General features: G+C 57.8%; 3 protein-coding genes across 6 annotated transcripts in view; 2 read left to right on the top strand and 1 right to left on the bottom strand.

Annotated features, from left to right (window-relative positions):
- The first annotated feature begins 33089 nt into the window (after nucleotides 1–33089).
- Nucleotides 33090–41395, top strand: LOC309679872 (tapasin-like). 4 transcript variants are annotated; one of them, XM_082493310.1, is made up of 9 exons: nucleotides 33090–33181; nucleotides 34742–34969; nucleotides 35680–35949; nucleotides 37717–38055; nucleotides 38209–38528; nucleotides 39307–39387; nucleotides 39584–39600; nucleotides 39696–39729; nucleotides 41205–41395. In XM_082493310.1, the coding sequence occupies exons 1-7, from the start codon at nucleotides 33136–33138 to the stop codon at nucleotides 39584–39586; spliced, it is 1287 nt and encodes a 428-aa protein (XP_082349436.1). In that variant the 5' UTR covers nucleotides 33090–33135; the 3' UTR covers nucleotides 39587–39600; nucleotides 39696–39729; nucleotides 41205–41395. The 4 variants fall into 4 exon arrangements, with proteins under 4 accessions (XP_082349436.1, XP_082349434.1, XP_082349435.1 ...); XM_082493308.1 differs by having other exon boundaries at nucleotides 38209–38535; XM_082493309.1 differs by lacking the exons at nucleotides 39584–39600; nucleotides 39696–39729.
- Nucleotides 41396–47330: 5935 nt separating this feature from the next.
- RAP1GAP2 (RAP1 GTPase activating protein 2) lies at nucleotides 47331–125828 on the bottom strand (the record flags this gene model as incomplete). The annotated part of the gene is made up of 25 exons (XM_082492943.1): nucleotides 47331–47339; nucleotides 47547–47626; nucleotides 48910–49036; nucleotides 49421–49538; nucleotides 50036–50149; nucleotides 50450–50568; nucleotides 50953–51090; nucleotides 54924–55058; nucleotides 55316–55402; nucleotides 55806–55877; nucleotides 56476–56631; nucleotides 56874–57003; nucleotides 57660–57760; nucleotides 59064–59147; nucleotides 60420–60473; nucleotides 61063–61141; nucleotides 61697–61800; nucleotides 62335–62544; nucleotides 62881–62913; nucleotides 63513–63557; nucleotides 64619–64654; nucleotides 71872–71956; nucleotides 104834–104869; nucleotides 123269–123385; nucleotides 125779–125828. 25 exons carry the CDS (start codon nucleotides 125826–125828, stop codon nucleotides 47331–47333), a joined length of 2319 nt encoding a protein of 772 aa, XP_082349069.1.
- A 7547-nt stretch (nucleotides 125829–133375) lies between these two features.
- CCDC92B (coiled-coil domain containing 92B) overlaps nucleotides 133376–140755 on the top strand; it is a gene marked incomplete at both ends in the record, with an annotated part of 16712 nt that continues 9332 nt past the window's right edge. Inside the window, 2 exons of the mRNA XM_082493225.1 lie at nucleotides 133376–133420; nucleotides 139876–140029. Of these exons, the coding sequence (XP_082349351.1) occupies nucleotides 133376–133420; nucleotides 139876–140029 (199 nt within the window). The remainder of the gene's footprint in view (nucleotides 133421–139875; nucleotides 140030–140755) is intronic.

The following is a 140755-nucleotide window of genomic DNA, read 5'->3' as shown; positions in this document are numbered from 1 at the left end:
GCAGGGCAGTGGGGACCGCAGGACCTCCTCTCGGACGCTTTTGGGGTGACCGGGCTTGTGTTGCACAGCCCAAACGCTCTAAAAGTGGGAATAATCCCTCTGCTCTCCGGCTGCCGGCATTTTGGCTGCAGCCCCCGGGCCGTGTGCCCCCACCTCTGCCGGGCGCTCGGGGGCTGCTAATACTCAATAGCGATGACCCCCCACCCCTCGGTTCTTCCTCTTAAACTCCTCCCCGTCGTGTCGCAATGCTGGAAGCCCAAAACACCGCGGCACAAATCCCCACAAGGAGTGTGTATTCATTAGCTGCGTGTGGAGGGGACGGGGCTGAGCGGCGGCACAATGGCCACGCAGCCGCTGCGAGAAGTCGAGAGCATTGTAAGGGGCAGCTACAGCTGCTGTGGGCGAGAACAATGGTTCCCACGGGTTATTAAAGCCAGCGGGATGTAACCAATGGTCGGTTCGGTTGTTTTAATGAGGAGGAGAATTTTACAGAGCAGGCTGCAGATGCAGCCAGTGCATTGTGTGTTGAGTCGCACGAAAATGTTAATGGCCTTTTTTTCCTCTGGTAAGTACAGATTACACAGGGGACTAAGCAGGGGAAGAGCTTTTAGGTCTCCTGTGTTCGAGTTTAAATGGTGCCGAGAGGCGGCGAGAGTCCAGGTGAGGAGTGACAGGCGGAGGGGTCTGGAGCACACGGGGTCGGTCCGGAACCCGGCGGGCTGGAGCGTGTCTTTGAAGCGTGTTTGAGCGCAGGAGGGGACGAGCCCCTGGCCTGGAGCAAGGGGGATCTGGTGGCCCTGGAGATGACCCGTCCTGCTGCAGCGGCGGGCGTCCGCTTCGCAAGGGCAGAAAGTTCCAAGTAATTTGTTCACTGAAAAGGAACGCAGAGCCAAGGTGTCGGTTTGAAGAGAATGCACGGAGAGCTTCTGCCAAGAAGTTACAAAAGTTGTACGTAACGGTTTCTATTGATGCTTTACCGGCCGAGGAGCTACGAGGGCCGGGCAGGCTGGCGGGGCCGGATGCTGCGCTCCCGTGGGGTTCAGGAGGCGCCGCTTGACAGAGCTGCCGCAGGTCTGCGGTTGGTTACAAGCAGAGCACCAAGGGCTACTGAGACCGAGGAAAATAATACCACATCTTAAGACAGCGAAACTTTGTCCAGAAGGACATCCTGTATTGAATTTTAAATTAATTTAAACAAGCTCAAAACAAAGTTTAATGCGTTAGAAAGAACGCGTGCAATCTCAGGGCTTGGGGAGCCAGATGCTACAATCTAATCATTTAATATAGTCTTAATTAGGTTCTGGTGTTGGGTTTTTTTTGTAAAGCAATCTGTCCTTTGCTGTTCAGAAACCTCCTTCACACAAACCGTGTCTCCGTTACCGTGAGCCAAACCTGCCGCTGCCCCTCGGCTTCTCGCTCGAGAGTCGTCAACAAAGTTTTCTGAGCGCAGCAACCAAAGCCCTCCCGTCCTTTCTAACCTGAATGAGCGAGCAGAAGGCAAATTACTTAAAGCAGGGCCTAGGCGTAGGGGTACCCCTGCGGCTGAGGAAGGGGCCGGCAGCTGGTGGGATTGCCCCCATCTCCAGAGCTCTGCGGCTGAGGCTGTGCCGGATGACAAAGAGGCGCTTTTTCTTCAGACCTCGGAGCCCACCTGCCCTTTGTTAATTCGGGCGGTGCCCGGGAATGACACAGCCGCGAGGTGAAGCTCATAAGAAAAATGGGCAACTCTGTAGTTGCCGGCGCTCGCCAAAAAAGCAGCACTGGCTCTTTGTATAGAGCCGTACGGGTCCAGCAGCAACAAACCAGCGCTGCAGCGGCCGCTTGGGTGGTGGTGACCTGTCACCGAGAGTGAACGACAAAGTGACTTTGTGAAAGGAAGAGCACGGAAGAGGAGGGGCATGCAGACATTGCGGGGGGCTGGAGGGGGGAGCGGTACCGCTGAGGGTGAGAGCATCCCCAGCCCGAGGGCTGGGGGGGGGGGGAGGCGGCCCCTCGCCGTGGGACCCCAGCCCGGGGACTGCGGCTCGGGCTGGGCTGGGTTTGCGCACAGGGACTGGAAAGCAGTTTGGGGAACAGGAGGGCTGAAAAACTTCATTTCTTGCCAGATGTGAACCAGTTTTGGTGCTCGTGAGGCAGGAGCTGCCGGTGTGGTTTGGCACGAGGATGGCTACCCTTGCTTTGGATGAGATCAAGGTGGAGCTTTGGGCTGGGATTGAGTTTCACAAAAGAAGGGCGAAAGAGCGGAAGGAATTTCTGCTTTGCAAAGTGCAGTAGTCAGTCCTGTCCCTGTCGGGAAGCGGTGGCGAAGCGTCAGCGTAGGAAGAGCGCCGGGGACTGGGAAAGCGTGGTACCCCGGAGGGGAACGAAACAGCCCTTCGTGCGGGTACCACATAAACTCCCCAACAACAGGTGGAGGGTGGTGGGTCCGGCATAGTGCTGTGACTTCCGTTTTGAAATCAGGTACAACCGCGGTTCCCCACTCGTTCCAACTGGCTTTCAGCGTCAGATCATCACTGCAATTCAATTTGATGTAACAAGTAATAAACATGGTGTGTTATCTGTGGTCTTCTATGGCTGTCCCATGCCTTCAGTAAAACGTCTGCCGTGTTCGAGTTATCCAGCGTGATCACAAGGAAAATCATTCCACAAAGTGAAGAACGTAAGCGTTCGTTAGGGAGAGCCGCAGTACCGGGGCCGCGCGGTCAGCCCCGCGCTGGCACTGCGGCTCGGCACGGCGCGGGGGGCGGTGGCACCACGCACTGCCCTCACCCCCACCCCGAGAGCACAAAGTGCTCCGCAGACGTGATTTAAGCAAACTCCACCAAAGGGCCCCGGTGAGAGGGCTGTAATATAGCGCTCAGCGCTTCTGGAGCACATTTTCGTCTTGTAAGTGTTTGGCAAACATTAATTAAACCTCAGGGATGAGCAGGTGCCAGCGTTCCCGTGGGGGATGGTGGGGCGTCCGGGGCGCAGGGGTGGCCGGAGCTGCTCTGCCGACGGTCCCCAGGGCTTCGTGGGGCCCAGATTGCTGGGAGAAAGGCTTTCCTGGTTTCTTGCGATAGTCAGTTTTCAGCAGAGGGTGGAAGTCCCCGCTCCACAGAGGCGGTTTTTTAATTTCCATAGCTGATGAAGAAATTACATTTGTTCGTATTTTAAAACTGGTCAAAGAGTTATGCACATATTTTCCACCCCGTGGCTTAAAAGCCCTTATCTACGCCTTTTTTCTGTACTTGTTCTAAAATGTGTTGGCCTTGGCAATTGATTACTTTAATTTCCCCAGGCAGGCATTCATTATACGGCACCACTCTCATCGTTATGAAATAAGATGCTTTATGCAGCAAAATGACTCTGGTACAATTAGCAAGATATTGTTTCTAAAGGAGCCCTACGCTTCTGTGCAGGTAAAAGGGCATCCAGAGCAATCGTTTAAAATAAAGGAAGATAAATCACCGAGGAATCAATGCCTTTCCCATAATATTTGCTCCTTGGCACTGATGGTCCCAAGTGTTTAAAAACATGAGTCAAAAAATAATTGTGAGGTTTCCTTCATAACCGGGGGAATTGAGAGAAAGCAGACGCGGTGCTGCAAGCACCGGGTTCCTCGGCTGCGCCGGGGCGGCCGTTCGCCCCCCACCTTTCTCCCCTCTCGGCGCTGCAGGTGCCAACCACGGCCACCACCGCAGCCCCACCGCAGCCCCTCGGCTGCCCCTCGATGCCGCCTGCAGGGGTGCAGCCATCTCTGCGCTCCTGCGCAATGGGGCTGGAACTGGAGCCGCACGGGTGGGAGAAGGATGCGGGGACGGTGCCGGCATCACCCCGTCACGCTTCCTCCGGAGTTGGGCAAAGCCAGTGATCCGGGGGGTGGGAAGGGGAGAGGGGCTGTGGGGGGTTCTCGGGGGCGTCCGACCTGTGTCAAGGATTTCATCACAGAGCCAAAGCTGGAAGGACACCTTTTCTTGCAGAATTAACCCCAGGACATGCCCTCACCCACATGCACGCAGGTGCTGCGGTGCATGGCTCAACCGGCCGCCCCGCCGACGGCAGTGCTGGAGCTGCCAGTGTTTCCCGAGGAGGCTTTGCAGTCCGCCCTCAGATAATCTGTTTGCTGATAAAAAGCAGAGAAGGAAGAAAAACCTTTTATTTTTCCTCTTTCTTGCTGTGGAAATAAGAGAAATTAATAACAGAAGTTCTAAATAGAGGCCTAAATTTTGGACTGTCTCATCATGGATTATTATGTGGTGATTATGATTAAGAAAAGTAATTTTCTTCTATGCAGACTGTAATGGCTGATGGCCAAAACAAGGCTGTTTACGGTCCCCATTTTTTCATGTACTCACACTGGGAGGAAACCCTCCGCTCAGGGCTGCGTGTCGGCACGGAGCAGCCGCCCCCCCGGGGGCTGCGGGGTCCCACGGGCCGCGCACGGACCAGTCCCCATCACCGGGGATTCCCGGGGACCCTGTTGCAGCATCCACTGGAGAAGGTAGAAAAGTTCGGTTGTTTGGGTTTTTTTCTTTATTTGTCAAAACCCACTCGTTGGTGAAGGCTCCCGTCCGCCCCGGGGCTCGGTCCCATCCCCCCGCCGCGCAGGTGACAGACGATGGCCGACGGTGACGGTGGGCACAGCCGCCAGGCAGAGGTGGTGACGGCCCCATCCTGCGGCGCCATGAGACCCCCCAGCGCAGGGGGTGCCCACGGCCGGCGGCTTCGCCCGCCCACGGCGTGGGCGTAAGTGGTCTGCTCCCATTTGAACAACAACAACAACAACAAAAGAAATTTGGAATTAAAATAAAAATTGAGAAGGGAGTTTTGCAGCCCAAGCCCAGCTTTGTGCCGGCGCTACCCCGGGGCACAGGAACCAGCACAAAGCCCCCACCCAGCGTGGGGCTCCCGGGGACGGCAGAGGGGTCCCTGCTCCCCACCCTGCCGGCGCTGCTGCGGGGGCACCCCCAGAGCTGGGGGGTGGGTGACCCCACCGCCCCACTGCAGCCCCGTCCGGGGGAGCCGTCTGTCCTTAGGGCCCCGGGTCCGGCTTTAGGATCTCGTCTGCTGACGCTGCCGTAATTAAAAGTTTGCTAAATGTGAGCTTTTCCCCCCCAGTGAAGTCACTTTCTTGCTGGCCGGCAATCCTGCTGTAGCCTTCATTCCAGTAATACTGGTGCTCGAACCCGGCGAGAGGAGGGACGGGGTCCAGCAGCCCGGGGCGGGGGTCCGGCTCGGTGACGGTGATGGGCTGTGGCCTCGCGGCGCTGGGAGCCCCCCCGGGCCGGCTGGGGCTGCCAAAACCACTTATCCCTGCAGCACGACTGCGGTCTCCGGCCTCGTTAATGCCATCCTGCTTGAGAAGCTTCATATGCTGAGTCACTCCTTTCTGTGTAAATATCATGGTAAAAAGACATGACATTTTCGGGGCTATTCTTCTGTATTAATAAGATTCCAAGTACAGGGTGACCTTTTCACAAAGGATTTGTAAATGCCAAAAACTGCATAAAAATCTCTCTTTCTCAGGCAGACAGAGGCGTCATAACTTTGCATTTATTTCTTAAATGGTGTTTTCCTGCCTTTCCCCTTTGGTTTTTATCATCTCTTTCTGCTGAAGGGACGTAATGAAACCTGTACCTTCAACAGTGGCCGCAAAAGAGAATGAGGAAAAAACCCAGCAGTAAAATAGTCACCTGCCCAGGGAATCGTTTTGCTGTGGCGCTGAGTGAATTCAAACAAAGCACGCGGAGGGGGCCGGAGCCCCTCAGGGAGGCGGGAGCCCGCACAGACTGCGCATCCTTCGGCAGCGCAGGCGCCGGCAGAGCCGCGGCGCGGGAAAGGGACCGCGGGCATCGTGCTGTGCATGGCACCCGCTGTCCCCTTTTTCTCTTGCTCTGTGTATTCCCGACTATATAATTCATGGCCGCACGAGGGGAGATTCGGCTGAGGCTTGTGGGAGAGCTGGCTGCAGCTGGCGGTTTGCGTATAACGAGGGCATACGCGGTTTCTTACCACTGAACCACAGGCACACACAGAGAACAGCAAATCAGCACAAAATAACCACCTGAGGTTTTTGTATTACATTTAATTTGGGATGTTTTATTTATTCCCGCCTTTACAGCGTGCTTTGTTATTCTCTTTACGTCTATTTCAAACAGGCCATAGCAGAGCTACATATGTCTACTTTAAAAATAATTAAAACAACCAAACCAACAAAGCAAAAGGTTTATAACTTTGCCAACGAATACCTGAGGCTTCATATACGGGGAGGAAACCAGTGTTCCTCCCCCGCCGCGCCGCGCCATGCGCAGGCTGTGCCGGCCCAGCCCAGCAGAGCCGGCGCCATGGGCAGCGTCTGCTCCCCCCGGTGCCCACCGCACCGCCGGCCCCTCCGGCCCCTGCTGCCCCGCGCCGCCTGCTGCCGCAGGGTCCACGCACCGATGCTCGGCCATCACCTTCAGGGAACATGAGTGGTTTTAGCCAAAATCCAGCGCAGCAGTGAACGGCCCCAAGTGCCGTAGCTGGCAGCCCTCTTGCCGGCCATGGGACGGTGCTCGTCCTACGCCATCCCCAGGAGCCATTTGTACAGCACCTCTGCCCAGATTTCACCTCTGCATCTTCTTTTCTGTTACTTGCAGAGAAACACAGAAACTGTTTTACACCCCCTGTCCCCATCCCACCGAAGGCAGACTCCAGGGCACGGGACTTCCCCGACCTCCCTGGCCAACCTTCAGGTGAGCTTTGAAAAGCACGTGAAGCTGGAGGATGGGGGAAGGATCTGAGTTGCTATTTTTTTGTAAGTTAAAGACCTTCCCGTTGAAGATGGACACCAACCATGTTGAAGCCATGCTGGGTCTCTCAAGATCACCACATCTCTCCAGCTGGTGGGGCAGCAGGAGAACCACCCACACCGAAGCTGCACCGTTAAGGATTCGGCTCTTCTGAAGAGCTGTCTCTGTCTGTCACATTTGTGGACTTCAGTGGGAGCCGGCCAAGCAGAATTCATTATCAAAGAGGTGATGGCCATTCCACTGCCTCCTCCTTGCTCAGTGACCCTCACCGACGGGGATGGCCACAACTACACTGCCTTAATTAACACATCATGTAATAGGCTCACCTGCCTTTTTGTTTCAACTACGTGGGCACCTTCTCTGTCCTTTGACCTGTTTCTGCATTTCTCATTTCATTTCATCAGGACTTCACCGAGAAGCCCAGCTCTCATGCCATTTAATTCATTCTCCCTTCTCCCTTTTGCAAGAGCCCAAAGACTTCCCTTGTTACTGGCATGGGCTCAAGCTTTTCAGAAGCTACAGCTTAGAAAGGAAAAATGAAGGCTGGATCTGACTCAAATGCAAGTTTCATATTTTAATGTTTTATCACCTCAAAATATCATCCTCCTTTTAATTTCCTGAGTGATTCTTTGCCCAGCTCACCAAATGCTAATACACTCCCCATGATTCCCACTCAGATTTCTCCCAAGTTTTTCTCGTTTTCACTTCCATTTCAATGAGAAGCGTATGATCCGAAGGAGCAGGAGCAACAAACTGTAGGTTGGTACCTGATGTGTCACCTCAAATAATGAGGATGTATACAAGAACAGGAAAAATTTCCATGGTTGAATAGGAATCACCAGGTATACATGAAGCCAGCCAAAAATTACCTCTAATGTACTGGTAAATTATCTGGAGTCTGGCCAGATGCTCGCATTTTTCAGTTGTCTGAACTCTACCGGGTTCTTCAGTCAAGGCCACTGAAATCTGAATGGTTGCGTGCTTGGTAGGCTTATCATGTAATGATGCTTGGCAGGTTTAATTTTCTTCCTAAAAGCTCCATATTATGGCAAAAGAAACACTATACAGTGGTCACACAAGTTAATTGCTCAGTTATCAGACAATAAAGTGGTTCTACTGGTTGCTTTTCAAAGGTGCTGAGGGCACTTCCAGGCTCACAACGGTCCGGCAGCAGCAGCAGGTCTCTGTGCTGCCCGAGGCTCACGCCGGCACCGCTCCACCAGGATCCATCGCGCAGCTTCAGAGGCGGAACCCGCAACTCCTCCTCGCGGAGAGGACAGCCCAGCGCCGGCAGAACCTCCGCGGGGCTGAGGGACACCGGGGCTGCCGTCCCGGCCGACGCAGCTGTGGGCGAGCCGGGCCACGTCTCCAACGCAGCGGTCACAGCCGCAACACGGGATCCGCGCTACGGCCCCTTCTCCCCGAAGCTGTTTGCAACACATGCCGCGAGCAGGGATGGGCTGTCCCGGGCTCACTGCAGGGGAAGGAGTTAAGCAGAGCATCTTCCGCAGTTAGCCAAAAGCGTCAGGCTTCCTGTACCAGCAGTAGGAACAGGAGGAGAGGGGGCTCTGCACGTTCACAACCACGTTTTCAAAATATTCGGTATCGTACGGGTGCAAGTCGGTGTTTCTGGGCAAGCTGGGCATCCGACACCCGCCGCCCCTTCGAACCCCCCGAGGACTGAGGCTCCTCTGACCGCCCTCCCCGCGCGGTGCTGGGGCGGCGGGACCAGCGCCGTCCCCGGCAGCTCCTTTGGCGGGGGTATTCTTCAGACTTTCCCATCGTAATCTACGTTTCCCTTCTGCAGCGTAAAGCATTACTTCTCGTTCAGTTTGCACTGACTAATGAGAGTAATTGGTCCCTGTCCTCTTTATTATGTCCCTCTAAGTATTTGTAAAGAGTTATCATGGCTCCCTCCAGTCCTCTTTCCTCTTCACTTAAAGAATCCCAATTCATTTTAATCTGTCCTCCCTGACCCTCCCTCCCACTCCCACTTTATACATCAAATAACTGAGCCTAATTACTTTGCAGACGTATCACATTAGGCTGAGAAAACTAAGGGGGGGGTCAACAAAGTGCACTGAAAAAGCCGTTGTTTGAATTCCTGACTGACCAAAAGCTCCCGCCACGGGCCAACCGCGGCTCCGGTGAAGCGGCTCAGCTGTGGGCACAGGAGCGGTTCCGCAGCTCCGTCAGACCCCCCCACGCCGGCAGCCGCAGCCACGCCGGGCACCGCCGCGCCGGGGGAGACGCAGCCACGCGGGCCGGGGCGCAGCATCCCCTCCTGCGCTCTGTAACATTGAGACAGGGGTTAATTTGGATTTACAGAGTGAAAATGTCAAGCCTCATTTCTAGTCTGGCACCCAGCGTTAATTACCTTTCCCTTTTTTTAGCAACCATTCTTGTGTTCTGTTTCTTCACTTAAAGCTGATAATAAGCTGTCCGTCTATATAACCATTCTGCTGACACAAGTCATGATGGATATGAAAAGCAATAAAAAGCAAATCTAATGAGACATTGCTCAGAATGAGACAAAAAAATTGAACCACGTTCTTTAATCATCAATGTGCAAAACCAACCGGAATAAATTTGTTCCAAGGAGGCCTCATTTCTATTTAAATGTAAAATACAATGAATTGTTTTAAGAACCAGAGAAAACTATGGATTTCTGATAAAGTAGTATACTTGTGACCGTTATCAGCCCCCCCTGGCTGCAATGGCCCGTAACCCCCTCGGGGTCTGGACCGCAACGAGGTGCTCGGCGTGTCCCAGTTCAAATGGGAGAATTCGTGGTTACCAGTAAAAAGCATCCCACGACCCGGGCGGTTAGTCCCAGCCAGACCCCAGCTCTAGTCCGGCCTCAGAGCAAACCCTGAGACCACAATCTCCCGTAAAAAAACTAAGAGCCATTCACACTATGGCTATTTTTAAAGCCACTCCTCCCGAACAGCGGCCTGCCTGCTGGCAGGGGTGTTTGCAGAAGCCCCCATCAGACCGCGTCTCCCGGGGGGACGTCCCTGCCCTCTCCGGGGTCTGCTCCTTACGGCCGTGCCACCTCAGCCCTGCCCCGGCAGCCGTCCCCTCCAGCACCCCGGAGCGCTCCAGAGGATCCCAGCGGCGTTTCCTGTTTCCACTCTCACGTTCAGCTGCCCTTTAGGTTTTTGAGGGCTCTTTTTCCCTCGTGCTTCCTAAATTATTTAGATGATATTTTATTATTGCAATAAAGTAATTGCACTGGCACAAACTGAACATTAACATTTGTAGTGTGGGTTGAGGAAAAAACACTGTCTTCAATCCTCCACACCGAAAACGATCCTCCCCAACAAACGATGGTGTCACAGCAAAAGTTCCCCCTGCAACAGAAATCACTGCTTCTCCTTCAGGTCTTTCCAACTTGAATGCCTCCACCGCAAACGACACTAACAAACAAAATCAAACCATTTTTCCCCAACAGACACCCCATCCTTGTGATTTCAGATGCGGTTTTGTTCCTTTGCTTTATCTGCATGAACAGTTTGAATGGTTTTATAATTTGTCTGCACTTCCATTTTATTATATCTGCCTTCCATCTGTTATTTTTATGGTTTATGTTACCATTCTCTTAATGCCAGCGGCTCTACTGTAAAACCGATGTTGCATCCCAGAAACTTATCAGCTCACTCAAAAAATACATGTTGTGCGTGATGGCGTAAGAACCGCCTGGAGAAGGAGGAATGGATCTTTTATTAATGATTTTCTTGCAGGAAGAGCCCACGCAATAGTCATACTTGGTGCAAATACACCTTCCCTTCTCGCTGCAAAAGCCCCGCTGAACGATACACAGCTCATTCACCAAATCTGAAGAAAAATCCAGTTACACAGAAGTGTCCATCCTTTAGATAAGGGATGGCACCACTTTCCACATTTTTAGAGAGTAAACTCCTCTGCGCTGGGAACGCAGCGGGAGCAGAGCCATCGCTGGAGCGCTGCCCAGCTCCTCCCAGGCGCCGTGCCGGCCGCGCGCTCATCGTGGCGGGCGAGGATGCACTGGCGCGGAGAGCCGGTCCCCGGGATGCTCCACGATCTGGGGCTGCGGAAGAGAGGGGAGAACGAAAATCAGCCCTTGGACCGCCAGGCCTGGGCTCTGGTGGCAAGTGCCCACAGCTCCGTCACTCTCAAACGATTACCAGTAATTCAGACACTATATCAGGAGTCGCCCTCGTTTCTAAAGATTTCACCGGGTCGTTGGCCAGGGATCTTTCAACAGACGCTTTTCAATCAGAGTCAATTCGCAGAAGCTGCACCGTCCCACGCCGTGACCCGTTGGGTCGTGCTGGGCAGGCGCCTCGGGCCGCGGAGCCCGAGCCAGGGATGCGGCAGCCCAGCGGCCCGGCCACCGCCGCCGCGGCAGGGCACGGACACCAACACCCCCTTAGCACCGGTGGAAGAATCCATAAACGTCCAAAATAAATATGGATTCCCTTCATATTGTCTCCAATGCTAAATTCTCAACCTCACGTAGACAACAGGTGAGTCCCGCGCGTGCCGCAGCCTTAGGCCAGGCAACATTCTCACTTACTTGTGGCAACACACAGTTTTCCTCCTTGTTTTATAATTTTCCGAGCACGAGTATAATTGGCTCTGGCCTGCTACCAAGAGGTTTATTAAAGCGGCAAGGGATGAAATTAATGATTGTTAAGAAGATCTAATTCCAAGGATACCGAGTTGTTCATTACAGGTTTATGGCTACTAACCAGCGGCGCTCAAATAAAGGCCTGTGGATTTGTGTACCTTGCCAAGGCACGAAGATGCATCCAGTCACAAGAATTGAAAGACTGAGGCAGAAATCAATACGGAGCTACTAAACACCCTACTGCGCAGCTGGGAGAGACTAATTTGATGATGAACCTGTGAGTCCAATAAAAATGTGCATAATTTAAAATGTATTAAAAACAAGCTGCTAAAGCATCAATATTTAAACACCATCCCCTGCAGCGCCACCACAGATTTTGCGGGAAGAGCAGATATTGTTGAATACGAAGGTGATAAAGATGCAAGAATTGCCTGAAATAGTTCTTTGGCCAAATTCCTGACAGGGACTGCAATAAAACTGTCTCGGGGATAAATCTGGCCCCAGGTGTTCTCCCTCTCGTTGTTAAGAACCACTGGGGTCGTAGCTGCAGGTAGGGACTACTGGCACATGGGTTTCTAGTGCCGAGGCGGGTCTGCGGCTCACCCAGCCGCGGCGCCCCGGCGGAACATTCGGGTTTCAGTGCAGTCAGTGGAGAGAGGCTGACTCGCCCGCTGGAACGTACCCTGTTCCCTGGGACACCTACCGGGAGCCTCAAGGTGAGGGATGCTCCAACCGCGTCGCGTGAACAAGTCGCTGTGAACGCAATCAGGACCGAGTCGCAAGTGACTCAAAATCTCCCCAGCCCTGCTCACCATCCTGTTCAAACGCTGCTTGAGAGCGTCGAGGGCTGCTTGAGAGGATGTTTCCAGCTGCCGATCCTAAATCATTTATCATTGCCTTTCCAGCATTGCTTCATGCCAAGTGCTTCAAAACACCAAGATTATTGGATGACGCAAAAGAAAACCTTCTGCGTGGTCACACCAGGAGATAGATGTTATTGCTGAGGAGTGTGTTTAGGGACAGTGTGAGCCTGAGCACAAGCAGAACTCCACCTGCGATCTGGGGTGAGGGAGGCACGTTCGCTTCTGAGGAGGCTTCTTTGCAAAGCACAGAGCTCCACGGCTTGTGGAGGATGAAGGGCCGCAGCTTAACACCACCGGCTCCAAAGAAATTGGCAGTGGAAGGCATCCCGCGGCAGCTCCTGTAGCGCCCCACGACCCGACGGAGCCGGTAACAAAGCTCTTGGAGAAGCGGCTGCGTGGGAACGCTCGCTGAGAGCCGGCCGCGCGCCGGCCACGTCTCTGCTCCACCCCCGGGACCCCGACCCCGGCCAGAGCACTCGCGCACCGAGCAGCGGGGCTGCACTGGCTAATTTGCACTTTAACTAGCTTACCGTTAAAGACATCCTTGCATTAGTTAATCCAGAGGCCATCTGCTGAGGATAATGCATTTATTACTAAGAATCTACCTGTCTGCGTTGTACGAGGAGTGCACATGGTGAAGCTCAATCATTTTAACTTAGACGCTCTATTATACATACCATGAAATTTAACAAGGTATGTCCTATATGGGGCTGTAACATTGCAGCTGTGTGGACTAATTAGATAACGCTCATTATTGTTCATTCAATTTGCGTTTGCAGATGCAGGGAGCTGAGTGCCGACTGCTCTCGAGGCTCTGATTGATTGCTCCCACTTTGCATTCATTAGGAAGGTGGCCTCAGCACAGTAGTTTTACAACATGTGTTTGCTACCACTTAACTGGATGTGCCAGTCAAATGCCTCGAACTGTGTCTCTTGATTAACAATATTTTGCAAATATGGCGCAGTCTATTTTAGCAGCGTGACAGGCGGATCGCGGAGCCGGCGTGCCAGCGAGCGCCGCTCCCTGCAAAACCTTCCCCTTCCCGCACGCCGCGGGGGAAGAAATACAGCCGTGACAGTAAGGGCTGGTGACAGCTCGCCAATACATCAGGTTCAGAGGTGGCAGTGTCCATTGCTCATCTCCTCCAGTCAGACGTGACTTACAGAAATAAATGGGCCCGTCAGAGGGTCTGACTTTGTCAGATGAATACTAAGCCCATAAAACCAGGGCAAATATGGTTCACATTGACCTCTGCATTTTTTCCTTCATGTCCCTTTGCAGCTACGGACCGGGGTTTGCTCTGCCGCTCCTCTCTCAGGCACTCTCCCAGGGCCCAGTGGGCACAGGGGCTCTTTCGGTGACAGCAAACCACAGCCCGGCAGCGCCCGGTGGTCCCAGCCCGGGGACCCCGAGCCCCTCTGGCCGCAGGGCCTCCCACCCTCGGGCCTTTGCCGCCGGTCCCGCAGACGGACGACAGGGCTGTGCCACAGGGAGAGGACGCTGTGAGCGCACCCAGGAGCTCCAGCGCCTCCCAAATGAGGCTTTTCTTCGGATCATGCTTTAAATCAGCTCGGCGATCAAAACCTGTTAGAGAATCATATGTGTTCCCATAGAGCTGAGATTGAAATGATGCCCGTCTGCAAATTATTCAAGATTAGATTACATCTTGGCAAAGACCATGGTCAAAATAATAGAAACAGCACAAAAGGCAGCTGATACTCGTGAAAAATAAGTATTGTCAGACTAGCTCCGTGGCCAGGTTGGAAAGCAGACCGAGTGGACAGGCTGGAGTGTCCCTGAATGCCGACTCTGGCCAAAGCAGTCGCCTCGAGTCCTGCCGCGGTGCTGGAGGCGGCACCAGCCACCAGCCTGCGTTCCCGCGCACGGGCTGCGCGCTGCGAGCAGTCAGGACGCCGGCGTGCGCCTCCTGCCCTCCTGGGAGGCTGCGGCGCGGGTGCTCCGGGGCTCTCCGGGCTCGGGGTATCATTGACACCGTGCATCGATTGAAGCTGTCACAGCTCTGCATGTCAGCCAGCCCACGGCGCAGAGGGGATTGCCAAAACAGCCTCAGCTCAGTCTGTTATTGGCCCTCGGCTTCTCTTAAAAACATTTACTCCAGCTTCACTGATGTTAATTTAGGGGGTAGAAGGAGCTGGTTCAGAAGTGTTTCCAGCAACCTGGAGGATGTGGGTACCTGGATATCTCCAGGGTTATTCATCAACTCCTTATGCTCAGCCCCGCTCCAGCGACTGCCCAGCGCTGGGCATTAGGACCATCACAGCCCTCTCCCATTCGTCAGACGAGCGACCTGCGCCGGTGGTGGAGCATTGTACAGGGATGAATTTGGCACCCTGCTAAAGACGTGGGCTGGGATTCACCCATCCTGCTTTCACCACCCCAAGCAAAGCTCCCTACCTCTGCCCCCTCTGCAGCAGAGGGCAGCGGTGACAGCACCCCCAGGGCACCCTGACACGGTCCTGCCCACGGGGATGCTGCCCCTGGCGCTTTCTGCACAGGGAGGACTCCCAGTCTCAGGAGGTCCAGCTGGCGTTGCTGGTGGACACAAACCATGCTTAGGAGATACAGGAGCAGAGGCTGATAGAGCTTTGAAGAAACGTGGCCGGGCTGGACGTGGCCTTGGGCAACCTGGTCTAGTGAAAGGTGTCCCTGTCTATGGCCGGGGGGTTGGAACTCGATGATCTTCAAGGTCCTTTCCAAACTAAACCATTCTATAATTCTGATTCTGTGATTCGCACATGTGCTCCCTGTAACTGAGGGCTTTATTTCATGGTGTGTTGGCTGCAATGGCAAAGCCAGGTGAAAGCGCTCCCACCTTCCAGCCGTGTCCCCCTCCCTACACGGGCTCTCCCGGGGCACGCTAAACTGGGGAACAGAGACTGCACTGCACACTGCTGTCCCCAAAGCGCTGGGCTCCCAAGAAACATCGCCCATCACCACCCGCAGCCTCAGGAGTGACCTTTACTGCGTGGCAGCTCTTCCAACCGAGAAGCCCCACCACAGCCACAACGCAGAAGGCTCAGAAAGTTCCTTCCTTCAAGCACCGCCGTCTCAGAAATAAACACCAGGGGAAGCCGGAGGAAGGCAAGATGGGTACTGCTTGCTCAGAGCAAGTCTGGAGGCTGCAACACGGAGCCGACCACCACCCACCCCAGGGGAGCATCAGCGTACGCTTACCCCTGCAGACCACTCCACTGCCCACTCTAAAACTGAACCCTTCTTTCAACTCAAGGATTAACTCTCCGCTTAGTCAGTCAGACTTCTCAACCGCCAGGTGCCTCGTGTTTTATTTTTCACAATGCTGTAAAACAAAACCCAGGAAGTAGTGCTTCCTCGTGATAATGAGGTCTCCACCAAAGAGGAGAGCCGTGCGCCCCACTCGGCGCCATCTGTCACTGCATGGGCTGGTACCGGGGCGCCTGCCGCCCCCACGCCACCGCACTGGAACTGCTGGTCCGGCCCATTTCAGGCCAAGTGGACAAAGCAGCTGCGAGCCACAGCCTGAGGGACACCACCTCGGCCAGAGCAGACAGGGAGAAGAGAGGGCCCTCGCTGGTGGCCCCTCACTGGATGGGGCAGCCGGGAAGCTTCAGCCCTCTGAAATGAGTTGGGAGCTTATGAAGAGATGGATGGAGTAGGGATGAGTCGTACACCCTGGGCTAACCAGCAAGGCTTCCCTTTTGGGGCCGTTTCTGGGAGGAAGGCATATTAAGAATAAATAGACCTGCCCAGGCGCCCTCCCTGGCAGGCAGCGCGGGGGTCCCGAGAAGAGGCTCCCCTGGTGCCCGCTCTGCGCCGCAGCTCCTGGCTCTGCAGGGGGAGGCGCGGGGGGTGGGCACCCGACCCCCCAGCACAGGGATGCTGTGGAGGGGGAGGACCGGCTGCCGACAGGAGGACGGCGGGTTTGCAGGGGGATCTGGGCACATCCCCCGTGAGGTCGTGCAGCCTGCTCCCCGGCCAGGGCGAGCGCACTGGAACGGCACCATGATGCCATTCAGAGCCAAAGTGGTTTCAGGGGATTTTTTTCATTAAACTCAGTGTTGCTAGGCTGCTAACACAAGGCAGCTCCACTGCCATCGTGTTAGGCAGACGAACTGTCGCTTCGGCTCATTTCAGTGTGAAACACTGTCACTTTTTTTCTTTTTGCATATGCAATACTCACTGCATAGTTCAGGTCTACGCACAACATATTTATTCAACAGTAATCGTTTCAGTTCTGCAAAGGAAATGTGTTCCACTGTTCCTGCAGCTGACAGGCTCTGGCATAAGTTGGAAGCTGAGGCTCCAAAAGAGGGAGAATATGTTTATGGGATGAAGCACAGCTGTTTGCAGTATTCCTCTGCCCTGCAATTATTTTAATAGAAAGAATTCCTGGAGGGTTGTTTGGCGTCTGCACGGTGTGTGCTGTGTTCACAGTCACTAGTTTGGGTATCGGGTGAGCGAACCTCTGAAGACGCTCCTGTTCTTGCAAAGCGTTTGTTAAAAAGGAAGAGGGTTCAATTCTGCAGCCTGCTCACACACCAGGAAATACTTGTTCCCATGGGTCGCACAAGAAATGGTAGAAAAACTGGTACATTTACATAATCTGCATTCCCGTAAGATTGTTTGTGCGCATCGCTGAGCTGCCCCAGATCTCCCCCCGAGGTACGAGAAGCGATCGCTACCCAACTTCAAGATGCAGAGCAAGGTGAGTAAGAAACGTTCCTACAGAACCGGTGAACTATCCGGCTCTGCGCGTTTTGGCCTGAGGAAAGGGTAGGACCTCTTGAACCTGGTCACACCGCCCTCCATGTCTGCGTGTGCCTGCTCTGCACTAAGTTGTAGAGCAGTGTCTGGAGGCCGTCTCAGGTCAGGCTTGCTGCAGCGGTGCAACAGGGATTGTTTGCTCCACTGCTGTGTTTCAACGATAAACTGGAGTCTACTTAAAATTCAGCGGCGCCTTGTGGATGTGCTGCCGCCTTCCCTGAGAAACAATCCGTCAGGACAATCCTCAGACAGCACCGCTCGCTAAATAAAACACCCCAATTCCTCAGGGAAGGGGAGAGCGCCCTAGGGACTGGCAATGTTTTAGCCTGCTTGTCATGCAAGGGTTTCAAAGTACTTCAGAAGCATTAATTAAGTCTCATGACACGCCTGTAAGATGGAGGTTTGGTGCTTACCAGAGCGGGTAGCACGGGGGGCTGCGCGCTTGCCGAGCCGCGAGGGCTGTGGAGGTTTGGATCGGGCGTTGTGAATCTCAGAGCACCAACTGGTGCCAGCACAAGCGAGAAGAAAGCTCCTAAGCGCCCCTGAACCCACCACCAGCCACCGCGGCTCTCGCCATAACCCCAGCGCAAGGGCCAGGCTGGTGCTGGCGGCCGTGCAGAGGGAGGTTTGGATCCCCGGGGGGAGGTGCTCTGCTGCCACAGCGCGGCCCACCGCCAGCAGATCCTCTGCCCATCCGAGGCAGAGCAGCCCCAGCAAACGCGCTGGCTCTGGCCGCCTTCCCTGTTGCTCGGCCAAGTCTGCGAGCGGCAGAATTCCCAAGCCCGCACTGTTTTGATTAGTACTGGCAAACGGCCGTGTCCTTCAGTGAAAGCATCTTGCGCAGCCATTGTGATTTGTTTCAGGTGGCTTAATGAGAAAATGAGTAAATCCCTGCCTGGATTTTTACTTTCAAATCAGCTGTCCAAAACATTAAATATTTGAATTCCTTATAGCTTTAAAATGCTAGACTTTCATTTTTCTATCTAGAAATGCACATGATTTATCCTGATTGGATATTAGGAAAAATGTCTTCACCAAAAGGGTTATCAAACGTTAGAAGAGGCAGCCCAAGAAGTGGTGGAATCGCCATCCCGGGAGGTATTTAACAGAGGGGCAGACGTGGTGCAGAGGGACATGGCTTAGAGGTGGTTTTGGCAGTGTTGGGCTGATGGTTGGACTCGATGATCTTAAAGGCCCCTTCCAACCTAGACAGCTCTATGATTCTGTGCTTTTTGTGCAGTTCATCCCACCAACAGGACTTTATTCCCAAACTTAGGAGAGTATGTAAGGCTGAATATTCATTTGGAGGGATTCATTCAGTAGACCTGGTTACCAATGAGATCAAAGAGCAGCTGAATGGCATTCCCACAACGCAGCATCTGGCGTGACTCGAGCCACTGCAGACACGAACGCCGGGGTGACGCCCCAGTCGAACAGCCCGTTCAGAAGCTGCGTTGGGCAGGGAGGGAGGGAGGGAGGGATGGATGGATGGATGGATGGATGGATGGATGGATGGATGGATGGAAATCACCTTCCTCAAAGGATCAGCCCTCTGATCAGCTCCAGCTCAGGGCTGACAACGGTGAACCATTCATCTAACCCAGCAGCTGCCATGTGCCCCCTGTGAAGTTTATTACTGTTGACATTTCAGCTAATAATGGTCTATTTTTAAGAGACTGTCTCCATCGTTTCTACTAATTAATACGCTTGAGAAGTCCACCCTTATGCGCAGAAATCAAATCACTCTTCTTATCCAAAAGTTGCCCCTCCACCCTCCAGTAACATAGCTGAGGAAGACAGACATGATTTCTTTGGCCACGGACCTCGCTCGGCAATCCCCCGGCGTAACCACCGGCAGCGCTTCATCTGCAGAGAGAACCCTCCGCTCTTCCACTTAGCGCAGAATCCGCTTTGTGCAAGTCTGGATCGTTCGCTCCACATGGAGAGAGTCATCTGTGCTCACCCCTCAGAGACTGCGAACCATTTCAAAACCGCGTTCGCAGGGAACTTCTAATCTTCACAGGAAGAAAGGGCTCACTGCTAACAGGGAAAGGCAATGAGAAAACAAACTCCAAAAAGACTTTACCCCCAAATGTGACTTTTAGCTCACCGTGCAATGGAAGACGACAGACGCAAACGCACCTAAGCCTGTGAGTATAAACTCCAGGGCACAGTCTGGATGTTCCTAAAAAACACAATTTGTGCATGTCATGTTCAAAGAAGCTTAAAGCATCTGACAAGAATTAGGTTATTTACTTTTCACACGCCTTGAAAATCTAAGCCTTTATGATCACATTTAACATAAAATTAAGTCTCACCTCAAATCCAAACCCGCTTTAGGGCGAAGGCTGCATCCGCCTTTTGACTGTGCTTCATCTCTCCAAAAGCATTTGCTTGGGAGGATTTGCAAATCGCATTCAAGATCAGAGGTTCATGGCTTTAGCGTTCTCGGTGCTAGGGGAGGGCTGAGAGCGATGCTCTGTGCCAGCGCTGTGCGGCGGCCAAAGCGGTGGGAAGATCAGCACGGAGCCTCGGATCCTCCCAGGTACCCAGTCATGTTATTTCTAGTTGAAAGTAATGGGAATCGGTGGCCTAAATGGAAGTTAAATGCTTTGATACTTCTGTGGAAAAAGATGTAAGAGAGCAAAGCTGCAGTAAATAACATCTGCCAAATCGTGTTTCAGAAAGTTGGCCAGAAAAAAAGAAAAGCCTCACAAATATCCTGTAACTCACAAAGGGGGAAACAGATAACAGTTTGCTGTCACCAAAAATGCTGCGCTCATACAGAAATGCCACCTTTTATCTAGATATTCAGATGAGAACAGAAGTTCGGTGATTTTTGTCAGTGCCATTAGTTTCTCTGGAGAGAATATTAGCACGCTGCTACCGACAGAACATCAATAACAGGGGAGATAAATTCTTCTGAAGCGTTAATTTTCTCAGCGTTGCGAAATCTAACTTATGCACCATCAGTATACATCAGTGAGGGATAATATGAGCAGGCACTGTAAACACCGTGCTACAAATAAAACAATATAATTCAAGTGAAATCTGTTTCCGAAAGAGATTTCCATTTGGTAACGGAGACGGGGTTTCAACAGTTTCCAATAACAACACTGCAGCCGGCACAGTTCCTCGCTGCCCGTATCTGCCTTTTCCACAAACAGCTTTGCAGTAAACACAAATGCAAATAAGGGGCAGATCTTCTAGGTACGAGTTGGCACAGTCCTATGACTCCAGCAATCTAGTCATCACGGGACCGGAAAGGCGGGAGCAAATGAGGAAAGTAAATGTCATTTAGTTATTATGGGTAGTGATATGCAAACGGGCCCTCGGTTGCGCTGAAGGCAATACCATGTGAACAGGCGATTTTCTCTGCCGTTCCAGTGCGGGCTTGGTTTTGATCTGCGGTCTGGATGCCCCAATCATTTGGACCTCGTGAATATTTAATTCCCTCCTAATTGCTTCAGTGGCAAGTGGTTTTCTCTTCCTACACTTTCTTCACCCCATAATGAGGTTAAAGAAGGAAAAAGGACCTCCTAGCTGATCCGGCCTGCGTGCCCGTGACCGCAGGAGACGGGCTCCTTGCTGGGATCACACCGCCGGTACTTGGCCCTCTAACAAGGACTGTGCGAGACCGAGCTGCTCTTTGCTTTTTATCCGCCTTCCCGCGTGTTTGCTTTATCCAGGCCATCACTAGGACTGGGCAAATACTGCAAATGATTATGCACAAATGTTGCTTGGAATTTTTTTAATTAATTAGTCTTGACCATTTTCTCACTCCTTTTACACGGGGTTTTCGCTCCTGTGACTTTATCCTACCAGCGCTGTTTATTAGCAGGGTACTCGCTGAAGCAGCAAACTGCGCGTGATTATTGGAGATTATTCACTGAGAGTAAGGCGATAAATTAATTATTAATTCGCATTATTAGCACTGTTGTCCTGTTGCCTGAAGGCCTCACTGAACTCAGGACCCCATTGCTTGAGGTACCGTATAAGCAAATAGGGAGAGACGGTTCTTGCTCCCAAAGGGCCTTCAGCCTAAAGAGGTGGCACGGCGCGGGGGGACGGGCTGCGAAGAGACGAGGTGACTCGCTCGGCATCGGGTCCAGCCCTCCCGGGCTGCCCTCCAGCGTGCCTCCGGCAGGAGCAAACCTGGGGATACGGTTTCGTCTCACCTCCCTCTGTGCGCTTAGAGTTTCCTCGGGGTGGGCCAATCCTCCACAGAGGGACGACATCTCTCCTCACCCGTCTGTGCGTCCTTTTTAACAGAAATGTGCACAAACAGACAGGATTAGCCACCAGGGAAGGCAGTTCCTAAGGGCTGAGCGCTCCCAAGCTCTGAACCGACCCCACAACAGACCGGCTCTCACCAGGCTGAAGGCGCCGTTGCCCTCTCTGCTGGATGGAGGTCCCAGCCCCCGCCTCCCACAACCCTTACGCCTTGTCTTGCACCTCCATGCATAACTTCTCGTGGGTCATCCCCACACCCATCGCACCCCCTCGCAGTAAGGCAACGCTGCTCCTTCATGCAGAGCCCGTACCTGGAGCTGCGGGTGGCGTTGCCCCTGAGCCGTAAAGCCACCATTGCACGTGCGAGACAAGGCCTAGCCTCAAAAGACAATCCTTCACCCCCACCCTACTGTACTCCTCCAGCAGAGGAAGTTCCCTCAAATCTGACACCTTGTGACCAAAACACAGCTGAATTTCTGGAGACAGACCCCCGGGCTCAGGCTAAAGAGCACTCAAAGGTTTATCTCACCCCTTGGAGATCAGCTCCAGCACAGCGTGACTGCTGCTGTCCCATCGTTATGCCGGCCAGCCTATTTCAGGAATATTCGGGCTCAGATAAACTCAAGCGCCTAAGTGCAGGTGAAATTAAAGAGGGTCCGCTCGGGGGGGGGGGGGGGGGGCTGTACCCGGGGGAGGAGAGCCCCTCCATGGCGCCGCGGGCACTGGCAGGGCGGTTGGGTTTCCATGGCTCTGGGTCCGCGCCGTTCACATCCCCGAGGGCAGGCAGCGGGCGAGTATTGACAGGATGAAACATGGTGCAGTCACACTCTCTTCCTTCTTGAGGAATGCTGCATTAGCCATTAATTTTATTTAAGTGCTTTCTAGTATGGTGTTGTAGAACTAAATTGAATCTGTCCACTGGCAAATGCACTGGAAACAAAGCAACAAGCATGCGGAGCGTGTGGGACCATTCATAAATTCAATCCATATTCCTCCAGCGAAGATGTGTTGTGAGACAGGTTCAGATACTTCACTTAGATTGACAGGAGGAGACCTGATAAAGCCGAGGAACATTGTCTCCAAACTACTGTCTCTTTCTCTGGGGAAGACACGTTACTAGCCCCCAGAAAAGAATATTTTAATTCATAAATGTCTATAAATGCCCAAGTATCAGACCGTTCCGCTGCAGTTTTGTGAGCCTTCACTAGCACGCTCCTCGTTCCAAATCTGTAACGAGCTCTCTGATGAGTTCTGTTCTGCCTTTCATGCCCATTGTAAATGCCCTGGAAGCGAGAGAATTCACATTTCAATCCTATTTTAAAATATCTTTTAGCCTAGAGCTACACCTAAGGCATAAACCAGCCTGATGAAACGCTGACGGTGGTTTTGCAGGTCATCGGTGCTGCCAGTTTGCAGGCATCGACCCGCAGCCTGCCCGGCGGAAGTGAGGCAGCCCCGCACGCCGCAGGCACCGCCGCAGCTGCCGCGCAGAGCCTCCCACGCAGACCTGATGCTCGCGGTCCTGCAGGTCTTCCTCACGCACAGCGGACAGGAGAAAGGCACTGTTCACCCGCGGTATAGTCTCACCATTATAGTGCTGATGGATAGTAGTAATGATACTTTAATCAATATTAATAACATTTAATATGAGCACTAAAAGGCCCCATTATTTTTTCAGTGTAAAGAGCTATGAGAAATAAATATCCTTTTCCACAAAGTTTGCTGTTCTACACTCAAATTAAAGGTAGATAAAATAAGCGGCCAGAAAAACCCAAGAAAAGGAGAAGACAGTATAATGAAAGAAAACCTTCTATTCTGTTTTGAATTAGCTCAGTGGTTTCACTATTCCCCTCCCGTCTCCTGCCTCGGGCGCCCGAACTATTTCTAGCTCAGTCATGGTCTTGCTGAACAGACAAGATGTTTTTAACCTTTCTGGGCAAAAGCTTCGTGCAGTATGCGCAGTTCCTGCTGAGACAGACATAAATTCCATGCAGGATGAGCTTGCATATTTTAGGAGGCCTGGGGTTTAATATCGCTACCCGCAAACATAAAAAATTACACTTTCCCACTCCCTGGGATAAACTGTAGGAGTGAAATAACGTCTCTGCGCAGCGTGCACGTAGGTTCTAACGGGCACTGCCGCTTAAGCTGCAGTGGACATCCTTCGCTAAGGGCAGCCGGGGCTTTCCAACGCTGATCCTCAAACGCAAACGCGACGAGGCATCTGCTCCTCTGCCGCCACCCTTGACGGGCTTGCCTCGGTGCGACAGGCCGGGCTGTGGCTGGGGGCGAGGTACTGCATTTTAACGCACAAACCTCCACCAGAGTCGGCGTGTGTCGGGGCCAGGACAGCACGTCAAAGCCCGGGGGATTCTGCGCTGACGAGGCACCCGGAGGGTTCCTCATTTATTGTGACTGTTGGGTGGAAAGAACTCTTCACGGTCCCCTGGAGAGCACACGGCGCCTTATTCAGCGCTTCTGCAGGGGCAAAACCCCAGTGACCACCCTCACTACTTCTGCCCCTAACGAACACCTCCTGCAACTCGATAGATTTACCCGTGGCCGTTTCAGTACTTTGGCATTTTCTGATCTTTGGCTCAGAGGCTTTTTTGAACCTTATCTCCAACTTCCGAGTCAGGAACCTGAAACGCAGGTGCTGAAGCTGCTGGGGAGAAGGTGGGAAGGGAGAAAAACCCCAGAGAGGAACAGTTTCTCCACTCCTACCCGGACTGCAGTTTGCAAAATGTGATCAATGTGATGTATAACTCTGGAACCCCCCCACACGCACACACAAAACAAGAAAGGAGCTGTAAAATATGTTGGGGCAGGAAAATGAATGATCTCTCTGTCAACTATTTAAAAGCAATCCAGTAATGTGAACAATCAGAAGTGAAGAAAAATCAATACGCTTCTCAGGGCGCAGAAATGGAAAACAAGCTGGATTTTACTCCTGCAAAACCCATGCAAACAAAACCCAACAGATTAATTCTGCCTGTCAGTAAGTGTGGTCATTTCTTCAGAAACAGAACCACCTCCAGAAGAGCACTCTCTTTAGACACAACACTGTGTTTATTGATGCCCGTTATAATATCCCCACTGGTGTCTGTGGTACACGACCGAGTCTTTACGTAGTAATTACGAACAATTGTGTTTTATTCCCCACACATTTAATTTGTTTACAAAAAAAAAAAAATCCACCAGGAAGACCTCAAGCAAAGCAAACAAACAGGGAAAACAGAGCATGCCATACTCGGTCCGATCTGTACTCCTCCACCTGCTCTCCAGAAAGTGCAGCAGAGAAAAGAGCAATACTATCCCTGTTAGAGAAAACAGACCATCAGAGGCATGGCGGGAGTGTCCCAAAGTGGCCATTTCTATACTCCACATCACAGCTGACTTCTGACTTCAGGTAACAGTGGGGAAATGGCAGCAGGAGGTCAAAAGAAGAGATTTCTGTAGCAACTCAGGAGGTGGGGGGTCCTTCCCAGAAGAAGGTTGCTGGGAGTGGGGGGAGTGTCGTATGGGGAGGGGGGACTCAAAGGGGAGATGGATTAGCGGAGAGAGCGCAACGCAGCAGTACAATTTATCACGCTGCCCAGCACTTTACAGACCCACACGATTTGTCTCACCGGTCTCGGTGCCACGCGTGCGCAGAAAGACAGATCTATTAGTTTTCCTTTCCCATCTTTCCTCTCCTATTGGACATATGAAATATAGCCAGAAGCATCATGGAAATTAAAGAGCGTGGCACGGGCTGTAAGGCGGTGGGAACTGCCAGATGTTTAGTCAGCTCTTGAGCCTTAGCCAAGCCTGTGTTGGTCATTATTGGAAGTACACAATTATTCAATGATCTTCTCTCGTACCTTTCAGCAGTAAAATCAATGGCCAGCTCCACCCAGCATGGGGCAACCCCGCGTTCGCGTCCTCTGCTCGCCTGCCCGTCGCCGTCGGTAGTCCCCTGTGAAAGCAGAAAGCGGCAAACCCGGACGTTCGCCAACCCGGGCTGTGTCCGAGCTTGGACGCCTCTCCCAGACGGTGCGCGCGGCAAAGCCGCCCCCGCCAAGAGAAGGGAGCGGAAGGGCCGGTGGGCGCTGCTGGCAACACACCGACGGTCCCCTCGGCGGCTCCTGCGCCTCCGCTGTGCCCCGGGCACCGCGGTGTCCTTAGCAGGGCTGCGGGTACGGCTACCAACGGGAGCAGCAGGCAGCCCAGCTCCTCGGCTGCACCGCGCTATTATCTTGTTCTCCAGACCCTCAGCTCTCACTAATAATGCAGAAGTCACTGGTTACTAAAGTGGGAGAAGAAAACTCCCCCCAAAGGCCCATTTTGTCTTCAACACAGACTGCAGATGCGCACGGGGCACCTGGACGCAGGCGGGACGCTCTCGCTGCGGGCAAAGCAGGGCTCTTAAGCGGAAAACTACGAAGCTGTGAGTATCTTAACTACAAAAAATACCCAGGTTTTGCAGAAAGTATCTTCCCTAAATCCATTCTTATGATGGGACTGCCTTCCCCCCCCTCACCCTTCCTTTTTGCTGAGCTGCTTACGGCATTAACCTCTAAACCAAACTCTTCAGAAAAACCAAAGTTCTTATGAACCTGCCACCAGTCTTCCTACAAACCGTGTGGGGAAAGAAGACTTCACAAAACTGCAAAGACTTCTGCTGAGCTAATTGGCAGATGATGGAGACAAAGGGGAGGGGAGAGGGCTCTGAGAGGCTGTTTCGAAAGCACAAAGCACCCCGTAGCGGGGCCATGCCGCGCGTTAGGATGGGGCTGCCTCCAGCAGCCCCTGCAACCCCTCCACTGGGGGTTAACCTCCCCGGGGCCCCGAGAGGCCTCCGTGGACCTCCCGGCTTAAGCGCGGGGTCCAGTTCTCCCCGGGCAGGAGCTGGGTGGAGGCGCAGGGTCCCCCGCTCACGCCATGCCGCCGGGGTGACCTCCGCAGGCGGTGGGACACCCGCACCCCCCCGCAGCGCTCGGCGGGCAGACACTGAGCCCCTGCAGCCTCCCTGTGCTGACATGGAAGGCACGGCAGCGCTGGAAGGATTTCAAGCAAGCCTAATTTCTTTCTTCTAATTAGGTCAAAAAATGTTTGAAATCATAGCATTTGGTGAAGTTGTAAAGGAAACTTTATTAACGCTACGAAAACAAACCTGCCTTTTTCAGCTCGCTGCACGCCGTCGGTGCTGAACTTCTAATAGCAGCCGTTCCGTTTCTGAGAAGTTGCTCTTATGGTGTGCGATTTTTGAGGTCTCTTGCAGCATCTCCAACGTTGCAAAAAAAAAGAAGGATCTTCCCATTTTAGTCAAGCACATGAGCTCTAAGCTCCTACAACTGAAACGATTTATTTTTACGTTATCTTCAGCATCTACATTCCGTGGTGCACTTGGGTGTTATTTCTCGAGTTCCGGGGAATGGCAGGCGGCCAGTAAAGCCCGTCTCCGCCGAGGCGATGCTGCCGCTCCGTGGCTCCCGCGCGGACGGCCTGAACCAGCCTCCGCCTGCACATCACAGGGGCGCCAGGGTCAGGGTCCGCCTTCACATGAAGCGCTTCATCCTCATCCCCTGTGCATCACTGCTACTGTTCACGTAGTTTAGATCAGCTTGAAAGAGCTTTTTGTCCTCTCTTATGGGAAGCTGGATTCAGGTCCTGCCCCTTAACTGGATGTGCAATTACGAAATGAACCTGCAGCCTGAAGGACCTACACGGTAAGGAGGAGACAGCTCTTGGCCGCACGGCCAGGGACACCCACGCACTCAGGACACCCTTAACTCAAACTCATAAGTATTAACTCGAACGCAGCCGCCCCTCCCAGCAAACAGCAGCCCCCTCCTCCTTAGCGCTAAGCGGCACAGGGAAGGAGATGGCACAGCTGCCAGTGTAAAGGACAGCGCTGGACAGGACAGGCAAATTCTTGGCCACTGGCAGCTTTTCACTCGAGCCAGTCTTTCTGCACATGTCCTCCGCTCCCCCGAAAACACTTGAATTCAGTCTAATGCAGTAATAAAAATCTCTGCCCTCTGCTGCAAGCAGATCAGCTTCTCGGAACAATTGCTCCAGGCCCTTCAGGATCCGTGGCCCGTCACCCACGGCACCACGCGCACCTGCAGCGGGGACGCGGACTGATGGTCCCCACTGGTTGTGGTAACAGATTTGCTCTCCTTTGCTCTTTGCCCAGCAGCTGCATTTTCCCACGCAGACTGCGTGAGCGGCAGCTTAACGACCCCGTCCACCACCACCACTGCAGCAAAACATCTGTTCCTGCCTTCAGCGTTCCAGAGAGGCTTTCTGGGCTGTTGGTCGGTTTCCTTCAGGCAACCCAAAATGAACAGCTGCTTGCACCCACGGACTACAGATTAAGTCAGACAGCCCTTCCTATTTGCCGAGAGTTACAGTGGCCACCTCAGCTCGTACAGCAATAGTCAGCACAGACACGGGCAAAGCACTGCCAAACACCAAAGAATTTGAGTTGCAGAGTACAAGTTTCAGAGTCTTTCGGCAAACGTTCTCGATTTCCCTTCCTCATTCAGACCCTTTTCTTCTTATCGCTCAGCTTCTTTGCTGTCTCCTATCCTCAAGCATTCAAGTAGCAAATTGAGATTAGAGAGAAGACATCCAAACAGCTACTCCTGCCTTCCAAAATGAACACTAAAGCTCTTAAAAGTAGCTCTAAATACATTGTTTTAAGAGAGTGCATGGTAAGGGATGAACTACAGCAGTGCCATTTAAGGTGCTTTTGATAATACGGATCAAGTCATGACAGTGCTTTTGCAAACACTGTGGCTGGTCTCCAGCTGTGGGCAGGAGAGCGGGAACTACTCCTTCGCTTTTCCCTTCTGCAAGAGGAGAGAGGAGGAATATGCATCAAGAGCATCATCTCCATGGTGACAGCAGGGAAGCAGCAGGAGCTTTCCTAGAAAACGCTGGGTTTGGTCAGAAGTAGTGCAGGAAATGAAGCAGCTGCAGAAGAACCTTTTCAATGATTCAGCTGGAAGAAACAGGCGAAAGCGGTGTTTCTGAACCAACGGGCGGCAACAGGATCTTCCCTGGAAGTCTGGATAAGACACTATCTGCTGAGGGCTGGCAGCGCCGTAAGCAGTTGAGACCTGGTTCTGTTTTAAAGCAAAGAGCATTTGTCCTCAGGCTAGCGACGTCAGCAGGAAGTACTGCGACATGTCCACAAGCGCGCAATTTCCAAAGCCGCTTTGCTGCCTGATGTCACACCTCCCCACATCTCCCCATCCTCATGGCATTCTGAAGCGGCAGAGACCACTGCAAAAATGGCAGCACCATTTCTAGGAACAGAGCCAAAGTCATTAAAGCAATAAAGTAATGTAAGTGGCATAACAACCTCTGCATATGGCACCAAACTCCATAATAACTCACCCAAAACCTGCCCTGCTTAGTACCTGTAACGATGCGGTGTTACAGTTGTGGAAACCTCACTTCAATTATTAAAGCTGAAAAATTCTACAGCTAAGTATAGTGGCCAGTGTACTCTTGTTATCCAGCGGTACAATAACAAGAACACCATTATTTATCTCTTTCCCTTGCGTTGCTCAAACTACTCATTGCATTGTCATTTCTAATTTTGTAGGAGCTTTCTGCAGAAGGAGCCCTGTCTCATACCTAGAAAGTATAATGCATATGAAAAGCACTGTTTAAATAAGAGAACCGATGCATGGCAAGAGAGACATCAAATTACCACTTCAATGTTGCTTATGCAAACACATCAGCGGGCACTGATGAACCGCGGCCGCTTCTGCCTGTATCTTGCTATGCTGAACTTTCGGGGCTATGACAATATACATCAGATGCTAATTCATCTGTGGAGCTCAGACACATTTTTAATATGTTCCATGGTAACTTCCATTAGCTTTGTCGTTTGTTCAAAAGCTCCAGGGGCACAGGCTGGAAGAAACCTGCCTTCCACAGACGTAGCCGGCTACGGACGGGACCCAGAGCACACACTGCACAGCTCAAGAAGTCCCTCCCCAGTCAGTAGAAGTCACCTTTCAAAGTAACCCTCCGCAAGAGGCTGAGTGGGACCCTTAATAACCAATAAAGAGGGAACGCTCATTTTTTTTGCAGGTGAGAATAACCCTCTGACAAGATGTCATCCAAAAGCAAGCCTGTTTTGGAAAAGCAAGCAGAGGACTACGCTTTCATTCCTGTATTTCCAGTGCCACCTTCTGTACAGAAGAGGAAACCTTTGAGTTTCAGGAGCTCCAAGGAATGAAACTGGAAAATTCTTCCCCACCCACGTGGGAACACAGTCACTGCTGAAATTAAATACTGAAAAGATTTACATTTTCAGTAGCTCAACAGCATATTGAGTTGTGTGCTTAAGACACCCACGTGTGCCAAAACCTTCTATTTTTACAAAGAAGGTACCTCAGCTTCACTTGGTGTTTTCCATAAATTCATACAGCTTATGGGATGACATGTAATCGATGAGAGAAATAAAAAACCATTATTATTAAAAAAATTGAACTGAAGTACAAATCCGGCTATAAATATCAAAACCTCTTGTTAAATGAATTCACAGGACCATAATTAAAGTTTGTGAACAGGGACAGCTGCTTTTCTCCTCTATGTCATCCCCAGCCTCTCCCCAGGGAAAGGTTTGATGTGATTTTGAGTTCCAGGAGCCCGACTGCGCAGCACTGCCTGACCGGCCCCCGCAGCCGCAGCGCACTGCCCGTGCTTCGGGAATGCACGTCTCATCCTCAAATACTCGACTTTATCCGACAGCACGTACAAATGACTGCTGTAAATATTTGCTTTGAGTAGTTTTGCCATATTGTATCGAGTTCAGAAACAAAACCATCCCGTAAATCGGACTTTATTGTCCCTAGTTCCAAACTTAAATAGTAAGACCAAACCTGCTTTTTATTAGCAGTTGCCTTGATTGCTTCCTAACCCACACAGTGCCATCCGTCCGAGCTGGACTGGACCAGTGACCTGGCACGGATGCCCGGATGCCCCGTCATTGGCAGTGTTCAAAGCCAGGATGGGACTTTGAGTAACCTGATGCAGTGAAAGGTGTCCCTGCCCAGAGCAGGGGGGCTGGAGCAGATGATCTTTAAATGTCCCTTCCAACCCAAACCATTCTGTGATTTCATTCTTCGTTCTACTTTCCAACAGTGGCTAGAAAATTACCTGATAAATGACATTTGGGAGGTTTTCCAATGAGTACTATTCAGCGTGATTATCTGGTACGTATAGACTGCCATTAAAAAGACAGACAAGGTCTTATCAGCTTCCTTAATAGATGTTCTGCACTGTTCTGCCAGATCTGATAAGCTCTAAAGATGATTCGGAACAGCCTTAAAACATCCAACCACGTTTAATTGGGGCTGGAGTGACACCGCGTTCTCGGCTCTGGCTTTGTGCACACGTGCAATTCACTCGCAAAGGCAAGTTAGGCGGTCTGGTCTGAGGTCGGGGGTTTGAGTTTCAAGGAATGTAAAGACTGACTTTTTCAGCTGAGTTTCCCCATTTGAGGGAGGCTGCTGCTAGGAATATTTTGACAACTATTCACCAAGACAAGTGAGCGTCTGTGGAACTAGGAAAATTAACGGGGAGAGTCACCACCCGGGAGAGGCTACCAAGGCTCAAGATAAGTTACTCACTGTGTTGCTGATGTTTATTGTCACACTTAGGAAGTGATTTTCGCAAGTCAAGCCCAAATCACTTGACTCCAAATGAGACTCACATCCCTAGAATGCTCTGTAGACTGCGTAGATGGTCACTATAGACATTGCCAGCAGTCGTATTCCTGCTTACATGGTAACACAGAACAGTAACACTTAACAAAAAGAGCAGGAGAAGGCTTGGATGACTACACTGTGTCCTAAAATAGGCGCGTAAAGCGGGAACTCTTAAGTGCGTAAGTCTGGCATCACGCAGTATCGTTAACAAATGCTCCAAGCGTGCAACACAAGGTACTTCAAAGGCAACGTCTCATGCAGAGGTACATGAAATTTGGCTGTGTACGGGGGATTCCCATGTTTGGGGTAGCAGGAGGAGTTTTCCTGACTGGTGTTAATGATGAGTTGTGCCGTACCATCAAGGGAGAGTTGGAACCGAATGAATCAAAGACTCAAAGCAAACTCCTAATGCCTTCTGAAGCACAGAGAGAGCGATCTCCTCCAGGTAAGAAAATTACTCAAGCCTATAGACAGTCTGAAGAAAGTATCTTAATTCAGTAAGTAATCTAGTAATAAACCTCTAGGAGGCAAATGCTGTAACGACTAATTAGATTTTCCTCTTACGCCTGGATTTGAGCTTGGTTGGATTCTCTGTAGTTCATAAGGAAAAGCAGCAGAGTTTCGGAGTGCCACTCATCATGTGTATCTGCCTATAGCCAGAGCCTAGAAAATTAGGATCCTGATTGGAGCATCTCAAGTTCAAAATTATATGGAATAAGACTAAGCTGTAAAATTATGTACACAGCATATCATAATTGCAGCTACCGCTGGAATAAATTATGGTGTCTTAAATATCCCAGGGCTGAACTGAAGAAGGTTCTTCAGCTAAAAGTAGACCTTCCTGTGCAGAAAACATGACCCCAAACTAGAGATCTGACTGGGCTCGGTGACCTCTTGGGAAAAGGGTCTGCAATATTTGGGTTGGTATTTCACCTGATGAGTAAGACTCCCAGCAGCTGAGCCCTCAAGAACATTATTTAAGGATTTGGTCAATCTCAGCTACAAAAGTGAGGCATTTAGCTCAATTACTCTCCTGCAAATTCGCTGAAACCCAGATTTAGGCCGTTGTTTCCATAACCCTCACAGTTTGCTTAAACTATAAAAGCGAGTGAAGCAATCCTTGCTGAGAAGTCTGTTTTGAGGAGTTTTTCAGGACTGCCTAGAGAGTTAGCCGTGCCTTCCCACCCTGTTTTAGAAGTCCAGGTTCTTTGTGCAACTTTCCAAATTCTGGCTGGAATATTCAGCTGTCAGTTCCCGCTTGCCCATCTGCTAGGTCTAGGAAAGATTTCTGTACCTTTAAAATGTGTGTCTAAACTGTTTCTTTGTCCAAGTGTCAACATTGCCTCACACTATTTAATTTTAAAGCCTAACTTTTTAAACCTCTCAAGGCTGATACCGCTCTGTATGTGAGGAACTGTCATGAATTTTGCACCGCATAATAATTGTCTTGTGTTTTAGCAGATAAGCTCTATGTGCTGTACCGTGCCAGCTCCTCTCCGGGGAGCGGCCGGAGGTACAGCTGCAGAAGGGGTGACACGGTGGGGTCCGGGGATTCCCCCCACCCACCCCAGCGCGGTTAGGAGACGGCAGCTGACCTTGACAGTCCTCTCATAATTTGAACTGGATACGCACAAGGGGAAGATGAATGCCGCTTGTGCTCTGTCGTTAAGCAGATCACCTGTACTACGGGGTCGCGTTTCCCCGTGCTGCCTGCATGCATTACAAAGCTGAGCGTTCGATGTCGCCCGTACTAAACGAAAGTGCCATTTTTCACTGACCAGTAAAAGTTACATGATGAAAAAAGACACCGCGTTGTTACTACAGCGCGCGCCCCTGCGGCTGCACAGGCAGGAACAAAGCCCGGACGGTCCCCGCTTGTGACTCGGCCGCTTCCCAGCGCGGCGCTGCCGGACGCCCGGGGACGGCGCTGGGGGGCTCCGGCCGCGCAGGGTGTGTGCGGGACCCCCCGCCCCGCACCAAGGGGTCTCTCCGGTGCCTCCCCCCCCCGCCCGTACCCCTCTCCCCGGCCCGCTGACGGGGGCGCAGAGCGGGACGGCCCCGCCCCCCGCCCGCGCGCGCCGCCCGCCAGCCCCACCCACCCCCCCCGAAAGCGAAAGCGAAAGCAGCGGAAGCCGCCGGGTGCGGGGCCGGGGGGAGCGCGGGCGGCCCCGCCATGAGGCGCGGAGCGTCCCTGGCCGCCGGCTGCCTCCTCTGCGTCGGTACGTGTCCCCGCGGGACCCCCGGCGGGACGGGACGGGACGGGGCGGGGCGGGCGGCGGTTGGCCAAAGCGCGTCTCCGGTTTGGACTGGTCCCAGTAGGGGGCGGGCGGCACTCGGACCCCCGCCCGGTGCTGGGGTAGCCCCAAAGCTGGCAAAAGCCCTCCGCGTTCCCGAAGGGAAACGGGGCCCGAAGTCGCTGAGACACTGAAAAGCCTCTCGGGGCGTCGCAGCCGTTCGTTACCGACTGTGCGAAACGGGGCGACCCAGTTTCAGGAAGGGGGTTTGGGGCAGGAGAGTGCAGCCGCCGCTCTGCCCGGGGGGACGGAAGCGGAGCCCTTACCCCGGGCCGGGGCGGCTCTGTCGCCCCCAGAGCGTTCGCGGGCACCGCCGGGGACATCCTGACGCCCTTCGCCGCTCGGTTCGCGTACGCGGCGGGACGGGTGCGCTCCCGGGTCTTCTGTTTCGCTTTGGTCGGGTACAACTTTGCCTTCTCTCCGGTGCTCCCCAGCTAATTCAGCAGCCCCTCCGTGGCACAGCGGTAAGGTTTCTCACTCCGGCGGTCCCCCATCCCTGATCACCTTGCCGGCTTCTGCCGGTCTCAAAAAGTCTTGTTAAGCAAAAATTACTGCGTAGCCCCGCTGCAGAGCAGGATAAGTCTGTAGTCATACATGGCTCTCCCTGCTTCCTCAAACAGCTCTCCCGAAGAAACCCACAGTAATTAAGGAACACCTAAAATCAATGTTCTTAACTAACAGTCCTTATAAGGCTATCATTGAGGCTGCATTGAGCCTCTGTTCTTGAATTCCATAGTAAAATGCGATCCTTACAGCAATAGGATTCAAGGAATTCAGAATGTATTTTCTGTAATTAGGGAGTATTTTGCAGTTTCAGGTTGTCTTTTCTGTTCTGTACTGAGGAGAAGGAGTAACCTCTGAGCCAAAAGTATTGCTGCACCTCATACCCGTCTAGATGGGCCAAGGTACAGTGCCAGCTCAGGACCGTAACTAATGCCTGTCTCCAACTAACTCAGCATGAGTCACCCCCACTCGGCCCCAGCCGGAGGGGTTTACCACCCTGGCCTCTGACACTTGCCACCAGCTTGCCCAGCAAGGCGTGGGGCTGGGCTGGGCTTCCCCACAGCTTCTGGGAACAGCAGTGCCAAAGGGCAGAGCGTCGCTGGCGGTGCAGCTCCTTCAGGGGCACTCGGGCATCCAGAGACCGACACCAACAAAAGAACGCTTCGCTCATTCAGCAGGTTTTCCTGCACTGCTCTTCACATCGTTATTCTTCCCTTTCGACTCTTAGAAGAAACACTGTTTTAAAATGATAGTCATTAAAATGTTATATTTTAATGAAAGGAAGGTATTTGACTATGAAATTTAATTTTTTTTAAAAAAGTGTTCCCCGACATAACCAGCCTGCTGTGAGCTAAATGGATTCATTACATGCATAGGGTGCGGCTAATTTTCCTGCTATTAGTAAGCTTAATTTTGTTACTCTCTCAAGATCAACCGTGACATTTTTAAAATAGCTTGTGTATGCATGGCCATGTCTTTCAGGGCTTTGGGGGAACCTATATGGAATCGCTGCAGCGGGCCCTGGTTCCAGGAGCAGCAGACAACTTCCCTGTGTGTTTGAGATGAGCAAGACCATTCCCCTGTCAAAAGAGACAGAGATCGTCAGGCTCAACGTCAGGCTCCTGCTGAGCGGAACGGGACCAAAAGGTGGTCAAAGGTCTCCGCCAGAAAACCTTCCTCCAGACAATGTCCCCTCATTTATTGTACACGGTGAGTTATTTGCAGAAGTGAGCAACTCCCGCTCCTCATCAACGTGAGAAGTCACAGACAGCATCCTGCAAGAGGGGCAACAGATCTCGTGCCCGGCATCTGCCGCTCGCAGCCGAGTGTGGAGGAAGGGCAGAGCTGCCCCTCTGCTCCTTTTTGTGGGGCTTAGGGGTGGTCTCTGTCTTGACGCCCGACCTGAGGTGATGCTAGTTGCATCCATGGTGGTAAAAAAGCCAGCGATGCTCCGAAAGATTCAGGAGAGACATTTGCCTCCTGGAGTATTTTTGCCCTTAGACTCACTGTGGTTTGGGTACTAAAGATACAACAAACAAACAAAAAAAAAAAATCAGCATTTCAAAACTCATCACCTGGCTAGATTTCACATTCCTGTGAAGACTTGTCCTTGGACTTAAGAACGTACCTTGTGAGAATCTGATTTCGGGTGACACACAGCTTGCCCCAGCTACACGCTGAATAAAGCAGGAGTCAGGCATCCCCTTCTCCCAGGGGAAGCCCCCAGCCCCTCCGCAGCTCAGTCAGCGGAATGCTGCGCCTCTGGGAGTGAGACAGAAGGGAGAGCGTTAATTCATGGAGGGACAGACCATGTGCAGTGCAGAGCTGCGACAAGAGCTGCGCGTGGACCTGGGCTGGGTTTGCTGCCCGTTTGGATGGGCTGGGGTCAAAACAGGTCCAGGCACGCTTTTCTCTTACAGAGTCCTCAGCAGATATTCTTCAGTATGCAGATGAGGATAGCGACATGCTCGACTGCAGGATCAGCCCTTACCTCCCAGCAGATGCTCAGGTCGTCTGGCCTGGGAGAGAAGTGGGAGCCAACAGTTCGGACTCCTGGTTCACGTGCACCATAAAACACACAGCTGGAAAATACGCAACTACAGCCTTCCTCGTGCAAGACCAGAAAGAAGGAGAGAACCCAAATCCTGGACAGCTTCTCCCAGGCCCTGCAGAGCAATTGCACGTTTCAGGTAACAGAGAGAGTCCTGTTCCCCTGGGGGCCCTCATACACCCCAAGTGCGGAAGGGACATGCAGCTGGCCGGGCATTCGTGGTGGCTGCCGTCCCCAAAGTTACTTGGTGAACAGCTGCCACTGCTCTATTTCAACCGCATCCCAAACTCCAAACCCAAGACCTTTTCAGGAGGCTTGTGTAGATGAAACCTGCGTTTTCCTCCCCCTCTGCGCTAGGGTGTTACACATTCATACTCTGGTTTTACACAGTGCGACATTTGTCCTCTCCACGTCACTTCCCGGTACTTAGCTTCTGGGCTTCTGTGATTATGCACCTCAGTCTATTTTTAAAAGCCTCCCGAGTTTACAAATAGTTTAAGCTAGCTTTTTAGCATACTGTAAGACAAAATGCTTTTATTAAAAAGCATATGTTCTCCCTTGCGTTGGGGATTATGCATACGTTGCAGAAGCTAATGACTTCAAAACAGCTTCTCAAAAGCGTAATTGTTTTCTATTTATGTACTTCCATACCATCCTCGCTAAAAGCCCTAACGGTAAATACTTAAATTGCCAAAGCTTTAATACAGCCACACCCATTAAGCCTTATCTTAGTTTCTCAGCAGACAGAGCCCTCTGATGGCGTTTGCAGGGCAGGGAAGCTCTGCGGGGTGAGCTGCCCTGTTACCGTTAGGGAGGAGTTTGGGGTGAAGAAACCGAAAGAAGTTGGTCAGCTGGCACGTGCAGAAGGGTTGCGAGTCAGGGTCAGAACAAGCAAGCAAGGCTCTGGGTCCCGTCTCCAGACCACAAACTTGTGTTGCTTAACCCCCCCACTCCCCAGGACCCGGTGTGATCTGATCAAGAGATACGCAGCAGCAGCGCTTAAAAACAGCAGGGGGAAGACTGAGGTGGAGCAGCCCGTGATGCGGTGGCTGCGCCGCTGCAGCAAGGAGGCTGTGGGTGCAGCCCCGCAGCCCCGTCCCCGCGCAGCCTCCCCGGCAGGGTCAGGCAGCCGGCGGGAGCGCTCAGCGCCGTGCAGGGAGCTGCAGAGCCCGTCGCTGGCACGCACTGACACCCTGCCTGCACCACGAGCTTCTCGGCCTCTCCCGCTCCCCTGGGCCCACATCAGCCTTTCCCCATCCCTTATTAAGAAAACCAAAAATTTAAATCGATTGACTAGCGCATCGGCAGCACTTTACCGAGGCTCCGGAGCCTCGCTACATCCAAGCAGGTAGAACCTCAACCTGGAGGCCAGAAGAGGGACAGCCGTTCCCCGTCCCCTCCCCCGGGCAGCCTGCCTGCCCTGCTGCCGCCCCCAGCTGCCTCTTATAGCCCCCCCCGGGTTAATTGGGCCACTCGGCTCACTTCTATCTGCCACCCGGAGTGCTGGGGTGCCGTTTATCACTCCCTAGTGTCGCGGTCGCGTGTAGTCCCCGGTGCGCGTTCCTTGGGCGGTTTTTGAGGTTTGCAGTGACTTCTGGGGCAACAGCGCGCTGGAGGGAAACGCGGCTTTGTTAAACTTTCCCGTGCAATAGGCGCTATGGAGAAGTTATTACATCTGCTCTGTCGCGTAAAACGAGGTGAGGCCAAGGCACGACGCGGCAGTGGCTCAGGGAGAGGCGCGGGGAGCTGCGGCGGTGCCCCTGGGCCAGGACTGGCCCGTGACCCCCCCGGCGGGCGGCTCTGGGGCGGGGGCGGCCCGTCGGGGCTGTGCAGTGCGGCCGCGGGTCGCTAGATGGCAGCGGGTCCCCGCCGGCGCCGCCCTCACCCCCGTGTCCGCCCCGTCCAGCGCCGCTGTGGGTCCGCGCCGCCGCCCGCCGCCGCTCGGGGCTGTCCCGGGCCGTGGCGCTGCCCTGCGCCTTCGCCGCCCCCCGCCCCGCCGATGTCACCCTCCGGTGGGCGCTGCGGCAGAGCGGGGGGCGCAGCAGAGACCTGTGGGCGTTCCGCGGCTCCAGCCGGCGGGTGGAGCGGCCGTCCCCCCGGGCAGAGGTGGCCCCGGAGGGAATCCCCGCGGGAAACGCCTCTCTGCTGCTCAGAGACACCCAACTGCGGGACGAGGGCACCTACTCCTGCGCCGTGTCGGTGGGCTCCCTCACTGCCGAAACCACGGTCCAGCTGCACATAGAAGGTAACAGCGCGGGCTTGGGGCTTCGTTCTTTTTAAGGCTGATGGGGAGCGCTCAGACGCAGAGCCTGTAAAACTGTACGTGGGCTTGCTTAAGGATGGAGGCAGCACTCATGAGCTGAGCGACTTAGCAGTGTGGTGAACTTTCACTCGCCAGAAAAACCCACGGTGACCGTGAACGTTAACTCCCTGTCGCTGGTGGAAGGAGAGCAGCACAAGCTGGTCTGCAGTATCAGGCACTACTACCCACACAACATCCAGGCGCAGTGGCTCCGGGAGCCGAAGGACCCCTGGAAGGTCCCCGATGTCATGAAGAACGTTCTCTCGAGCGGCCACCGGCAGAGCAGCAACGGCACCTACAGCTCCTCCAGATACTTCCTGCTCACGGCATCCCTGAAGGACAACGGCCACAAGTACACGTGCCTGGTAGACCACCCGAGCCTGCAGTCCCCCATCAGGAGAAGCGTGACTGTGGAGGTGAGAGGTACGCTGTTCGCCTGGGGACGGTGTCCCCTGCGCATTTGACCCCATGGAATTGCTGGCGGGGGAACTTTCTACTGATGTCCCCTTTCTCAGTCTTCCCTTCCATTGCTCTTCTCAAAAAAAAAAAAAAAAATCCAACAAAATAATTTTTTTTCATCAGACTTTCTGCCATCTTGATGAAAAACAACAAAATTGACTCCTTGATTCAAACTTAAACAAATGAGACAGGCCCCTTTTTTTTTACCAAAATATCCATTTCTCAGGAAAGCCAGTTTGTGGCCAGTTCTGGCCCATAATTAACCATTTTTTTTCATCAGCAAGAGCTGGGTCTCTTCTGAAGCGTCTACCAGGTGCCCTTAGTAAAACAGAGAGCTCCCTCAGACAGCTTTGAAATGTGAGGGTTGCTTTTCTTGTGTCTTGGGCAACGTAGGAGATATAAACTTTGCAGAGAGGATTGAATGAGGACATCGTTTCAGACCAAATATCAGTGGAAGCCTCGTGCCCGGGTATTTGGGGTAAATTAAATTTGGCCTTTAATTCAGGGGACTCCAATAAAATGTCCTGCAGCCTGCTTGCGGGGGCAGGGTCACCGCCTGCCCACTGGCACTTGTTCTCACCCTCATCTCCTGCAGTCGAATGGTACGAGCTGCCGCCCCCGTCCCTGTCCCCTGCGCGCGATGGCAGCGTGGCCGGGGTCGGGCAGCGTGGCCGGGGTCGGGCACCACAGCTGTCGTGTGTCTCTGCCATTGGTCTTTCTTTTGTTTGTGGGCAGAAGCCACCTCCGCCGCATGGCTGCTGCTCCCCCTCAGCCTGGCCGCGTGCCTCGGGGGCGCCCTTTGGTACCGTCACAAAGGTAAGATCACCTCCGGGCTACCGAACCCGGGCTGTGGGGAGGGAAGGACTCTGCTGGGCCAGCTGTCCCCATGGCGGGTGGCCACAGCCCTTCCCAGGTCCTGTGCTGCCGAACTGGGCTACCAGTGCTGGGAGGTGGAAGCCGTGCTTCATCCTTTTAGTCACAGTCTCTTTTTTTTCCCTTTTCCCTGCCCCAGTGAGGAGCACAGCTAAGGTAGGTGTGGTTTTTTGCTTTCCATTTTCTACCTGAAACACATTGGGTGCGTTCCGTTTTACTCTGTGCTCACTCACTGCCGTTTTGCCCTCCAGCCCAAGCCTTACTAGAGCCTCCAGTGCCCGCCAGGTAAGCAGCAGAGTTCCTCCAAAGAGCACACAACGAATGTTGGGTGCCAGATCTGGAAGGGAGTGTGGAAAACCACAGGCGGAAGGGCTGCTGCCCGCCGGGGAACACGCAGGCAGCGCGAGTCGGACGGTGCCGCCCGGTGAGAAGCGATGGCGGCAGGAGGTGGGCAGCCCGCTGCCTGCGGGAAGCACGTGACGGAGCCTCTGAGGGCTGTGCGCCACGGGCGCTTCCATGCCATCAAAGCGACGACACTCCTGCAAGGCATCCCAGAGCCCTGGAGGAGGAGGATGATTGGGACAACACTTTTTCTGGAGTCTGTGGTTCCCACAGCAGTAGGACGGGGGCTCTCAGACGCGCGAGGCACGGACAGCGGGGAAGGGAAGGCAGTAAAACTGAGACAGCATTCAGTAGCGTGCACTGCAGGGCGAGGTGAGCCCTCGTGCCAGCCGTTCTTGTTCAGTCCTTCCTTCTTCTGAAACTCCTTTTCCTTCGGTAATTATTGCCCCTGGCTTGGGCACGTAAAGCTGTCATGAGCAGCGGCTGGTGAGGTAGCCAGCGAAGGCCCTCTTTGTGCCAGGCTCAGCATGCTGTCCTTGGCCAAAAATAGGCTAAGAGTGGGAGGAAAGAACTCGTATCCCTGTCTGACATGTGGAAAATGTCGAAGGTTGCTCAGGGTCGGGGTAGGCTCGACTCCTCTCCTGATTTCGGAGGACGGGGGTGCACAGAGCTCTCCTGCAGCTCTGAAGGTGACGGGCTGCTTCCTCCAGGGTTGGGGTGGCTGGTCTGGACCACCCCCCAGGGCTCACCCAAAGTCTTGTTCTCCCTCTTTCTGCAGGCAAGTCTGGTGCTTCACTGATGACCTGGAAAGTCATGGCAATTGCTCAGCTGCCATACATTTAACTTCTGGCAGGAAGCAACCAAAAACCCAACCAGTCCAGTTGGATGGTTTGAAAGAAACCAGTTGCCCAAGCAGTGTACATTTCCATAATTTTTTTAACAACATGCTTGGGCTTTAGAGTATTTTCTTACAAAAAAATGAGCACCAGCTGTCTGATTTTGACAAAGGGAGGTAATTCTCAGATATAGTGGAGTTCCTGCAGGGTAATTTGTTTTCTTTGAAATAGAAGTCCGTGCAGAGGAAGAAGGCCTCGGCACGGGACAGGACACAGCATGGCTCAGGTGGCGGTGTCATAGGGTCGGGGAGAAAAGCGCTGGCCAATGAAGGAAAAAGAAAGCCATAAAAAGACAAATGTTTATTCTGATTCATTGCAACAACAACAAAAAAAGTATGAGTGAAAAATTCAAGAGAGGATAAAGATCTCCAGCAGATTGCCAAAACCCCCCCAGCGTATTTCCCTACCACCTGCCGGCAGCGATCGGCCGGCAGCTGTGCGTGCGCGCAGCAGGGCTGGCGTGGCTCTCGCCAGTGCTCGGGGAAGCGCTCGCCGCTGCTTCAGTTTTGCTGTTCTCCTCAGGAAAGCAGAACCTGACCGCGGCTGGAGGACAGAGGCGGCTTCATCTTGGGCTGGACTCGCTGCGCTATAGCCAGAGGTGGGATGTGGCGCTGCACAGATTCAGCGTTGGCCCATCTGGACAAGGGGAGAACTGGGGTTTGGTAACCGAGAGTAATTTTTACAACAATAAAGATCTGCTAAGAGAAACAGAACTTTTTAGGTTTTGTTGTTCCTCTGCCGTTCCTGCTGGAAGCCGGCGGCTCTGGGGAGTGCGTCCCCGTAGCTCACCCTTCGCTCTCGGCGGGTGCGTGCGACCCACAGCAAAGCCCTCACTCTGCAGTTGAAGGGGGAGTGGGGTGGGCCCTGCGCGCTGCCCAAGCCCCTTTCCCGGGCGGTCTGTGCTTGGCTGCAGCCGGGACCCCGTCTCAGCCCACCCGGGCACCCCCCGCCGGGGCTGCCACCGTCCTGCCGCAGCATCGCTGCGGTGCCGCGCTGGGGCTGCCGCAGGCTCTGCCAGCATCGCGCACCCCCGCCGGGCTGCTGCGCTACGGAGGGGGAACAAAATGCTCCTCGTGGTGGAATTTTTTTCCTGGCAAAGACAAATAATTCTCACAGGTACAAATGAATGGGTTCGTTCCCCTCGTCACAAAATGTTAAAACGCTAACGCTGGCTAATAGCTTTGTGCTTCGTCCGGCCCGAGCCGTGGGGAAAACATACCAGACGCTGCCTCCAAACAACAGCAGCTTTTTTCGTAGCGTCCTGGGAGGAAGAGATCTGGGAAATTAAGGGGATTTGAAAGGAGCCGGAGGAGCTGGAGAGAGAAAATCCAATTTCATAGTTAGCTCATGGAGGACGTCCAAAGGCAGCCAAGATGCCGGAGACTGGCGACCCAAGGTAAACTAAGCTGCTTTAGACTAACTGTATTGCTGCCTGTTTATTTTCGTTACCACGTGCGGGCTGGCTGCTGCCCGGGACCGGTTTATATTGAGGGACCGGTTTATATTGTGCATTATGTGGCACTAATTCCAGTGCAGACAGAACAGGTCGCTGATTAGAACTGCTGTGCGTTTGTAAAGGAGAAGCTGAGTCCTCCTCTGTTGATCCAGTCCTACCACGGTTAGGAACATCAGCAGAGAGTTCCCGATTTACACCTTCTTGCGCTCGGAGGCTCCTCTACTTCTGTTGTGATAGGTGTGAGCTCTCCCGGATTCACACCAGTAAGGGCTCAGCCCCGGTCTATGCTGTCGCGTGGTTTTTACAGGGATGTAAAGAGCATTGGCTGTTCCCACAGAGCTCAGTCACTTTATGGACATACACAACGTAGTACACATACGGACACAAAATATGTTATTTATTGTGAATTTTGCAAGTACACAGTTAAGCAACAAAATATACATTTGTGAACCTTTAGTTTTATACATAACAAATACAATCTGCTACTATAGCAATAAATTAAATGTACATTATTTACAACAGACATAGGCCACCAGGAACTACAAAGCACCGCCTCTCTACATAAAAAATAAACTTTGTCAGATACATTTCTTCAAGATTTATTTTCACTCTATAAACCCTCTTCACGTTCTAATGATATAAATTCAGCATTCCCCTTTGCAGGATATACGCAGTGCTACATTCATTAAAACATAATGAAAGCATGCTCAAGGACCGGGCAGTGGCAGACTTTGCCAGCTCCGGTGAACAGAAGTCGGAAGGTCAGCGAAGCAGCGTGAGTGCAAGGTGCGACCTGCAGGGGCCGAGCTCCCACCAACCGCTGGCTTTACAAGCGGTTACCAGCGCGAAGCACCTCTTCAGCCAAACCAAAGACAGCCCAGAAACCTCAGCCCAGGTTAACGAGCCCATTCACGCCAGCGACGTATCCTGGCCCCTTCACCCGCCATTCCTGGAGACCCTCAAAACTCTGGAAAGAAACTGAGTTTGTGCTTAGGATCCCAGTTTTTGCTCAGGAAAAAAAAAAAAAAGCACTTTCATATTGTGCTTAAGTGTAATCCTGTGCTTGACTTTGTGGGATTTCAGGAGGGTGCGAGTATGTGCCAAGTGCTTTCCTGAAGGAGCGCCCAGGCGGAGCAGCAGCTCGCTGCCAGCTCTCTGCAGCCGCACGCCAGTCCCCGGGGCTGCTGCCGCAGGGGACACCAGCGGAGGGGAGCGCGGTCCCCTCCCCGCCAGGACTCGGTGGACCTGGACCTGCATCTGCCTCTGGTCGTGAACTGGTCCAAGCCAGGCGGCAGCAGGTGCAGCAGGAGCGAGGGACCGAAACCCCGGTGAGAAGGGGAGCAACACCCCGGGAGAGGAGAGACCTCCCCACGCAGCCGGGGCCCCCCCAGTCCTCCCCACCGCGTTTCCCAGCCCCTTCCGCTCCCTGCACAAAGTCACTTCCGAGAGTGGTAGAAGTTACGTGCGTGGAAATGGTGGGGATCAAAAACAAAAATGCACTGCCCAGTAATTTTAGTGTCAGTTAAGGATCCTTTCTTTTATATATATATATATGAAGATCCCTTTTATATATGTATATATATGCGTGTGTGTGTGCCACTTATAAGCACAAAACATTTTGCAGTATATATACAGGAACACCTTCACCCACTGCTGGAAGCGGGAATGCCTCCGAGGTTCAACGCCGCTGCTGGTCAGTCCCCAGCAGCGCCGCGGGGCAGTCCGGGACAGGGCGCCGGGCACACGCACGCCGCGGCGGCACTGCAGGCAGAAACCACGCTACAGCCTGGCCGGGTCAGGAGCTTTAGAAGCCCAGTTGCTGTTAAGGGTTTCGCAGTAGTTTTTCACAACCCGGCGTGAGGAGCGCTGTTGGAAACGCCCCGGAGCACCTCGTGCCAGACCTGGGCTCGGGGCCCCCCTGCCCTTCCAGCAGGCTGGCGCGGGGAAAGACGCACTGCATCTCTCTCCCTGAAGTTTCACACTGTCCTGCCTGCCTCTTCATTCCATTCAAATAATTCTACAAATCAATCTAGGTCAAAAAGGACAGTCACAGTTTCAAGTTAAAAAAAACACAACAAAAAAACCAACAAAGAACCAAAAATGAAAAACCCAGCTGAGAGTAGCCACTGCATCTTCTGCTGAAAGATCTCACGGAGATCAACACCCGTGTGAATGACGACGTCTATAGACTCGAGCAACTTCTCAGGGAAAGCAAGCGAAACCGTGAACAGACCCCCAAAGCAAGTCGTTGCACCAGTCAGTATTTCTCTGTGCGGCGTAAGGAAACCAGACCAAAAGCTTCTAAGAGGAAGGGCTGGGGATGGGTTTGAAAGTGCTTCTTAAGCATTGTCGGACAGCAGTGCTGAACAGCAAGGTACGTGGAACCTGAGACAGCTAGAGCTAGCTACGGACCGGGCTGAGCACCCTGTGCTCCTCCTCCTTCAAAGAAAACCTCAAGATTTAAACGCTATTTAAACTCAACTCGCTGAAAGCCGGAGGGGGTGTCCCCACTGGTGGTAAGTGGTATTCACTAGTCCTACACAGCGCTCTTAGTGCCGTGAAACTGTTCACCTTTCCCACAACGCGTTTTCCTCCTTTAATCTGGTTCCTCTCCCATCAGGGCTCCAGCCTTCTCTTTCAAACGGCTGAAGTACACGCACAAGCGGGAGCACCGACCGGACCCGAAGAGGACGGCTGTCACATAGTGCCGTGCGGCGCCTCGGCTAGCGGAGCCGGCTTGGCTTGGCTCTGCTCTGGCCCGGGGGAGGCGACGGGGCGGAGGGGAGGTGATGGGTCCCTTTACAAGTGCTCTCCCCGGTGCGAGGTGCATCCCCGGGGAGCCGCCGCAGCCCCACCGGGCGGCCCAGGACCCCCCGCGGCGGCTGCCCGGGGCTGCCTCCAGGGGAGCAGTTCTGCCCGCGCCTCCCGACATTGGCTGTCGGGTACTGCGGTGCCCCTCGCAGCTCCGGCTCTGCCAAGGTACCCGGGGCACTCAAAGTTCCGTTTTCATCAGGAATCATGAACTCTGAGAATTGCTTTCACTTGAGATGGAGAACCTTCTTTCACGGGGGGGTTGCAAAGGTCACAGGTTGCGGTAAGGGGGAGGGAGCATCTCTGCAGCGTTGCACTGTGTCTTTCAAAAACCTGATACGGGAAATCTATGAGCACTGTGAAATTCATGGACAGACTTCAGTAAACTTTAGACAGAGTTCCATAAAAGAGCAAAAGGATTTCTTGGCATGTTGAGAGAGGTATTTTTTGGAAAAGGGTGTTACAGGGAAGTCACCTTGCAGAACTCGTAATCCTCGTCCTTCAAAACAAACAAAAGCACATTCAAAAGCAGAGGGAGAGATTCTGCAAGGGGGGCCGGGGGGGGGAGCAGCCTAACGCCAGCCAAATCACGGGCGTTTTCTGCATTGCCTCGCCTGGCGCTCCAGCCCGTAAGGTAAAGCAGAGCCCACAGGGTAACCACTCCGAGTACCGGTTCTGGTATTTAGATATATGACAGCTTTGGCTTTGGTTAATCTTTTCCAGGCCTGCGCTCAGAGCTGCAGGCAGGGAGAAAGCAGGGAGGCCGTGTAAACCATTTCCCGGGCTGCTGAGAGAGGGTGAGTCAGCCCCGGTCACCCGCTCTGCTCCCCCGGGACCGGTTCCCACGGCCGCATCGTGTGCCAGAAACTGAGCCAGGACGGGGCGAGAGGCTGCGGCTGCCCTCGGTTCTGCAGCGCGGGTAGCGAGCGGGACGGGGGGCAGCGGGGTCGGCTGGAGCGCTGCTGCAGCCCCCGCCGTGCCGGGAAGAGCGCGGTGGGGGCAGATTTTGCCCCGTTGCCCCCAAACAGAGAAGCGCGACGGCAAACGCCGGGGCAGGGGAACTGCCCCGTGGCCAAGCAAACACGGAATTCTGCCCTGACCACAGACCCTTCCAAAAAAACAAACACAAAAACCCTGTTTCCCTACTGATAACTTGCAAATAAAGCATGGAGGCACCCAAACTGCGCTGGGGGGGTCCATCCTGCTTCCCCTCTGCCCCAGAGGAGCCGGCAGACGAGCCGGGAGGGGAGATGGACGGTGCCCACCCGGCACCCACCACTGCAGCACGCACGGGCACCCACGGGGCGACACGGCACGGCGCCGCGGAGGGGACACGGCCCCGCAGAGGGGACACACATGTGCCAGGCGGTCAGAGCCACATCTCCCGCGGCGCAGCGGGGGGTGCGGGGCGCAGGGGTGTTTGCTGGCAAGGGGTTCACCCGTGGGAAGGTGGCTGGGTCCCTGTCGGGGCAGAGATCGCGGCAAGGGGAGAGCTTCTTCCCGGTGCGGAGGGGCAGCCGGGAGGCGAGGGCACCCCGCTGCCCACGGCCGGGACCTGCGTTTTCCCACGGGATGTTGAAGAGTTTTCCCTTTGTTGAAACAAAAATTCTCTGCAAAGAAGAAAAGAATAGAAGTGTCAGAGCCTGTGGAAGGAGAATGTTCTCACTGCTGCAGCGACAGCCACGGAGCGCCGGTCCCAGGGAGGGAGCCCAAGCCGCGGCAGTGCCCATCCTCCGGACACCAAGCCGCCCGCCGCCCCCGGGCCGGGAGAGGAGGCAACTCAGCCAGGGGCTGCAAATCACGGCTTTTTGAGACCCACACTTTCAGAAATGGAAATTCCTCTCATTTCAAGTTTTATGGGCTCTTCTGCTCAGGTGGGAACTTCCTAATGAAAACCCTGATTTCGTGACATAGACCACAGGAACTGGAGCCTCTGAGAAAACTCGTAAATGAATTCCTCATGGGCTGCAAATGCCTCCTGCGTGAAAGCACCCGCTCGTGCTGGTGGCCCCACGCACGAGCAAAAGCCGTGCCGCCGGACGGAGGGTGCCCGGCTCCCGAGAGCCCGGGCTAATCACACCGCTCTCCCTTCACCTCTGCCCATAAAATCCACCTCGTAAGGTAACTGCTTCCATCTGGTTTTTGGAAGGGATAAGGACCCCTGCTCTGCTGCTCCACCCACAGCGCTGCCCTCATCTTCCAAAAGCGTTTAGGATGCTTTAAGATATATTATTGATCACATATTTAATAATAAACAGTGCAATTAGCCAACGTTAGCTATCTTTGAAGGATACACGCTTGTTCAGAGCCCCAGAGACAGGTCATTCTGCCCAACACTGTGTTACACTCACCTTTTCCGCGTCCATGACTTCCTCTTCCCGCTAGTGGCTCTACATGAAAAACACAATATGGGTTGGGTTGCAAAGGGGCAGGAAGTCGTGAAACCCCTTCCCCTCGCTTGCTGCCTGCCCCTCGCAGGCTCTGCCTCCTGCGCCGCAGCCCCCGCAAACCCCGGACCCCCGCGCCGCGTGCCTGCAGCCGGGCAGCGCAGGATGCGGCCGCACAGCCTCTCGCCGGCGAGAGCCGCAGGCACTTACCGTGCTGGAGCTGCCGTGGCTGAGCTTGTCGAAGCGAAACTTCAGGTTTGACCTCGGAGAGTTTCTGCTCTTTATATCTGCTGGTGGGAGGGGAAAAGCAAAGAAGAAAAATAGTAATCTACGAACAAAAATATTTGCTGAGCTGCCTGCCGCTCCACACACTGACAGCCAGGCACGTCAATAGGCTGTCACCACTGCTACCAATATTTAGTCTATCTTGGCTGAATGTTTGGCAAAATCTGTACATTAAATGCTTGTGATGGAGCAAATTGAGGCTTAATTACATTTCACAGTCTTTCTACTGGAAATGCCACTGAAAAGGCTACGAGAAATGACTGATCCGTATAATGTATGGGTGGATTTCCATGTTCTTGGCAGGAAAAATAGAAAATAAACACTTTAAACATTATGAGGGGCTGGTTTAATAGTTCAGAAAATCGCTGATGAAATAAGGAGGGGGAGGCGCGGGGTGCTGAGGTACAAAAAGCCAGTCAGCCTGCGCTCGGCAGCCCGGCCCTCCCTGCCCTGCTCCCGGCTCCGGGGCTGTGCGGGGGAACGAGGGCCTCCCGCCTCTTCCACAACAGCCCCTCACTTCATAACGTGCCTTTTCGTTTGCGGCGCAGTGCCTTCCGAAAGGCGCTCTGCCGCAGGAGGCGATTAAAGCCGTGGGGATCTGGAGGGAGGGGGGGACCGAGCGCTGCAGACACCCCCCGGCCCCAGCACCACCGCGGCATCACCAGTGCCGTCGCCGCAGGATGCGCCGGCAAAGGGCCCATTTCTGCCAATTTTACCCCTGTTGAATTGCAGCTCATTTTGCAAATCGTCCGCCTGAAATGGCGGGAGTCGGTGGCGGAGTGAGGTAGCAGCCGGGGTAATGGAGCCAAGAGCAAGGGAAGCTGCTCGTTTATTAAATAATTTGTGAGTCATGGCTGGGTCCTCGGAGACAGCGAGTTTCCACGACTACTGCACATGGCTGTCAGGGGAGAAGGGAGGAAACAAAGCCACAGCAAAAGCCACCTCTGCGCTCTAATTTAGAAGGGAAACAAATTCCCCCTGGAAACAGAGCAATAAAGCACGTGGGGGTGTCTCTCCGGAACAGCCCCGTCGGGATCGGGGTTTCGGGAGGAGCAAGGGCTCTCCCCACACCCCGCGGGACGCCCGTCCTGCCCAGGGCGAGCGTGGCCGCTGCTTCGCCCCATCGCCTTTGGCAGCCGCCTGCGGCCCGGGCAGGGCCGGGGAGGGGGCTTCTCCGTCCCAGAGCCGCAGACCCCATCCTGACCCGCCGCCGCGGGACCCTGGGGGCTTCCAGGGTCTCCAGGAGCCAAGGCAGAGCTGGTGCCCCCCCAGCCCTCCGGCGACCCACCTGTGGGGCTCCTGCTCATGATGACGGGGGTGGCCGCGGCCCCCGCGCTCGGGCTCTCGCTGCCCGGCGAGGCGCTGTAGACAAAGACGTCCTGCTTGAACGGCGAGGCCGTGGACGGCTGGCTTCCCTGCGCCGGGAGAGACCGGGACGTGGCTTTCTCTCGCGCAGCCAACTTTCCCCCTCCCCAGGCCCTCCCGAGGCCTCGTCACGTCCCCACTCATCACAGCCCCACCGCCCGCCCGCTCCCCGGAGAGCTCGTCCTGACGGAGCAACCCCCTGGCCCCGCTGTGCCGAGCGCTGTCCCAGTGCACGCCACGGCTCACCGCGGTGTCCCATCCGGCACCCCGGCCCTCCTCCTCCCCACACCCGGGGATGGGGTTAAGCCCCTCGCTGCCCACGGGGAGGAGGCACAGACCTCCGCAGAGCCCGCCCGCGGGGCCGGAGGCAGCCCGGAGCCGAGGGTGTGCAGAGCTGCGGGGCCGCGCGCGCCGCGGGGCAGTTGGGTGCCTACCACGCTCTCGTACTCCTCCAGGGTCTCGCTCTCCCCCGCCGTGCTGCTGAAGCTGCTGGTGCTCGAGGAGGAACGGGAGATGTTTGACCTCCCGTTCTCTTTCAGCTTGATAAACGGCCTGGGAAGAGAGGCAAAACAAAACGAAGGGCACGTGGATGTCACTCTGGCTATGACAGCGGGGACAGACCCTCCCGCACACCCCCGGAGCAAAGCAGCTGCCGTAGGGACAAACCTAGCGGGGTGTTTCTATAACCATTTCCAAGAGCATGGGATGAAGTAGCTGGTGGGTGCCACCAGCAGAAACCGGTGGACCGGGCTGACTGGCCGGTGGCAGGGAGGGACGGCCACCCCCGGCCTCCCCAGCTCCTCTGCCGTGTGGGTTTGGGCAACTTCTGTCAAACACTGCTCTTTGCTCTTCTTATTTTTAAAGATGGCTATTTTCAGACCATAAAGGAGCTGTGCTCATGAATCACCAGAATCTTTTTTTTCCTCCCTTAATATCAAACTTATTTTTAGCAAAACCTGGAGATGGTTTTGTTTGACAAAGTTCCTGATGGTCTGTTAGCTACAGGGTGACGTGAGCTCTGGTCGGAGGACAGTGCTCTCCCAGCTCACCTGTCTTTGTTGGGGCATATTTCAGGGGAACTGGGGTTGGACGAGGTTTCAGATTTCATCTCTTGGGAAGAATGTCCCAAATCTGGTGTCTTCTGGGCTCCAGAAACACTGTCGCTGAGGGCACAAAGAGACAGGTTGCACAAGTTATACAAGAGACTTAAAAAGGATGGTCAAATTATATTCCCTAACACCAAATGCTAAACTGTAAGAGTAACAGATGCTCTCTGCATACCACCGCTCCGATTTAAAACAGAGGGAAGGGACCCAAGGCACCACTCCCTCGAACACGGCAAAAGCGGCGCTCGTGGCCGGCTGCGCCCCGGGCAAGGTCTCAGCACCCACCAACAGCTTCTCTAATGTTTAACACGCAACAGGGGGTTTTAACCTCAGTTACCAGGGCGATGCCCAACTTACCACCTTGTCCTGCTCTCCGCCTGGCTCTCGGAGCCCGTGTGCAGGCGAGGGAACAGCCCCGAACGGCGCTTGATGGGGCTCCTGGACTGGTTCTTGGCGGCAGCTGCTGGTACGGGGGGCTGAAAGCACAGAACGGCCCAGGTTGGACAGCACAGCTCCCTCCGAGAAGCTCCTAAAACTAAACATCCTATGAGGAATTATGCTGCCCGCCATCCTAAGCCTGCGCATTGAGAAAATATGTAATGCCAGAATTTCTTTTATATCTCCTTTGTACTTTGGGGCTGAAAACCCCAGGAAGCTAATCTTTGGCTCTCCCACAAAACAAACCCGACTTGAACACAGCACTCATAAAATCATACTCTGCTCAAACCTCCTCACCTTTACCTTCGCCACCCGCGCAGGGGACCGCCAGGCTCCGTCAGCGCAGTGCAGCACCCTGCCCGGCTGGGGAGGGAGGGATGGACAGGGGACAGCGGGATGGAGGGATGTGTGGCCACACTCACCGAGAAGGTGGTCTTGGTCACCTCGCTGCTGTTGTGCGCGATGCCCCCGCTGAGGCTGCCCGGGATGCCGCTGCCGTGGTGCTTCCTCTGGCTGCCCACCATCGTCTCCATGGAGTGGCTGCGCACCCGGATGGCTCTCTGCAGCCAGAGGGGACAGGGGACAGCATGTCATCCCACCCTGCGGGGCGCCGACCCCAAACCCCCCAAACCCCCAAACCCCCCAAACCACACCAGAGCATGACCTGCCCAGTCCTCCCCCCGAGAGCCGGCGCACACCAACAACAACCCCACGAGTACCATGAGCAGCCGTGGCTCTGCACAGCCCGAGGACGAGCCGCCCCTCGGGCAGCGCCACAGCCACGACGAGGTTGGGTTTCCCCCCCCGACGCTGGGTGCGAGCGCTGAGGACCGCAGCTACAGGACCGGGAGCGGCAGACACGAGCCCCAGAGCCCTGCCTCCTGCCCGGCGCCTGGCCGACCCCCAGAGCCCCTCAGCAGGGACGGGGGCACAGCCGAGCCCTCAGCCAGTGTTTGGATGCACAACCCCCCGCGATTCTCCCTGGACGCGCAGAGGACGGGTCCCGCGCGGCGCCTCCTGCCCTGCCTGCGCCTCTCCTGCGTGCCGACGGACCTCCCCAACCTGCCCCGAAACATCCCCAGAGCTCGAGGCTTCACAGCCTCTGCACAAAAGTACTTTTGTTCCTCAGCGTGCTTATGCCTGAAAATACATTTAGCCTGAACCTCTGCTGCTGCTGGTTTGGCCCATCCGTCTCTGTAAGTGACCCGGAGATGAGCTGCGCAGCATCGTCCCTGCGGCAGCCGCAGACTGTCCCCGCTCCCTTCCGTCTTCGTTTCTCCCAACCAGGCAGCCCCTTCTTTCACCCTTCTCATCAGCCACGAGGCTTCGAGTTACGGACACGCTTTTCTCCAAGTTGCCCTTGCCTGAGCCGTGTCACCGAGTCAGGGCGCACCCTCCAGCCAAACGCGCACCCGTGCTCAGGCGCGCCGTGCTCTGTGCCAGCGCTGCAGCCCGGCGCGGCTTCTCCTGCTGCATCCCCGCTGCTGGACACAGCAACCAACAACCACGACCGCCGCTGCACCAAACCCCTCCTGCGACCCAAAACCTTTGGTCAAGGCGCCCGTGGCCTCCCAGCGCCCGCTGAGGGCTGCATTTCCCGCACAGCCTCAGGCACCGCACTCACTCAGCAAACCACAGCCCGTTCCCGGCGGCCCTGAGACACCCCTGTCCGTTTTGGCACAGGCTGGTTTTTACAGGAGCGAGATGCCCAGCGCGAGGCCTCGTGCCCTCGTTCCCTCTGGCTGCCCCGGAGAGCCGCAGCGCTGCCAGAGCCCCGCACGCCGAGGGATGCCCACAGCCAGGCACGCCTTGCCCGGGCGCGGAGCAGAGGCGCCGGGTCCAACCCGCCTCCGTGGCAGAGCCCGGAGATGTGCCATGCCGGGTCCGGACACAACGGGGCTCACAGCGCCCGCGGAGCTCTCCATGTCCGCTGGGAAAGCACCAAGGGCCGGGCTCTGCGAACGCCGGCGGCACAAGCCGGGGAAGAGGACTGCTGTGACCTGTTTGACTCCGACTGCTGCAAGCAGAGCTGCGCGCACCGGAGGCAGAGACCTCCTGCAGATCCGAACACTCCTCTGAGTGCTTAAACAGGACCTGAGCTATTTTTAAAGTCTTCTCTCAGTTGTTGTCCCAAGCACTGACAAATACGACCACGAGATCTTTTGAAAGTCTGGCACACGCTATGAAAAGCAGCAGTGAAATGCACAAGTTAAAAAAAAAAGAATCTATACCCATATTTTAATTACTGTAGTCACCATAGTAACGGGAGCCCAAACTGGACTGCGATGCCAGCGTGCCAATTACAGAAAAGTTTCTCTTCGCAGATATTCCCTCTGAACTGCGGCCACGCCACCCGCCGCACCGTGGCTGCCTCTCCTTCAGTCCCCTGAACCCCCCGCTCGAGGTAGAGAGGTTTCGGAGGAACCCGCCCACCCAGGGCAGGTTTCCGGAGGGGCCCAGCACTGTTCCCGTGGTGCACGGGCACCGGTTTGCTGCTGGCTCCAGGGGTTACCGCGCCGCAGGCGGACCTGCACCGGGGCAAGCGGGAGCTGCAGCCCCGAGGTCTCACTGAGCCCCAGCCGGCGCCGGGGACCGCGGCCACCCCGACAGCCCCTCTGTCCCCTCCTGCCCATCCAGTAACAAACACCAGGCAAGAGTCCATCAGACCTGATTTATTAGGGTCAGCAATTCATACAAAATTTGCCAGCGTTTGCAGATAAAAGTAACCGGCTGCGTGCCCTGCTGCCAGCAGCTCCGGCGGGCGCTCGCGCCGCGTGGGCAGTGAGGTTCCTGCCCGGGGCTGCCGAGGCCACGGGGCTCTGCAGGGCATCCCGACACCCCCTCCTCGGGGGGGCTGGCCCGCGGCTCCTCTCCCCCCGGCGGGGAGGCGGAGGCGCCCCAAGCCCAGCAGAAATGAGCTCCTGTCCTCTGAGCGGCCGGTCCCCACGTCTCACGGCCGGGGAGGATGGGGCTGCGGGCTGGGTCGTGGGTGTGAGGCACCGGGCAAAAAAGCAACGGTGGGGACCATGTCTCGCCCCCTCCCAGCCCTCCTATCGACCGCCTCTCCTCTGCCCGTCACTCTGACAGCGCGCGGTGCAGGACGTACGCGAGGACGCAGCCCAGCAGTGCGGTCCTGAGGCCGACGGGCAAACGCAGCCCGGCCCGGAGCAGGGAACTCACCGCCTGCCCCAGCCCTCCCTGCAACGCCAAGAGGGCAAAGTCCACTTTCTCGTACACGAAAAGCATGCCAAAAAAGAGATTATTTAACATCATGGCCTCAGACCCTGAAGTGAACACTGTGATGTATGACTGCACAGCATCTCGCGTTCTGCATGTCTCATACCTAAACAGGACACACCTGAGCCTCCATCCACCCCCACAGCGGGGGCCGGGGAGATGCTCACCCCTCCTCCGCAGCGTCGGGTGCGGGATGAGGTGACTCATCCACCAGTGCCTGTTTCTCTCTGTCACAGAGAAAACTCTGCCCATAAGGCAATGGCAGGAGCCGTCTCCGTACCGCCGCAGCCAGGGCAGCTCCTGTGGTCGGGGACGGCGATGGCCACCCCGCACCAGTGCCCCTCCCCATTGCCGATGCAGCTAAAACTGCCTCTGCCCGGCAGAGCCGACGCGTTGGGAGCGGGACGGGGAGAGGTGTGGGTGAGCTGCACGGGCCCCAGGCATCACCCAGGGCAGGGACGCGGTGCCCTGGCTTGAGGATCCCGTTGGACACCCACCCATGGGTGCAGCCCCGATTTACATGCGCCGGCCCTCCCCAGCCACGTCCCCATCGCCATCTCAGCGGAGCCCCACCAGAGCCTTCTGGCAACAGCTCATCCCCCAAGACTCAAGCGCTGCCCCTCCATTTGGAGGGACGTCCCCGCTGCCCAGCCGGTCCTGTCCCCACCTCCAACAGTGGCTCAGTTTCATCCACCTTTTGTTGTCTCATGTTTAAGACGACAATTGACTCCTGTCCCCTTGCCACAGCAGCCGCCCCAGCATCCTGCCTCCCACAGCCCCCTCCCACAGCCAGGGTGGCCCAGCGGGGACAGCCAGCTGCCCGGGGACACCGGCAGGACTTGCCCTGCAGCAGCGGAGCCCAACTGCAGCACAGCCCCTGCCGGGAGCTGGCCCTGCACCGAGCCCCCGCTGGAGACACGGCAGATGCCAGAGCGCGCTGGTGGGAGAGGAGGTGCTCTGGGGCTCTGGAGAGGTCACCCCAATGGTGGCACCTACCAACACCACAACACATCAGCCTGTGCCTGCTCCCACTGGGACCGGCTCTCAGGGGACACCTCTCGTCCCTCAACACCGCTCAACCACATCTCCCACTGAAAGGTGCTTTGCCAGCCCCGGGTGCGTTTAACTTTGCTGTTGGCAAGGGACAGAGGTTTACCTTGAAAGACTCCAGAAAGCCTCCGTGACCCCCGTTCTCCAGCTTGTCCTCCTCGGGCCCCAGCCCCAGCATGGTCTGCGTGTGCCCGTGGAGCTCATCGTGAAGGTTGTCCAACAAGGCAGCGCGCGTCCGGTCCTGCGGGAGTGAGAACGGGCTCAGCCGGAGACCCCGAGGGAGGGGGCGGCGGTGCCAACCCATGGGACAGCCAGCACATCCCCCCGCCGAGGGCACAGCGGCCTCAGGGGACCCCGTGGCCACCAAGTGCGCTGAGACACGTGCGCGCTCTGACCACTCATCCCTGCGAGCGCTGACCCAGCTCGGCCGGGGAAACGCGGCTCCGAGGAGGAATGCACAGAGCCCCCCGCGCCTGCGGCGGCGCCGGGCAGCGTTACCTCCAGCTTTGCAAACTTGTCGGACTTGCAGCAGGCGTTCTCGGCGTTGATGAGCTTGGTGAGCAGGAACTCCCGGAACTCGGGGCCCTGCGGGGAGAGAGGCACGGTGGAAAACACCGGCGAAAAACTGCGTATCTCTGGTACCAGAGCTGCACCCACCCAAAACCCGAGCTCACAGCCCCCTGCAGCCCCCCCAGCTGAGGCAGCATTGGTGGGAAGCCCCAGAGGAGCCCGCGTGCCCTCCTGCACTGCCGTCACCCCCGCACTGACATGGGTGCCCCGGCAGCTGCCGCCTTGCACGGGTCACGCTGTGCGACGGCCCACGGCCTCCCACCCCCCACAGACCCCACGGGCCCCACTACAAATCCAAATAAATGCATATAAAGTGCAGAAGTCGCACTTCCCCTAAGCAGGCGTGCTTGGAAACATCTCAGACATACACATCTACTTTTTTTATGGGCTGGAACACGCTTCCCGTCCCAACTCTCACCTTCTGGAACACCGGTGGGCTCGGCAGGGGCGGCCCGAAGGAGGGGACGTCTTCCCGCGCCGCCACGGACACCTGCGGAGCGAAGGGAACCGTCATCCCGTGGGTGCAGCGGGGCAGCCCCCAGCGCAGAGATGTCCCTCCGAGGTGCATCAGTCGCCGCTCCTGCTCTCACCACAGGGTTAACCCCACACAGCTTTTTACGCTTATTTCCTGCGCGCTCTGTTTTCATTTGGGGCTGTACGCAATGTGCTTTTTGTTTGAAAAATGATGTCTTACTGGATCCCCTTCAGAGAAAACCGAGGGAGAATGGGGTTTGTGCTACCTACACTTGAGCGATGTGTTAGACGGGTATGAGCTGTTCTGGGGCTTATTCAAATACCGAGTAGCGTCAAAAATCTTTAGTAAACGAGCGTGCTGTTATAAATGCACATATTTTAGCTACATATGTATGTATACACACACGCTATGTAATAGTGCATACATAAATATGTGTGTGTGTGTGTATATATACACATATGTATGTTTAACATCCACACAGCTCTTCCATTAGGCGTAACACTGGTCGTATCACCGAGCGCAGGGGCAGGGCAGCCGCTGGGCAGCCGCCTCCAGACCTCGGCCTGAGACGCCGAAGCAAAAATCAGCACGTGCGAGTCGCAATCGCCCTCACCTTGTACGCCGTGTTGTCTGCCTCGGGGTTTTCCACCTGCACGACAATGTAGGCGTGCAAGAAATTGGAGGCAATCATGTCTGGGACAAACGGCGTGTTCTCCTCTTGGAAGATAATTGCCACAATGTCATTGCCAATGTGCCTCTTCCTCTGGAGCTGAGCGCAAAGGGAGAACACTCGGTCGGTAAAGCCAGGCGGCTCTGCTCCCGCGGGAGCAACATCAGCCCCGGGCACACCGGCTGCCACGCGCCGGGGAGCCCACGCGGCTGCTGCCCGTGCCGCCGCCACCAGCCCAGGATGCCACAGTGCTGGGGCTCGGCAGCCGGCGGTGCGGGGCTCGGCAGCGCCAGCGCATCCCAGCTCAGACACTCCTGCGCAAGGAAGCTCATCTCTCTTACTTGTTGTGTGTCTCCTTCGGTAAAAGGCAGCTTTGTGGAGACGTGAAACATTATCTCCCTGTCCCTGAACACCGTGTACACAGACTCTGCTCCCGTCTGCCCGTGGCTGACATCCAGACCTCCTCGAAAACTGGAGACGAAGGGAAAGGCGGGGAGAAACGAAAAAATATTAATTGAAAGCATAGCAGAGACCGCCGGCGGCTGCCAGGGGACAGGGTGATAGCACAGCCCAGCTCATTTATCTTCATCTAGCAGCGAGCAAATGGGAAAGAACAAACCGTGCGTCACGTACTGTAACCAAGCATCGCCATCACCCGACTGAAACTCAGGGTGCGCGGCAGAGCAGTGCCGTCGGCCGGGGCCGACCGCAGCCGCGGGTGCCAGCTATGGGACCGGCGGTGCTGAGCACTGCCGCGGGGGGTGCCCACGCCTGCCAGCCCCCCGCCCTCGCCAGCAGCAGGGGGTCTCTGCCTGCACTGCGGCTCAGCCCACAGCACCGGACAGGGCATGTTTTCATACAGGATCCTTCCATCTACAGCTGAATATAGTCAGGTTTTCTCACAACCTCAAAATTGCAGGAGAGGAAGTTTTTCTCTCTTGGCCGCTCCAATTTTTTTTTTTCGGAAAACTCCCCCAGCTTAGAAAAACAAGCCAAAGCTATATTTGCTTCTGCTCTGTACAGCCCGCTCATGAGATGACTTCTGTTCTCGCACATCAGTTATTTTTACGTATGACACGGTCTCTCTTTAAATGTATTTGTAAAATCATTCTTTTTATTTAACTTACCCTTTGAAGTCCTGGAGCGTTATGGTGTCTCCCAGAAAACTCAAGAAGTTCTTGAAGGCAGTGCTCTCTTCGTTATTGCCGAACAACTCCTCCTCTTGGGTCTACAAAACACAGGGCACATCTCTGCGAGCCCCAGCCCTGCCTGTCTCCAGCAGCCGGCCCACCCGGGCGGCGCAGCCCGTGCCACCGCCGGCTCCTGGGGCAGGAAGGAGGGTCTGGCCGTGGCTCTGCCACCACAGTGTCGGTCTGACAGAGCCGCGGAGGCCCCCACGCTGCCTGAGCCGAGCATCACCAAAACCACCGTCCCCAGTGGCCGCCACACACCAGGACAGCCCTGCGCCCTCGGGGACCCCCCAGCGCCGCTCCTCTGTCACGCTATGGGTGCTACGGACACAACGACCATGGACACCACCAATGTGAAAGGTCCCTTCGAAATGCGCCTTCTGCTCATCTCCCTTCTCTGAGCATCTTCTTAAATTCAAACATCGCTGTCACCAAAATTGCCACAGCAGCAGGGAAAGGAACCTGAAAGCAGCCCCGGCTCTGATGGAGATTCCCGCTCCTGCCCCCTCTCCTGCCACCTCCTGCTCCCGTGCACGCCGTCCCCAGGGCCACGACCAGCACCTCGTCCCACAGTGCCACACACGGCCGCAGGCTGCTCGGCACCTGCGCTCCCCAGCTGGCGCCACCGCGCTCCCCACCGGCCCCGGCCCACCGCCCGCTCAGCCAGCGCGGCCCCCGAAGGCAAAGGTGCTGAGAGCCGCTCCTGACCAACAGCGAGGACCTCGGGGTAACGTACAGGAAGTACCAAAGCGCCAGTGAACCCTTCATTGGAAAATCCAAGTCTTAATCATCCCTCTTGTGCTATATTTCAAAACGAGACCTTAATTATGGTCTTGCACGAGTTACTCCATCCAAAATAAAATGCAATACATAAAGATAATTAGAGTGCCTGTCAGAATAATCTTTGGCGAGTTATAAGACCCGCTGCCTCTGCGCTCCCCATCCAGAGTCCCTCGGCTAATGACAGCATTTTCAGCAGACACACGTCTTCATAGCCCACAGTCCTCCAAGACAAATGTAACTGTTTCACTGTCTAAACATATATCTGATTAAAATACCACGCCTGCTAAAATCCATTTTCACATCCACTTTTCCCTACAGCAGCTCGTGGGCTGATTTCCAGACTGAATTTTTTCAGTCACATCATTCTTTAATGAGCTGGGGAAACATCCAAGCAATAAGAAATGCATTATTAGTGAGGACACCCAGTAACACAACGTGTTGCACGTGACAGAATTAACTGCAGGGCCAAATTTTGGCTTCAGGGGTCCCACACTTGGGCAACGCGGAGCTCCAGCAAGCGGGGACGTGCTGCGGGAGAACGGCACGGGCATTACTCACCTGCCTGAACTTCTGGTAGATCACACCGAACTTGAACGTGTTGTTGACCTCATGTTCATCATAAGACACTATCATCTGGGAAGCCTGCAGCACAGCAAAATATGAACGATTTCACTCAGCACTTCAAAACGCGATGTCCAGAAGAGCAAACCCCGCTCGGCACATGCTGCTGGCCGGGCTCACAGCTCCGCTCAGCGCACTCGCCATTGCCCGCCGGCCGCAGTACGGCTCCTCGTGGCAGGCAGCGGGGTACAGCAATGGCCCAGCAGTGCCTGAGGGAGCGGGAAGGGGTCCAACAGCCAAATTTCCCCATAATTAGGCCAAAAGTTTCCAACAGTGGCCCCAGTTTTGGTTATCAACATCCCTGCAGCCTCTGCCGCCAACAGTCCCCCAGGATGCCCATGGGCTTAAGGTGGGCACGAGCTGCGGCCCCGCTGTCCAGGCAAGGCACAGGGTGCGGGGAGCAGGTTTTCTGGGGGACATTTGGGGCCCTTTGGGTGGAAATATGGGCAGTTCCTGCAGAGCCCCAGCTCCACGGTCCCAGTCCTGCTCTGCAGGGACCGAGTCAGAGACACTTTTCTTCCCCAACTGCGCATCAGCTTTTGTTGAACTTCCAGATAAGGGTTTGATATCAACACCAATAATGACAATGGATGAACAACATTGGTTTGACCTTGGCTACATCAAAGGGTGCTGAAACTGCCTCATAACTTAGTGCTGTGCCTGCCACGGGAAAGGTCTTGCACATAAAAGGTACTTGAAAATGATGGATTTGCTTTGTAGCTTCCCAGGAGCAGGTCTCTATGGCAGCACAAGAGCACACAGGAGGAAAAGCGATCCTAGAGTGGGCAACGAGTCAGTCCTGGTATGTCACCAGTGGGGACTGCCACTCTGTCCCCCACAGTGACCCACCTGCCTCTGCATCTCTTCCTGCAGGACTTCTCATGCACCAGCTCAACCCATCTCACCGGGTTTCAAGCAAGCCTTAAGGCATCAAACCAAGATCCAGGTTGGTCTTATACCTCACAGACAGCCACCTTTCCCTCCTTCCCCATGAGCCAAGGGCAGATCAATACTAAAGTGCCATCAACCCTTGGTGGCCATTCGACAGGAGGAGACAGTGGCATGCACACACCATCAGAAGACCTGCTGCCCAGACGCACGCACGGCCCACCACCACTGCACTGCTCACATCCCCTTTGCAGCCGGGTACAAAGGTAGAGAGCTAGAAGGATGCAGTACAAATATCCAACCTCTGTGTCAAAGTAGCCATTGGATCTTGGAGAAAAGGGGAGAGTTAACCCTATCCGACCTCCTCTGCTGAATACATGACCGACTTGGGGTAGGTTACCTCACCTTGGGGTACAGAACCGGGTTAAACTTCAGCCCAGAGGCGTCGTCGCAGAAGGCCTGTGGGCAAGGGGAAAGGGCAGTCAGTGCCGCGTCCCTGGGCGTGCGCAACAGACGCCCCTGTCCTGCGGAAACTCCCCGGCAAGGCTGTGAATATATCATAAAGGAGCCAAATCCAGCAACTCCCCTTCTCGCATCCTCTCATTGGGATGCCCCATGGCCTGGCTGGTACCCGACTGAGGATGCAGCGAGACAAGTCCCAGGTCTCTCCATGGGCCAAAGGTGCTGCCACTTCCTCATCTCTTCCCCCAGATAGCAACCAGTGACCTGACCAGGACCAGCAGGAAACCAACAGCGGTGCCAGTGCATACACAACCCACCGAGTGCCCCTGGACCCCAGAGCCCAGACACCAGTGCCCAACGCTGCCCAATGCTGCCCAATGCCACCCAACACCACCCAACATCACCCAACGCTGCCAACACTGCCCAATGCTGCCCAATGTCATCCAACACCACCCAACACTGCCAATGCTGCCCAACACCACCCAACACCACCCAACACTGCCAACACCGCCCAACACTGCCCAAGGCGCCAGGCGCAGTGGCGCAGGCTTTGCTGCAGGTATCCCAGCGCAGCCCGGCATTTCACCTTTGCAATCTGGGGGATACTAGGGAGCTTGCTAAATCCTGCCAGGGGGATCCTTTCATGCAACGTCTTCACTTTGGACCTAGCAAAGAAAAAGCAATGAGCAGATATCAGCAGAGTATCTGAGGCAAAGAGACGCTGGCTGCAGCCCCGCCGCTCGCCAGCCCCGTGGCACGCACGCAGCGATGCTCCGCCGGCTGCTGGGAAACAACGTTCTGCAGAATTTGTTGGGCCTGGTTAGTAAGCAAAGGCTCATTTTTTCTTCTCAACTCTGCAGCTCTTAAAATATTCATAGTTTGGAGAGAAATGACACAATGGTTCAGACACGCTGCGTCTTGTCAGCTTACAGCGGGATGGCGATAGATGTGACTGGTATTATCCCATGTCACGGGGCGGTTTACACTCAGTTTCAGTGGGTTTAGCAACAGATCAAAGTCTCCTCTTCATTAGCGGGGGTCAGGCAGTCCCAGTGCAGCAACAGTAAAAGGATGCTGCTGCTGCTTCCCATCCCACCCCGAGCCTCTCCGTGTGCCACAGCCCGCGTGCTGCCAGCCCGGCGCTAGCATTTACAGTGGAAACGAAACAAGGGACTCCCAAAGAGAAAATATTTTGTTAAACAAAGCTTTTTTTTCCATACCTGAGTATAATCCTTAAATATTCCGTGCCATCTGCCTCCTCACACTTAATAGAAAGGATCAGATTTCCCAGGCTGCTGGCTGTACAATAAAAATTTAAATGATCCTAAAAATAGAAAAAAAAAGCGTGTTAGCAGCGGGGGCGGCAGCTCGCGGATGGCAAGGACGCTGCCCCGCGCCCCGGCCGGGAGCAGAGGACTCACCTGCCACCCCGACACCCTCCCGCCCCTCGGGGGGACACACTCGCACCCCCTCCTCGCGGGCAGGGCTTTAATCCCTCTGCCCGTGGACTTTAGCACTCTGCTCTCAGCTTTGTTCAGAGGGAGAGAGGATTACAGCACTGTGCGCGAGGCGGGGGCAGGCGGCTGCTGCGCCGCGTCCCCCGAGTCCGGCCGAGCCCCGGGTCCCCGCGGACAGGGCAGGCTCAGAGCCAGCGTGCCCACGCGCTGTCCCGCGGGCAAAGGCTCTGTGCATGGCCATCCCTGCCACGGCTGGTCACCCGCCGGTCCCCTCCTCTCCTTCCAAAGAGGCGAGTTGCAAAATTTGCCCATTTTGCTCCCAATTTTAGAATTTCTTTTTTTTCATGGGGGGCGTGCAATTTTTCCGCCAACGGCCCGTCTCCGGCGGTGGGGACACCCACCTTCCCCAGGAAATGTTTCCTGTAGGCTCTGGCCTCTCCTTTGCACTCCAGCTTGTAGCCGTAGGTGCTGGGGCTGAGGTTCTCCTCCTCCTCCTCGCAGATGCTGCTGTCGGACGAGGTGGGTGTGCCAAGGTTCTCCGGGTCTTCGATCCAGTATCCCCCGAACTGGGGCAGGATGATCAGCGGGTACGGGCTGCCCTTCTCTAGGATCTGGGGGGGACACGCGCCCGCGAGGGGTCAGGCAGGACTGGGGTGTGGATGTGGGGTGCGGGGGCTTGTCACCCTGTCCCCTGCCCCCCGGCTGCCCCCTCCCGCCGCAGCCCCCAGCCCCGGCAGTGCGGGGAGCAAATCCAGCCCCCCTCTGAAACCTCCCTCTCCTAGAAGAGGGCACGTGCGACCGAGGAAAAGCAGTGGCCGCAGAGGTGGGGAGGGGGAACGTGCTTTGTGCGCCCCCCCCTCAGAAACAGGATCTCCGCCAATTCCCGTTATCAGCAGTTTTGGGAAGGCGTTCGCCAGAAGGCGTTCAGGGTGGCTCAGGGCACCCACCTCGTCGATGCTGGGGTACGGGATGTAGTCTTCCTGGAAAAAAGGAATCGAGACACCACGTATGACCATCTGTTCCGCACCAGCTGTCCCTTAAAACCACAGCCTTGCACATCCAACCCGGGGAGCGCTCCCAGACGCCCGCTGCGCTGGTCCCCCCCATCCTCCCGCCCTGCACTGAGCGCCCGGCGCTGACAGGGAGCGATGCTCGTGTCGGGTGAGGCCGCCGTGTGCGGCGATGGGCACAAACCCCGGGAGCGGTGCCACCGCGCTGCCCGGGGACACGGCCCGGGGACCCCTCCCCGCTCGGGGTCCGCAGGAAAGCACTGCAGCAGGACAAGTCCTTTGCCAAAGGGGTCTCCGGAACGGGTGTAAGCTTCTCAGCTCTGCGGCAGAACCCGACCGTTCTACGCAGCTCCCCGCTGAAATACACACGTTTGGACATAAAGCTGGATTAGGGATTTACAGGCACCACTCTCCCATCTTTGCAATTCAATCAGCGCCTTCACTTTAGATAACATTTAAATCCTTTTTAGTCCTTTGAGTGACTGTCTTTGCCTATACACATTAAAGCCCCGAGATAAGTGGGGGGGGACGCTTGACGAAATCCACACAAGAAAAAAAATTCAACCAACCTTATGTTTTTGGCTTCCAGTCCTCTGTTCTTCAAGTTTTGGTGCCTGTTTGGAACAAAAAGAATACACTGAATAATTAAGGTGTTTTCAACAACACAGATAAAACCACGGGGGTATTTTGCTACATGGAAACCACTCAGACACAAGCAGCATGAAGAGGGGAGTTCTGCCCGGGATGCGCGGGGCAGAGCTGCCGGCGTGCCAGGACAGACCCCATGTCATGGTTTGAGCTGGGCGAAACACAGCCAATTTGCGGCTAACACAGCGAACATGGGTGACGGGGATGTGGCAGGACAAGACCTGGGACACAGCGACACCGCACTGAAAATGCCTAAATGCGCAGCAGGGACTATCATTTCCCAGGTGCTGGCATAGCACCAAACACAAACCGCCCCGTATCGCACTCCAGCTTCACCTTAATTTCTCCAGGACGGACCCCTAACGGAGACCCCCGCCCTGCCCTCCTGCGCAGTGGGGACCGCAGCCCCGGTGTGTGGCGCGGTGACGGCCCCGGCTGCCTGGCAGCGCCAGGGACAGCTCCGGGACGGCAAACCCTGCGCGCACCACCCGTGCCGCGGGGATAAGGGACGTGCCAGGGGACACCCTGGTCCCCGACCCTCCTCCTCGGGCAGATCCTGCTGTGTTTTAGTGTGGGACAAGGGGATACCTCGCCCTGCCCCAAGGGCTACTGAGACAGCGCTGGGCGCAGCCGTGCTCTGTACCAGAGCCCACCGTGGGCAAAGACGGGCAGCAGTGCGCTGCGCTGCCTTTACCCGGGAGCACCGAGACCGCATCTCAGAGCGTCTGCCCCTAAACCTCCTTTTGCGAAACGGCTCGGGGCGATGTGGAATAACCTCGGAGGAAGACGCTGCCGAAACCACTGCTCTCCCCCGGCACGCTGGGGCGTTTCGCACGGGGAAGTGCCCGCCGTGCCCCCTCTCAGCAGCGCTCACGGCGCTGGGGGCTTCGGCAGCAATTCAAAACCTGTTACGGTCGTACAAGGCCTCCCGGCACATTCCATGTAGGAGGTGCTGTGGGATCTCTGCCCTGCAGCCTCTGCCGGGTGGGGAAGGTCCCGTGTCACTGGCATGCACGCTGCTGCTCACCTGCATTTTCTCCAGCATTTCGAAGAATTCCGCAGACTGAAAAAGAAAAGAAGGAAATCTCCTGTTAAAGGAGACACGAGGCGAGCCAGCCCAAGCCACATCAAGGCAGGGACACCGCACCCCCCACCCTGTACGGGGCACTCTGGCTCTGGCCCTCACCAGGAGTGGGAAGAAGAGACCCTGTCCATAAGTGCTGCGCCGCAGTGCCCCGGCAGGAGGGGGTCTGCGCACACAAACAGCGGCAACAAACCTTCCCCTGGAAACGAAACAGGCCCAGACTGGTCAATCCAAAAACCCCAATAAATACTGCAGCAAGTGAGACTCCTACAGCAGCCCCCGCCGTGTCCCTTACCCTGCACGGCACAAGCTCCGGGCTCTGCGTCTCACCGGCCGCAGGAACGCCGGCAATGCCTCCGCGGGCAGCGCTGGGCTGCCCCGTGCAGGGTTAACAGCCAAACCAACTAAAGGGATTAGCGAGCCCCGGGCTGGGATTAAAACCCCCGTGTGGCTCCTCCGGCGAGCGGCCGGACCCTGCAGCCAGGGAGCTCATCCTGCGCCCCCCCGGCACCCGCTGCCTCGCTCCGCAGCCCGGTCAGCCCCCCACGCCGCTGCAGCGCACGCGGGACACACGGGGCACGCGGCTGCTGCGCCTTTGGGAACGCTTTGGGACAGGAACCCAACCGGCACAGGCACAGCCCCACCAGCACGCTCCAGTGCTCCGCCAGCATGCACCAGCCTCCCGGCGCGCCGGGTACCTGCCGGGTCACCCCTTCGGTCAGCAACCACCGAACCTCCGCGGGAGTATCCTGATCCCTCGTCCGGCTTTTCCTGCTCTCAAGCACACACAAATAAACTATCCAGCCAAACTACCGCTGTAAACGTTGGGACACTCCCAGTAAGTGCATGTCATGGTTTCAGCCTGGATAGAGTTAGCTTTTTTATTAGCAGCTGGTACAGCGCTGTGGTTTGGATTTGGGATGAGAAATACTTTTGATAGCGCAGTGATGGTTTTGGTTGCTGCTGCGCTCTCAAGACCTTTTCTGCTCCTCACCCTGTGCCGCCAGCGATGGGCTGGGGGGGGGGGCACAAAGCTGGGAGGGGACACAGCCGGGACAGCCGACCCAAACTGACCATGGGGATATCCCATGGCATGTGACGCTGTGCTCAGTATATAAAGGTGGGGAAGAAGACGGAAGGGGGGGATGTTTGGAGTGACGGCGTTTGTCTTCCCAAGTCACCGTTATGTGTGATGGCGCCCGGCTGTCCTGGGGATGCCGCGGGGGGCAGGGAATGAATTCCTTGCTTTGCTTCACTTGTGCGCGCGGCTTTTGCTCTACCTATTAAACTGTCTTTATCTCAACTCATGAGTTTTCTCACTTTTACTCTTCTGATTCTCTCCCCCATCGCAACTGGGGGGAGCGAGCGAGCGGCTGCGTGGTCCTGGTTGTCACCTGGGGTTAAACCATGACAATTAGTAAATGGCTTTTCTGGAGACACGAAGCAGCATCCCTGTCCCTCCTCTCCCCCATCCTCTCCCCACCTCTCCTCTAACCCGTGTTTGCTCCCGGCCGCCCACCGCGCTCCAGCCGCAGCAGAAGAGCTCACGGCTCCTGCGGTCGCGGAGAGGCTGAGGCCACGGCAGACGCTGCCGGTCCGGGAGGGAAAGCAGAAAGCGGGATCAGCAGCGCCGATGCTGCCGGCTATCAGAACCGGTTTGCAGAACAGGGATGCGAGATTTGGGGCAGAAGGGGTCAAGGTACCGAGGAGAAAGTCATGGGGAGGTGATTTTTGGTGAGTTCTTAGAATAGACTGAATTTTCTCAAAAGACAAAGAAGAGAGAAAAAAAAAACAGAGGAGGAGACAAAGAAATGAAAATCAAAGACGAAAGGAAAAACTCAGAGAGATTTTCTTTTAATAAATGTGGCGAGCAAAGGTTAGTTTTATGGCATGAGCAGCCCAGTGACTGCTCCCAGTTACACCAGCTGGGAGGGGGGAAAGACGCTGTCAACGCAGGCGGGGACTGCTGTGGCTCGGAAGCCGTGCTTCCAGCTTTAGACTATGCCCCATTTTATCTACTGCACCTACAGCAGGAAAAATGAACCCCGGGCTCAGAAGAGATCCGTGCCCAAAGCTGGGAGCAGCTTAAAAAGGCTTTCCCATATTTTGAGCTTGGGTTAGGTCCCCTTTATCTTCAGGTCTTTGCGATGGACAAATGCTCTTTGAGTCAATTAAAACAGTTCGCAGGTCCCACTGGGCAGCAGCCAGAACCAGAGAAGCAAAGCGCACGGCAGCACTGGACCCACCTGCTCCGGCGAGCTCCAGCAGAGAACGCGTGCGGTATTTAGTACAGCAGACAGCAGTCTGTGCCCTTTAGGGATTTACGCATACTTGAGGCCAAGCTTTACGGGGCCACAAATATTTTGGTAATTATAGCCGAGACAATCACAGCTTTGTGCCGCCCGGCAGGAAGCAGTGTCACCTGCCGTGGGCCGAGCCGGCGGGAACGGTGCCCTCACCGCGCTTGGGTCGCCGAGACCGTCTGCTCCAAACCAAACCCGCATCTATCTGCTTCCCAAATGCAACCAAAGGCAGCACCGGCGCGGAGAGCCGTTCCCCCGCCACCTTCGGCAGGACAAACCTGTCGTAGCTCATCCTAACGACCTCAGAAATGCAAAATACTCGCCCCAAAATGGTATAGCTGCTATTCCTTTCCTGCTCACACTTCCTCACCCCTCGCCGCTGAGTGTGCCACACCGGCGGCATGAGAGGGGATGGTACAGTCGCATCCCAGCACTTCAGGGCAGAAAAGTACGGGAGTCCCCTCCATCATCAGCAGCAAGGCAGCGGGTCCGAAGGTGACCGGCGGGAGCACACGGTGTCCGTTCAGCCACCCCAACACCCCGGGGCGAGTTTAGGGAGATGGTACCCGCGGCCGAGCAGCGCCCAGAGAAGGAGCGGCCCGTAAGTGCCCACTCTGAAGGTTTCCTGAGAAATTAACACCCAGAAACAAAACCCTGCAGCGGGCAGGAGGTCCCAGGGATGGAGCGCAGTGGGGCAGAGCACCCCAGCACCCCTCGCCAGCGGCCCACCACCGGTCGCCCAGCACTCACCAGTAAGCCCCGTAAGAAATCCATCATCTTGGCGGCGTCCCCCCCCCGCAGCGGCGTGGCCATCCCACCCCAGCCCCGCCACCGCCCTTCGTTAATGTTTCTCCAAGGCCGGGGCACGGCGGGACTGCCGCTTTGTTATGCCAAGGGGTGGCACCCCGGGAGGCGAAGTGCCCCAAACAGGTTGGGCAGGAACCGGCTGAGGGACTGCCGCCAGGGCCGCCGTGCGCCGCCCCCGCGGGGGATGCAGGGACCCTCGGGGGGGATGCAGAGACCCTCGGGGGGGATGCACGACATCTCAGGGGGAGATGGAGGGCTCCGCAGGGGGGGATGCACAGCCACACGGGGGGATTCACGGGCCCTCAGGCCAGGGGGATTGAACAGCACCTCAGGGGGGATGCACAGCCCCACGGGGGATGCATGGATGCACAGAGGGATGCACAGCCCCACAGGGGGGATGCACAGCCCTGCAGGAGGGGATGCACAGACCCTCGGAGGGATGCATGGCCCCACAGGGGATGCACAGCATCTCAGGGAGGATGCATGGCCCCACGGGGGGATGCACGGCGCTGCAGGGGGGATGCATGGCCCCGTGGGGGGATGCACTGCACCCCTCGGGAGGGCACTCACATGCGAGAGCTGCAGCAGGAACCGGGCACCGGGCAGGAGACAGAAAATCCGACCTCTCCAGCTGGAAATCCATACACAGAAAAGAGCCGCAGCCCTTGCAAAGGAGCTGAACGAATCCCAACCTTAAAGCCTCTCAGAGTCAGCTCAGGACAACCCAACCTGCTGACCCGGGAGCTGCAGACTAGGCACAGCACCAACAGGACCTTCCTGTCCCAATAACACCGAGGGAGGAGGCAGGACATGACTGCTTCGGCCAAAGCACCAGCATGACTGTGCTGGAGCATGGGCAGCCCCAGCTGCCGGGGACTTGCTCCTGGCCCTGCTCCCACTGCCCGTACCTACCGCTCATCCCTCTCCGTGACACTAAGTCTTGCACAGATCTCTAGGAAGCACCTTAAACTCTACCAAGAGCGGGGCAGAGCAGGATGCGCACCAAGGACATCGACTAAATCCACTCATGCCCCACAGCATCTCACCGCAGGCTCGGCCACACCAGCACAGAGCCACTGCCCGGCATCCCCCGCGCTGACCGCAACAGTCAGGGGACCGAGCCGATGTCTCCAGAAGGACCAGGTCTCTGGCTCCCAACCACAAAGTCACGCCAGGTTTCCCTCCGTCAAGCTGATGGCTCCTTAATCCCTGACATCTCCCCTCCCCGGCATCTCCGGTTCCATCTCTTAAATGTCCGCAAATACACACCAGCCCCTGCCTTCCCAGAGCCGACGGCAGCTGAGACCAAAGCGGCAGTGGGGCCACAGGGAACCTCCAAACACGCAGACGCACAAACAAAACCCAGCGGCTCACGGACAGCCCCCAGCCTGAAGGATGTACTCCTGTTTGGCCCCTCTGAGGCTCCCTGTGCCCGGCAAAGCAGCGTCCAGGTAAGAAGCAGGAGCCTCCTCTGCCGCTCCCCGGCCGGGGCGCCAGCGCGGGCAGCCGTCACCGCAGCGGCTCTGCCATCGCCAGTGCCGTGAGGATGGAGGCAGGAAGGAGGGAGCACGTGCCGCAGGCTCCCAGCTCTGCCTCGCCTTTCCAAAAGGACAACCTGTACCATCTGCAAAAGATTCTGGAGCCCTTTAATCCTGCTGTAAAGCAGAACAAGTCAGTAATCGCCTTTTAATTGCTTTAATTACGTGACTATAAAAAGAAAGAACCAGCAGTGAAACCGGCGGGCTCCAGCCCTGCCCATGGAGGCCGGTCCCCCAGCGGGTCCTCAGCCAAAGCCATGGCCGGCCTCTGCCTCGAGACGGGCCGTGCGCCCTGCGACGCGAGAAGGAATGGCCGTCCTTGAGATGCGAGAGCAGACAGACATCAGCATTTGCCTTTGGGGAGCTCACACTGCCTGAGGCACACGGAGTAGCATCTACGCACTTGTCCCATGCCAGGCTTTCCAGGGCTTTCCGTGCCAAGCTTCCCATGCTGAGGGAAGCCTTGAGCTGAAGTTCAGACATCGGGGAAGAGCCTGAACCTGCCGCTGCCCCGCGTCGCCCGGCTCCAGCCGAGGAGCAGCTGTCCCCCCTGCCCGCGGCGTGCCGGGGGTCTGCCCCCACAACCCCTCCTGCAGCAGCACGCGGGCAGGAGCAGACCCCGGCATCGGGGGCCACCTCCACAGCCGCGCAGCCGGGCTCAGCCTGCTCGGCTCTCAGGCTCATTAAAAGGCAAAATTTCCATTTAAAATGTGAAGAGGGCAAAGGCAGAACCTCTCAGGACGCAGGTGCTGCTGTAAAGCCTGGGAGGGCAGGAGGGAGCACGGCAGCAGGACGAGCCCCAGGGACGCTGCGGGACTGCAGCGCTCGCGGTCACACGAAGTCCTGCCTGAACTCCAGCCAGGTGTTACCCAGCAATTCGCCACTCGTCTGCAAGGCACAATAAACTGCACTAACACCTCTTCCCCCTCCCCCCCCCCCCCGCAGGGGCAGGGCGGGCAGGCCGGGGCTGCAGAGGAGCCGCTTGTCCGGGACAGCCCACGCGAGAAACACGGACACCCGCTGCTTCCCCGGACGTGCACGCGCCGGTGGGCTCCGGGCGTCCCGCCGCGGGATGCAGCGACACCCCCGAGGTGAAACCCCTCCGAGCCCCCGGGAGGGCTGCTCATCCCCCAGCCCCATCCCGGGAAACTTCTTGTGCTCCGCGGCTGGTGAAGGGCGCGGGGGCTTTGGCTCCCCCTCCTCGGGCACCAGCAACGCTGCTGGCAGGGACTGGGAAGCACGCTCTGCTGCCGGCACGCTGCACGTCCCCAGGTACACCCCGCAGGCGGGATCCCCCTCTCCCCCATGTCCCACAGTGCCCCCAGGACAACGCCCCCGCTGCCGGTGGGCTCTCCCTGGAGATGCGTCCCCGCTCCCCCCATCGCTCCAGGCTTCAAACCCCTCCAGGACCTCCCCCTCCTCCAGGAGGTGCCACAGCTCACGTCACCAGTGAACTGTGCCAGCTCCCGCCTGCTTTGTGCGCCCGGGTCACACACAAAACCCTAAATAAGCCGAACTGTCAGAAGCTCCACTAATAAACTCCTCCGACTCAACACTCTCTTTCCAAACCCGCTTGCTCTTAACAACCGTTTAACCAGGTTCTCAACCGCCTCGTAATCTTCACGTTCATCTCATCTCCTCCAGCTTAATGAGTAATTTCCCGGGTGGCAGCACGTTGAGCACTCTGCGGCAACCCGGGGAGAAGAGCTACAACCGCCTTTGTCTGAAAACTCGGGTGTCACAGAAATTTCTTGGGTTACTCTGACAGAAGCGACTTTTGTTGAACCCATTTAACCAAATCTGCTCTGGAGCTTTGCCCCCGGTCGCTGCCCCAGCTCTCTGCATCGCCCTGCTCCGCACGGGGCTGCGTGCTCCCCGCTGGCTTGAGACTGTCCAAGCGAGACAACCCCAGGAGCTGTGGAGGTCTCAAGCAGGAGCAGCTCCCAAGCCTGGCCAGGTCGATCCCGACCTTCTCCTGTTGGGTTTGGGAAAACTGCAGGAGTGGCAGAGGCAGCCCGGCACGGGCAGAGAGCTGCGGGGAAGCATCGTGTCCCGCGACCCGCTGCCTCCCCCATGGCAAAAGGCAGCGGCCAAGCGGTCCCGGCAGGAGTGAGCGGTGGGTCGGACCCCGCCGGCAGCGCCCACCTGCCGGGGATGCGCCGTCTGCCTGGTGCTGGCAAGCAGCCGCCCGCCGCGGCGCCCCGGGAGGGTTATTAGAAGGATAACAGCTCTGGGATTCTGCACCCTGCTTGGCATCGCCGCTCGTGATTGCGTAACGTGAGCGGCAGTGCCGGATGGGGCCCGCCGGCACGCACGCCCGCTGCCGCCGATGGTGTCTGAACACGCTGCAGGCTGCGCTCCAGAAACCACCTACTGCTGCTCCCTCGGGAACAGCCCAAATCCGTACAGCCGCTGCGTTGGAAGTGCTGCTCCTCACCAGCTCCGGTTTCCAAAACCGGCACCTCGGCTGGACCGCGCGCCCACAGCCCGGCACGGCATCGCGCGGCACGGCATCGCCCGGCCGGCGCAGCGTCGCCCGCGCACTCACCTTCATGGTCGGTGGGGCGGTGAGGGGGGGGGACAGCGGCCGCTCCGGGACGGTCACATCCGCGCTGTTCAGCAGCTCCTGTTTCCTGGAAAACCAAACGCAGGCGTGTCAGCTTCCCCCGTGCCCTGAGCGGGAGCGCGAGGCGGGAGATAAGGGCTTATCTTCTTGGGCAAAGCCGCGGGCGCGCGGGCTGCCTGTGAAACAATGTCTTGGATCGGAGACAGAAACAGACAGCATAAAAAGATGATAAAAGTCATCTGTGGAGCCCCGTGCGGGCCAGGACCCCTCGCTGCACCGCCGCGTGCCCCGGCTCCATCCCCGGGAGCCCGACGGAGCCCGGCTGCGGGGTCGGGGTGCAGTGCTGGCGGTGCTGGGCTGTGCCGGACACGGAGCGGGGGCAGCAGGGATGGGTTTCTATGACAACTCATCCCCATGGTTTCCCTCCATCTGGCACCCTCTCCCTGGGCAGGATCCGTGGCCCGTCGGCCTCCCGGCAGGTCGGGATGGCGGAGGAGGTTTCTGGCTCGATGACGCTGGCGTAAAACCCAGGGACACCCCGGCAGGGGTTTGGCAGGGCCCGGCCAAGGGCACCTCCACCACGAGGCACCTGAGCGCTGAATTCGGAGGCAGCGAAAGGCGTTGCGAGGACACAGACCCCGGGGAAGTCGGGAGCAGCCCCCATGCCATGGACCGGCCACGAAAGCATCACACAGAAGCCCCCCAGCCTCGAAAAGGCACGGCCTCAGAGCCCCCCCGGCCCCCGATCATCTGATAAAAACACCCTGTCCCTCTCACGCCGGCGGCTCCCCAGGCAGCCAACCAAGCCGCCACTCGCCGCGGCACTGCCAGATGCTACTCTGGGAGTCAGAAAAGATGAGATTTAATTTAGTTTCTTCTCGTCCCTGCCAGGTTAGTCCTGCAGAAACTGGGCCAAAATGTCCAACTGTTTATCTCGCAGTAACGAGGTTTGGTTCCCATGGCAGCCCGCCCCGGGATGGCACGGCACGGCATGGCACGGCGCGGCATGGCACGCACAGCAGCTGGGCACCGATGCCCACCGGGGCCCCCTCCAAAACACGCAGCTCCTGCCGGAGGGTGCACACCCGACCCCCTGCAGCGCCTGCCCTCGCCGCCAGCCCCGCTGCCACCTGCCCTGCCGCCCATGCCGCGCTCCTCCGCCAGCCCCGGCTCTCAGACAGCGGGTGACAACCACACACTGGTCACGGGGAGGCACGGGTGCCTGCAGCCCCTCCTCGGCAGGGCTGTGCGCTCTAGGGGCGCAGCGGGGATGCTGGCGGGAGGCTGGCGGGATGCTGCGGGGATGCAGCGGGGATGCAGCGGGGATGCAGCGGGGATGCAGTGCGGGTGCTGCAGGGAGGTAGCAGGGATGCAGCTGGGAGGCAGCAGGGGTGCTGTGGGGATGCAGCGGGGGTGCAGTGGAGGTGCAGTGGGGATGCAGTGGGGGTGCAGCTGGGGTGCAGCACGGGTGCAGCAGGAGTGCAGTGGGGGAGCAGTGGGCACCGCAGACAAGTTTTCTACAAGACCATTGGAGCAACAGTGAGTGCAAAACCCCGCCGTCGCCTGCGTGAGCAACGGAGCGGCTGTTCGGCTTCATCCCTGCTACCGGGAGACTGGCGCGGAGCTGGAGAAGGGCTGACTCCTGCCCTTCCTGCACAACTGCTCCGGCTAACAGACTTGTGTTCCCCATGAAAGTGGACTCCATCTCTTGAAACACACATATTTATGTACATATACACACACACGTACGCATATAGATAAGCATTTAGGAGAAAGCCATCTGCATACCGGGGGTTGCAGGAGCCACTGCAGCCTCCCGCCCGGCCGCAGCCCCACGCTGCGGGATCCCAGCCTGCCCTTCGCCGCGCCACGGCCCGGACCGGGGATTTGGCATCTCTCCCTGTCGCTGCGGGACCGGCTTCACGGCAGAGCGGCGGAGAGCAGCCGGAGCCGGCAGCGCCTCGCAGCCCGCGTCCCCGCGGCACACACGGTTCGATGGGGGGGGGGGCGGCCAGCTGTCAGCCCGTGCTGTTAGCGCGCTGCACGCATGGAGACAGGAGAAGCGGGAGCCACAGCGCCGGCGACCAGGGGAAGGTAGGGACCAACAGGAGGCAGATCGATAGTTCTCATTAGTCAATGAGTGAGGAACAAGAATTAATGGACTTCGGCTGTAGCCAGGAGAACACGGGCTGTATGTCAGGGGAAATTCAGGGCTGGAGTTCAAGCCCATAAATCTGTCCCGGTGGCATAAGACCAGCCCAGGCAGGGCACGGGGGGATCAGTATGATGTGCCGCGATACACCGCCACGCCGGGCAGCGCCACAGCCGAGACTGGCTGCCGGCACGTGGGGACCTGGCTCACGGACCCCGGGGACCCAGTGGGCCAAATCCTCTGGCACTGGTAACGATTGCTGGCGTGCGGGCAGCGGAGCCCCGCCGTCACGGCTCTCCGCCCCTGGACTCGGCAAATGCTGCCGGGTGCCTCCCGAGGCACGGGCAGCGCGGGCAGGAGGAAGGCAGGCTCCTTGGGCTCCGGGCTGCAAGGCGACGGAGCGGGAGGAGCGGGGCGGAAAGCTGCCCCACGGCTGCGAGGGGCGAAGGCGAAGCGGGACCAGCAGCACCCGTCCCCGACCCCGTCACAGCCGCACCGGGCTGTGCCAGCAACGCGACCACAGCCAGAGTCACTGGGGGAAACACCCAGCGGTTTCTGTCCGAACACGAATCCAGACCAAAGACTGACATTTTACATTACATTAAAACAATATATGTATTTTTTTCTTTGCCTTTTTCAAATTAGAGCAGGTCAAATTTGCCTTACATTATGACATCCCATTTAAGCTCTTGGTATCTTCCAGTTTTTCAACACAAGAAATGAATTAAAACTATGGGGGACTGTGTATGGGCAATCGCGGAACCCACGTCCTGCCCACCCTTATTGTTTATTGAGCTCCTTCCCTTTCTCCTCTCCACAAACTCACCGTGACTCTGCTGCTGAAAAAATGCCGAGGATGACAGATTTTTACTGTTTGCTCTTTGACTTTCTAGGACACTGAAGCACAGCCTGATCCGAGGCAAACCACTCATCCTTTGCTCTCCTCGCTTTGAACCCCGAGCTCTGCCTGACTGCACTAATCTGCGCAGTGGCCTCAAAGGCATAAAATATATCAGACTTCGCAAAGATTAAAGTTACAGGGATGCACACAAATAAATTGATTTGATCTGGGATTTGTAACAGGTTGCCATAGCATCATATTCTAAGTATTATAAAATCACTCACACAACTTAACAACATGTTCCTCTGTCACATGCTGATTGCTTCCTTGGGGCCAAACTGCTGGAACTGCTCCTGCAATTCCAGGGAGAGCAAAACAAACCCATTCACCAGCCACCGCTTGTAATTAGCCTCCGTGCACTGGAAATATGTTACGCTAAACTGCAACCGCTGACTGGGGATGATTCAGTCTGCCGTCAGCTACGGGGTCAAGGGCCATCAGCCTAATTCCCAAACAGTTTACCCTCACGGGATGATAAATGAATCATGAGGAAGATTAGCAGGTCTTTATCCGTGCACCAGCGCGCTCGCACGGAGAAGCAGCCCCTGGGGATCTCCCCGGAAGACGCCGGCAGAGCCAGCGGGCGCTCGCAGCAGCCCCAGGCCATGACCTGGTCCCCACCTGCACCGGGGGTGTGCAGAGCCCCAACCACAGCAAAGGTCCCCGGCGTTCACTCCGGCAAGGACCGGGGCTGGGGGACGCTGTGCAGCCCCACGCGGTGCCGGCATCCGGCTCCCACCCACAGCAGGGCCCCGGGAAGCCGCCCCGGGACATCCATCCCCGCCGGGGGTCTCCCTGCGAGGCCAGAGACCGGACGGACGGGGGATGCCGGTGGCCCGCAGCATGGCAGCATCGCTGCCTCCGCTGCACAGCTGGACGGACCCCCCTCGCCCCACGGCACGGCCCCCAGTGCGCCCTGCGCTCGCCTTCCCGAAAGGCTCCCGGCTCTGCCAGCGAGCCCCGCACCGCGATGGGGCCGCGCAAGAAGACAACATGTCACCTGCCCGAGCAGCCGAACCGCAGGCACAGCGACGCAGGAGGGCAATTAGGAAGCCAGGGAGAGGACGGGGTGGGGAAGGGCAGCAGGAACAGCGTGATGAGCTGAAGCCTGCCCTTGGCACGGCACGGCACGGCTCCAATAAATGGCCTCCGCGGTCACTCCCCACTCGCCTCTCCCGGCACCACGGCAGACGCACAGCTTGAGGACCGATAACGTAACCAAAGGTTACAGCGCCGCGCTCGCTCCCCACAGGCAGCACCCAGCGCCCGGCCCCGACGGCCCTGACGGCCCCGAGCCCCCCCTGCCACGGCCGGGCGCCAGCGCGGGGCCGGCGAGAGCATCCTCCGGAGCAGCACGGCCAGGCACCAGCCTTCCTGGAAGGCAATGTGGGCACCGATTTTGTGATTTTATGCCTACGTTTTTCTCATTAGGCAAATTAAGAGAGCAGGAAAAGAAAGAATTAGAATCCTACATACTTAGTAAATCTAATTAAGGAAATACCTTGATGCAGTTACACAGGCCCAACCGTGGGGTTCCCTACCGGAGACCGTGAGCTCGGCCCTGCTGTCCCGCCACGGTGCCGTGCTCCCCCCAGCGCCGGGGCTGCAGCCGTGGGGCAGTGCCGGGGGGGACCCCGCTGCCGCCAGCCCCCGCCAGGGAGGCACAGCCCATGCGGTCGGGGCTGCTCCCCCCGCTTCCCCCAAAGGGGGAGCAAATGGGGGTTCCCCCCACATTTTGAGCACACGGGCACTGGGTTTGTAACGCTGGCGCCTTCCCAACGCAGCGAGGGCAGGTGAAGTCTTTCCCTTTTCTTTAGAGTGTCCCTGATCGCATCCCGAAAGCGCCTCCAGATTCATATCCTGAATTTGGTAAATGCTGTCGACGTACTGAAATTCAGATTACATGTCCTGTTCGGCACAGGGCCAGGGCTGCCAGGACCCCCGGAGCCCCCCGAGCTCTCCCAGCCCAGCCCCTGTCCCCGGGCGCACGCTGTTCTCCTGCTTTCTCGCTCTAAAGCCTAATGAAAAACTTCTAATGCATCCCACCTTCTTGTTTCGTTCCTCTGATTTACCAGACGGGCTCCAAATTGACATAGTATGTTCATATAAATTACGCGTGGGAAGGGGAGATGTCAACATATTATCTGACACGGCAAAGCGTTCCGCACTAAGTGGTTAGCTCTACCTTTTGTTACGCTGTGTAAATTAAAGATGGAGCACTGCAGGTTACGTTTATGCCTACGCTTAATTCTGCAGATGAAACCTGGGCTAAAGAGGTGCGAAACTCTCGCAGCAACAAGTTCAGCCTGCCTGGATGCTGTATCCTTGAGAAGGGCAGCAAAGATTATCCTGTAAATTAACAGCCTCTATTTTTGGAGCCATCAATTTTTGTCCTTGATGGGCATCACCTTGCCAGCTGCTCCCTTTTCAGTTTATTTAATATTCAATGCCCAGTGTCGTAAGTTTTCGCAGGGGACTGTGCTTCCGTATTGCTTTTCATCCTCTCACTGCCCCGGGCTGAGCCCCCATCACGGGGCGGGTGGTGGGAGCAGAGCCCGGGCCGCTCACCCCCTCCGCGGGCGGCTCCTCTCCGTCCCCCCGGCTGCTGCGGCTCACGGCACGCGGCTGCGACCGAGCCCCCGACACCCCGGTGAGCCCCACACCGGGCACGGAGGTGGACAGAAGCCCTCAGCTGACTGCTCACAAGTTGCCAAAAAACAACCCAAATGTTTTTTGTTTTTTCGGTTGGTTGTTTTGTTTTTGTTTTTGTTTTTTTGCAACAGAGACAAGGTCACCGCGCTGAGATTCTGCACCTGGAAATCTGCAGCGAGTGCCTGAACGAGGCACCTTACTCTGCCTTTGAACAGCTCTCCATCCAATCCCGGGGGCTCCAGGCAGGCAAGATCTCGCTGCATCATCACTCATCCCGGGGAGGACGTCTGCAGAGGACACGCGCTGCCGCAGGGCTCCCACCGCCTTCAGCCAGCCCCGGCACCCCGCGGCCCCCCCGGCGCCGCCTTTCGCCCCGCGCCCCCCGCGCCGCCAAGCTGCTGGTGCTGTGGGGCTCCAAGCGGCGCAGGGCAGAGCCCCGCCGTGGGGCATCTTCCCCGATACACCCATTCGCCCGGTTACGTCCTGGGCTCGGGCTGGCCCTGCCCGGAAGCGTCACCCTCTTGTACTGAAGCCTGAGAGCGGGGAAAGAAAAAGCGCAGCATTTTCCGGTCTGGATTTCTTGCAATTACGTATTTGCAAATGGCCAGCCTGCACCCCTGTGCTCGCACGGCCGCCCCGACCGCACAGCTCCCGCAGGCGGGAAACAAAGCCCCGCTCAGAGCAAGGTGACATTTAACTGCCAGTGAGTTTAGCTGTAATTACTCCTCTGCACCAAGAACATTGTTGAGCACAGTTCGCAGCGTCCCGCGCTCGTGCGGGCCGTGCTGCCTGCGCTGCGTGTGTGGGTCACTGCTGCGCCACGCGGCGCCCGTCCTGCGCGGGGGGACGGCGAGGAGCCGGCTCCCGCTTTGCCTGCACCGCCCCAGGCACTGCGCTCCTTCCAGCCCGCCGAGGACCCCCCCGCGGTCTGGCTGGGAAAGTGGGGCTCGATACGCAAATAACGGTGGAAAGACGTTTCTATAATTTACAAATGTTGTTTGACCTCCCTTGCAGGAGCCAAGAGAAAGCGGTGCTTTCCCGCAGCATTTGGGTAAAGCAGCCAAAGCACTCACGGACCTTTCAAAACCAGAAGGCTCATCTGAGCCCGTTCCTGACACACACGCGCCAGCGAGCCTTGGGCAGCCGCTTCCGAGCTGATTCAATAATTCGCAAATTACAGAGAACAGCTCCCAGAAAGCAGCGTCTCCAACCGCAGGCAGAACCCACGCCGAAGGGCGCAGGGGCGCCGTCCCCGCCTGAGCCCCCGCACCAGGGACGGGAGGGGGAGCGGGAGGGGAGAGGCCCAAAACCTGCGGGATGCTTCTCTGGCGAACGTCCCACCGAAACAAACGGGGCTTAAAACTGACTTCAGCAGTACAAAGATCTCACTCCGTGGCCCCGGGAGACAGACTACCCACGAGCAGCCCTCGCTGAACTGAACAGCGAACTAACAGCAGCCATAAAAGACATTTGCCTTATTCCCAGTTGCCCACACCATAGCTGAGACCGATAAGCGACCAGAGGGGTGCGCCCACCCCGAGGCACCCACCCACCGGCCTCACCCCGCGAGAAGAGGGGCACCACAGCATCACCGGGCTCGCACCTGGGACAGTCAGGAAAACCCATCGTGATAAAAATACCCAGTTCTGAATCGCAGGTCTATGGAGGGGGACCGGCGCCGGGAGGAGCCCCGAGCCCATCGCGGCAGCGGCCCCCCCCCCCCAGGGCTGCTGGTGCGCGTTGCTGCTGCCCCCCTCCAGCTCACGCGCACGGGACAGGCGCGGGCAGAGGGACGGCGGGCGCAGGGAGCAGGGCACGCGTGGCCCCGGCTCCGCGAGGGGAGCTTGGGGAAGTCGATTCGTTGTGCTGCACTTTGCCGGGTTGCTAACGAGAAAGGGACACGGGCCACCAGGGACTCTGCAGCTGCCACCGATCCTGCCAGGCTTGCATATGGCTCATGTAAAGCAAAATTCAATTGCAAACGCAGAACAAAGACCGAATGTAGGAGGGAAAAAAAGAAAATAGGAGCAGGTGGAGGAACAGAGTCCCTTTTGACGATGCCGCTCGCAGCCCCTTCCTTTTCCTGCAGATTATGTCACTTTGATGGCCCTGGCAGCTTGCGTAAGACGAAGCAGCCACCGTAAAGCACTGCTTGAATTCTTGCAATCACTCCCATGAAGGCTCCTCAGTCCACAGCAGACAGGAAAAAACCCTCCTCAGGGTCTTGTTCTCCCCTTGAGATGGCTGCGTGACTCTCGTTGTCCTCAGTAAACCCCGCAGCAGCAACAACTACACCGAGAGGGTTTGTGCTCAACACAACAGTGGGGGAAAAAATGTTTTAAAAAACCCCCGACTCACACATCACCGGCCAGATCTCTGTGAGAGTTCAGAGCCAGATTTTTTCTCAGCCCTCAAGTGTCATGCTGAGCTCATTCACAGAAATCTGGTACCGAGGGGAAAGATGACTCTTTGGGAAACGTCTATCTCAGTGTGATTGGTAAAGCGCTCTCTTCTTTCCCTGCCGTGCTCTGAGGCACACGCGGGATGTCCGACGAGTTCCAGCAGGGATGATGTGCGGAGGAGCATTTGGGCCCCCGCCGGCGGCACGGACCTCCCCGGCACCGGGACGCTCCCCACACGCAGCACGTGAGAGCGGGAGAAGAGGCTCCAGACCATGGACCGCTCGGGGGCCCCAGCCACCCCCAAGCCAGCCAGCCCCTCCGAAACATGCCGACCCATAGCTGGAGCCCACGGCCCGTGGGCAGAGCCACGGCAGGGACAGGTATGGGCTAAACGAGCCAAAGCATAAGGGGCAACAGCAGGGACGGGAATGGCCGAGCCTGCCGGGGCACCCCAGTGCAGCCCCCGCAGCCCCTCCCAGCCGGGGCAGGGGAGGATGGGGGTCACAGCCGTGGCACGGCTCAGCTCAGGTGGGCATCCATCTCTGCTGTTTGCTCAGGACCATCAAGACCTGCAGGCTGGTTTATTCCAGCTGTCCAGCTTTGATGAGCCACCTAAAACCCCAGTAAAGGAGAAGAAAATATCCCAAAACAACAAGAGCAAGACATAAACTATACGGGAAGGCCACCGTAAAGCCATAAAAAGCATCACTAAAATCCTGCTCTCAAGGGCGCCTGTTGTCCAAGGCAAAGCACCTACGGCAGCAGCACCAAAAAACAGGGTACAGACCCTGAGACCCAAAACCGTGGGTGGAGGAAGTGCTAAAGCTTCATCCCCGATTGTCTCACTCTGATTTTTCAGGCTCGCAGACCGGGGGGAGGGGGGGGGGGCGGGCGAGGGGGAGGGGGATACTTTACAATAAGGTTTCCAAATAATCAATTCTTAATTCATATGGTTTTGGTACAAAATGACAAATTGAACCAAAAAAAAACCCCAAACCCCTCAATCCGCAGCAGTGCCCACGCCGCTTCCACCCCGAACCAGAGGTATGCACACCGCCGAGGTTCGGGTGCATATTTCTTACTATTTTTAACAGCAAAGTTGCCAGAGCAGCACAGCCCTGGAGGAGAGAGAACTCCCTGACCGAGGACGCGCGGCATAAATCAGAGCAGGGTAAACTCCCCTCAACGAGCCGGGGTGGGGGGGAGCAGAGCAGATGCCACAGCTAACACAATATCGCAAACGGGCTATTTCCTCCAAACCCAAAGTTGAACATAAAGTACGATCCGCGGCTTAGTCAATGAAAGATGAGACCATTCGTCAGCTGTTCCCCGGCGCAGGGACAGAGCTGTTGAGCCGAGTTGAAGCGGTGCCGCCGACGCGGCGAGACCACAGCGCTCCTTCTTGGGCTCCTCCGGCAGAAGGAGATGGGGTTCGGCTACCGCGTGCGCATCACCCGCTTCGGGGGCAGCGCTGCCATCCCCCCCCCCCCCCCTTCCCCCCACCAACAGCACCCCCACCCCCCCCCCAGGGAGGAGGAGCGGGGGGGGGGGACACAAACCTCTTCTCCTTGCTCTGCCTGCGGGACCTGTGCAGGAGCCCGATCAGCACCACGGCCGCCCGCATCCCCGCCCGCCGGGAATGCATCCTGTCGCTCGGTCGGGACATGGCAGCTATCGCTGTCGCCGATTCCGCTCCGGCCCTCGCCGGGGCGGTGGCGGGGGGGGAGCGCGCAGGGCGGCGCGGGCGCGGGCGCGGGCGCGTCCGCGCCCGCGCCCGCGCCCGCGCCGCCCTGCGCGCTCCCCCCCCCCCGCCGCGGCGATGGGGCTACGAGCCCCGCGGGAAGGGCGAGCGCTCGCCTCCCCCCTCCCCCGCAGCCCGGCGAGCGTGGGAAAGGAGGAGGGAGCGGCAGCGGGGGATGCTGCGGGACCGCCGCGCCCACGGCGGAGCGGTGGAAAAGTCCCGGAATGAGGGGGTCACGGAATCGCACAGCCAGGGAACCCTAGAAGCACGGGGTCACAGAACGGTGGGATCACAGAAGCACGGAACCCTAGAAGCACGGGATCACGGAATCTGAGACTCATGGAATCACACAATCACAGAACCCTATAATCATGGGATCCCAGAATCATGGAATCCCAGAATCCTAGAACCACAGAATCACGGAACCCTGGAATCATGGAATCACAGAATCATGGGATCACAGAATCCCAGAATCCAAGAATCATGGAATCACACAATTACAGAACCCTATAATCATGGGATCCCAGAATTATGGAATCCCAGAATCCTAGAACCACAGAATCACGGAACCCTGGAATCATGGAATCCCAGAATCAAGGGATCACAGAATCCCAGAATCCAAGAATCATGGAATCACACAATTATAGAACCCTAGAATCACAGAATCACAGAATCATGGAACCCCAGAATCCTAGAACCACAGAATCACGGAACCCTGGAATCATGGAATCCTAGAATCATGCAATCCCAGAGTCACGGAATCTCAGAACCATGGAATCCCAGAATCCAAGAATCATGGAATCACACAATCACAGAACCCTAGAACCACAGAATCCCAGAATCATGGGATCACAGAATCCAAGCAGCATAGAATCTTGGAGCCCTAGAATCCTAGAACCACAGAATGATATAATTACAGAATCATGCAATCATGGAATCACAGAATCCTAGAATCACAGAATCATGGAATCACAGTATCATGTAATCATAAAATGAGAATCCTAGAATCATGGCAACACAGAGTCATAGAATCAGAATCACAGAATCCTAGAATCACAGAGTCCTACATCACAGAATCATGGAATCCTAGAATCACACAATTCTAGAATCATGGAATCATAGAATCATAGAACCACCAAATCACAGAATCCCAGAATCCCAGGTTGGAAGGGACCTCAAGGATCATCTGGTCCAACCTTTATCAGCCAAAGCACAGTGCAGGCAAGATGGCCCGGCACACAACCTTACAAAAGGCCAGTGTTGGGGAATCCACCACTTCCCTGGGGAGATTATTCCAAAGGCTGATTGTTCTCACTGTGAAAATTTTTCCTCTTGTGTCCAACCGGAATCTCCCCTGGAATAACTTGTACCCATCACCCCTCGTCTTTTCCATGTAACTCCTTGTAAAAAGGGGGTCTCCATCGTCCTCATAGCCACCCTTTAAACACTGGAGCATGGTGGTCAGGTCTCGCCTGAGCCTTCTTTTCTCCAGGCTGAACAAACGCAGTTCTCTCAGCCTTCCCTCATACGGCCGGCTTCCCAGTCCTTGGACCATTTGATGGCCCTTCTCTAGACCCTCTCCAGCCCATCCACATCTGTTTTGTACAGCAGGAACCAAAAGTGACCACGGTATTCCAGATGTGGCCTGCCCAGTGCAGAGTAGCGTGGGATAATGACTTCTCTCTCTGCTGGGGATGCCCGTGGTGCCGCAGCTCAGCGTCCCGGCGGCGTGCTTTGCCGCAGCTGCACACCGTTCACTCCTACTGAGCTTTAAGATCTTAAGGTACACACACAGTATTGAAGCACAGAAGGGTCACGAGGAGGCTCAGGGGGTGGAATGAAGGCTGAATAGACTGGGATTTGAAATCCCTGTTTTCACAATTCCTGTGGGAGTCCAGGGGCGTGGAGTATGTGGATGGTGGAAACCCCTTGCAGCCTTGGGGGATGGACAACCTTTAAAGGTCCCTCCAACCCAAACCATTCTGTGACTCTGTGAAGATCATCAAGTCCAACCATAAACGTAATACTGCCAAGTCCCACTAAACCATGTCCCTGAGAGCCACATCTCCACGTCTTTTAAACACCTGCAGGGATGGCGCCTATGCTGAGGTTTCCGTGAAAACAGCCTTTGCCGTCATCCATACACCGCGTTCTTTAAAACCCCTTTAAAACATAAACCGAGGGAAGGACTCGTTCCTGCCTTAAAAATGTGTTCTTCTGCCCTTTTCCAGACATTAGCAGACCTTTCCCCTATGGGACGGCTCTGCACGGGGCCAAGCCGGGCGCCCGCTGTGCCTGTGCCGGGGCACACATCCCTCCCAACCGCAGAGCGGCACGGGGCCGGGGCTGGGAGCCGCGTGGCAGCATGAGCCCTCCGGCTCGCCTCTTACACGGGGGAGCTGGCACACAGCTTGTTCCAGGGAACATATATATATATATTTATTTTTTTTTTACTAAGTAAACTGTAAATGATCTACTTCACAACCTCAGCACCTTTCCCTGGAAGTCTCTGTTGCCATGGGGATAAAACACCCAGGTCTCTCTGACCCCCCCACCTCCCATCTCACCTTCTTCCTCTGCAAGTTTAATTTTCACAGGAATTAGACACAGGACTAACTACAGCATTTTGAGCGTGTTCTTCGCTAGAGGGATGAAAAGACGGTCCACACCATCGGCATGTGCAGCAACACGAAGGCGAAACTCCAGCCCCGCACAGGACTGAAACATCAGCATCTGCCCGGAACCCACCAGTGCTCCGCATCTTTGCAGCCGACCTCAGAGACGTCGCAATAATCCCACTGCAGCCTCTGGCCGAGCCCACGAACGCGTTCCCCGGCCGCGCTCCAGCCAGCCCGCCCTTAAAGCAGGGAGAGCACAACCTCCGGAGCCGCCAGCGGGTGCCGGACCCCCAGAGCGGCTGTTCGGCAAATTGCCATGGCCGAAGCTCAGGGCTTTTTGGGGGGACTCTGCCGCCAGCAGGCAGCCTGCTGGGGGGTACGCACGGGCTGCGGGGCTCACCCACCACAAGCATTCCCCCCCAGCAGGCCCTGGGGAAAGACGGGGAGAACGGCCCCCTGCTCCTCACCCACCGGGGAGGGGATCACGCAGGGTGCCACGGCCCCGGCAGCCTCGGCAGGCGGTGGAGCGTGAGCTGCCTGGAAAGCCCCTGGCCAGCCCGGTCAATCATTAACGACGCGTGGGGCTCTCCCGGCAAAGTCCGTAATAAATGTGTTTGCTCAGGAGCGAACAGCTCGCAAGGGCCACACAGCACATCTGGCACCGGGCGGCCGCCCTCGCTGCCACCCCCTGCCCTCCACCCCCTGCCCTCCACCCCCTGCCCACCACCCCCTGCCTGCCACCCCCTGCCTGCCACCCCCTGCCCGCCACGCTTAAGGTGACCGACATAACCTCAGCTCCGGCCTTTTCTATCGAAGTGTTTCAGCACAATCTCTAATCGGATGTCTTCTTTAAATTCAACAAAAAAAAAAAATCACCACTGTAATCTCTTTACGCATTCTACTGTAAGTCAGATAAAAATACGTGCAATGGTATTTTTGTCAACATGTCACATTAATTCACCCCAGAGGAACCCGACGGCAGCTCAGCCGTCACCACACCATCCACAGTGACCTGCGCAGCACACGTGTAGCTCTTCAAGATCTAAACTTAAACCCAAGATTGGTATTTTTGTATTTCAACCGATCTGGACGGGTCCCTGGGACGGCTGGAGCAGCAGAGGGTCTCACCAGCACAGTAACTGCAGCAGACGAGCGTCGAGGTCCCCACTGCCCCACCAGAAAAAGCCCAACCCATTCTCAAAACGCCCCGAAACGCGTTTCTGCCTCCTCAGTACGACATCGGATGATGCCAAACCACGCGTGGTGGGTGAGAGAAGGGAAGTGGGTGAGAGGAAGAATTGTGTTGAACCTGGGTGCCACCCTCCTCCTCACTGAGGGCACCGCGCTTAACTCCCACTGCGGAGCCTTTTCATAAAGTTTTTGTTGGATCAACAAATCTCTTTTGTTCTTGCAGAAAATACCTGGCTGCCTCCTTTCAAGCAGAAATCATCAGTCTGACAAATTTCTCAGGCATAGCAAAAAAAAAAAAAAAAAAAAGAAAGAAAGAAATGAGAACCCATTTCCATGCCAAGTTATACCAATTCTCCAGCACCTCATTAGCTTCCAGTTAATGGAGGGGGAGGGGTTTTAATTTTAAACCTTTTACCTCTCGCATTAAACAGGCAGCTTCGAATTTCATTGAGTCTCTCTCTCTGGAGACATTTTCCACCGTCTCTCTTCCCCTTTTCCAGACAAGTTAAGTATTAATCTCCTCTTGTTTTATGCTGAAGTGGCTTTGTATTGATTTTTAAAGATGTTCAATTCTCTCATATTTGGAAATAGAGAATCACTTTAAGCAGACACACTCAGCCATATTTTCTTCTCCACCCAAATACGGCAAACGAGTCTGCGCTGTAATCAATTTCTTCTGGACTTCGCTGCAGCTGATTTGCAGTTTATAGGATGAGGGCAAGAAAATAAATGGCGAGGGGCCGGAGGAGGGCTGGCGGGTGGGACCTCGGCACCCGGGTCACAGCCGTGCCACGGACCTCCTCTCTCGCCCAGGGAAAGGGCTGCGAGGGAAACGCCACAGTCCCCTTTGCTCCCCCCAACCCAGCACAAAGAAGGTCCCATCTGGTGACGGCAACATCTTCCTGGGAGGCCATGGGGTTTCCTAAGAGGTCTGGACACCCGGACACCGGACAGACAGGTGGAGGGGCACCAGGGACCTCCTGCTGCCGAGGACGTCGCTTGTGGCTGCGACGGGTCCCCAAAGAAGCTGCTCTCTTACTTCTTACATCAGATGTTTGCCATCTGACAAAGGGCTGCAGGACAGGCTGGGGCAGGACGATGCCGAGGGAGGCAGAGGAGGTGGCAGGGATGGTGCATCCCAGCAGCCCCTGCCCCTGCCGGCCCCCCCCGCACCCAGGGCTCTCCCCTCTCGCGCCCGGGGGTCCCCCTTGCAAAGGGAGGGCACACCGTGCGCACCGCGACGGGCTCCACGTGCCAAAGGGAGAGGCAGGAGCAGGAGCAGGAGCAGGAGCAGGAGCAGGGCAGGCATGGCAGGCTGTGCGGCATGGCGAGCTGCACCGCACGGCCAGCGTGGGCACGGCGCTGCGGGTCGCTGGGGCAGCCTGACCCGGGAGCAAAGCCAGGTCTCCCTGGCGCCTGCAGCGCATCAGCCGTGGCACGCGTCCCCAGTGCAGCACTGACTCTCTCCAAGAGAGGATCCCATCAAACCGATCCCAGCAAGGGGCAAGTTCTCTGCCCACGTCCTCGCTGGCGACAGAAACACCTCTGCAGCGCATGTCCCCAGCCCCATGCCTTGTCCCCCGGCTCTGCAGGGCTGGGGTGACTCCGGCCAACTGCCGGTACCTGCAGTGATGCCACCAGAGCATCACCTTGCTGGAGGTTTGAGAGAGGGGCCAGCACCCACAAAAGCCCTCTGGCCGGTGTCTGCACACATCTCCTACGACGGAAAGCTGCAGCCTGAGAGGCTCAGACTGCAAAACAGGAAAGCCGAGGAGGTTGGGTCGGCCCTGGCAGAGGTCCCCGGAGGGGCTTCCAGCTCCCCATCCAGGGAGGTTTTCCGCAGCCGAGCTGAGCTCGATGGAATCTCTCTGCGACGGAGCCTGGACCAGAGACCCTGGAGCTCCCTCCCTCCCTCCCCGCGCCAGCGCTGCTGCGCTCTTCGGTCTCCATCCTTCCTTGAAAAATTCAGTATTACCTCTGCAGTGACTAAATAACCTCCGAGTTAAGCAGCTGCCCCTGTTTTATGAAGAAATAAGTATCTCTTTAAAAATGCCCTGCCGTTTCTGCTTCAGAGAAATCAGTTTTGCAGCTAACGAGGAAGCCTGGTCCCGAGGGGCTGGAGAGAGCTCACGGCAGGTTAGGACAATTACACGCCATGATTAATAAATCACCTGGGTGGCTGGCTCATTTATGCAAAGCCTGGCATTTTCTTCTGGACACTCTGCTAAGAAAGAAGGATCTGAAAATACTGGATTGTGACAAGATCAAGCCTTCACCCCTGATATTACCGAATCTCCTGTGAATAAGTGACACTTAATATTATTAAGAAGCCATATATTTATGGAATAACTTTGGCTTTTCTGTTAATGCTGCAGCGAGATTAAATCACCCACCGGCTCGGAGCAGCCCATCGACCTTCCCAAGCCGCCCATGGGCGCATTTCCAGCCGCGACGGCCCCCGTCGCTCCCACCTGAGCAGTGGGCACAGCCTCCGGTGACTCAGGGCTTCTCCGGCCAGAGCGGCGGCGCCGCCTCGTCAGACGGCGCAGGATCCGTCCCCGACGCCCTCTGCGCCTCCCTTCGCAAGAGATATTTCTGGTTCCCTCGCTCACGAGGGACAGAGCCAGAAATACACCGGCTATGGCAGGCATTTGCCACGGCCGCCGGAGGCATGGCCAGCCCGGCCCCGCAGCGCCGCGGCTGATCCGCAGCAGCCAACGGAGCGACGAGTCAAGAGCTCTGCCCAGGGACCCTTCCCCACCGCCCCCGGGACCCTTCCCCACCGCCCCAGGCATTGCCCAGAGACCCCGGTGGGTGCCCCCCGCACCGAGCGGGACACGGGCACCAATGCTGCCCGGGTGGGAGAGCCGGGACAGGGGCAGCCGCGCCGGTGACCGGGACCGGGAGCCGGAGAGGAACAAAAGGAACCAAAGCAGCACGGACTGAGAGGCAAAAATAGTAACCGGTTCTCCGCAAAGGAGCAGTCGCATTCCAGCTTCCCCGGTATAGGAAGAAAAGGGATTTGGGAGCTTGCGAACTCGCGAGAAAGCGATTATGGCGTTTCATACGGTGCTGCAGGAAGAGGATAAGAGCGCATCCCGTTTTAGAGAAGTATCACGAGAAACAGAGCTTTAGATTATGTTACATCCAGCCCTACGTAAGGTGATTAGAGATTTATTTTACGGCTTCAGTCAGAAAGACATAGAGGAAATACCGCGAAAGCATGAAGTCGGCTCCGCCACGCCGGCGATGCAGAGACAGAGCACAGCGAGTTTGATCTCTCTTGAAACGGTGCGAGACGAGTGCCATACGCCAGCAGCAGCTTTAGCACCTTGTCAATTGAGAGGGATCGGATGAGGGATTGAGGTGTGCCAAGGCACGGGGCAGACCCAGCCCGCCCCGGCACAGCCGGCAAGGCTTCCCCGCCGCACGGCAGTGCCCAGACCCCGGCGCTCCCCGCGCCCCGCTGCTGCGGCTGCTGCACAACTGTTGTGCAAAAAGACGTTTATCCGCCTAGCTCGACTGGGAGCCAACGCAACGGGCTTGTCCCCCATCCAGAGCCCGTCCCCATCACAAGTGCACACAAGCATCCACCTTTTGCCGGATGCAGGGCTGAGCGCGGCCCGCCACGTTTCACCTCCCCGGCACAATTATCAGCCTTCCCGGGAAACGAGCAGGGAAAGCAATCAAAGCCGCAGCCAACGAACAAAAATGCATTATGAGCGAAGGACCTCTCGCTGCAGAAGGAAGCCAAGGCTCGGCGGGTGTTGCCACCCATTGAGAAGGCACTGGCCCCGCACGGGAGAGGCCGCAGCGTCTGACGGCCAACGTGCAGGTATGGCGCCCGAAAGGGCTGGGAGGCAGTCGGGAGGGTGGGCGCCCACCCTGTGCTTAGAGGGGCTTAGAGAGAAGGGACTTCAGTACGTAAAGCGATCGCGAAAGACGACCTAAAAATAACGGGGGGCTTAGCAGGCCCCGGACCCGACCCCGTTCTGGCCGCCCCCTCTGCACAAGCCGCCGATCCCTCGAGCTGGGGCAGGGCTTCTGCTGCACCTCCTGACGTCCCCGCGCTGTGTTTGCACAGCAGAAGGGTGCGACCAGCGGGCAGCCTCGCTGCAAGCACCTCCCAGCACCTCCCAGCACCTCCCAGCAGGCATCGGTACTAAAAAAGAAAAATTAAAAAAAAATTTCTAAAACCCCACAGCAAATGGGCTGAGCCCTCACAGGACCACAGCATCCCCGCTCCCCTCCAGGGAACTGTGTTCCTGGCTGAGACACCCCGGCGCCCGGCTGCTCCCCCGCTTTCATCAGCACGTGCGAGACCAGAGGGTCTCGGGGCGACTCCCCCTTACCCACAGGCCCCACACGGTGGGGGGCACGGCCTCCCCCAGTGTGGTCCTGGTGCCCTGGGGTGGGGAGCAACAGACACCCCCTCCGGCAGCCCCCCTGCCCGTGCCACCGCTGCTCCCGGGCCATGCAGACACGGCAGGATCTGAGCCCCAAGCGCCCCCGCTTCGCTCCCAGCCTCCTGAGGATATCGTCTCCGGAGCCACGGCCGGTGCCCGGGACACCCGCACGCCTGCAGCTCCTGCGGCCGCAGTCGGGGCAAGCCCTGACCCCGCGCACAGCGCCGCACCCGCCAGCCCCGCTCGCAGCAGGCAGCGGGGGTCCCTGCGCCACGGGGTGGGCTTGGGCTTTGCCCAGCGCAGCGGGAGCCCGAGAATCCGCGGCTCCTGCTCTGGCCAATGCAGGTGGTCCTAAGGGCACATCGCAGCCCCCATTGCTCCAGTTTATGAGCACCTCCAGAGCGAAACGTGAACAATTTTCCCACTGTGGCGCCCCAGCATGACACTGGGCAGCGGCACCAGCACCGGAGCCGCGCTCCTTGGGCAGAGCCCGGGTGGCAGTGATGGTCCCTGCGGCACACGCCACGCTCAGCGCCCTCCCGGTCCCACCCTGCTGGTGTGGAAGCCGGCACTGTGAACACCGGCAGCACCCCCTGCCTGTCCCTGCCCACCCAGAGCAGCAGTGGCGGTGCAGCCAGGCCACGGGACCTGCCCGCCATGCGACCGGCACGGTGCCCCTTCCCTTCCCCTTCCGCTGAGGAGGCAGCAAATATTTGCCTGCTTAGCCGGCTGGCGGGAGGTCAAACGAATGGCTGTTTGCTCAAGCGCGAGAGCTGCTGGGATCTGCACCGCAGAGCGCGGGTCTCGCCTGGGTCTGCTCCACCAGCGGCAGCCAGCGACGTGCCCCCCCCCCCCGTGCCCCTCATGCCCATGGGCACCAGTCCCCCTGCCCTCACTGGCCCCCGGACAGCGGCGAGCAGCTCATTCAGCGCCGTGTCCTTCTCATCGTCCCTGACCGGCCTCCGAAATCACAGCCTTTTAATTAGATGAGCTGCAAATTAACCACTCACTCCAGTGGCCCCGCTCCCCGCAGCGCGCGGGCAGGGCTGGACCGCGGGACGGGCACCGGGAGGCACGCATCGGGAAAGCTGACCAGCCCTCCCGAACCTCAGCCCTGGGCACCCCGGCTCCCGCCACGGGCTGGGATGCTCCAGTTACCCCTCCCCGGTGACCGGGGCGGCAAAGCCTAACGAGAAGTGCCCCCGCCAGTCCTCTCCCACGTAATTAGCCGCGCTCGGTATGAAGCATCACCCAAGGTGCACGTTCCGCCCTTCTGGGGGTCAGCAGTCGCACGCGGCTGGCAGCGCCGCCGGAGCAGCCGCAGCGACCCGTGGCAGTAAGGGTTCATCCAGCCCAGGAAGATTACCAAAATTATAGTCGTGACTTGCAAAGAAAGCCTGGTGGGCTGAGCGAGGCCACGCAAATGGGGGCAAAGCTCTTCACCCAGGGCTACTGCAGCACCGCTTCGCAGACCGAAGACGCTGGGGTCAGACGGGAACGCACGGTTCTCTGGTCTGTGTTCGGTATAAAACCGTGTCTGACACTCCAGGGCACTTAAACAGCTGGATCTGCCTTATGCAAGACGATATAGAGACATCCTTCTGTCTACATGCCTACACGTATCTATCTACACGTGTCTATATGTCTATCTACAGGTTCTCATGGTTTTATTTCTGGCACCCTTCCTCCTGCAGCAGCCTCCTGAGAGACACAGCTTTGGTAAGAAGCTCTGAGAACGGACCTTCCCATCACGCGCATCCCGGGACTTCAGAGCAAGAGTCGCGTTTTGGCGCTGTGCCCGCCCTTCGGCGCCGGCGAGCAGAGCAGCACCGCGCAGCGCCTCGGCATGCCGCGGGGCCGGCACGCACTGTGAGGAACCAGAGCCGTTTTGGGGACAGGAAAATGGTAGCGCGGGGAGGTGAAGTGAGCGGCGGTGAATGGGGGCAGAGGGAGAAGGCAGGCGTGTGTCACGCTGCTGCCGGGGGCGGGCAGGGAGCCCCGGGGCTCAGGTGCCGCATCAGCCCCTGCCCGGTTTGCTCCCTGCAGCGACTGTACCATTTCTGATGGTTAAACGCAGAACGAGGTAGTCATGCCTATGACAGCAGCACAATGACATGGAAATTGCATTCTTGATGATTTGGGGTATTTTTCCCTATGAACGAATGCTTTCTGAAGAGATGAGCTCCAAGATTTCAGCATTCAATTAAATTAGATCAAATCAGCAGAGGAAATAAGTCTTTATAGCATGAGCAGATCCTTTAAATCTTACTAGCAAATCAGTGGACTAAATGCCATCGTTTATCATTAGCATCGCTAACAAAGCCGGATTCGGGATGCACAGCAAACTACCATTGGGCACACGCCCGATGCTTCCTTAGCCCCCCGTCCTTCCCCAGCTGCCCGTGCAGAACGAAGACCATCCCTGAAGCCGTTATTTCTAGACAACTGCCACCAGCATCCAGCTGGGGAGCTCAGGATTAGCCCCAAAGGTTAACCTCAACCCAGCGATGCTCTTCCCGAGGTTGCTGTGAGGGATGTGGGAGCGGGAGGGGGCTCGGGCAGAAGGGTCGGGCTCCCGGGGACGGCTCGCTGGAGCCCAGCGGTTTCGGGAGAGCCGCCCTCCACCCTGCACGGGCTCTCATCAGCCACGGGCAGGGGACCGCAGGGAGCGGTGCGGGGCCGACCAGCGCTCCTCCTGCAGCAACGGGCGATGCCAATGTGTGCCCCTGAGCACAGCTGCTGCGCAAAGCCACTGCTTCAGCCCCATCCCTGTGGGAGCCGGATCAAACATCCCAAAGCATCTGCTGGTGGGGTCGGATGCAGCACCGCGCTGCCAGTCCTGCACCGCACAGCCTAAAACCCGGGCACGTGAGTCACGGGATTGCTGCAGCTAAAACTGACACCAGGGCAGGGTTTTGCTTAACTTGTGCCTGAACAACCATGGCAGCCGCTGGCACCGCCGGGCGCACCGGCACGGCACGGGGTCCAGCACAGGCGGGCTGCGGCTGGCGCGGGCTGGGAGTAGGTCCTCGCCCGGGCAGAGGGAGCAGAGGAGCCGGTGGCTGCAGATGCAGGTCCTCGTGGCAATGCTGAATATTCAGCTGCCTCGGGAGGGGTGGCTCCAGAGAAGCGCTAATCGCATTATGTAGAAGAGGAGCTGCAGCCAAGCAGAGTGTGTGCCTGGGCCTCGCTAATCCCCCTCGACAGGGCAGCGGCACCGCAGCCGCCCCCTCTCCCCAGCCCCCCGCCGCTGCCACAGCAGCCCCCCCGGCCCAAGGGAAAGCCTCAGGAGGGGAGAGTTAATCTAAAGGCGTGATGGGGAGATGGCAGCCCGCAAGGACGACCAGACCGGCGCTGCCACGGTGTCTGCAGGAGCACTGGAAGAATCTTGTGCTGTGTCTGGGCCTCGATTTCCCTCGACGCTGGGGGGTTTTGGTGACGGGGAGGGATCGCAGCTGCCTCTGAATGAATTCAGGCTGCGGTGAGCTCCCCTGCCCCGCGGGAACGGCGCCGGCCCTGGGGAGAAACACTTCCTGCCTCCAGAATCCTCGGGGGGAGCCCAGCGCCCCGCTTTGCTGTGCTCAGTGGTGCTGAACTGCGAGGGGCGGTCATCGGTCCGTGCAGGAACGCGTCCCGGTGCGACGGAGGGCAGCAGCCGGACCCCACAGCTCCCCAGCCCTCGGCGGCTCCCCCGGGAGATGCTGCCGTCTCAGTTACTCATCTCCCTCAGACACCTTGTTTGATGTGAGAGTGTTAAAAGACATATAATTTGTGGAGCTAAAACACAGGTATTATCTCAGTGACACATCCGTACAATAGGGAATGTGCTGAAGTCAATCACACTCAGAAATGGGTTTCTATTGCTCTACGGCTTTTGCCTTGCCTCTTGCTCCAGATCAAAAGGATAGAAAATGATGCGGTAGTGAGCTGGAAAACAGCCATCTTCCTCGTTAAACCACCTCGCACTGTGCAACCTCAACAATGATGGGGAACAAGAGACCCGGATCGAGCATGCCGGGGCTTTGGGAAGCGGCGGGTGCAACGCCGTGGGCAGGCGCTCTCGCTGGCCGCTGGCACCCGCACCCGCGCGCGAGGGACAGAGGGCTGCCTGCTCCCTGCGGCTCCACGCGCACGCTGCCGTGCCGCCCGAGGGTCTCGGGACAGTTGTGTGTCCACTCCAGGAGGAGAGGTGCCTGCAGCAGCACGGGAGCGCTCTGGGCAAGGCAGCATTCTTCGTACGTACAGCCCAGCAGCACCGCGACCGCGTCCAGCCGCAACCGCGGGCAACGGCGCAAACGCAGTCGAAAGGAAAACTCTCCTTTCCCACCAGCCTGGGCTGCAGGGAGCCCGCAAGGGGACTGAGATAGCACCTCCGATAAAAGGACACAACTTATGTGTCCCATTTCTCCGTCTTTCGCTGAGCGCTGGCACTCTCAGGGAGTGGACACAGACCCCGAGTCTGATCCTGTGCTTCTTACCGCCGTGTTCTCATTCTCCTGCCCATCAGCCCACCGCCCCGTCCTCCAGCTTAGCGTGCAAGCAAAGAGCGAATCACTCGGCTAACACCGTTGCACCAGGGTTTTGGAGCACCACTGAGGACCTGGTGGAAATCCTGCCCTGCTTCCGAGCCCCCGCTGCGGCCGGGCCGGCCCGTTATCACCCTCACGCCACCGAGCAATGCGAGCGGCATCGTCTCAGGGAAGAGAACAGCGAGCTCCGCCTTCCAAATTGGAGAGGATTAACACCAAATCGCTTGTAGGAGGAAGCTGTCGCCGTCCCTGGCTAACATTTGAGAGGAACGAGACAGGACAGCGTCTGAAGGGAGTGACCTTTGAGTCTTCACAGAGACTTCACAATGCAGCTCTGACCTATTCCAGTACCTGTCAAGCCTCCACACGTCTCTGCTGGGTGGGAGTCTGAGACGAGCCAGGCGTTTACAGCGGGCTTTGGAAGGTGGGAGGTTCTCAGACACCGCACGGGTCCAACGCTGACGCTGCTGTTTGCTCACTGAGCGCAGGAGCTGCTAACAGCATCCTGAGCCCCGCTGGAAATAAAACACTGCGGGTGGAGGGGGCTGTTCCCAGACACATTAGGACACGGGACCCCACCGCCACCATCCAGCACCGAACCACCCCACGGCGCGGGAGTGCTGCCGGGCAGCTCCCGGGCACCAGGCACAGCGCCAGCAGCCGCCCGTCCCCGCCGCACCGCGGGGCTCACCGGTGCCGGGCGCCGCGGGGAAGCTGGGACGCCACCGACTAGAAGGAAAAGCAACAGCCGGCAGGAGCGGTACAGTAATTAACACAATTATCGTCAGGAACAAACCACAGGCTTTGGCACAGCACCGCTGCTCTGCTCTGGGCTCCTCGCAGCCGCGACCGCTCGCACTCCCCAAATCGCACCCACCCGCTGGCGAGCGGCCGCACGGCTGCGGCAGAGGGGAGGCCAGCGGGAACGCCGAGCCGGGTCGAAGCCCCTCCGAACCTCCAGCGTTTGCCAGCGGCCGGGGACGCTGCCCCGGGTGAGCCCCTCGGCTCCCGCAGACAACCCCGTCCTCCCGCACAGCCGGTATTCGGGACCGCGCACCCGCGGGCAGGCGGTGTCTCCGTCACCCCAGCCATTAAGGCTCCCGCCCCCCCGTCACAACAATATTTGCTTTTAGGAGGCTGTTATTCTTCCGAGCGGCCGCCGTTCGATTGTCTGCAAACTGCTGCTATTTTGACAGGCTATAAATACGGCAGGAGGCAAGATATATAAACCAGCACGGTTTATTAGTTCTGAAACAGAGCTAAAAATAGACCCACGTGGGGTTGCTAAGTCCTCTGGGCAGATGTAACTGTGGATAATCTAGCTTTAAATATGTGAAGGCTGTTTTGACAGCAACAACGACGTTTTAACATATGGGACTGGGTCGCCCAGGAGCAGAACGCGCTGCTGCACCACCTCCAACGTCGCCGGAAAGCGGCGTCTGCACCGCCGATCCCAGCCCACTGCCTCCGCTCCATAGCTGGGCTTTCTGCCGTAATAAACCCCCAAATAAACCCCAATATCCACAGCAAGCCACTGAGAGGAACGTACCTAGCCAAGCACCACGTGCAGTCTCCCAGGGCAGGAGCATCAGTGGGGCTGTGCCAGAGCCCCCCCCTTCTATATATATAGATCAGTCTTACCAGATTAAATGGCTGAAACACCCCAAGTCCTCAAAGCTGAGAGCCCCTTTCCGCTCCTGGGACAGCCTCCTCCGTCCCCGGCGGGCTTCAAAACGTGCTGCAAGGATGCTGCGCGGGCGCGGGGCTGGGTGGCTCCGGGGGCGGCCGGGGTGATAACCACCCTTCCACGAAGAGGGAAGCGCTCCCGCCTGCTCGCCCGCGATAGGGGGGAGACGTTGGGACTGGCTAGATTTTGTAAATCCCCAGCCAGCCCTGGGGCCAGCCGAGGCAGGGCTGACTGCGCCCCTGCAGCCGCTGGCCTCCCGGGGCAAGCGCCCCTGGCTGGGCTGCGTCCCGCTGCCTGCCCACCACCCGTCCTCTGGCCACCGTCTCCAGCGCATCTTTGTCTGTCACCTGCTGACCGCAGCAGTAGCGCCCGCAGGTGGGTGTTTTGCAATGCAACGCACCGTGAGCAGCCCTGCGATGCGGCTCGCCGAGGCCCCTCAGTGCAGCACCCACCGCAACACTGATGGGAGCTGATGAGCAAGGACCGACCCCTCCGGCTCGTCCCTCTCCCACCGGTGCCCGCGTGCCAGCGGCTGCCCGGGGCTGGTGCTGCACTGCTGCCCGTCCCGGCTGGCGCAGCGGGTACCAAACGGTATCGGCAGCCTCAGCGCTCCAAACGCTCCCCTCTGTGCACATGGAGGGTCAGTGCCCCCCCAGCCCCAGGGGGGCTCCTGGGGCCCAGCTCCATCCTTGCTGCTGGGGCAATGAGAACAAGGGGGGCCCCTGCCAAGCTGCACCTCTGCGCCACCAGACCTCACTAAAGCTCCTCAGACCCTTCTCGATTTTTCTTCTTAAAATTATACGGTGTCTCAGCAAAAAGAGCAGCTCTTGTGCCTGTTGAAAGTCATTTCTGTCCATAAAGAAAATAAGATATCATTAAGGCTCCCATCTCCCAGGTTGTTTTTCCCCTCTAGAAAATAGATGTGATTTTGGGGGGTGGTTCTGCACTTGAACACGGTGTCAGCGGGATGCTGTGCTGTTTGAGCTCCACCAGCCACTGACCCTGCAAATTGCCCCAGCACAGTGCAATACCCAAACCCCCGTGCTGTGTCAGCCCGCCGTCGCTTCCGAGCACGCTGGAGGGCAGGGGACCCGCTCAGCGCAGCTCTGCGGTGACCGAGGCACCAGCACCACAGCCAACCTCCGGCTGGGGCTCAGCGAGCAGCCCTGCGGCCGCCCGCCTGCCTGCCCGTCCCCGGCACTGCTGCCCGGCACCGTGACCCGCGGCAGCCCCGGCTGGGCGACGGCACAGCGCTGACCTGCTCATCCACAGGCCACCGGACCCTAAACTGGAAACGAAAATGCAGCTGACAGACTAATTTATTTGCATAAAAAGCGAACGAAGCAGCAGCAGTGAGAGCTGGCTGACGATTCGCTCCAGCTCCCAGACGCGCTGCCCTACTTTCACCCCTGTTCCGCTGGGTTTACATTTCTCCTTTTAAATTACTCCCACCTTTGCTTCCTCGTGCTGAAGACCTCCAGCCTGGGGTCGCCCAGGCGGCAGGTGCTGGGATGCGGGGACCAGCAGCACGGCTCACTGCTGTGGAGGTCCCCAGGGCGCAGCGCTGGGCAGGACCCCCCGGCAGGAGCAGAGGCAAAGCCAGCGCCTGGTCCCTGCTCCCCCAGAGGGCACCGAGCAGCGCCTCGTCCCCAGCACCCCCCAGCTCACACCAGAGCCCTGAGGAGTGACCACTGCTGTGGTGAGAGCTGGGGGACAGGATTTGGACATGTTGGTGGGTGAGAAGCTCAACATGAGCCAGCACCGTGCACTGGCAGCCCAGAAGGCCCCCGGCATCCCGGGCTGCATCCCCCGCAGCGTGGCCAGCAGGGCGAGGGGGGGATTGTGCCCCTCTGCTGTGCTCTGCTCTGGAGAGACCCCCCTGCAGTGCTGCCTCCAGCTCGGGGGGTCCCCACAGCAGAAGGACACGGAGCTGTCGGAGCGGGGCCAGAGGAGGCCCTGGAGATGCTGGGAGGGCTGGAGCCCCTCTGCTGGGAGGACGGGCTGGGAGAGGTGGGGGGGTCAGCCTGGAGAAGAGAAGGCTCCGGGGGGGACCTCAGAGCCCCTTCCAGTGCCTAAAGGGGCTCCGGGAGAGCTGGGGAGGGACTCTTCATCAGGGAGGGGAGCGATAGGATGAGGGGTGGCAGTTTTAAGCTGAAAGAGGGCAGATTTAGATGAGATATTGGGAAGAAATTCTTGGCCATGCGGGCGGTGAGCCCCTGGCACAGGGTGCCCCGAGAAGCTGTGGCTGCCCCATCCCTGGAGGTGCTCAAGGCCGGGTTGGACGGGGCTGGGGGCAACCTGGGCTGGGGGGGGGGTGTCCCTGCCCAGGGCAGGGGGGGACTGGATGGTCTTCAAGGTCCCTCCCACCCCAGACCCTTCTGTGACTCTGTGACCCGCAGCAGCGGTCCCCGACAGCGCGGAGCCCCGCGGGGGAGCGCAGCAGCACCGCCCCCCGCCCGGAGCCCCCCCGCGGGACGCGGCCGCAGCCGAGCGCCGACTGCCGGTACGGGCGGGGAGCGGCGCCGGCGGGAGCGGGAACGGAGCGGGAGCCCGGGGGGCGGCAGGAGCCCGGGCGGGTCCCGCACCCCGTCGGCCGCCGCCTCCCCCCGCTGGAAATAGGGGGGGATTTGGCGATTCCTCTCCACACGCCCATCCCCTCCTCCTCCTCCCCCCAGAGCCGGGGCAAACCCCACCGCCCGGCCCCGGGAACGGGCCTGAACCTGCGCACAGCGGAGCGCTTTGGGTTTGTTGTTGTTTTTTTTTTAAACAACAAACTCCAACACACACACGCCCCCCCCAAAAAAAAGAGGAGAGGCGAAAGAAGAGGGGAAAGAAGAGGGGAAAGAAGAGGGGAAAGAAAGAAAAAAAGAAGAAAAAAAATCCCCACCAAACCCCCACCAACCATCACATCAGCAAAGGACTGAAATCTGGATCCGGCACAGCCAAAGCCCAGGGCAGCACCAGGAGCCCCGGGGGCAGGAGGGGGGCAGTGCTTGGCTTTCCCCCCACCAGGCAGAGCTGTCACCTCGGGTCTGCATTAAGGCAACGGTGACATTGATCCGAGCAGCCCTCAAATCCCGCAGCGCCGGCGAGGGCTGGCCCCAAGGTGCGGGAGGCAGCTCTCGGGCAGCAGACGGCAAGCGGGGACAGCGGGAGCCAGTGCCCGCAGCGGCACCAGGGACCGGTCACCGTCCCTGGCCGCTCGCCCACAGCCTCCCTGGCACTGGCGAGGGGCTCTGTCGCTCCAGCCAGCGGCCAAGCCACCGCAGGGACCTGCCGCCAACACCAGGACTCATTCTGCCCGGGATGCCGTGTCTGGCCACGTACTGCCAAGCTGCCACGGCCCTGCACACCCACGGCGTAACACGGATCTCCCAGGAGAGGAGGCAGAGCAGCGGCTTCGCTGGGGAAACATTAAACGAGGTAAAGCAGATTTACACCATCCTTTGGAAGGGGCTGTACCATTTCAGGGTGCGCTCTGCCCCCTCACCCCCCACCGCCACGTGAACACAGGGGACACCCCGCGGGAACCCACCCGGCACCTGCGAGGGGACAGCTGGTGCACGAACTGTCACAGATGGTTTAAGTTTCCAGCAAAACTTTATAACAAAAAAGAGGGTGAGATTAGAGCCAGGGGACAGAGAAAGACGGCACAGGAAAAGCTTAGAAGAATCCGCTGTGACTAGATGAGCCACACACACATCAATAAAAATTAACATAATTGACAACAGCGATGTCAGAAAGGGAGAGGCGTCGCTGCAGGGCAAGAAGAGCGTCGGAGCCGGCAGGACGATGCATATTAACCAACCTTCGCCTCAGCTGGGTGCCCAATTAACTCTCCTCCGTGCACAGACCCACTTAGAGACTCTGCCCAGCCCTCAGCTGGGAGCCTGGACTGCCCCTGCCTCGCTGTGCCCGCCAGCCCCAGCCCCAATTTAAACTGTTTTTAAAGTTTATTCAGAGTCCTGAGGCATCCTCCACACACCGGCACCGTACGCTCAGTTCCTCTCTTGCATGTCAGCACCAGAGCCGAGGGATCGGCCTCCCCGGCACGCCAGCTGGGAGGGGGTCGCTGCGGGAGGGGGTCCCCCGGCAGCCCCAGAGATGAGCAGTTACGAATCAAATAAATTAGGCCGCCTGCCCGCCTCCCCTCTTCGCCGCAGAGAGCTGCTTTGTGGTAGTTTTTTTAGCGTTTTCTTTGCACTAAGGCATACTACGGCTAAAGTATAACTGCCAAAGATACATTTGCATGTAATTACCCATTTTAAAAGGTGGTAATAAAGTCAAAGGAATTTACTTAGACGCAATCTGCTCTCCAGACCTTGTCCTCACAAGACCTAAGCACAAACCTCTGAGATTACTGCAACAGTCAGTGCAGCTACCGCCAGGCAGCTAAACCATTCCCACTTCTTCGTATTAACTCAGCTCCGGCCCATCAAATATTAAAGAGCCTCAAGCCTGGACACAGCTCGTTTTACGAAGGTCAAGCAAATCTTTCATCTCTTCTCTTCCCGCCTTTACCTCCCACCACTGTTCCCACCATCAGATGAGCATCACATGCTCTTTCATGTGAATTTTAGCTGTACACACACTTACTCTCACTAATTGGTGTACAAGGCTCATCTATTCCACAGAGACATGATTATTTCATTGCTATTTTTGCTTTATAAGGGTAAAGCAAGAGATGACTCTTTGCCTGAAGGAGGGACGTAATTTTTATTGATTTCTTTTATTGATTTTAAATACTCAGTGGTTCCTCAGTACATCCTCCTGACGATACCAAAGAGAACATAACCAGAGCACAGAGGGCTGAGGCGCCACCAGCAGGCAAAGGGCTGGTGAACCTCCTGCGTGGGACGTCACCCAACCAGCTCATTCCCGAGGGGTCCGGCGGGACGGAGGAGGAAGGTCCCCACGGGTTCATCCCATCGCACCTTCCCACCTCCAGCGCCCCCCGTACACGGGTTTCTCGCGGCAGAGGATGCGCAGGGTCCCTGCCCGGCCCCTCGGCACCCTGCGCTTGCTGTGCTGCCCGGGGTTGGCGCGAGCGGCTGCGAGAAGCAAACCAACCCAGCAGGCAAGCTCATCTGCCCGGGGCTGAATTTTGATATGCAAAGATCCTTTGATAGGGCTGATGTTTTCTCCAGGGTGACCTCCCTGCTCGGGAAGTGGGTTTAACTGCCGTCTGGCTCAGCTCTTCCCTTCCCCGGCAGTACGCCCTGAGCAGGCGTTTCACAAGCTCTGCGTGACGCCGTGCCCCAGCGAGCACTGAGGGCACCACGAGGGCACCCCGCGACCCCGGGGACGCTGCTTCCTTTCTGCAGAGACTTCACGTGACACAAGGAGACACCAGCACCACGCCGGGGTTTGGGGGGCTGGACGTGATGCCCCTTTTGGCAGCCTGGGGGCTTCAGCTGCCCCCAGCGCTTTCCCATGAAGCAGGTAAGGAATAAAAAAAAAAACAAACACTTAACAGAAAAACAGAGATTGCGGTGGAATTGGTCCATGCCAAAATCCCAGGTCCACACATGCCAAAGCCCATCTGCTGTACAGGCGCCCGGGTCTCCGTCTTGCAGCACCCCGGGGCTGGCCCCGCTCCCCGCGGCGTTGTGTGGCCCCGGCCCCTCTGCCGGCACCCGAGCCCCACGGCACCAGCTCCTGCTGCCACCCCTGGGGACACGCACCCCCCCAAAACCAGCCGCAGAGTGTTTCCAAGCCCTCTCCCAGACTCTCCAACCCCTATACATTGCCTTCAGGCGCTTTGCAAGGCTTCCCGAGCGCAGCCCCCAGCCACGCAGGGTGGGAGCGTGCCGGAGCTCTCCAGAGCAGCCCACGGCGCCCCGCGGCAGCCAGAAACTCAGCTCCCTCCTGCCCCAGAACAGCGGGTTTGAGAGGCAGGGGCGGCCCGCTGCCAGCTGCACGTCCAAAGCCGAAGCGGTGGGCCGGGGCGCACGAGGTCCCCGGTGCCCCAGCGGGGCACAGGCACGGTTCCCCGGGGCACAGCCAGACCCAAACTCACCAGAGCTTCCTGGGCATTTTGGAGGCCGAGCAGCGAACGTGGTTGTTCAGGAGCAGCCGCTCGGGGATGATCGGTCCTCTGCAGCGCCTTCCCTGCCCGAGCGCGGCCCCGGTTCCTCCCAGCGGTGCCCGTCACCGAAGGGGGACGGCGGAGCCCCTGACCGCGGTGTCAGTGCTCCCCATCCCTCACCTCTCCCCGACACTCCCACTCCGCAATGTCTACTCATTCTCTCCAGCCCCGAGTCCCTCAGACATATTCACGGTTACCATAGGAACTAATGAAACCCAAATTAAAAAAAGAAAAAGGAGAGAAAAAAGACAGAGGGAAAAATGCTTTGATGCTCTGGTGCCACCTGCGTGCGCGCGTTTATTATGGCAAACGGTGAGAGCGGCGGCGGGCAGGGGAGCGTCCCGCAGCCCCCCGCAGCCAGCGCCTCGCTCCGGCCCTCCCGCTGCCGCGCTCCGTCTTACCAAATACCGACCTTGCGCCGGAGCCGGTGTTCGCCCTCGGCCCCGAGCGCCCACTGGGACACGAGCCCACTGCTCCCCACCACTCCCCACCGCCACGCTGCCCGGGAGGAGGGGCTCGGCGCTGCCCCAGCAAACAGCCCTCACCCCCGGCGCGAGGGGTGGGCTCAGGCGGGGGGTCCCGCAGCCCCCAGCCGCGCCGGGACCCTCTCTGCAGCCTGACGCCCGGGGCCGCATCCACCGCCACGCGCCACTCCTGCCCTGCCAGCATCCTGCAAGTCAATATTGACGTTCGCCGCGTGCACGCGGCGTCACCAAGTGCTCCTTGGCTCGCAGAACGCAGCTTGTCTTTTTGTTAACAAGTTATACAGCGAGAGAAAATTGCCCACGCCTGCTATCGTAGCCAGAAGGCTGCGGCAGTAATAAGAGGGCGTTGGAAAACCAAAACTTTTTTTTTATTTATTATTTTTTTAAATTTTAAAAGCTTTTACAAATATCTAATGTGGCTCTGGCTGGGCCCCAATTACCGAACCATTTAACGAAGCAATCTGTCCACAAACCAGAGGCGCTATATTAGGCCGTGGAAAGCATTAGCTGCAAACAGTGGGAACAAAACAACTCGAGCGGATTCTCATCGAACCCCCTCCTCCGGCCGGGGCGGGAGGGACGGAGAGAGAAGCGTGCCCCCAGACCCTCGCCGCTGCCCGAGCGGGAGCGCGGCAACGTGCCCCACAGCGCCGGCACTGTGCTCCCAGCGCGGCACGAACAGCCCGGCACGGTGGGGACGGGAGGTTAAACGGCATTTCTGCAGCAGAATTCTGCACAGGCCCTGGGAAAAAAAAATAATCAGGGCACAGCGTACAGCAGCGTACACGGAGCAGTTAAATTCTTCTCAGCTCCACGGGAAAAGGGAAGTCTACAGAGATTTCCCTCCCCTCCCAAAAGCGGTAAACATTGATTTAAACTTCTCATTAGTTCAGCAAAAACCTGAGCAATGAGAGTAGCAACAGCGTTTCTGTTGTGCTATTTACAGTGGGCATTTGCAGGCTCTCTCAGGCAGCAGGTTCCCCCGAGGCTGTCTGTATACTTTTCCATTAATGAATAATTTGCACAAGTAATGATTATAGAAGGGAACCGCATGAGCTGTTACCCATACACGTTACCCTGAGCTCAAGGGAGGCCTGGCCAGAATAGTTCTCTGTTAGCTCATGGTTACACCGATCGTGCCGGAGCCGCCCGTGTGCCTGCGACGGAAAACCCCCAACTGGAGGAGCTTATGCGGAAACCGGGGAGAGGGGAGGACGTGTTGTGGCGGGAGGGATGGGATTGGTCCCCCCGGTGGTGTAGCGGGGAGGACAATGCCCGACAAGAACAGGGTGCAGGTCCCAGCCAACCGCGGGAGCAGAGCGAGCATCGGTACCACCATTCCCAGCCCCTCCTCGCTTGCTCTTCCCCATCCAGCGGATGGCATTATGCAGCGGGGGGGGCGCTCCCGCGCACCTCACGCGATCTCACGGCAGGATCCGGCCCGGCTGCTGCTTCGCCGGGAGCCACACAGCCCACGCCACCGCTTTCAGCAAGCCCGTGGCAAACCCCAGATGCGCCCACCAAGCAACACCTTGGGCTCATGGACCCTCCCGGGCCCCAAGAGCATCTTCGCCCCTTTCAGAGCAACCCCCAGAGCCACCCCCAGCGGTACAGGAGCCGGAGCTGGGCAACAAGCAATCCCACCGACACCCTTTCCAGACTGCGAGATTCAAAAACAAGGTAAAAAACTAATCCCCCAGGCTACAGTGAATTTCAGCCAGCAGCTCAGTGGGTGCCTGTCCCGACGGGGTCCCATCCCTCCCAGGGCAGAGCGGCCGCCCCGCGCATTGCACCATCCGCGCCTTAACCCCCCGATCACACAGCGATTGTGTCGATGCATTTATTATAATCATCCAGTGCATGAACCGCTTTGGACTTCCCAGGGAAACGAGCTGTGGGACATGCACAAAACTGTCTGCAGGAGAAGGCAGATTCGGCCGGTCTGCCGCTGCCCACAGCCGGGACCGGGACGGCAGCCCGGCTCCCGAGAAAGCGTCCGTCCCCCCCGTCCCCGTCCCTCCCCAGCCATCTCCCAGCACCGCGTCCCTCACAGGGCAATCACTGTACACGAGAGAAGAGTGCGGGTACTCACTTGATCTTCAGGCTGGCGAGCATCGTCTTGTCGATCCTGGGGAGAGAGCAGAGGAGCGCGTTACTGCGGGCGCAGGGGCTCCGGGCGCGAGGGGAGGGCTGTCCCTCCTCCCGACTCAGGTACCGGCGCTGCGGGCAAACCCGGCCCCAGCATCACTCCGGCTGTCAGGACGATCACCACAGAAAGACTTGACCCGAAAACAAAATCAACAAAAATTTAACCCAAAGTGAAGCCTGGCGGCACGTAAAGCCAAATCCCCCCAGTTATTCCCGGTGGTGACCAGTGGCGAACTGCTGCCGCCTCACCAGAAATGCCAGAGGTGGACTGGGCAGCAGAGGAGCACATCGCCCATGTGCCCATGTCCACACTCTCTCCAAAGCGCAGTACCCACCTCCCCACAAAATACATATTTAAAGACGACAGACCCGAGAAAGACCTGACGCGCTGGGAGGGTCACCCCAAACCCCGAAACTCAACCCAGAAGCCCAGTCCAAGGGGGAAGGAACAAGGATACAGCGATGTGCGGGATTTTCCCACCTGGCCGGTCGCTGCCTCGCTGCGTGAGCTCAGGCTCATCCCTGCACATCCCCTTCCCGGGCACCAGCCGCTGACTGACCCCTCCGGCGCCCGCAGCCACTGCGACCACCCGCACCCACGCCGAGAGCCGCGGACAAAGGGGACACAGAGCAGCCCCATCGCTCCCAGCCCCGGCCAGCTCGTGTGGGGCTGGCAGCCCCAGTCGCTTCACTTACGTATTTGGCACCATTAATAAGTGCCTACCGCCACAGAAACATTGTGGTTAAAGCCATATTAATATTAATTAATGCAAATCATAGTAATGTCTCAAAATGCAAAATGATGTCTTTTGGCAGTCATTGCAAATGCTCGGTTATCTGCCACATGGAATTAATTCCACATCTCTAAAAAAAAAAAAAAACAAAAAAAACAAACCACCAAACCAAACCCCAAAGACCACCTTCCCCCCCCCAACCCCACTCGTTCAGCGCTGCGATCACAGAGGACACGGAGGCTGCGCACAAGGCTGCGGAAATGCCGTTTCCCTCTACTCGCAGCATTACCTCCCTCCGCTCCCAGGCTGAACTTCTCCATCACAAGGAGGATGCACCCGCGGGTGACGCAGCGGGGCCGGATCCCCGCCGCGCCGTGCCACTGGCGGAGCTGGGCAGACACCGGGGCAGACGCAGCAGGAACCCCGCGTGGGGTGTTCCCTCTCCCCACGGACGAGGGCAAAGCCACCCCAGGTGAGCCCTGGCACCTCCTGCCCACCCTGCCTGCACGCACCTTCCCTGGGTCCCTCCCTCGGACCGACATTTCACATGCAAAACCCCAAGGCCACGGGAACATCGTTCCCGGCATTTCCCCGAACATCAGCTCCCGTGCTCCGCTCCCGGGGAGCCAACACGCTACTGCTCCTACAAATAGACCCAGGGCACCCGCTGTTGTCACTCAATACTCAACAAGCCTGTCCACAGACCCTGTTGACCATTATTTAATCAAGTTGCACATTAAAGCCAGCATAAATAGCTGTTGCCAAACTCGGTGGCAGACGCAGACGAGCCACAGGGCAGTGGGTGGCTGGGGCAGCTCCTGCAGGACCCGCTCCGGAGCGCGGAGCTGCACCGAGCGGCTTCTGCCGGAACCACGGGAAGAAAAATCAGTTGCTGTTATTTTGCTTCTTAGAGAGGGGGTGAAAAAAAAAAAAAAACACAAAACAAAACAAAAAAAACCCAAACCACACACACAAGAAACCCCTCTGCGAGGGAAACCGCAGTTGCGCTATGACTAAGTTCAGAAGCCGCTTCGTCAGGCCCTGCCCTAGCGGGGGGGTGAAGTGAAACACCCCACGCCCCGGCGCAGCCCCCTCCCTGCGCGCCCCGGCACGGCCCGGGGGCTCCCCGAGACCCGCAGCACCGCAACGGGGTGTCTGCCCCACTGCTGCCCCGGGCAGCCAGGGAGCAGCCAGAAGGTGCGGATGGTGGGTGCTGATGGCCCAGGAGGAGACGGGACAGGCGGGCACCCGCACCGGTCACTGGGGCACCGGTCACTGGGGTCGTGGGCAGGGCTGGGGCAGCAGCTCCCAGGGCTGCACACCCACGGCTGCGCATCGCCCACGATGCACATCCCCACGTCCACGAGCGACGGCACCGCATGTGCCGCCCGGGGCCAGCACACTCCTCCCGTGCCCTCGCTGGCAGCAGAGCAGATGCACCCCACAGACAGAGTGAAAACCCAACTGACACTACAGCGTGGGGCTGGAAATAGCGGCCGCGGGCGCAGAGCACGGCGGCTGGGTGTGCCCGGCCACCCCACGCGGTCCCACAGGAAGGGTGGGTCGGCCGCGGGCCCCGGCGGCTGTGGGAAGATGCAGATGGAGGTACGGGGCTGCGGCAGGTGCTTTCCTTTACCGTAAACACCCGGGGAAGCGTTTTCCCGGCTGCGCTCTGGGTGACACTCAACTGCCAGGGGCGTCATCCCCGGGGCCCCCGGGGAGTTGGGCACTGACCCCATTTGGGAGCTGCCCCGGTACCCCCGCCTGCCCTTCTCGCTGTGCAGACACCGATGGTGGTATTTTAAGGGCAAGCCGCGCACCCCGCTTCCCCCCAGCCCGGACTGCCATGGCAGCACAGCCCTCTAACAGCCATCAGACCACATTTTCCTGCATGACTCTCCGGCTCGCAGTTATCTTTTCCCTGCAACTGCCGAAGTGCAGAAGGAAAACAACCCCACAAAGCCCTGTCGGCCTCGAACGCCCCTGCAAAGGGGGATAATGGCTCCACTCCATCGCAGCCTGAGCTGGCAACAGCGGCGGAGCCCGGGATGCGCCCGGCACGGTCGGGGTCCTGGAGCCATCGCTGCGGGGCAAAGCTGCCCAAGAGCTGCAACTTCTCTCTGCCACAAAATGAGCCCACGTTTCACACAACTTATTTGTACATCAGTTTATCAGAGCGCTTCCTTCCCATTTTTATAGAAAGAAAAACAAAAATCCAGCTGAGAAAAAAGCACTTGGCTTCAGTAAGGTGTGCGCTTCTATTCCCAGGAGACTTTGCCGAAACTCTTGACAAGTTCACCGTCCTCCCACAACCGTCTCAGTTACTCAGCATTTCCCCCAGCAGGTTTCAAGCAGCCCTAAGCCCATCGGCACCAGTGCTCCTCCCAAACCCCCACGGCCCCTGGCTGCCCGGCCCCAGCCACCACGGCACGGGGAGGGGAAGGCAGAGCGGCCCTCTGCCCCAGTGCCAGACAGCCAAAATCACTACAGAACGGCCGATTTGGCCATCAGTTCCCACGGCCTGATCACGGTCACAGCACAGACTTGGCATGGGCATAAAATACCGCAGAGAAAGGTGAACTGGAGGAAGGGCAGAGGGAGTACAGTGCCATCTTCTTAAAACTATTTCCCTACAGATCAACACATCCTGGAGGGCAGGGACGCAAGAGGCGAAGAGCCCTGCTGAACCCGGGGAGCAGGCGGCAGCCATGGCGCTCTGCCAAGGACTGACGGTGCGGGGAGGAACCTACGGCCGCGGGAACCTGCCATGGACCGGGTGGGAGCCCGCCACATGCGCCGCAAGGTGCCGAAGGCGGCTATGAGCGTCGCTGCCTGGGTGGAGGAAGAACGGGCAGTGGGTCCTCGGCAGCGAGAGAAAGGAGTCAGGGGAGAGCCATGGGATGCTCTTGCAGGTGATGTGGCCACGGGAGCCAAGTCACTGCTTGACCCCCACGGGGCTCACGAGGGGCTTCGCTGGAGCCCGGCAGCACCCACGCACTGAAGCCGTGCCAGGCTTCCCCACCGGCATGGCGCAAAGAAGGTCCTTCCCAACCTCCACGGGCTGCCGCTGGCGCGGGGCGGCAGGAGAGGCTCTGTCGCAAGGGAACGCGCCGCAGCACCATGGTGCTTCCTCCTTTGACGCCGCAAAGGGAAGAGAAGCTCCTTGTGCGGCACGGCGCTCCGGGGGGCAAAGGGGGGATAGAAAGGAAAGGCACCCACCAGCCGTAGCCGCCGAAGGAGACGCTGCGCTTTCTCTGGAACATGGTGGCAGCGCGGTGCTGTCGGAGCGCTCCGGCCATGGGGGGACGCGGGGACGGGGACAGCAGCACCCGCGTGCCACAGCCGCGCGGAGGACAGCCACGGCGGGCGCTTCCTGCCGGCGTGCACGGCGCTGTGCCGGGGCGGGGGGACCCCGGCGCCTCCCGGTCAGCTGCCCCCAGCGCAGAAGCGCATGCACAGATGCGCACACATACCAACACCAGAAAAAAAGTCATTTCCTTTTTTGTGTGTGTGTGGCCTCGGGCTTTTCACAACCTTACGTTGCAAATATCGTATTTCTCCTAATGGCGGGAGCCGCGGGCAGCACCGCGTGGGCAGCGTGGGCGTCGGAGACGAGCTGCGGGCACAGCGTCACCCACGAGCATCGTGCCACGGGGCTGCCCCCACTCCCCTGCCAGCCTGGCTGGCCACCAGGCACAGAGGGTCACTGGTGGCAGCGCAGCGGTCCCCGGGAGGGTGGCCTTCCCCTGGCTGTCCCCGCAACGGCAGGGCTGCACTCACTGCCCCCGGCTGGCTCCGGGTAGGGGATCCTCCGGTTGACCCTCCGGTGCACCTCAGGGGACACCCCACTTTAAGCCTCGACAAGCAAAAACCCCATCGCCTCCTCTCCCGCGGCAGGCAGAGCCCCGGCTGCCCCAGGGCCTGGCGAGGCATCTCCCACCCAGCCCCAACGCAGCTGCGGCACACGGCACCTCTCCGCTGGTTCCTCAGCAGCTCCGTAATGCTGAAGTGTGCGGCCGCAGTGTGACCACCGCCAAAAACCCCAGGGTCGTTTAATCGCCAGGCTTCAGAAACCCCATCTAAATGGAAACGCTGACCTCTAGCTGGGTATGAGCTTCCATCGACGACACAGTCCCAAGAAGACCGGCTATCGTCCCCACACCAGCCTTCACTTCACAGCAGAGCCCGCGGGGAGGCGAGCCCGGTGCCAGGGGCTGCGCGTGGTGCCCGGGGGGGCTGGCCACCCTGTCCTCACACCCTCCCCCTCCCCAAACCAGCCCCCAGTCGGGGCTGCAAGAGGGGCTCATCCTCCGCGGGTCAGGGTCAGGAGGAAGGGTGGGAACCCCGAGCACCCCTCGGCAGCTGGGGACACCGCGCTGCCCCGGGGCCGCAGCCGGCACTGCGTGGCTGTGGCACTCAGCGTGGGTGCCGCCAGCGCAACGCAACGCCGCAGCCTCACCTCGCGCCACAGCCAGGAGGGGACGAGCTGCTCGGCCGCACATCACCGACCGTGCTCATGAGATACAGAACCCAAAGCTCACTTCCCAAGGTCCCCACAGTTCAAAGACCAGAAGAAAAGCCTCCGACTGCTCAGGTCCTACTGGTTCGGCTACTTGAACACTCACCTCCTACTCCGGTGATTTAAAATAACACCCAGCGCACACAGGAACCATCCCCTTGACTCAGCGCCGCCGGGCAGTGCCGGGCTCGCTCACACAGCTCCCGGGGGACTTGAGGCAGCTCTCAGCCCAGCGCCCGGCACTTGCAGGAGTCAGACTCCCATCCAAGCACCCAAAAGCTTTAAATTGAGAGACATTTGGATTGTGTCTGATGTGTGAAAGAGGCGGGGGGGTGGGAATAAGGAACTGGAGAAAGAAATCACTCAACTCCAGGGAAGAAGCTTGGATTGAAATCCAGCTATTTCAACTCCTACTTTTCTGCCCACAGCCATCTCTCCTTAAGGGGATGAAATGATGGAAATCCTTTGCATTTTAGAGCTCTTAAGGACATTATTAAAAAAAAAAAAAAAAAAAGCCCAAACATGCTGCAGGCTTGAAGGCTGTAATTCAGGTACTGGGAAATATTTGGAGCAGACATTTGCTTGGAGCACATTTGTTCTGGCCTGCGTGCTCCATGTTAAAGCTCTGCATCAATAGCAGTGTGACGTTATCCTCTCGCTTCATCTTCCCCCGGGTCACGTCTTCCTTACACTCATACCAGTTGATTTCTGCCCAGCTCTACTGAGCTGCTCACGATTTACATGCCTGAAAATAAAAGCAGGGAGCTTCCCCCCACGGCCGAGCTCCGCAGTGCATCCCAACAACACCCCGATGCCGCAGCTCCCACGCAGCCCCGCGCGCAGCGGTGGGGTGGCAGGTAGCGACAGCAGCCATGGGAAGCGCCAATCCATAGCTGGCATCACACCAAAAACGACTTGGAGAGTCCCAGGAAAACAGCCAGCTCTTCATTTAAACATTTACTCTCGCAGCGCTGTAAGCACCAATTACTGCATCTCGTTCTGCCACTTCGGTCCTTACGTGAACTCGCTGGCTCGGAGCTGTCGGAGGCACCGCGGAAGCAGAGGGGGCGACGCGCAGCAGGGCAGGGTCAGGCTCCCCTTTAACTGGAGGTCGTCGGAGCCAGGAGGTCAAAATTACTCCCGGCAGGTCTTTGCTACGCCTCGTTGGCACGACAGTTCTGCTAACGCACGAAGAGTGACTCACATACCTCCCCCGGGAATTTCGGAGCCCGGGAGGGCAGGACCTCGATATGGCCATAGGGAAATTGTCTCTGTTTCCCACTGCCCAGGAGAGGCGCGAAGCAGCCCCGCACGCAGCCCGCCGTGCACCGCGCCAGCGGCACCAGTGCCCGGGGATGCCCACGGCGGCGGGGGTGCAAGCGGAGCTCTCCCTGGCCCCCATCCCCACGTGCCCAGCAACCCCCAGGGACGCGTCAGCCACCGCAGATGGAGGTGACAAACAGCATTTGAACCAGGCAAAGGTTAAAAACACACCAGGGACCCAACTCCGACTCCCCAGAGGCCACCGGCCTCCCTCGGCTCCGGCGCCTCCCATCAGCGCCCGCCCAGCGCCACCTCGCCCGCACGGGAGTGCATCCAGAAATAGTCTGTCTGCGATGACATTTTCTCGCTTCCCCCCTCCCCCCCCTCCGCCCCGAGGTATTTCACACAGTTGGGCTCAAAACGAAAGGAAAGAAAAAAAACCTCCTCCCTGTAGAGCAAGCACAGCCAAGTCATAAGCGATCAGCCAAAATTGAGAAACAAAGGCCTGGGGGAGGATGCCTCCTTGGTACCATCTGCACCAGACAAAATTAACATTTCCATGAGGCCTCTGCCGGAGCCAGGAGCGCCCGTCGCCCTGACCCCCCCGACGGCGCTCCCCACGCCGGGGAGCAGCCTCAGCCCACCGGTACCGCCGGGGAGGGGGTGCCACACCGCTGGGGCAGCGAGCCGCATCGTTAACAAGCCAATTAATAAAACCAAACTCTCCTGGAGCACCAGGCGCTTGCAGCTCCCTGGAGCGCAACCCCGGTCCTGGAGGCCCCAGAGAGGGTCGCGGAGGGGGGAGCGGCGCCCGCGTGTCGGCGGCTCCATCGCACCCCACAACCAGGCGCGGCAGGGGAGGGGGCGGCAGGCTGCGCCCGGGGCAGCGTGCTGACAACTGCACCGCATTAAAGCTTAATGAGCACAAACTGCCGGGCTGCGATTCTGTTTACAAAAAGAAACACAGGGTGATTCTGCGCGGCCCCCGCGCAGCTCTCCCGTCACCTGATGGGGGACCGCGGGGCTCGAACTGCCCCCGACGCGGCACCTGCGGCTGCCAGTGAGACACCGGAACTGCGGCGTTCAAAGGTCCATGCGACACAGCGCCGGTGAATGTGTGGACTGACGGTGCAGAAGAAAAGAGGGTCCAAAGGCGCCTTCCTCCCGGTCTCCTGCCGATGGGCCAGCCATGGCAGGACGGGGTAGCCAGCCCACCAGCCCCCCGGCATGGCCACATGGCTCAGCCCGCTGCTCCCCGCAGCACAGGACCCTTCGCGGCAGAGCTGGCGCAGACGGTACCCGCTGCTCCCTTCCCGGGGGCTGCTCCGGGACCCCACGGCCACCCGGCCATTTGGGCAGGAATACAAAGGTGAACCGCTCCTGAGGGCCTCCGGCACGGGCGGCAGCACGGGGCTGACCCTCTGCCCACGCGAGCCCTCGGCACGGACGGCACAAGCCGCGGGCAGAGGAGGGGGCTGGCGCGGGTACCCGGCCATCTCCTCGGCAGTCAGAGCCCGCACCGCAGAGCGGAATTAGGCCCAGGAAGGGCAGCATAATTCTTTCCTTTGTTACTGGGGCTAAGGGAGACTGATTGCATCATTAGCGCTTTAATATTGCATGCGGCGCGCTGAGGGCATTCATCTTTCTATTATGATTCTAAGGAAGGTTGTGGGCACCCAGAAATATTAGATTTTGTCCTGGCAGGAAGAACACGCTGTGCATATCATCAGCCTCGACGTACAAAGCAAAGGAAAACAGTGTCCGAATTAATTCTGACTCAGAGCACGGAGTATTTTTAACAGTATTTTCTCCCCTTTATGGTGCTGCTGAAGTGAAACGAAGTGAGAAACTCGGTGCCTCAACCAGCAGCTTCCCACAAAGCCCAGCTTGCCCTCAAAGGTGGCTATTCACTGCTCAACAGCCAACAGGTCTGCAGCACTCACCGGCTGCCATGGGGCGTCCTCAGCCCCAGCACTGGGGAGGGGGAACACCGTCACCCAAGAGGTGAGCTCCAGCCCAAGGTCAGTAAAGCCCAGGAGAGCTTCCAGAGACCGTACCGTACCTCTGCCAGTCTCACGGCTGCTCATTTCAGGGCACTCCACGAGCACTTCCTTCCAACAGCCCAATCTGCCGCTCCGTCCTTTAGGAGGGGCAGCAGCCCGGGGAGCTGAGCCGTGCAGCCCACTTATCTGCAACCTGCTCATTAAACTCATTAGGGAGAGCTCAATACATCTGAGCTTTAACGGGGAGGATCAGCCTGCAGAACAGAGCAAGAATTGCAAACACATCCCTACGGAAACGAAAAGCTGCTTCCCAGCAAAACGCTCCGCTGGCCAGAAAAAGAGAAAGTTCAGCATGTCAATTATTAGCAGTCTCCTTAAGAAAGGCAGTCCTGCGCCAGGCGCCCCTAACCCCAGGAACAGAGCACAGGGAGCAAGAGCGCGCTGAACGTGCCTGGGGAGAAGGGCAGACTGTGCCTCCCTCCCGGGCAGCGAGGTTTCACCAGGCTGATGACCACGCTTGCTGCTCTGCGCGCCGGCAGCACAGGAGAGGTGATGCTCTGCGGCCCCAGTGCCAGGACACATCCCCTTCGTCCCCTGGAAGGAGCCAGCAGCTGCAGCGAGTCTGTGGCTAACGGCTCTGGTTCCCACAAGCACCGGGGTTTCCACGGGAGCCCCGGGTCTGCAGGCGCCAGCCACGCACGAGGCTGTGGTCCCCACCCCCGGGATGCGGAGGGGAGGTTGGGTCAGATGCCCACGGAAAGCCCCGTCACTGCGCTCGCCCCGTCCCACACGCTCCGCTCAGCACCGGCTGCGAGCGGCTGGAGAGCGAGGTGGGGGCGAGGGGCAGCGGGGGGGCGGCTCCTGCCCCTGCCCCTGCCCCTGCCGGGGTCCACAGAGCCCACCTGGGGACATCCAGAACACGGCAATGGCGAGGGCGAACGCTGGGGTCAGGGCACTGGAGAGCTCATTTCCCACCCACAGCATTTACGTGTCAGGGGCAGAGTCAGCGCTGGATAAGGCCCGAGAGTCTCTCCCTTCTGGAGGCCAAGGTTACGCGCAGCCCACGCTGCGCACCACGCTCCGGCCCCTCTGCCGCGCTCTCGAGGCCATTCGCCACCGCTAACGGCTCACGGACTCATCCCTATATCCAAAGCGACCTGATCCTTCCTGCTCAGTTCTATGAAAATGGCTAAAAAACAGATCTTGGAGGAAGCCACCGCTCGACCTGCGACACCTCACTGCTCGGACAGCGGTGACGGAGTGGTACGCGCGCCCAGCCCAGACCCCACGGCCAGCTGCTGCACCGACAGCACTCCCGCCTGCCCGGGGAGCGCCGGGCTACGCCGTGGGGACCGCAGCAGGGGAGGGGACCCCGGGAAAGCAACAGGCACTGGCTGAGCCCCCCCCGGGCACTGGCCAAGCGCCCGTGCCCCCCACAGCCCCCTTGGCCACGGCACAGAAGCCCCAGCACAGCCGCAGCGTTCGGGTTTGTAACGAGCTCTTGTGCTGCTGCCCCGAGCTGCAACGGGGGATGTCGGGGACAGAAAGGTCGGATGACTCAGCCACACAGGGACACATCCAGCCCCCAGCGCCCCCAGCTCCTCTCCACCCCGTGAGCAGCTCTCGCAATCCCCGCGTGGCTCTTTGCACGCCGTGAAAGGGAGGGGGTGGCATGACCGACGGCACTGGCAATGGCCCGGCCAGCACCGCAGCTACTCACCCCACTGAGACCCCGGCAGGCACCGACAGCCCCAGGCTGCTCCAGGGTCACCAAGAGAAGTGGAGGAACCCGCAAGCTGCGGCAACCGATGGAGCCAAGCGCAGGGAGGGGTCCTGTCCCGCACGCTTTGGACCTGGGGAACCCACCGCCCTAGCACAGTAAACCCACCGGCTGTCGTGGCAGGGCAGAGGGGCAGTTCCTCCCTGGGCATCTCTGGAGGCATCCCCACACCACACATACCGAGATACCCAAACGCCTTTGGGCAGCAGGAACGGGGCAGCACCGCTGCTCACAGTAATGTCACTGCTAAACCCCCCAGGGGCTGCAGCCAGGCACCAGCGAGGCCGGAGCCATTCCCTCAACGAGGAGGCTCGACGCCCAGCAGGAACAGGCAAACTCTGATCAGCCAAGTTGGGGACCACAGAAAGGGCCATCCTGAGCCCCCCGTGGCCATCCCTGAGCCTCCCGTCACCCACGTCCCAGTAAACGTTGGCGGTGGGTGGGAGGGGGCTCTGGGATGAGCCAGCAGGGGCTGTGCTCAGCCTGGCAGGGACGCAAACGCTTCTGCGGGACCACTGTGGAGGAAGACAAGGCCAAACTCTGCGAAGCCTGGGTTGGGTCAGGACGACGACGACAGCAGCAGAAATCAATGTGTTTAACTGATTCTGAGTCTGAAGTCCATCGATGCTAATTTGTCTTTTCTTTGCAGTATCGATCTCGCCGCTGCAAGGCAGTGCAGAGGGGAGGCGAGGAAAGCCCGGTCCGGGCTGCGTGTTCAGGAGCAAACCCCGCTCTCCTGCCACGCGGAGCAAGGGACTCCTGTGCCCCCAAAGGTCTCCCTGCACACGGCGTCGGCGGAGTTGGATACAACCCTCCGGGTTCCCGGCTGCTGCCCTTGGGCCTCCCTGAGGGGTAACGGGGTTTGCCGAGGGCTGAGCACCCTGCAGCACCGAGACCATCCCCAGCACTCACATTTTGGGCACGCACATGCTCTCTGGCTACCCGGCCTGATGCTCGTTAGCAACTGGTTCCTCCCAGCATCACCCGACACAGCTCTTTGCTGCAGAGCGACACAGATCTTGTCTGATCACAGCGCTACGAACAGAAAGTCATCACACAGACTTCCAGGCTCATTAAATTCTTCTCAGCCCGCTATGAATTTAACATACAGAGTTGCTCATTTTCTCAGGTCCACCCATTTTAGAGCGAGCTCTGTCTTGCCAGCTAGGGGCTGAAATGCCCAAGGCAGGCTCTCTCTTTAGGAAGAGCCTGTTCAAGCACACAGACTTTCTGCGTGTCTGTTTTCCCCACCTCTCCCCACCACGTCCCTTCCTGCACAAGTTCCGCATGAGAAGATGCTTCAGACGAGCAACAGACACCCGTGTCCACGCGCTGTGCCTCCCCCGAGGATCCGGCACGAAGGTGTCTCGGCGTGTGCTGCGATACACATGCGGCGTACCTTGCTCGGGATGCTCCAGAGACAGCCCGGCCCCGGGCAGGGCCAGCACCGCGGCCCCCAGCGCATCCCCTCCCATGGCCGGGGGCAGCCCCGCTGCAGGAAGGCAGGCGGCCGTGACCAGCGCCAGTCCCCGGGTACCGTCACCATGGCCATCTGCACATCCACCGTGCATCCCGCACCGCGGTCACCCGGTCCCCTGCTGCTGCTGCTGCCTGGAGGAGCAGGAGCTCATCGCCTGTTTGCCCGGGCACTGCAGGGGCTGCTGGAGGGAGGGTGCGTTAGGGAAAAAAAAAATAAAAAAATCCCGTTCCTGCTGGGTTTCACCTACAGACCCGGGGAGAGAGCGTGCCCCACACCCGCCCCAAGGGCCGGAGGGTCCTGCTGGTGGGGGACAGGCTGGCGCTGGCATGCAGCTGGACCAGAGGAACTGGAGAGCATTTGGCCCAGATCTCACGGCAAACACGGGGAAGGGATGCAACTGCAGACTACAAAGAAACTGTGGGAAGACAGAAAAAGAACCGATTAAACTAGAAACCAGGGCTGGCAAAACGTGGGGGTGGGAGGAAAGCACGGGCATGAGATAGACCTGATCATGCTTTGGCTGGAAATTAGGAGGTTTCTAATCTTTAATACAAACAGTCTCTGGAACAGTTTCCTAATGACAGAAGCAAAGGAAAGGAAACCCAAACTGACGCCCAGCGCGTTTATGAAGACGTTCCACGAGGCGGTGGCTGCAGCAGCGGGGAGCCGGGCTCGGGGAACCAGCCTGTGCCCTCGCACCCTCCTCTCACCGGGGCTGCCCCTCGCCGCCCAGCCGCTGCCCTGCTCCCCAGCCCTCCCGCGGCAGGGGGTGAGCAGCGGCCGCCTGAGGCCGAGATGCGCTGGCGCAGGGTTAGATTTAGGCAGCAGCAGCCAGGGCTCAGATTCAAGGCCAAACTTGTACATGGTTCCATCTGAATACCACAAACAAGACACGCGGCGTTTGGACTCAAGCTTTTCAAACCCCTGCTCCATCTTGCCAATATCACCTGTATTTTTCCACCATTTTGGGTGGTTTTCGCATGAGCTGGGCTAAATTCAAATCAGTCAAGAAACGGCTCTTTCTGGTTTGGCATCCAACTTGGAGGCAGATGTTAACTCTAAGCAGGGATTCATCTACCCCCACGAAATTGGAAAGAAGTCTGGGGAGAATGAGCTGTTTTTAGCTCCTGCAAAAAATGTCTCTTCCTACTGTTGCTGCTGAAGTCCTATTCCTGTTTCCACAGCAGCCACTAACGACAACCAGAGCATCTGACTTCAGGTACACGACAGGCAACAGCAGCAGAGGGACTCTCCGAGCAGCCCCCCGGACCCTGCTGCCGTACGGATATGCTTAGGGATGAAGAGGAAGGAAGGACGATGATAAAACAACCATCAGCAAAGAAAAAAGGCAGTTTTGCCGCTATGGTTATGGTGAGCTGCTCTTTGGGAGGAATCAGCAGCAGAGGGAGAACAGAATATCTGTCAAACCTGGTGCAGGCAGAAAGCGAGCCTGCTGGCTGGGATCACGCTTCTTGTTGAATCTGAATTTAGACTCCTTGGCGTGCTTCCAACCCTCAATAAATCGTGCCGTGTGGACAGATATTATGTCCCTTGTGCTACTAAAACAACAAGCGGTCTTAAATAAAACAGCGGAGCCTGGAGCGCGCAGAAGATGAGGAAATAGGCAGTACCTGGCAGGATCCATCTCACGTCCTGTGCACACCAGGGATGCAGGCGACATGCTCGCGCAGCCCTTACCAGCTCCGTGGAGCTCGCACACCGGGTTACACCGGTGCTCTGCCCGCAGGGATGAGCGGGATAAAAGAAATGCTCTCCCTCTGCCTTGTGAGCAGACATTACGCTGCTTCTCCGGCAGAGATAAGCTGCAATCTTGCTCAAAGACAGGGGGGAGGAGGATCACCCCAGCAATGAGGGCACTCAGAACAATCTCCTTCTGCGCCCTGTTTCTGTCAAACGCAAAAAAAAAACTGGGGCTCCGCAGCAAAGGAGGTGCGCTGCGGAGGCAGGAGCGCGACCCCTCGCAGCCCTGTCGGGGAGCCGCGCAGAGCAAGCGCTAACGCCACGAGCCCCCCAAAAACATCGGGCAGAGCACCTTCTGAAGTTGCCTCCCTCAATTTTCAATATTTAACATACGCATTGACGGTCACAGCGGCACACAGCCCCCACGTCCCCTGTCCCCGAGCCCCGACGCGCAAAGCCCACACGCCTGAAGTAGTCACCGCATATTTAAATGCAAACAGAGAAGCTGAGAATCGTAAAGCAATTTCAACAATAGATCTCCCGGCTCTGCCTCGCATTTGCATCCAGACAAGCCCATCCACGGTAAAAACAAGGACAAACGGGGACTCAAATCTCTGCCGTGAAAGGCTCACCCTGGGTATTTACAGTCCCCCCCCGCACGCCATTTAAATACCGCTGTATACCGTGACTGCCGTTCGGATTTAGCCCGACGGAAAAGCACCTTACCGTGAGTGCCGCGACGTTCCGCGGGCAGTGCCTGCGCGCTGCGGGGCGGTGCGGGGCGGTGCGGAGCGGAGCGGAACGGGGCGGCTCTCCCAGCCCCGCCGCAGCCACCGCACCCCCGCCCCGCGCGGATGGGGCGCACCGGCACCGGTACGGGGGGGCACCGGCACCGAGCAGAGGGCTGCCGGGGCAGAGCCGCCCGCCTGCAGCCCTGCCTGCCCTCCCCTGCCTGCACTGCCTGCCCTCCCCTGCCTGCTCTGCCTGCCCTCCCTGCCTGCTCTGCCTGCCCTCCCTGCCTGCTCTGCCTTCCTGCCCTGCCTACCCCGCCTGCTCTGCCTTGCTTACCCTCCCCTGCCTACCCTCCCCTGCCTGCACTGCCTGCTCTGCCCTGCCTGCTCCACTCTGCCTGCTCTGCCTGCCCTCCCTGCCTGCTCTGCCTTCCTGCCCTGCCTACCCCGCCTGCTCTGCCTTGCTTACCCTCCCCTGCCTACCCTCCCCTGCCTGCACTGCCTGCTCTGCCCTGCCTGCTCCACTCTGCCTGCTCTGCCTGCCCTCCCCTGACTGCTCTGCCCTGCCTGCACTGCCTGCCCTACCTACCCTCCCCGCCTGTTCTGCCTGCCCTACCCTGCCTGCTCTGCCCTGCCTGCCCTCCCCTGCCCTGCTCACTGCCCCACGCTTCACCCACATCTCATCACAGGAGAGGCGTAAGCGCTGCTCAGGGGCAGTGCATCCGCAAGCTGGAACCTGGGACCAGGACCCTGGGGGAAGGAAGGACTAAGAGGCTCAAGACGCAATGGGCTCCTTGGCAAGGCTTAGTCACCTGGGGGGGGGGGGGGCTTCGGTAGCACCGCTGGAGCAATATCCATCACCGAAAGCTGAGGATCTTGCCCACTAAACCTGTCTGGGGCTTTTAGACTGAAAGAGCTGTTTTCATAGAATCACAGAATGGTTTGGGTTGGAAGGGACCTTAAAGATCACCTCGTTCTACCCCCCTGCCCCAGGCAGGGACACCCTCCCCCAGCCCAGGTTGCCCCCAGCCCCGTCCAACCCGGCCTTGAGCACCTCCAGGGATGGGGCAGCCACAGCTCCTCGGGGCACCCTGCGCCAGGGGCTCACCACCCGCACAGGAGAGAATTTCTTCCCAATATCTCATCTAAATCTCCCCTCTGACAGTGTCAAACCGTTCCCCCTCATCCCATCCCTCCCCTCCCTGATCCAGAGTCCCTCCCCAGCTCTCCTGGAGCCCCTTTAGGCACTGGAAGGGTCTCCGAGGTCTCCCCGGAGCCTTCTCTTCTCCAGGCTGACCCCCCCACCTCTCCACGCCTGTCCTCCCAGCAGAGGGGCTCCAGCCCTCCCAGCAGCTCCGGGGCCTCCTCTGGCCCCGCTCCAACAGCTCTGTGTCCTTCTGCTGTGGGAACCCCCCGAGCTGGAGGCAGCACTGTGGGGGAGTCTCCCCAGAGCAGAGCACAGCAGAGGGGCAGAATCCCCTCCCTCGCCCTGCTGGCCACGCTGCTGGGGATGCAGCCTGGGATTTTTTGTGAAAAAATCACTAGAAAATGAGGTAACCCCCTTGGATTCAGCTTTGAAAGCAGACTTTAGTCTTACGTGTGAGCCCCTTCATCTGTTACGACTGAATTGAATTAAAGCCAGACACAGAGTGGACCAGACAAAGGAAGAGCTTCCAGGGCCAAAATGTGGACCCAGTGAAAGGAAAGCCAGAATCCCCATTCCCACCATCAGGCCCATCCTTTCCAGCTCCCAGGGCATCCACCCCAGCCCCAGGCTGCTGGCACCCGGCAGAGCCCAAAGGATGAGCCCAGAGCACGGAGCTCCTCAGCCCCACTGTCACAAGCTGCATCGCTTTGGTCCCGCTGGTTCCTGAAGAGACGCAGTGAAACCAATGCAATTCCCTTTTTTGGCAGCCCTGAAAGCTGTTTAACAGCGCTAAACATTGAAGTAGGTGATTTCATCTACCGAAGGCGCTCAGGGCTGAGCTGGGCAGCCCGCTGCGCCCCACGCTGCTCCCCAGCAGCGCCAGCGGGGCTCGGCTGCCGAAAGCTTTCCCGCCCCGAAGGAGAGCCCCATCCCAGGCAAAGCAGCTCTGCCGGCGCAGCGCGCCTGCTGCCTCCCGACACAGCGCTGCGTTCCTGGGACCAGCGCAAGACCAGCCCAGCTGCATGGGGAGCTGAAGGGAACAGCACCCATGCTCTCGTCCTTCTACAAAGTGCTGCTCAAGTGGGACGAATGAGCAATTAATACAATATTAATGTGTACAAATAATAAAAATAAAACGCACCTGTTACATTAACCCCTCCAGCAGATCAGCCATCCTCTTGCTCAGCTGTGTCACCACCATTATGCAAAGAAAAAGCAGCAAGTGCGAAATAGAGACACCGATCCGACTAATGTGACAGATAAATAATGTGACAGCCTGAAATGCCACAGAGCATCCCAGTGTCAGCACGCCACCCGAGGCACTAACGTGGTCCCCAGCCGAAGCCTCCGCAGCAATGTGCCGCAGCCAAGACCAGCTTCGGCGCTGGGAGGTGGGCACAGCCGCCCGCCCGCTGCGCCCTGTCCCTCGCCCGCCAGCGGGGACATGCCAGGCCAGGCCAGTGCAGGGCGCCTCACTGATGCCAGTAACAAACCAGGGGCTTAAAGATGGTAACACAGCCCCGACGCAGCTTCGTCCTCACCTGCATCCCACGGAGCAGCTGCTGAAGCCAACGGCACAGCCCACGGCAGCTTTGCACCCTGAGCGCAAAGCCACCGCTCTCCCGTCTGCTTGTAGGGTCAGAGCCGGGCAAACCCGGGACTCAGCCGGAGTTTGCACCGGGGCACCAGCCCCAGCCGCCACCTGGGTAAAGAGTTTACCCCCATAGGAGGGATGCAGGCACCGTTCATAACTGGCCACTGATGTCCCACACACTCTACCAGACTTCTTCAGGTAACTTCCCAGTCCACTGGGAAATCAAATTGATCCAGTGGAATTAACTCCAATGGCACTTAACATTAATTATAAACGACATTACACATATTTAAGTTCCATGTGCCATATGATATACGTGCATCAGGGGTGAGATTAATGCAGCCTTTGATAGCAATTTGCAAAAATTAGTTAAAATCAATAACCAGCAGTTTTTGGAAAGTCTCTCTGGCGGCAGGTGGAGGAATCGCCCGGCTGCGGCACACACACACCACGGCTCCCGTCGAGGGAAGGGGGACACCCCGCTCCTGCTCCCCATCCCACCCAGGGGCTCTGCAGCACCGTCCCTCCCCAGGGACCCCGCACCCTGCGGGGAGCCTCCGAGAGCACCCGCAGCCCTTCCCCGTGCTGGGGAGGGGCTCAGCCCGGGCACCCCCTCCCGCCGTCACCCTGGGACGTGCGATTCCGGGGAGATAAACACTTCAGGGCTTTAAGGGCTCTCGGAGCAAAACTGCTGCTGAAATAAAGAGGGAAAAGCTTTTAGCCGCGCAGCCACCCGGGGGCTGGGGGTGTTTCAGTGCTCTCAACAGGCAGGAAAACAGACGCTGCGCGATATGTGTCTTGAGGCCCGCGAGGCTTTTATGTTAATGGCATTTTATCACCAAACACTGGGATGCGAACCGACAGCGATGCATATGCCTCAGCAGGGAGAGCCACGGCACATGCCCAGGACGTGGCTCCGAGACGTGTTCTCAGGGAGCTGTGAAGGAGAGGGCTTAAGCACCAAACAAAATCGGGGTACCAGAACCAATATTTTCCAGAGATCACTTACGGGTGGGAGATGATATGCCGCCCCTGGCTCCCGATCTGTTTTTTAAGCAAATCCCAAGTGTGCTGCATGCACAAAGCAGATCCTCAAAAGGTTGTGCGCTTGACCAAAAGCATAGGGGAGTTAAAAATAAAAGTTTGAGGAGGCAGTCAGTAATTTGCCCTTCCCACTGCTTTAAACCAGAGAGGTGTTCACACGATGTTTGCAGCTCCCAGCTGCGGCTGGAGCCTTACTTTAAAGCGAAACCCAAGATGCTCGGATATTCACCGGGCCCCAGAGACAGGCTGAGGCGCAGGAGACCCACGTCAAAACCACGAGGGCTCATGACAAGAGGATCAGAAAGGTCCCACCAGCGTGGCAGGCTGCTGATGTCACTGGCAGGGGACGTGCCCCTGGCCCTGCACCCACTGCCCCCCCTTACCTGCTGGGCGAGCCCAGGTCTGCCCGGCTGACGATGCGGTGCTGGTGGGGCGAGTACAGCCAGTGGAAAGCTGTCAGTGTCCTCTCCTCGATCCGAAACCTGCCTTCTCTCACGTACCTAAAAATAACAGCGAGAAAGACTGAAATATTTATTAGCGCAGGATGGCGGAGAGGGAGCGGCAGGACGCGGAGAGCGGCTGGCTCAGCAGCGCTGCTCGGAGCCGCGCGTCCAACACCACCACTGACGCGTTCCCCAGTGGAAGCAGCAAAACGACACTACAGCCCCGTCTGCCTGCGTCCCTGCAGCGTCCCTGTCCTTCCCTGCCCATCAGCCCCGGGCTCGTGGCTGGGACGGGGCATCCCTTCGGGGGCGTCCCCCAGGGGAGGGGACAGTGGCCACCCACCACCACTGCCACCGGAGCTGCAGTCCTGACTGCCCAGCGCAGGCGGCGGCCGCAGCTCCCCGGTGAGTGGCTGCAGAGAACATGGGACCCCCCCAGGCCAGACCCGTGTGTGCCCGTAACCCTCACGCACAGAAAAGCAAAGAGCACACATTTCCAAAGCAGTGCAGGACATTGAGGTGTAAAACCCCGGGGGGCAGAGGTACACCCCCCCCCCAGCTCAGCATCACCACCCTGGGGCACAGCCTGCCTCCGACGGCTCCTGCCCAGCCCCCGCAGCAGCCCTATCCCCAGCGTTATCAGCGGCCCCACGACCAGGCTAATGCCTTTCTAACGTTATTTCGAATGTCAGGCCAGATGTTGAGGCTTATTAAGTAATATTTGAGTGATAAATCAATGGTCATTATTTCAATTAGAGAAGTACAGGCTCTGTTCCATAGGCAAAATGGTGGTAACAGCAGTTGTTCCCATCTTGCAGAACACAATGCTGCTGCCTGCCTCCATCCCAACAACCACTCTGAACATGAAATTTCATCAGCAAGCAATTAATTATTTAAAGACCCTGTAGGACTGGTTGGAGACACACACACACAGCTGCAGCGTCCATGAACGCCATGAACGCCAGGCAGGGCCAGGACAAGCCCACACTCCGCTCCCCAGCACATGGGCGCTCCGAGCAGCGTGTTCCCACCATTAACCGCCGGGATCAGGCCACGCTGCCTGGATGGGGCCAAGGGGATGCACCGCAGTGCCACGGGCTCCCCACAGCCACCCCATGGCCCTGACGAGCGGGGCCACGGCTGGAGCCGTTTGCTGGTGCTGGGCTCTGCCACCCGCCCGAGCTCGCCCAGCTCGGGGCTGTGGGGTCCCGCCAGGGCCAGGGAGGGAGTGACAGCACAGGGCTCAGGACCTCCTGTTCTCAGCAAAAGGAAACCCGAAAGGTTCCTTGAGTGTTCCTGGTACAGACTGACCTGCTAATTTTCTTGGTATAAGCAACCAGGCACGGCGCAGTCCCAGTGCTCCCCTGCAGCTCTTGCAAGTGATAATACTGCACAGAGTAGTGGCAGACACACCAGACTGTCTTTTGGGAAGGGGGGTTGAGGCAGGGGGGGTGCCAGAACGGCCAGGCCAAGCAGCCATTGTAACAGTTTGGGTTTAAGTGTGCAAGAAAAAAAGTGCTGAGGAGGGGAAAAAAAGAAAGAGAGAAGGAAAAAAAAAAAAAAAGCTTCACAAGCTTAGAGTAATCCTCCGATGATTTCCACTCCGGCTGTTCCCCAAGGTTTGGGGGATCCCACCCGCACTCAGGAGCTCCGGCACCCAGCCCGGCTCCGCTCCCCCCCGACAGCACTGGGACATGGGGCGAGCCCTGGGCCCGGGCCCAGCTCTGACATCAGCAGCACCGCGCGTAGCCGGAGTCACCGCGGTCACAGCCTGGCATCGCTACAGCGCCCTGCTCAAAAGTCACACGCTTTGGACGTCACAAACTACACAATTAAAAATAAAAAAAAAATACAGAGAAAGCTTGTTTCCAATGTCAGCCCGTCCCGGCTGCTCCGGTCACCGCAATCGCCCCGTCCCCCCACTCCACAGCCCGCAGCAGCCTCAGCACCCCTCACCCCGCAGCAGCCGGGGCGCCCCAGCGCATCCCGTGCCCGTCCCACAGAGTTCCCGCAGGCAGGTACGAGCCGGGGCCCGGGGCCCGGCAGCTCCCCCCGCTCCCCCCGGGCGGGGCAGCATCTCGCTTTGGGATCCCACTCTTCTGCCTCTACTGCACCCCCGACGGCAGAGATCCCCCCCGCAGCAGCTGCAGCCCCGCAACTCCCCCCCACCACCACGCTGCGACTCTCGGAGTGCCCCGGGCTGCGGGGGCGCGGTCCCGCCCCCCCCAAACCCACCGGAGCCCTCCCCGCCCGGGATGCCCGGGACTCCCCCCTCGCTGGCTCAGCAGCCGGGGCTCCCCCCGCCCAGGAGCAGCCCCCACCGCGTCCCCCCCCTCCATTCCAAAGCCGGGACCCCCTTCCAAACGTACCCCCCCCCTCGCCTGGGTCCCCCCTCCCCGAGCCTACCGCCCCCCCCCCCAGCCCAGGAGCGGAGCCCCCCCCGCACTCACCAGCGCACCAGCTCCCAGCGCCGCTCCCCCGCCGCTTTGCCCGAGGCCATGCCGGGGCCGGTGGCGGAGCCGGGGCCGGTGGCGGGACCGGTGGCGGGACCGGGGCGGGCAGCGCTGCCGCAGGGCGGGCGGGGGCGCGGGCGGTCCCTCGGGGGAAGGCTGGGGGGGGTCGTGGGGGGGGGAGCCCCACCGGCGAACCCCCGCTGCCACCCGGCGGCACCGCAGCGCGGCCGCGGACCCCGCGGGGATGGAGCGGCTGCGCCGGTTCCTGCGCGCTCCCGCCTCCTCCGGCACCGGGAGGGGGGGACCCGGGGAGGGAGGGGGGAAGGGGGGGGGACCGGCCCGGGCAGGTGCGGGGGGAGTCACATCAGCGTGCCCGGTTACGTAAAGCATGACGCAATGCCCGCTCGCCCCCAGGGCAGCTCGGAAGGGCGCGCACGGGTGGCGGGATGCACCCGCCCCGGCCCCGGCCCCGGCCCCGGCCCCGCTCGGCTGCAGGGGAGGGGGCTCCCTCCACCCCCACCCCACCCCCACCCGCCCGGCGGGTCCCACCGGACCCTCCCCACGGGGACTCGCGTTTTCCAGCCCCTCGTCTGCTTGGAGCGGGTCCGAGCCGAGAATCACGAAGTCCGTCGGGAACAGTCGCCGCTGGAACTAAACCCAGAAAGGGGGTCCTGCCGGGCAGACTCCCCCCGCCCAGCCCGAGCCCCCCACAGTCACACCGTCCCCCTCGCAGCGGAGGGGCACGGCTGAATCAGCACAGCCTGGGGGGGGCTGAAGACCCCCCACAACCCCCCCTTGAACCCAGGTCCTGTCGGCGGTCCTTGCTCACCCTTGAAAACAACCAACCAACCACCCCCCCTCAGCAGAACTGGGCTGTGCGAGGTCCAGGAATGCCACAGGAAAATTATTCCCCCGTGGATTCAAAGCTAAATCCGTCCATCCGCCCGCACCAGGGCATCCCTCCCCGGGGCACTGCAGGGTGAGCTCACTTACGGCTGCCCCGTAGTGCTCAGGAAACAAACTGGGCGCACATTCACAAGTTATTTCGAGGATCTTCAAATCACACCAAAACTGTTTCTCAAAAATGTCGTTCTGGCCTAAATCCTTACTTTTCCAATCTTTAAGAGCACAATTTCACAACTTGGAGTTCCCAGCCATTGCACCCGCAATTCAACAGCTTCATTCAAACCAAATAACATTAATTACTCAAGTAAGTACCTATTATTGGCAATTCTAGATACCACTCTTGCAGGGCCCAAACACACGAGAAAGGCACTGATGCCTCCATCTCAGCTCCCCCTTGGTAGGAAGCAGAGCGGTGCTCTGCCATGTCGGCTGGAGCAGCCATGCCTCACTCGGGGTCTCATAAAGGGAATTCGGCCAGGGGTCTCCCCGATTCTGGAGAGGAGCTGCCTCCTCTTACGAGTATGGGCTGAAGGCTGGAAGGAAACAGCCCACCCAGAGAGGCCATGTCCATACACTGCTTTGGCCGCCAGCAGCTCGCTCCGCTGTGGGGTCTGGTAGCTCGGTCCTCAGCTGGATGCTTCAGCTGAAATTATAGCAGGAAATTGTTGATACTGAAATCATCATATTTTAATGAGCAGGGCAGCAAAGTGAGCTCACCCCTCAGCGAGGCCGCGTTATCAGCTGCCTGCAGCCACCAGCTCTGCCTGGACTGGCGTCGCTCACAATCAGATTCGGAGCCCAGGGCAGATAAAAAAACCCGATCCCCACTCTGCAGAGCCTGAGAGCCGTGCCGAATGTCACAGTTGTAAGTACAAAGAGAGTCTCAGTCCTGATGAATGAGTCGCTGGTGCCAGCGCCTGCTGTGGGAGGTCACAGGTGGGAAGCAGTGACGGGACACTGTGGGGATGTGGGGCCGGAGGAGCGGGCGCAGGAGAGGCCAAAGCTCTCCCTTCTGCCCCTGGAACCTGGGAACTGACCCACCCCTGTTTCAGCACACAGATGGTTTTGCCTGTGAGGTCTAAAGAATAATTAAAAACAAAATTGAAAAAAGTTCTAAAATAATGAGAAATTTCAAAAATTAGCATGTTCACATAGCACATACACGCTAAGGCACCCAGCATCTTTCATGTGCCCCTTTGCACTGCCTGCGCCGTGCTGATCCCGGCCAGGGGTCCCTCCGGGGCCAGCATGCCAGAGCCGGGCTGACTGATTTGCTGCGTTATTTCTCAACCCTTTGCCCCATTGAGCCGGGCGTCGCGGAGCCACGCTGCCCTGCCTCCCTCCCCAGCATCGCTGGAGCATGCTGCAGCCCTCCCCGCAGTCAGCTGGGCAGAGCTACAGCTCTTTGAAGAAGGACAAATTGCATTACTTAGCTCAAGCAAATATCCTTACAAGTCTGATATTTTCAAATCCCTGTGGAAATGTTAAGCTAATGTTAAATTTATCAAAACCCTCTAGCTTTTAGCCCTCCATCACTTTAAGGAGCTTCTTATTACGTTCTTCAAAGCAATTAGAAGGCACATACACACTACATTTCAATTAGGTTGAAAAATACTATTTGAGGCAAAGTTAAATTCATTTTTTAATTAAATGCAAAAATTTCCCTAATAATTAATTTTGGGAGTGGAGGGCAAAGTAGTGGTCTAAAAGCACTCTGCAAAGTTAGTCTAGAAGGGTGCCAGATGAAGGTTTAAATTCAGTGCACACTGAGATGCATGCTCGCTTTGGGAAGTGGCTGTTTTGTCCCGGTATCAGTCACCTCTGATACAGCTGTCCCACCTAACGCAAAGCGTTTAACCGCAGACAGACCTGCAGGCAGAGGCTGACGGCCCTCAGCTCCTCCTGCAGCGCTGCGGTTTAACCCCAGCCAAGAACCAGGACCACACAGCCACTCGCTCACTCCCCTGGTTGGGATGGGGGAGAGAATCAGAAGAGTAAAAGTGAGAAAACTCATGAGTTGAGCTAAAGGCAGTTTAATAGGTAGAGCAAAAGCCATGCACGCAAGGAAAGCAAAGCAAGGAATTCATTCCCTGCTCCCCACGGCAGGCGGGTGTTCAGCCATCCCCAGGGCAGCCGGGCGCCATCACACATAACAGTGACTTGGGAAGACAAACGCCATCACTCCAAACATGTGGCCAGCAGGTCAAAGGAGGGGATTCTGCCCCTCTACTCCACTCTCGTGAGACCCCACCTGGAGTACTGCATCCAGCTTGGGAGTCCCCAACATAAGAAGGACACGGACCTGCTGGAGCACATCCAGAGGAGAGCCACAAGGATGATCCGAGGGCTGGAACACCTCTCCTATGAGGAGAGGCTGAAAGAGTTGGGGCTGTTCAGCCTGGAGAAGAGAAGGCTCCAGGGAGATCTTATTGCGGCCTTCCAGTCCCTAAAGGGAGCCTACAGGAGAGCTGGGGAAGGACTTTTTACTCGGGCACGTAACGATAGGACAAGGGGCAATGGCTTTAAACTGGAAGAGGGCAGGTTCAGATTGAACATTACGAAGAAGTTTTTCACTGTGAGGGCGGTAAGGCACTGGAACAGGTTGCCCAGAGAGGTTGTTGAGGCCCCATCCCTGGAGGTGTTCAAGGCCAGGCTGAACGTGTCCTTGGGCAACCTGGTCTAGTGGGAGGTGTCCCTGCCTATGGCCGGGGGGTTGGAACTCGATGATCTTCAAGGTCCTTTCCAACCTAAACCATTCTATGATTCTATGATGACTATATGAAACATCCCCCATTCCTTCTTCTTACCCACCTTTATATACTGAGCACGTCACATGCTATGGGATAGCCCTGCAGTCAGTTGGGGTCAGCTGTCCCAGCTGTGTCTCCTCCCAACATTTTGTGCCCCCCCCCAGCCCATCGCTGGTGAGAAGCAGAAAAGGCCTTGACCACTTGGCAACAGCCAGAAACACCAGCAGGCTCTAACACCATTCTCACCCCAGATCCAAAACAGCCCCACACCAGCTGCCAGCGAGAAAGTTAACTCCACCCCAGCTGAAACCATGACGTGTAGTCAGAGGAAAGAGGGACGCGTGGTCAGGAGCAGCCTCAGTTGCTGCCCAGGTGCCTTTTTCTTTCCACTGACTGCAAGTGGAGTGCGAGATGACAACTGTCTTTGTGTGCCCTCCCTGGACAAACATCTCGGTTAAGATGGGATCAAAACCGTGTCACAGACAGGCCCCGAGCAGGACCGCAGCTCACAGCGCAACTCCCCTCCTGCCGCCTTCCCTCTGCAGCCGCCCCTCTCTGCAGGGCACGGTCGTGGCCCCCAGCCCTGCCGCAGCCGCCCTCCCGCCTGCACAATGCACTGGTGGGGCATGGGGTGCCCAACTGGGCCACCGTGGGAAGCCCTGCCTGCACCGGGGCTGCAGCCTGCGAGGGCTGGGCTCAAACACCCCCTGCACACAGCCACAGCCACGCATGGCCACGGCCACCTGGGCCCCGGTGCCAGGTCCCCCCAAGCACCAGACCTGCCCGCGGGGTCTGTGCCCATCCCCGCCCCCCCCCAGCATCCCCCCAGCATCCCCCCAGCATCCCAGGACAGGGGACCCCAGCCCGGGTAGACCGAGCCCGGAGGCGCTCAGTGCCGGAGGCTGTGCGAGCTGCTGCTGCCCGCACGGCTTCCCGTACCGCTGCCCGCACTGCTGCCCGCGCTGCTGCCCGCACCGCTGCCCGCGCTGCTGCCCGCACTGCTGCCCGCGCGGCTGTCGCTAGAGGTCAGCGTCGGTCCGGAGCTGCAGGCGCGGCGGAGCTGGCTACTGCTGCCGCCCGCACCACCGACCCGCCGCATCTGCAGCCCCCGCAGCCTCCGCCGCGCTCTCCCGGGGCGGCCCCGGGGGGAACAGCCCCGTCTCTGCCGCCCAGCCCGGGCCCGGGCGCTCAGCCGCGTCCCTCCGTAGCCGCTGGCCCCCGCGCCCCGCTGCGAGCCCACCGCTCCAGCGCCTGCCCGCAGCCACGGGGGCACAGCGAGCGGTGCTGCCGGTACCCTCTTTGCGGTGGGATGCGTCCCAACTGGTGAACAGCAGGCGAGGAGCAGGCTGGCTCTGCACGGGAGCCCTCCGGAGCTCGGTCACGCACCCGGGCTGGCAGCAGGTGCTGCCACAATCTCCTCCCGAGGCTGAAATGGCATTCCTGATGGTTTTGACTCATTGTGTTGCCCACAAACCACCTCAGACCCATCGGAGAGGCGGTTCCTGTCTCTCAGAGCGAGGGGGGAGTGGGGAAGGGTCACAGTGTAACTGCGGTGCAGGACACGGCAGCTGCTGGAGGCATGGGCTAAGGGACGGCGAAGTCACATCCCAGTCAAAAAAGCTGAGAGCGGCGCTGTCAGAGCAAAAAGCTGCCAGTGAAACCAGTTCGCTGGGGAAAGATGAGCGCAAGCAAGAGAGGTGATGGGAAATACTAACGGCGTGGGTGCGTTGTAGCTGAGTCCAGGCTGCCAGGCAATCGCTGCGGAGGCAGCTGGCTTTATCCCGTGCCACACTGGGTGCAGAGGGTGCGCTGAGCTCCGCTGCCTTCCCACACAGCGCGGCTGTATCCCGGAGCGATGACCTCATTTACAGAGGCAGCTCTCTGTCCCCAAATGCTTGACCTTGATTGTTTGCAGGCTTGTCTTTTAGTCAGTGGAAAATCAATGAAAATTGTACAAACCTGCTGAAACATGATGCACTCAGGAAACACCCCTCCCCCTTCCCCCTGCCTCCCCATCCGGAATTCACTGCTACTCAAGTTAGCACATGAGTTAAGGGGAGACACACTCAGATATTAAAAACACACACACCCCCAACATAGCAAACTGCACTGAGAGGGACAAATGACACCTTGGCAAGTGCTGACCTGATAGTTGCAAATGGGTGAGAAGTGGTCCTAATAAGACAACACTTCTCTGAATAAGAAAGTCTGCACTCTCCCCCTACACACAAAAATCCTTCGCCTCTTAAACAAGCTGTCATTGCAGGAAGGACCCTTTTTCAGGGAAAACGAGGTGAGAGGAGGCCCACACAGGAGTCAGCATGACTGGATGAGCGTTAGGAAGCACTGAAGCTCTCGACTGTGCTGACTGGGGCCTTAAGCAGAGATGTCTGAATAATTCGTTGCAAATCAGAAGCTTGTGTGTGCATGTGCAGAGCTTCAGACCTCACTGGTCACCATTTCTCCTGGTTTAATGCTGTCTCTTTTAGTGTGAATTAAACTCACTCGCCAAAGAAGAGCCCTAACCACAAGCCAGGCCTTCCTCTGCTGTCAGCCAGCACAAAGCCAGGCTGTACCACACCGCTTTGCATCAGGTAAGGATCCAGTCTTCAGCTGTTACAGCGCAAGGACGTTACAAACCCACGGTATTACACCTGCAGTTTGCTCTTCTCTGCCTGCCCTCCTGCGGGCATGAGGCAGGATTATTTCCCACGGCATACCCTTGATTGCTTTGTGCAGCACAGGCACTGTCAGAGGTCTGAAGCAAGCAAGGGGAAGAAAGGATGTGGGATGACAAAATGATACCACAAACCATACCCTGTGGGCTGCCCCACAACACATTCCTATGCTGTTTGTGTGCTGAAGCCTGATATACTGCAGACTGATAAATGCAGAATAGCAGCAGCTTTCATGTGAGGGTGGCAGCACAATCCAGTTGAGCATCATACCAGGAACACTGCACTCTCTGTAGCAGATTTTGGTGTAAGGGAACAGGAATCAGCAGACTGTCAGCTGATGAGGAGGACGCTACCATTTCTCTGAGCCTTCATTGCCGTGCGACATGGAACAGGCCACCGCATCTGAGCTTCCCCTGCTGTAAAAGAGGCGCAATGAATCTAGTCACCTTTGAAAGTGGAGCCCCAGCTGCTCTGGATATCACAAACAAAAGGGCACGAAGAATTAGTAACCACATGAGTAAACAACCTTTCCTCATCATCTCTCTGACCGCGGCTGCTGGGAAGCTCTTTTTTGACTCGCTCTTCCCACCGATTTCCTCGCCGAGGCGGGTCCCACCCCACCCTGGGCTCGCATTCCCCCGTGAATCGCCTTAAGCAGTAAAAAAAACCCGCAGGGGACGCGGATCCTGCCGGTTCCCCGGTCCACCCCGAGCTCCCGCCCCGCGGCCGCTGCCCGCTGCCCCCCCACGCCCCGGGGCCGGCGGGCGCCTTCAGCACCGCGGACAGCGACGGGGACGGCGCGCCGAGCCCCGGCCCGGCGGGGGGGAACCGGGGGGAACCGGGGAGCCGAGACCCGACTTGGCGGGGGGGTCCCGGGGAGCCGAGCCCCGGCCCGGTGGAGGGGTCCCCGGGGAGCCGAGCCCCGACCTGGCCAGGGGAGCCCCGGGGAGCTGAGCCCCAGACCCGATGCGTCTCCCTCGGTGGCGGCGGAGCCCCAGCCCCGCCGCGGAAGGGGGGGGGTGTCCCCGTTGGGGGTTCGGGACTGGGCCCGGTGCGGCCCCGCTCCCCCCCCCCCCGCCCGCCCGCTCCCCGCCCCGGCGGAGCTCCCCAGTTCCGGTCACGTTGCCGCCTGTTTACGGCGCGGCGGGCGGCGGGGCCGGGCCGGGCCGGGCGAGGCGGGGCCGCCGCAGGCAGCGCGGGCAGCGCGGGAGCCCGGCGCGGCCCCGGCCCCGGCCCCGCCGCCGCCGCCGCCGCCCCCCCATGACGCCCAGCGGTCGCCCCGCGGGGCCCCGCCGCTCCCCCCAGGTAAGGCACCGGGGCGGCGGGGCGCGGCGGGGGATGGCGGCGGCGGCCCCGGGCGGGAAGAGCGGCCCCGGCGGCGGCGGAGCTGCCCGCGGGGTGCGGGAGCGGCGCGGGGAGGCGGAGGGAGCGGCGGCCGCGCTGCGGGGCGCAGCCCGGGGCTGAGCATCCGGCGGTCGCCGGCAGAAGTTGGCCACAGCCCTTCGTGCGCCTCTCCGGGAGGGGGGTGAGGCGGTGCCGGCCCCCCCCGGGGCTCCCCTCGCCCTCTGCCGCGGGGCGAGCCCGGGGCAGCGCGGCGGTGGCCGCGGGAGGGCTCGGCGGGGGAGCAGAAAGCGATGCTCCGAAATTCCCGGAGTGCAGGAGGGCACCACGGGCATCACCCGCTCAAGCTGAGGGTTGATTCCAAGCGGTGGTGGTGGTAGTGGTGGTGGTGGGCCAAATTCTGCTCCTGGCGGAGAGCTGAAGCCGTCGTTAATTCCCCCGGAGCCAGCAGGGGAAAACGCGGCCTTGCTTTCAGCGTCTGCAACCAAATGACAAGCTTCAGCACTGGCTGCTAGACTGGCAGTTGTGTTTAGAGAATTGCGAGAAAACACAGTAATTTATAATCAAGGTTTCTACTGATTTTATCTCTAAATAGATACTGATAGATAATGAATAGCAAATAGGACTCCGAGTGTAATTCTGCCTCTGCTGAGATCAGGGAAGGTTTCCCGCTGACTTTCCCAAGGCCAGGATTTCACCTCTAGTTTCTATTCCTGGCGTTGCCACTACCTCTGTGACCTTCTGCAAGTTTCTTTGCTTCCTACTGCCTTATTTTCCTTGCATTTAAAGACATACTTGCTTTGTGGCATTGTTTTCATATGTTTTCTAAGTTTGTATTCTATGAGGTCATATGTACTAGGCAGTATAGATTTCTAATATGTATCAGTGCTTATTCCTGCATATGTTTTAATGCGATGGAGAGGGGGTTGCTGGCAGCCACAGCAGGATAAATTATCGACCTGTTCCTGCAAACCTTGTTTGTGCCCTCTGATTCCTGGTTAGTTTGCCATTTATGGGGAAAAATTATTAGGCGGATAAGGGCTGGATCTCAGCATGACGATGTTTGTGCTGGGGTATGTGGACATGCAATACCGTATCTAACCTTTCAAATGCATCATCAGGAACTGAGGTTTTTTCTTGTGTCGAAGTTTTGGGATTCTGATTGGCATTAAACAACAGACTTCAGCATAGTTTTGCCCTGGAAGCAAATTCTCAAACAATCCATCTGTGCAAAGGAAGCCAGCTCTTAGTAGACTTGCAACTAAATTGCTTATTGTAGCTACTTCAAGAGGCTTCTTCAGTCATTTTGTTTTGTGAAATAAGAATTCTGATAAATTGGGATGAAATTGTGAGTCTCACTGAGGCCTTCTCATAGCACGTTGAAACACCCAGCTGAGATCAGGACTCCCAACGTGCCTTGTCCCAAAGGCTGTCATCGCATGGTGAAAAGATAAGGAGTGAGGAAAAAAAATGTGGTTTAGAGGCAGGGGCAGGCCCACGGGAAGGCTCAGCAGTTGAGACCGTGCCCACGATCACCCGGCATGGGGAACTGCGGGGGGCTGAGCCCAGCACTGCTGCACCCCACGTCAGTGCCATGGCCGGGCGCCAGCCCGTGGCCCGGGCTTGGGGACCCTCTGCCAAAGGACCGGGCAGGGGGTGGCTGAGCGTAGCAGGGAAGTAAATTTGCAGTTGAGGGTTAACTTAGTAAAAGTGCATTTTTAAAGCTAAAGATCCGGTCCCAAGTGTCTGTCCTGCAACTCCAGGGAGAGCCCTGGGAGTCCTGCGCTCAAAGTCTTGGATGGTCAGCTAGGGAAGCTTGTTCCTGGAAAGCTCTCAGTGATGGAGCAAAGCTCCTTGGACGTCCCGTCTCCAAAGCTGGCGACAGCATTTGGCCACAGCTCTGCTGGGAGAAGGGGCCAGCTCTGACTGTAGGTGTCACCTTTGAATAGGGGCAAAAATCACCGTTCAGCTGATGGCTGCCTCCTTTCCAGCTCTCTGTGTGTAAATGTACAACTATCAGAAGCACAAGGGCACAGAACATCCTTCAAGCTAAAGAGGACTGTCACTTACCCTTGGCTTTTATTATGAATGACGTTGTTTTCTCGAGTTGTAACCTCATACATAACTCAAAGCCACAGAGGTCACTGCAAAAATTTCCACCACCAGTTGCTTTGGCAAGTTAGAACTAGTCTGGAAAAGAAAAGCAACAGCTACAGCAGCAAGGCAGGGACCAGAGCGGGGTCACTTCCAGCCCCATCCCTACTTGCTGCAGTACAACCATCCTTTCGGGAGCCACGCTGGCGAGCCCAGGGCACAGTGTGCATCCCTGGGAGTGACAGCCCCAGTCACTGTGCTTTGGCTCTCGTGCCTCTGACACAGACGGAAGGTTCCCGCCTTGCTTCATCACATAGAAACACCGTCATCAGCACTTGCCGGGTCCTCTGAAGCCCTCGGCATGGGGAGCTTTGGCGTTGTTAGCCGGGAGATGGCATGGCCTAGTAAAGCGTTAAGCCAGCCAGCAGCAGCAGCTAATCCCTGCTAACTGCCAGCACCTGCCAAGTGGTTGTCCTGTGTGAAATGACCAAAGGCACACATCAAACTAAAGGCTCAAAGTGCTGCTGCAGTCTCCACTTGACATCAGAAGCAACGGAGGGAAGGTATCGGTTCTGGAACCCTTTGGGGTAATGGGTGGACGCAGCCTCGGCGAGGCGAGAGCTCACCTGCCCTTCTGGTAACGTTACAGGCACTGGAATGGCTCACAGACACTATTGAAGCCTCAGGACTAAATTGCAGCTTCGTTAATAACTCTTGGCTCTTGCATCATTACCTGTGACCGTCTAACGGCTGCGGAGCCGAACGGCACATTCCTGCCTTCGCCCGTGGGCGCCGTGGGGCAGTGAAGCAGCAGCAGCCGCAGCCCGTGGCCCTGCCAGGCTCCCGTTGCAGGGGGCTCGGGACCCCCAGGAGACACCTCCCCGTCGCCGCTCGCAGGCAGCAGCGCGACCGTTGCCAGCGATGTCCCCGTTTCCCCGCGAGGGCAGCTCCTGCCCCTGCCTGCCTCGGTGTCCTTAGTGCCAACGGGAATTTCACACGTGGACAAAATGAGGTGTTCTCCCCCAAACACAATACCTCTGACATTCCTGCCACAAGCCGAGAGCTGTTTCTCGAGGGAAATGGTGAAAGTCACGTTGGATAGGCAAAGCTGATGCAAACCTCAAACCTGCTAAGGCTTTCCCATAGCAATTTTGAAAACAGACTGCCCCCCTCCCCTCCCCCTCCCCCCCGGGTGATTTGTGCAGGCTTTTTATCCTCCAAATCAGGGACAACAAACAGATCTCAATTCCAGAATTTTTTTTTTCTCTGACTTTCTTGATATTTATCAACTATTTATTTTTAAAGGAAAACATTTTCATTGGTAAAATGGGTGATTTCCCACTTGAAGGGAGGAGGGAAAGTTTAATGGAAAATTTGCAGCCATTTCTACTAAAGACATTTCAACTAGACAGAACAAAGTGCTTGAAAATAGCACTACGTATCCCCCGGGCTTCGTCCAACCTACTTTCCGACGTTTCCCAAGATGAGGTGCCACAACTCCCATCAAGAAGCTGCTCCAGAGCCCGGCACATCGCGCTCCCTCAGCCCCCCACAGCCCGGGCCGGCAGCAGGCATGTGCCGTGGTATGATTTGTATTCCTAGCCTGCCTACGGCACATGCCAGATAACTTCCATGGCTGTTGCACTGGCACAAGTAAATTACCCTCCCTCCACTTAATGAAATCCCCATCATTGCCAGCTCTCACGGCACAAAGAACGAATGCCAGCTCTCTTGTCTATTAATTACAGTGCCATCAGCAAAGGCTAGGTGACTTAAAAATCGTCACCCTGCCACTCAGAAGAATAGGAATGATTGGGAAGTAAAGTCTAGAGCTAGATTTTTTTTTTCTTCCACTGATCCGTTTTAAAATGCCAAACACTGAGGGATGACAAATCCCCTGGGGTTCCTGGAAAAGCCCGTGGTTTCCCTGCACAGAGCATCCACCCCGTGCCTGCAGCCAGGCAGGGCTAAGCAGGCTCATCCAATGTCATTTACATGACGTTGTTCCACAGGGAAGCTTTAAGCCGGTATAAATTATACCTCCCACAATAAGCACCTTAGATGAGAAGCAGGACCTTTGTCTCTGTTGTTTTTATGTATCACACCGTCTTTTTCGTGCTTTCCCATAGCATTCACAGGGTGAGTGTTTGGAGCGTTTCATTCCCCAAAGAGCAGAGCCATCCTAAAACTCCAAATTTCATTATTTTGCCTCTGGAAATGGCTCCCTGGGGCATGAAAAAACCGGTGACAATGCACCATATATGCCAAAGCCAGTTCCCATGACCCAATATTCTTATTTCAGGCTTTATGCAGAGCCCCCTCAGGCAGACGCACCCCCGGGGTGCAGAGCGAGCCCTGAGCCACATCCCCCCCTCTGAGGGGGACGGCCAGCCTCAGCCTCAGCCCCCTCGCACAGCTTGGTCTGACCCCCCTGAGCTGGGGCAACCACAGGAGAAGACAATTTCTATGATTTCTACTTATGTACGTGGCAGTTGGGTGTTGCAGCTGCCTCTAACCACTGTGCCTGTGCCCCACAGGCATCCCACGTCGGGGTGCCCACCCAGCCCCCTCCCAGCACACCCCACACCGCTGCGGGAGAGGAACGGCAGCACCGCGGCTCCCCACACCCACGGCACTGGCCTGGCTCGGGGGTATTGCAACCGAGACATCCCTGTGGAAGGCGGGCGGGCTGCGGGGCTTGCAGGGGCTGCAGCACAGCAGAGACCCCCTCCTGCCCTGCAGCACCGTGGGAGGTGGAGCAGCACCGTCCCCTTGCAGGGGGGTTACAGACCCCAGAGGGGAGCTGGGGGAGCTGCATGTCTGGGCAGGGGTGGCGTGAAGGCAGCATCACACTGCGCCATGGCCCCTTCTCCCCAACCGCGGGGCATCACCACCCTCTCGCCCCGCAGTGGTTCCCTGTGCGTAGGGGTGACATCGCCCATGGACCCCACGGCCGCCATGGCTATACGAGCTGTGTCAGCAGAGCCACGGGGTTGTGGAGGGGACGGGTGACGCAGGTGCCAGGAGCCGTAGCCGGTGGGGGCGGGCTGGGGCCGTGGGGCGATGCCGCAGCAGCGGGGCACAGCTGGGAACGCCCCGAACCCGTTAGTGTTGGAGCATCACTGCACACACACACCCCCACCCCGTCATGCAACGGGAGACCTGACGGTGGGGATTTCACCAGTCTGGAGAGGCCTTGGCAAGAACAAAGCTCTGAACTCGGGGCACTGCCAAGATCGCTTACTGCGGAATCGAGCTTAAATGCAGTTTGATTTGATTTAGGTTGCGGGAATTATCTTAAAATGCACTACATTACGGAGCTGGGCGTGCCGTAAACATGAGCCAAAGTGCTCGCTTAGTTCTGGAGTTTCTATAGAAAGAAAACTGAAGTCAAACGTGGGTGAAGGAAGAAATGGAAGTGGCTTCCCGGGGTCGGGGCGGTGCATGCCATCCCTCAGGCTTGCTGGCAAACCGTCTTCCCCACTGTCACCTGGGTTTGCTGCGGCTGCCCCTCCTCCGGGGCTGGGCACAGGGCGTAAGGACGGATTCACATTTGTACGAAATGGTATTTCCCCGGATTAAGGGTTCTTTCGGGGGTTTACTTTTATCTCCCCGGTGCAGCAGTACAGGTAGGCAGCTCGCGCCGCTGCTTTGCCGAAGCCACTAACGTGTGGTGCTGGACCCCGCCGCGGGCTGAGCCGCCCGGCGCAGGACTGACAGCAGCTCTTGTCTGCCAGGCGAATTACCGGGGAAGACGTTTCTTCTTCTGGAAGACAACATGACTCTCCTCGCCGTGTAACACTGATCGGGTTAGATGGAGCATATTGTATTTTTCATGTGTTAGATCCCTCGCCGCAGTTACTGCTGCGTGATATGTGGCTTGTCAAACGAGCGCCAAACTCGTCTCTGGTGCACGTCCCACCTGGGGACTGCGGGGAGCAGTCCTGTCCCAGATGTGATCCTGCCCGGCGATAGCACATTTCCTAGGGCCACGTTCAAAATAGAAACGAGCCGCTTGGGTGCCAGGGTCCATGCGGCAGCGTTTTCTGCTTGTGCAGCCTCTGAGCCTGCCAGCCCGAGCGCAGCGGGACAGGAGCCGGCCCAAGAGGCGCTGGGGCGGTGGGATGGCTTGGGGAGCATTCCCCGGGGATCTCCTGAGCAGAGCTGCTTCGCCCGCAGCCGCGTCCCTGTGGAAAGGGTAGAGGAGAGCGGCCGCCCACCCCGCAGGCAGCGGGCTCTGCCCCTCGCGAGGGCTGCAGGCACTGCGCGCACCAGGCCGCTGTGCTGCTGCACGTCTGATCGCAAGCCGTCTCCACTCCCTGCAGGCCTGGACCGTGAACTTGGTTGCGATGGAGACCGTGTCCCTGGAGCACCAGATCCAGAGCGTGCAGCGGCACATCGCTTTCCTGAAGAAGGAGCAGATGGAGCTGCTCCATGACCTGCACCTGGAGATCCTCCGCCTGCAGAAGCACTGCTCAGGTGAGCGCTGGTGTGGCCGTGGCATGTGGGAGCTGCGTGCCCACGGAGGACCTTGGGCAGGAGAGCCCCTGCGGGCACCCCGGGGCCGGTCCCACGCGGCAGCTCGCGCTGGCGGTCAGCAGGATGCGGAGGAGGTGAGCGCCAAGCTGCCGGGCATCCTGCTTGCTGTGGGATCAGGGCATCCCCATCCCCTTCAGCCTCTGGCTTGCACCCCTGGCCCGGGTGCCACCAGCCCCTCCCCAGACCACGCTACGTGCCCACCAAATCTAGTGTAGATCGATCCCTCTGAAATCACTCCTCTGCCAGTGGCTGCCGGCAGCTTCCTCCAGCTGCGACACTGAAGAACCAGAGCAATTTTTATTCTGGGCACCAGCTGGCCGGGTGGGTGATACGACAGGAGTCCATCGTTAAACCCTCTCCCTGCACTCTCACACCGTGCTCAGGGCACATTTCTGAAGGAGGATTAGCCCCAGTAGCTCTGCACCCTCCGGCTGCGCGTTCCTGCGCCTTGCCATAGTTTGGCTGCAGGTGTAAGGACAGGGAAAAACCCGGCGCTAGCCAGCAAGCTGCTCCTGCCTTTTCCTCCTGTGTCCTGTGCCTGGAAAGGTATTTTGATCATTAAAAAGTGAAAGGGGTTCATCATTTCTCCCAGATGCCAGTGGGCTAAGGGAAAGAAGAGAGTTGAACACCATCAATAACGGAGGCACATGAGACCGCTTTCAGAAT

This window comes from Vanellus vanellus, assembly GCF_965231255.1.
Source record: "Vanellus vanellus genome assembly, chromosome: 19".
NCBI classification, from domain to species: domain Eukaryota; kingdom Metazoa; phylum Chordata; class Aves; order Charadriiformes; family Charadriidae; genus Vanellus; species Vanellus vanellus.
This window is presented reverse-complemented; position numbering and strand designations above follow the sequence as displayed.

Coding starts and splice junctions, on each gene's coding strand:
- LOC309679872 (XM_082493307.1), top strand. CDS start 33,136: ATGAGGCGCGGAGCGTCCCTGGCCGCCGGCTGCCTCCTCTGCGTCG. Junction 35,950..37,716: donor AGAGCAATTGCACGTTTCAG/GTAACAGAGAGA, acceptor CGCCCCGTCCAG/CGCCGCTGTGGGTCCGCGCC. Junction 39,388..39,583: donor CCTTTGGTACCGTCACAAAG/GTAAGATCACCT, acceptor TCCCTGCCCCAG/TGAGGAGCACAGCTAAGGTA.